This window comes from Heloderma suspectum, chromosome Z, assembly GCF_057233095.1.
Source record: "Heloderma suspectum isolate Gila_16-S chromosome Z, 16-S_ref, whole genome shotgun sequence".
Lineage (NCBI taxonomy): Eukaryota > Metazoa > Chordata > Lepidosauria > Squamata > Helodermatidae > Heloderma > Heloderma suspectum.
In genome coordinates this window covers 14834805-14977303 of record NC_139476.1, presented here as the reverse complement: position 1 = coordinate 14977303, position 142499 = coordinate 14834805, and the positions used below count along the sequence as shown (strand labels likewise).

The following is a 142499-nucleotide window of genomic DNA, read 5'->3' as shown; positions in this document are numbered from 1 at the left end:
ATCCTTTAAAAATCATTCTGAAAAAGCAGTAAGAAGACTCAGGCTAGACCTTACTGTGGACACACCGGGAAACTGTCCCCCTGCGTACGGTCAGACCTGCAACTGGAGAATTAAAGAAGGGGACTAGACCCTACTGCAGCTTGCCAGGTGAATAGCTGCCCAGCGTACGGTCAGATCCCAAAGAAGATCAAACATGCGTGTTGTAGTGTTAGTAGTGTTGCATTGTGTTTCCTTAATAAGGTGCAAAAAGGGGGGTCTGCCCCTGGAAAAAGAAGTTTGTCCCAGTGATTTGCTGATAATTACTGGCTTCACCTGGCTAACATCACGAGAGTAAAACATTTTTGTTTGCCAAGAGGTATACCTGCAAACAGGCTTATTGGCTCTTGCCTAATACCTGTCTGTAGACATCCTGGGAAAATTCAAAAAGATACCATGTTAAGAGTTTATGGTGTAAGTTTAACTTATTCCCAAAATGCTAATTGGGGCGTGGTTGCAAAGATCCTACCCCCTACAGAGTTCACTCTACGCACCCCCATCGTTGCTGAAACAAATGCTACGTGTGCACAAATGCTTAATTCTCAAAATTTTTTCCAGAAAATACAAAGCTATCCCTGGCCCCCTTCCACTGTAATAAAATTCAAAACATATCTTTTAATGATGCCCACATACTTTTGCCTCATGGATGGTTTTAGACATGTAATTCCTGCACTTGGTCATTTATTCCTGCCAACTTGTCTGATAACCACCCATGTTGCCTCAGCCGCCAATTGAACTGGTGCCAATTCTTCCCCTGTAGCCTGAAAAAATCCGTCAATGGCAGCCTCGAGCACTCCAACTAACTAAAAATTGTAATAGTCATGTGCAGTTATATTTTGACTCAAAAAAAATTGGCTTTAGCAATGTCACTAGTTGGGGTTCCAGGTTTAGCCTTGGCTGATGGTCTGGAAATCAACCGGTTAGCTTGCAGCTTAGCCAAAAGCATAAATGCCACCTCACAGGCATTGTCATTGTTAAATAAAGAGTTGCGTGATCTAAGAGGTGCAGTTCTAGAAAACAGAGCTGGTATAGATTACCTCTTCCTTCTTCATCATTTAAGTTGTGAGACACACCAAAAGCTCTGTTGTTTTAACTTAACTGATAATGGCAATGCTGTAGATGAACAGATCAACAAGCTGCACAATATAGTAGCTAACAAAACAATAAGACAAAACAATTAGCTCAATTAGTTAACCCCTTGGCTTCCAGATCTTAGCTGGCTTAAAAGCATTGTTCATCCTAATTCTACCAGTATTGTTCATAAAAGTTCTGTTATGTCTCTGCGTTCCTTGTCTTATGCGCTGTTTAACCAATCTGTTTTATGTCTCAGCTAATAAAACTGCTGCCCTCTATGCTCTAATAGCCCAACAAGAGGCTAAGTAATATGTATGTCACAAAAAGCTTTGTATAGTTATCAGTAATGCTATAATTGTAATGAAATTATGCATTTAAGGGGGGAATGTAGCAGCCATATCGGGGGTCAGACTAAGTAGCCTCATGCAGTCTCATGCTTCATGTTCTTGCTGAGCTCTTTCTCCCTTGAATATATTGTTGTAAGCTGACGAGACACAGGAATTCCTTATCTTGTCAAAGGTCATACAATTGTATATCTTGTTCTCTGCTGTTCTCTTCTGTTCTCTCCTTATCATGGCTACCCTATAACCCAGTTCTTGTATTATAAACAATAGTGCTAAGAGAAGAAATGTTGAGGATTGCAACCCCATGCGGGAGGGAGAGGAGGAGCCGTTTCATATGTGTCACAATGTCTATAAAACCAATGTGCTAATGTAAATCGGGGCTTCTGGCTCTTTGGAAACGATTCCAGCCTTAAGCCCGCGCGTTAAATAAAGAATCTCTTTTTCCTTCACTCCGTGGTCTCTCTGACTCTGGGTTCTGCAACACCTCCCAATTTTGTGTCATCTGCAAATTTGATCAGCATTCCCTGCACCTCCTCCTCCAAGTCATTCATAAAAATGTTGAAGAGCCCTGGGCCCAGGACTGAGCCCTGCGGTACCCTGCTCGTTACCACTCCCCAGTTTGAGAAGGTCCCATTGATAAGCACTCTTTGAGTCCAATTTTGTAGCCAACTGTGGATCCACCGGATCGTTGTTTCATCTAGCCCACTTTGAGCTAGTTTGCTCATCAGGAGATCATGGGGCACTTTGTTGAAAGCTTTGCTGAAGTCGAGGTATATGATGTCTACAGCATTCCCACGGTCCACAAGGGAGGTGACTTGATCAAAAAATGAGATCAGATTCATCTGGCAGGATTTGTTCTTGACAAATCCATGTTGGCTTCGAGGAATCACTGCATTGTTTTCAAGGTGCTTACAGATGGATTACTTTATCATCTGCTCCAGAATTTTCCCCGGGATGGATGTCAGACTGGCTGGTCTGTAGTTCCCAGGTTCCTCCTTTTTACCGTTTTTGAAGATAGGGACAACATTAGCCCTCCTCCAGTCATCTGGCACTTCCCCCGTCCTCCGTGACTTCTCAAAGAGAACAGACAGTGGCTCTGAGAGTTCTTCTGCCAGTTCCTTTATTACTCTAGGATGCAGTTCATCTGGCCCTGGAGACCTGAACTCATTCAAAGTAATTCGGTGTTCCTTGACCATATGCCTATCAATCTCAAGCTGCAATCCTGCCCCTTCAGCCTGTATTTCGCCTTTGCCAGGGGGCTCATAGACCCTCTTTTGGGAGAAGACTGAGCCAAAGTAGGAATTGAGCACTTCTGCCTTTTCTTTGTCATCTGTTATCATTTTGCCATCCTTATTTAATAGCTGAACCACCTCTGGTGGAATAGCTGAACCATTTCTTTCCTCTGCCTTTTACTATGCACGTAGCTGAAGAAAGCCTTTTTGTTGCTTTTAGCATCCCTCGCTAACCTCAGCTCATTCTCCGCTTTAGCCTTCCTGACGCCATCCCTGCAATTCTGTGCTACCTGCCTGTACTCTTCCTTTGTTACTTGGCCTTCTTTCCACTTCCTATATGTGTCCTTTTTTGTTTTCAGGTCATCTCTAAGCTTTTTGTGAAGCCACATTGGCTTCTTCTGTTGTCTTCCACCTTTTCTTCTTGTTGGAATGGTTTGTAATTGTGCCTTGAGAATTTCCTTTTTTAAAAGCTCCCACCCATCTTGGACTCCTTTTCTCATTAGAGTTGCTTGCCATGGGGCCTTACTGATCATTCTTCTGAGTTTATTAAAATCAGCTTTCCTAAAATCCAGTGTATGGGTTTGACTACACTCAGCTCTTGCTTCCCTTAGAACCAAGAACTCAAGTGCAACATGGTCGCTTTCCCCCAGAGTTCCTGTAACTGCTACTTTACCCACTAAGTCATCTCTGTTGGTTAGGATCAAGTCAAGGATAGCCGATCCTCTAGTTCCTTCCTCTACTTTCTGAAGGAGGAAGTTATCCACTACACAAGTAGGGATGTATGAAAGTCACTTACTGTTTCGCGGATCTGCTTCGTGGGGGGGGGGAGGCGCTCCGTCCCTCCCCCCAGAGTCCTGCCCAGCCGGCTCCACTCTGCGGGGATTCCGCGGAGACGCCAGCTGGCTCCGCCCACAGCTGGACATTGGCCACTGGGCAGCAGGGATGCAAATGGCGGCGGCCGTAGCCGCTGCCGCTTGCGTCCCTGTACTTAACCGTGATAGGCTACGTAAATATTTACGTAGCCTATCACGGCAAAGTAAAAAAAAACGTGTACGCAAATGGAGGGGCCATGTTTTGCAGAATTTGTCTCTCAACAAGTATCGGGGAAATTGAAGTCCCCCATTACTACTCCATCATGCTTCCTTGATACATTGGCTATTTGCTTTTCAAAAGTTTCATCCTCGTCTTCTCCTTGGTTGGGTGGCCGGTAGTAGACTCCAACCAGCAGGTTCCTTTTATTCTTTACTCCATTTATTTTGATCCAGATGCTCTCGATGGGGCTACCATGCTCATCCTCCTGTATTTCTGTGCAGAGATATTTATTTTTCACATACGGTGCAACCCCACCTCCCTTTCTGTTCCTCCTATACAAACACACACACACACACACACATTGATCTTTTAAAGGATCTAGCAAGAAAGACAGGGAAAACTACAAAGAAAGAGTTGAATTGAGAACAGAGGGGCGGTGAGGGGGACAAAGAACAAGGCAAGGCAACTTAAACTACTTCTTAATTTGTTCTAGTTTTTTTAAAGAAAGAAAGAAAGAAAGAAAGAAAGAAAGAAAGAGGAAACTTACATGAATGGTTGAATAATTCAGAAGAGTGGGGTGGGGGTGTAGCCAAAGAACAAGGCAAGGAAAAGAGGAAACTAATGTTTTTGGTTTTTAAAATACATTATCTAGAAAAGAAAAAAGGGAATAATTGAACTGAAAAGGGCTGGATGGGAAAGAGTAAGAACAAAGCTGCAGTACAACACACAGAGACACCACCGATCTAGCCAGCTGACTGACATAGCTCTCTCTACGTGTAAGCACCAGCTCTCTCACACACAGTGAAACAAATGCAGGCTGACCTCCAATATATTCAGTATTCCCCCTCCCCTCTCCACCACTGTCACTGATGGGAGGCTGCTGGGATGCATTCAGCCCTAATTTGGCAACTAGAGTTGCCATTCGCCAAAGCTCCCTCCCTCCACTTCCTCTCCCCCTCCCTGATCTTCCGCAAGTTGATACATTTTGGAGATAGGCTGTCAGGGCTTCAGAAGGCTTCAGAATAGCTGCGAATCTCTGAGGCAGATGGAGACACTTTGGCAGTGACCTGCTTCGCTTCAGATTTCCTTTGGATTGCACGAGGCACCCCCAAAGCACCCCGATTTGTTTTGGGAGTCACATTCGGCATGCAAGCGATGCACAGCCCTGCTTATAGTTACCAGGCTTTCATTTACGGTTACAGAATTTGGGTTTTTCTTTCTTGAAAAATATTGAACATGAGTCTGGTACAGAGGACTGTCTTATGGGAATATATATATATATATATATATATAGTACCTTTTCTGACTCTGGTCGTTTGAAAAATGTTGTTGAAGCTTAAAGAGAGAGGAAAGTTTAGGCACTTGGCTTTACGGTAAGCTTCACAATGGATAATTCCATCGACTCCCTTGTGGGCTGAACTGCCATAACATAAAAAGAAAATCTGTGTCATGTTTGAGATGCTTCAATAGTTAATGCTTATTCCAGATGCAGTTCGCTGTACTCAGTGCCCAGAAGATCACCACCCAAATGAGAACCAAGACCAGTGTATCCCCAAAATTATCCACTTCCTGTCATACGAGGAGACATTTGGATTTGTTTTAGCCTCTTTTGCTGTTTTCCTCTCTCTGATCACTTTCCTAGTGCTGGCAATCTTCACTAAACATCACAACATGCCAATAGTCAAAGCCAACAACCGAGACCTCACCTACGTCCTCCTCATCTCCCTCCAGTTCTGCTTCCTCTGTTCCTTCCTGTTCATTGGTAGACCCATGAAAGTCACCTGGCTGTCTTCTCCAACAAGCTGCTTTTGGCATCATTCATTTTCTCTGTTGCAGTCTCTTCAGTGTTGGCAAAAACGGTCATGGTGGTTCTGGCCTTCATGGCCACCAAGCCAGGAAACATGGCAAGAAAACTCTTGGAAAGGCAACTGACAAACTCCATTCTCCTGGTCTGTCCCCTCATCCAAGTTGCTATCTGTGCAGTCTGGCTGGTGACCTCTCCACCATTCCCAGATTTGGACTTCTATTCCCTATCAGGAGAGATCATAGTGAACTGTAGTGAAGGCTCAATCACCATGTTTTACACTGTCTTGGGCTATATGGTATTCCTGGCTCTCCTAAGCTTCATGGTGGCTTTCCCAGCGAGGAAGCTGCCCGACAGCTTTAATAAAGCCAAGTTGATCACCTTCAGCATGCTGGTGTTTTGCAGCGTCTGGATCTCCTTTGTGCCAACCTACCTGAGCACCAAGGGGAAGTCCATGGTGGCTGTGGAGGTCTTCTCTATCTTAGCCTCTGGTGCTGGTCTCCTGGGTTGCATCTTTCTCCCCAAATGCTACGTTATTCTCCTGAGGCCTAATCTCAATTGTAAAGATAATTTAATAAAGAGAAAGTAAATGTGATTTAAAACCTTGGAAATTTCACTGCTAATTCATATTCCAGTCCATCAGTCATCATTCACCATGCTATGTATCCTTACATGAGTTACTCTGATCCTAATTTGTCTGATTTTAAAATAAACCTATCCAATCTGTATAAGTGTATTCTGACTGGGTGAAATGGTGTTTTGTTTGTTTGTTTGTTTCTTGCTTCACCTTATGGAAAGCAATCATACTTTGACTTTGGGTTTGAATTTTCAGGGACCCTCTACACTCCAAAGATTCTGACTGCAAAGAGATTCAGGGTCCCTTCCAATTGTAAGTCTTGATTGTAAGATTTCAGAACTATCAGAGAAGATGGCTGGAGACAACACCTCTCAAAGACCTGATAAGAGAGAGATGATAGGCAGTAACCTTCTCTTGTGCTTCAACGGGAGCTGGGATGGGTCAAGGAGGGATATGTGGTGGTCTATTCCTGAAATGGGTATACCATTCTCTCTCCACTCCTTTAGGCTTTTGCTAAATGAGTCTGGGCAGAGAACGATAGAAGCAAACCATGTCTGTGTATGTAAAGGACAACCTGTGCCAGAACTGGATCTGAAAAGGAAGCAGTGGGCTGACTTTGCTCTCTGCAGGAAATCCTGTGGCACTGTGGGTTGCCCCAAGGCATCTAATGGGGAACAGGGATGTTAATGTTTTGGACTGTCATCTTATGCTCAGCTTTTCTATTTGCACACATACATGTAAATAAACCTTCCGTCACAGAAATGCCATATGCCTCCCGTGACCTCCTTCTAAAGAAAGTGAGGACCAAGTAAGTGGCTGAACCTCTGAAACTTCTCACCACTCTGAAGTCGGGTGCAGATGCATAACACTATTGCTCCCTGATAGGTTACGTGGATTAAAGCTTTTCAGCACCACCTGCTTTTGCAATTCCCTTCTCATCCTACATTCATGATCCCTGGATAAATACAACTCAGACAAAATCTACATTGTATGCAAATGACTTCATGTTATATTTGACCCAGCCTGATATCTCTTTATCAAAACTGTTTGCGGACATTGGAAGTTATGCTCTATCTCAGGTTATCACGTTTATTTATTCACTTATTTATTTATGACATTTCTGTTGTGCCCAATAGCTGAAGCTCTCTGGGCAGCTCACAACAATTAAAACCAGAAAATGCATCATAAAATAAAATATGAAAGCTTAAAACTACAGTTTAAAAGGACAAACCAAAGTAAAACCGAGCAGCAATGCAGAGATTTAAAATTCAGTAATAGATTTAGAACAACAGAGCTAAAAGACTAAAATGCCTGGGAAAATAGAAAGGTCTTCACCTGGCACCAGAAAGAGCACAATGTAGGCACCAGGTGAGGTGAGCCTCTCTGGGAAGCTCCTTCCACAACAGGGGTGCCACAGCAGAAAAGGCCCTCTTCTTGGTAGCCACCCACCCCACTTCCTTTGGCAGAGGCTCCTGGGGAAGGACCACTGAAGGTGATCTTCGGGTCCAGGCAGGTACATATGGGAGGAGGCGATCCATCAGGTAACCTGTCCCCAAGCCATTAAGGGCTTTGGTTGTTAGTACCAGCACTTTGAATTGGGCCCGGACATGGACTGGCAGCCTCTGAGAGCTTCAGCTATTGGGCAGTGCAGAAATACAATAAATAAATGAATCAAAAAGATATAAGCAGTACTAGAACGTCATTGAAAACAGCATGAAATGGCAGGCTACTGAATCAAAACTAGCCTGAACAAAGCATCCATTGAAGCTGGGAAGAAAGGGAATTTGGTGAAGCTCTGCCGGGACGGAATACCACAATCGTAGCACCACAACCAAGAAGACTCTATCTCCGGTCCACCTAATTCCATGTGTGGAGGGAGGAAGGGGAGAGATGCAGCTGAACTGAAGGAACCTGGCATGGTGGCAAACTGGAACCAGGATGGTGAAGGGTCTGGAAACCAAGTCTTAGGAGGAAGGGCTGAAAGAGCTGGATATGTTTAGCCCTGAGAAGAAAGGGTTAAGGAGAGACATGAGAGTGGCCTTCCTATATCTGGTGGGCTCTGTTAGCAGACTGGGAGGAGCTAGTTGATCAAGCAGTTTGGCCAGGAGTTGGGTTCAGGAAGCTTCCAGTTCACAACGAGGGCAGGACCAACTTTAACAAGCTGAGGCTCATTAAACATGGCTTAGTGGTGAAGACGCTGAACTGCAGACCGGAAGGTCGGCAGGACAGCAGTTCGAGACCCGAGTGCCACGTGACGGAGCGAGCTCCCGTCTTCAGGCCCAGCTCCTGCCAACCTAGCAGTTCGAGAGCAAGAAATCGCAAGTAGATAAATAGGCACCGCCTCGGCGGGAAAGGTGACAGCGTTCCGTGCACCTCGGTGTTCAGTCACGCCGGCCACATGACCACGGAAGCGTCTTCGGACAGCGCTGGCTCTTCGGCTTAGAAACGGGGATGAGCACCGCACCCTAGAGTCGGACACGACTGGCTGGGGACACCTTTTAATCCACTTGAAGGCCTTCTCCCTTCCAAGGTGTCTGGCCTAAAAGTGGCCTCCTCTACGATGATTACTTTGTATCTCTTTGGTTCAGGGGATCCCTTCCCAGGGATGGGCCAAGAGCCCACGGGGGATCCACCAGGAAGACAATGAAACAAATCAGACGGAGGTGACAGGTTAATTTCCGTGTAATGGCCATCTTGTATCAGCTGGAAGAAGCCATAGCTGTCCCTGAGACATACTGTGAGCCCATTCCCTGGCTGAGGAACAACCCGGAAAGCGTCTTCACAGTCCTATTTCTGGACTCTGTGTCCCCAGATCCCCAGGGACCTACCAATCACAAAAGACAGGGAAAGACAAGGTCATGAACAGCAGGTTCCACAAGTGGACAGACCAGCCATTCTAACTGAGAATGCTGTTATTATTTGTCCCTGCTCTGAGCATGGGGACAAATGCTCAGAGCATTTGACAAATGCTCAGAGCCGCCCCAGTATTCCTAGCCCAGGGACGTGTTCTGAGCATCAGAACTGAATAGATCTCACAATCCATCCACATAAAAATCCACTCCACACTACCCCAATGTTTCTTCATTTCAGCAGTATAATTTTGGGTCGGAGGCAATCATTTTGTTGCTGCTATCATTAAAAAAGAATGGGTGTCAGAATTATTTGTCAAACTACTTCAGATCATCCAGAGATTGACCTGTTCATCCAGATCTACCTTGTGCCCACCCCTGGCTTAGATGAATATTGCTTGGGTGGGGTGGGAGCACCACGACAAGGTAATGATCTCCTTTGCTGAAGAGCGAAGGCTACCCTCATTATGATATGATATGATATGATATATGATACGATAGAACTAAAGTAATATTTCTTCAAAGGCTTATGGACACTGAGATGCAATCTCAGGTGGCTAGGATTAAGGCTTGTCACTCCTTTATTCCTTCATACCTATCTGTCCGAAAATACTTGGTAGCTCTACCAGATATTAAAATAAGAGCGAAGGCTACCCTCATTTTAATATCTGGTAGAGCTACCAAGTATTTTCGGACAGATAGGTATGAAGGAATAAAGGAGTGACAAACCTTAATCCCAGCCACCTGAGATTGCATCTCAGTGTCCATAAGCCTTTGAAGAAATATTACTTTAGCTCTATCATATGAGAGAGAGAGAGAGAGAGAGATCATAGGTGATCCTGGAGAAGTGGGAAGAGAGTGAGTGTCAGGTGCAGGGAGAAAGAAGAAAGAAGTTTCAGGGTGGGATAATTTGGATGAGGGAGAAACAGACTGTTGGGGGGGTGATTGTGAGAGTTTGGAAAAGGGGGTTAGAGCAAATGCAGGGGGTTTGGAAGAAAATGGAAGGAGAATGCCAAGGCCAGCAAGTGCTGGTAGTTTTGGGGTATCGGCCGGCAATGAGACTGACATCAGAGGTCGGCGGATCCCAGTGGAATTACTGAGAATCAGAGGGTAATGAAGTCCTTTAGGTTCAACGTTGTCTGAAAAAAGACTAATCCTTCTGTTGCAAAGCCATCTTCAGGCTTCAACGAAGGATTCACACACACACACACACACACACACACACACACTGACAGTATTCCTAGCCCAGGGATTTGTTCTGAGCATCAGAACTGAATAGATCTCACAATCCGTCCACATAAAAATCCACTCCACACTACCCCAATGTTTCTTCATTTCAGCAGTATAATTTTGGGTGGGAGGCAATCATTTTGTTGCTGCTATCATTAAAAAGGAATGGGAGTCAGAATTCTTTGTCAATCTACGTCAGATCATCCAGAGATTGACCTGTTCATCCAGATCTACCTTGTGCCCACCCCTGGCTTAGATGAATATTGCTTGGGTGGGGTGGGAGGGACACATTTCTTTGTCACTGCCAGATTCTTAACATGAACCCAAATTACTGCTTAGCTCTGCCTCTTCTCCTTGCCTCAAATGGCCTCGCAATGCAAGGCAGTTCTTCTCCCATGTTGCAAGGATAAGGATATGTTATGGCAAACTCTCCCCAGGACACGACCCCAGCCCGATTCAGAAGATGACTCTGCAAAGCAAACCTTTGCCCCACAAAATGTGAAAAGCGTGAATTCCAAGGAGATCACTCTGCAATGGCATCATGGGGGCGTAAGAAGGTCTGAAATCTCCTCCCAACCTCTGAGTTCCCGTACTCTGCCTTGCACAAACAGACACACACGCAAACACAACTTTCCACATATCTCATCCATCAGTAATTGATGCAACAACCATGCTTGGCTCCCCACTCTTTGCACATTACGAGATTGCCTGGGACACTACCACAGCAGCATGGATGGTGCAAGAAAGCGAAGGAAGCGGCAGTTCTCCTTTCGCTTAGAATCAAGCCAAGGAAGAGCACTTCTTTGATTCCCAGCTTCCCACTGGACCCATTCATTGCAAGCCTCTGAGAATCATACAGCCAGCCAGGAAATATGAAGGTCAGTGATATGGCTAATGCATCCACTGGACTTAACCCTGTAATCTGAGAGGAAAGCGGGCAAATGTCTACCCAGTATTCCTCTTGTGGAAACGTACATCACAGGAGTGCCCAACTCGGATGGTCCTAAACTGGTTACGTTCTCTCTCAAGATACGATAAACTTCACTAAGTGCTAAATTCCCACCAATGATGAGGTCTCCTGGAATTCCAAGGAGATCACTCTGCAATGGTATCTTTGGGGGTGTAACAAGGTCGGAAATCTCTTCCCAACCTCTGAGTTCCCGTACTCTGCCTTCCACACACACACACACACACACACACACACACGCAAACACAACTTTCCACATATCTCATCCTTCAGTAATCGATGCAACAACAATGCTTGGCTCCCCACTCTTTGCACATTATGAGATTGCCTGGGACACTACCACAGCAGCACGGATGGTGCAAGAAAGCGAAGGAAGGGACAGTTCTCGTTTCGCTTAGAATCAAGCCAAGGAAATCTCTGGGCTAGGAATGTTGGAGGTGTGTGTTCAGGGAGACAATGTGGGTCACTTAGCTGTGCTGGAGGGCTCACAGTCACTTCTTCACCCATCCTGATCTTGTCTCTTGAAGGCAAAGACCAATCCACTCGGTTATGGCACCATCACAACTGGAACTCTCCATTTGCTTCTGAAAGGGATGATAATCCCTGATCATTACACAATTTGCATCTTCTCTTGGACAGGGCCCAGTACTTTCTGGGTAGCAACGTAGTGGTACCTGGAGATGTTTTGCTTCTCTAGTCCCAATGGAAAAGGTGGCTCAGACTAATCACAACTCAACATGTCTGGAGGGCCCGAGGGTGAGGAAGGGTAGTATAGACAATGCTACCTGTGGGGTACCACCCTCGGATACATCTGGATATCGTATACTTCAGAAGAAAGTCTGGGACATAAGAAGGATGGGCCCCACTATATCCATAGCTAATTCATCAGTCATTTTTGCCAGCGGTGGTGTTCAGGAAGCTATCACTTCACAACGAGGCAGGACCAAGTTTAACAAGCTGAGGCTCGTTAAACAGCTTCCTGATCCACTTATGTGTCTTCTCCCTTCCAAGGTCCCCGGCCTAAGAGTGGCCTCCTCTAAGATGGGTGCTTGCTATCTTTTTGGTTCAGGGGATCCCTTGCTAAGTATGGCCCAAGATCCATCTCCATTTGGTTCTGAAAGGGATGATAATCCCTGATCATTACACATTTTGCATCTCCTCTTGGACTGGGCCCAGTACTTTCTGGGTTAGCAACACAGTGGTACCTGGAGATGTTTTGCTTCTCTGGTCTAATGGGTATAGACCCAATGGAAAAGGTGGCTCAGATTGATCACGACTCAATACATCTGGGGGGCCCCAGGGTGAGGAAGGGTGGTATAGACAATGCTACCTGTGGGGTACCACCCTCGGATACATCTGGATATCCTATAATTCAGAAGAAATTCCATACTGTGCTTGGGTGAGGAAAGGCCCCTTCGAGCTACAATCTAGACTTTTTGCACTAGATGGTAGCAGGATGGGGACCTCATCTCCTGCGGGAAAGTGATGTACTTGAGCTTCATCAGTGTACTGGGTTGTTCATCAGATGTGCACAAAAGTTGCATACGAATTTGGGTCTGCAGTGCGGCCAACAGATTGGTTACAAATTCTGTAAGTTTTTTTCCACTGGGCAGGACCAGTAAGCCTAACTCTGGTTCTGATCTGGTTCTCCCAGGTAACCTTCCACTGGATAATTTTCGAGGTTGGAGGTGTAACACTCAACCGGATTATCCATGTGAGTGTGCCAGGGGAAGGTGCACTTTGCTTTGGCTGAGATATGTGTTTTTGCCCTTGGCTGGAAATGTGAATGCTGGTCCTGGGTCAGTGAATATTTCATGGGGAAAACTCCCTGACTGTGCTCATGAACAATAGCTGGTGTGACTCGCTGCAGGAGGAAGGTCTCAGGATATTGAGTGGCAGAATCTCCCAGAATTAGGATGAATCTAGAGCCCTGTTACATGAGACGAACGGGCCCCGCTATATCCATAGCTAATTCACCAAACAGTTCTGCCAGCAGTGGTGTTCAGGAAGCTATCAGTTCACAACGAGGCACTTCCTAACCCACTTAAAGATCTTCCCCTTTCCAAGGTGCCTGGCCTGAGAGCCCACGGGGGATCCACCAGGAAGACCAAGAAACAAATCAGACGGAGGTGGCAGGTTAATTGCTGTAGACTAGACAGAATTCCTGTAATGGCCATGTTATATCAGCTGGAAGAAGCCATGGCTGTCCCTGAGAGATACTGTGAGCCAATGGCCTGGCTGAGGAACAACCCAGAAAGGGCCTTCACAGTCCTATTTGTGGACTTTGTGTCCCCAGACCCCCAGGGACCTACCAATCACAAAAGACAAGGAAATACAAGGTTGTGAGCAGCAGGTTCCACATATGGACAGACGAGCCATTCCATCTGGGAATGCTATCATAATTCATCCCCCCTCTGAGCATGACTCAGCCACCCCAACTCCATCAATCCATCAATCTGGGCTAACGAACTTTGCACACGCGGAGACCCCATCTTGAATGAAGGTGCTCAGCTTTACACAGGTCAAAAAGCAGAACTTGACAACTAAAGGGAAGTCCACTTGCCCACAGGCAAGCCAGGAATGATGCAAACACGTTTTTCACCCTTCAAGGTGAAAAGGGAGCATGGCACTTTGGGGCTATGGTTCTTTCTCTACCCTGGAATTATCAAAATGACAGTAATTCTTGATGAATCCAGCATGGATTTCCACCCAGTGAATAACAAAGAAATCCAGGACTAAAGGTACTTAAGATAACTCCCACTTGAGCAACTCTGTGTGGGGCTGGGCTGGTGTCTGATCCCTGTTCATTTCTTGCTAAGATCTCATTCCCCTGCTGTATATTCAGGTCTCCTTCTGGTTCTGTTTGGTTGCTGGCCTAGGAGGGAAAGTCTCTTTGTACCGATGATGATTTGGATGCTGCTGCTTTGGATCCTGCCTCAGTCCACACAGAAGATGCTGAGGACCACCTGCCCCTTGGCCACACCTTATGAACTGCAAGATGATTATTACGGGTCAGGAGACCTCATCATTGGTGGGAATTTAGCACTTAGTGAAGTTTATCGTATCTTGAGAGAGAACGTAACCAGTTTAGGACCATCCGAGTTGGGCACTCCTGTGATGTACGTTTCCACAAGAGGAATACTGGGTAGACATTTGCCCGCTTTCCTCTCAGATTACAGGGTTAAGTCCAGTGGATGCATTAGCCATATCACTGACCTTCATATTTCCTGGCTGGCTGTATGATTCTCAGAGGCTTGCAATGAATGGGTCCAGTGGGAAGCTGGGAATCAAAGAAGTGCTCTTCCTTGGCTTGATTCTAAGCGAAAGGAGAACTGCCGCTTCCTTCGCTTTCTTGCACCATCCATGCTGCTGTGGTAGTGTCCCAGGCAATCTCGTAATGTGCAAAGAGTGGGGAGCCAAGCATGGTTGTTGCATCAATTACTGATGGATGAGATATGTGGAAAGTTGTGTTTGCGTGTGTGTCTGTTTGTGCAAGGCAGAGTACGGGAACTCAGAGGTTGGGAGGAGATTTCAGACCTTCTTACGCCCCCATGATGCCATTGCAGAGTGATCTCCTTGGAATTCACGCTTTTCACATTTTGTGGGGCAAAGGTTTGCTTTGCAGAGTCATCTTCTGAATCGGGCTGGGGTCGTGTCCTGGGGAGAGTTTGCCATAACATATCCTTATCCTTGCAACCTGGGAGAAGAACTGCCTTGCATTGCGAGGCCATTTGAGGCAAGGAGAAGAGGCAGAGCTAAGCAGTAATTTGGGTTCATGTTAAGAATCTGGCAGTGACAAAGAAATGTGTCCCTCCCACCCCACCCAAGCAATATTCATCTAAGCCAGGGGTGGGCACAAGGTAGATCTGGATGAACAGGTCAATCTCTGGATGATCTGATGTAGATTGACAAAGAATTCTGACTCCCATTCCTTTTTAATGATAGCAGCAACAAAATGATTGCCTCCCACCCAAAATTATACTGCTGAAATGAAGAAACATTGGGGTAGTGTGGAGTGGATTTTTATGTGGACGGATTGTGAGATCTATTCAGTTCTGATGCTCAGAACAAATCCCTGGGCTAGGAATACTGTCAGTGTGTGTGTGTGTGTGTGTGTGTGTGTGAATCCTTCGTTGAAGCCTGAAGATGGCTTTGCAACAGAAGGATTAGTCTTTTTTCAGACAACGTTGAACCTAAAGGACTTCATTACCCTCTGATTCTCAGTAATTCCACTGGGATCCGCCGACCTCTGATGTCAGTCTCATTGCCGGCCGATACCCCAAAACTACCAGCACTTGCTGGCCTTGGCATTCTCCTTCCATTTTCTTCCAAACCCCCTGCATTTGCTCTAACCCCCTTTTCCAAACTCTCACAATCACCCCCCCAACAGTCTGTTTCTCCCTCATCCAAATTATCCCACCCTGAAACTTCTTTCTTCTTTCTCCCTGCACCTGACACTCACTCTCTTCCCACTTCTCCAGGATCACCTATGATCTCTCTCTCTCTCTCTCTCTCATATGATAGAGCTAAAGTAATATTTCTTCAAAGGCTTATGGACACTGAGATGCAATCTCAGGTGGCTGGGATTAAGGTTTGTCACTCCTTTATTCCTTCATACCTATCTGTCCGAAAATACTTGGTAGCTCTACCAGATATTAAAATGAGGGTAGCCTTCGCTCTTATTTTAATATCTGGTAGAGCTACCAAGTATTTTCGGACAGATAGGTATGAAGGAATAAAGGAGTGACAAGCCTTAATCCCAGCCACCTGAGATTGCATCTCAGTGTCCATAAGCCTTTGAAGAAATATTACTTTAGTTCTATCGTATCATATATCATATCATATCATAATGAGGGTAGCCTTCGCTCTTCAGCAAAGGAGATCATTACCTTGTCGTGGTGCTGGCGCTTGAGCACCTCAATGACGTCATGAGCTAAACCGTGAAGGGACACCCAAGATGGGAAGGTCATGGCAGAGAGGTCAGACTAAATACGATCCCTGGGGAAGGAAACAGCAACCCACCCCAGTATTCTTGCCATGAAAACCAAATGGATCAGTACAACCAGAGATATGTCGGTATACCATCGGAAGATGGGACTCCCAGGTTGGAAGATGGTCAAAATGCTACTGGAGAGGAACAGAGGATAAGTTCAACTGGCCCCAGATGTGATGGTGCAGCTAGCTCAAAGCCGAAAGGACGGCTAGCAGCCGATGGTGCTGGTGGTGAACGACGAATCCGATGTTCTAAAGATCAACACACCATAGGAACCTGGAATGTAAGATCTATGAGCCAGGGCAAATTGGATGTGGTTACTGGGGAGATGTCAAGACTAAATATAGACATTCTGGGTGTCAGTGAACTGAAATGGACTGGAATGGGCCACTTCACATCAAATGACCACCAGATCCACTACTGTGGACAAGAGGACCACAGAAGAAATGGAGTAACCTTCATAATTAATAATAAAGTGGCTAAAGCAGTGCTTGGATACAATCCAAAAAATGACAGAATGACCACAATTCGAATTCAGGGTAAGCCATTTAACATCACAGTGATCCAAATATACGCCCCAACCACAGATGCTGAAGAAGCAGAAGCAGATCAGTTCTATGAGGATCTGCACCACCTACTGGATAGTATGCCAAACAAAGATGATATTTTCATTACAGGAGACTGGAATGCTAAGGTGGATAGTCAAACGACACCTGGAATTACAGGCAAGCGTGGTCTGGGAGAACAAAATGAAGTGGGACATAGATAGAATACAGGCTGATAGAATTTTGTAGGGATGTACGAAAGTTCCGCCGCGGATCTCGGGGAGGCCGAATGCCAGCACATTCGGCCCCCCAAAATCGGTGGCGGAACGACCTGCCACCCCCTGCCCCCCTGCCGGGACGAGACTTACCTTGGGCGGATCTTCCTGGTGGCGGCGGCGGCGGCCGGTCTTCCGACCGGCTGCCGCCGCCGCTATTTCCACTTAAAAAAAACAAACAAACGTGATAGGCTACATAAAGATTTACGTAGCCTATCATGGCTGGGTTTAAAAAAAAACAAATCGTGATAGGCTACGTAAATGTTTATGTAGCCTATCACGGCTGACTTAAAAAAAAAAACACGTGCGTACGCAAATGGCGGCGGCCATGGCTACGCTACGCTATTTGCATTCCCCTTATTTCCGCTGTCTTAGTCTATGTAAATGTTTACGTAGACTAAGACGTGCCAAAATAAGGAATGCAAGTGGCTGCGGCCGTGGCTGCCGCCATTTGCGTACGCGCGTTTTTTTGTTTTTGTTTTAAGTCAGCCGTGATAGGCTACGTAAACATTTACGTAGCCTATCACGGCTGACTGCAGGGACGCAAATGGCAGCGGCTATCCAGGATTCCAGGGGGAGGGACGGAGTGCCTCCCCCCACCCACCATCAGCATAATCTGCGAAAGGTAAGTGATTTTCGTACATCCCTAGAATTTTGCCAAGACAACTCACTGTGCATAACGAACACTCTCTTCCAACAACCTAAGAGACGACTTTATACATGGACTTCACCAGACGGTCGACACCGAAATCAGATTGACTACATCCTTTGTAGCCAAAGGTGGCGGACATCTATGCAGTTGGTAAAAACAAGACCTGGAGTTGATTGTAGTTCAGATCATGAACTTCTTATTGCACAATTTAGAATCAGACTAAAGAGAATAGGGAAGACCCACAGATCAGTTAGATATGAGCTCATGAATATTCCTCAGGAATATGCAGTGGGGGTGAAGAATAGCTTTAAGGGACTAGATTTAGTAGATAGGGTCCCAGAAGAACTATGGACAGAAGTTCGCAACATTGTTCAGGAGGTGGCAACAAAAAACATCCCAAAGAAAAAGAAAACCAAGAAGGCAAGATGGCTGTCTGCTGAGACACTGGAAGCAGCCCAAGAAAGAAGGAAAGTAAAAGGCAACAGTGATAGGGGGAGATATGCCCAATTAAATGCAAAATTCCAGAGGTTAGCCAGAAGAGATAAGGAATTATTTTTAAACAAGCAATGCGTGGAAGCGGAAGAAGATAATAGAATAGGAAGGACAAGAGACCTCTTCCAGAAAATTAGGAACATCGGAGGTAAATTCCAGGCAAAAATGGGTGTGATCAAAAACAAAGATGGCAAGGACCTAACAGAAGCAGAAGAGATCAAGAAAAGGTGGCAAGAACATACGGAAGATCTGTATAGGAAGGATAATAATATTGGGGATAGATTTGACGGTGTGGTCAGTGAGCTAGAGCCAGACATCCTGAGGAGTGAGGTTGAATGGGTCTTAAGAAGCATTGCTAATAACAAGGCAGCAGGAGATGATGGTATCCCAGCTGAACTGTTTAAAATCTTGCAAGATGATGCTGTCAAGGTGATGCATGCCATATGCCAGCAAATTTGGAAAACACAAGAATGGCCAACAGATTGGAAAAAATCAACTTATATCCCCATACCAAAAAAGGGAAGCACCAAAGAGTGTTCAAACTATCGAACAGGGGCACTTATTTCACATGCCAGTAAGGTAATGCTCAAGATCTTGCAAGGTAGACTCAGCAATTCATGGAACAAGAATTGCCAGATGTACAAGCTGGGTTTAGAAAAGGCAGAGGAACTAGAGACCAAATTGCCAATATCCGCTGGATAATGGAGAAAGCCAGGGAGTTTCAGAAAAACATTTACTTCTGTTTTATTGACTATTCTAAAGCCTTTGACTGTGTGGATCGTAACAAATTGTGGCAAGTTCTTGGTGGTATGGGGATACCAAGTCATCTTGTCTGCCTCCTGAGGAATCTGTATAACGACCAAGTAGCAACGGTAAGAACAGACACACGGATCAACGGACTGGGTTAAGATGGGGAAAGGAGTACGGCAGGGTTGTATACTCTCACCCTACCTATTCAACCTGTACACAGAACACATCATGCGATGTGCTGGGCTTGATGAAGCCAAGGCTGGAGTTAAAATCGCTGGAAGAAACATTAACAATCTCAGATATGCAGACGATACCACTTTCATGGCTGAAAGCGAGGAGGAGCTGAGGAACCTCATGATGAAGGTGAAAGAAGAAAGTGCAAAAGCTGGGTTGCAGTTAAACCTCAAAAAAACCAAGATTATGGCAATCAGCTTGATTGATAACTGGCAAATAGAGGGAGAAAACATGGAGGCAGTGACAGACTTTGTCTTTCTAGGCGCAAAGATTACTGCAGACGCTGACTGCAGCCAGGAAATCAGAAGACGTTTACTTCTTGGGAGGACAGCAGTGACAAATCTTGATAAAATAGTTAAGAGAAGAGACATCACACTGACAACAAAGGTCCACATAGTGAAAGCAATGGTATTCCCTGTAGTAACCTATGGCTGCGAGAGCTGGACCGTAAGGAAGGCTGAGCGAAGGAAGATAGATGGTTTTGAACTGTGGTGCTGGAGGAAAATTCTGAAAGTGCCTTGGACTGCAAGAAGATGAAACCAGTCCATACTCCAGGAAGTAAAGCCAGACTGCTCACTTGAGGGAAGGATATTAAAGGCAAAACTGAATCACTTTGGCCACATCATGAGAAGACAGGATACCCTGGAGAAGATGCTGATGCTAGGGAAAGTGGAAGGCAAAAGGAAGAGGGACCGACCAAGGGCAAGAGGGATGGATGATATTCTGGAGGAGACGGACTCGACCTTGGGGGAGCTGGGGGTGGCAACGGCCGACAGGAAGCTCTGGCGTGGGCTGGTCCATGAAGTCATGAAGAGTCGGAAGCGACTGATCGAATAAACAACAACAACAAAAAGCCTTCACTCAGGCAAGATTAAATGTTCTTTCATTGGCAGATTGTGTGGGTCAGCATAAAGGGGTTCCTAAGAAGGACAGAGTATGTAGTTACGATTCCGTATCAGTCGAAGATATTATTCATGTACTTTTAGAATAATCTATCTATAATAATCTTAGAACCAAATATACTGATCCGCTGCTAAAATCATTGAAAGGAAGGTCATCTCTTGTAAAGGTTTGCTTTCCATTGTCTAATGCTGACAAACATGTTTCTTTCAGAACATCTAAATTTCTTGTCAGTGTTTTACAGATGCACATTACAAAGTTTAAAGGCCATAAGGAAAATTATTCAATGTTCGAGGGCCTATTAGTAGAGTTTTAAACTGTATAATGACATTTTTTCTTCTGTACCTGTGTATAATGGCAAATTGCTAAGATACCATAAACTCTTTGTCATTGTTGCGTTCCAGCGCACCTCGCTTCACTATTGAGTTTAAATTCTTGATAATCTTTAACCTTTTCAGTCTTGATGTAGGATTCTAACTCCCCAGATGTATGTATAGTCCTAATTTCCCTGATGTGTGATTTCAGTTCATTTCAAATACTTCTTTAATGGAACAAAGAACTGCTTTCAAAGACCTTGTTGTGGTCTCTGATTCCCTTAGCTTTTGGGGGTACCAGGTTTTCTAAGTTCCCAGAGTTCAGCGCTAAAAGATCTCTCAGGTATTTGTTTGGTTTACATGTGTATGATATACACATCCAGGTAAAGTAAAGCATACTTCAAAACAGATTGGTGGAGAATGTGGGCATGCATGGCTCCAAGGAAATACTGAGGCATTAAACCTGGGTAGCTCTGGAAAAATCAGTCCCCTGGGTTTCTCCTCTCTTCTTTGCGTGTGACATGTTTGCATCTTCTATGCTGCTCTTTGTCTTATGTCTTGTGGCTCTACATATACTGGAAAGAATTCTGGTTGGGAACTGTCGGAAGGTTAGGGAACTTCTTGAAATATTGCTGAAAATTGTGGCTAGGCTGACAGGGCATTTTCAGGACTGTTTGATTGGTGTGATGACAGAGGATGCTCAATAACTTGTTACTTGCTTGAAGAAAAATGCGTAGGCCATTCCCCTTTGGTGCTTTGCTCATTCCTCCCCCTCTGTTATTTGGAGACCTAAATACAGCTGCACTGGATAGCATCAAAAGTCATTTGGGGGTGCTGTCTGGCATAGTAGTTGGGTTTTGTACCCCAGGACCTTAGTGTAGAAATGGTAGTTTGAGGTCTCCTTTAATCATTCCCCATCCCTATTTTTGGCATCCAAACTTCTGGATTCAGTGCCAACTGTACTGGGCAGCTCTGAAAGAAAGGAGTCTGTTCTGGGACAGGAATCTGTGTCTTCATTTAGGTTTGGTGCTCGGTTTGGTAGAATGGACCTCCTGGGTCTTGCACCCCCTGTACGTGGCAGAGATGGGGCCTGAGCTCCAAAGCACAGAACCAGTCATTTGATCCCAAATAAAGATGACCCTGGAGGTCAGCACTTTGCTTTGCAGCATACCAGATTCCCAGCAATAAATAAAGGGAAAGGAGCCAGGTGTGTGCCAAGAGAGGTATCTGGGGGCACACTGGTGACCATGGGAGCATGCTGGGGACAACAGAGTTAGATGGTATACAGAGTATATGGGATAGCCTCCATTTCTGACATCAGTGGTGTAACCGGGAAATCAGAAAATTAGTTCGTGGAAGGGTTTGTTGGATAACAGCAAGAACTCTGCATCCTGCCAGACACTGGGGGGCGGTCAAGAACGTGTTGCCTCAACAGGTGCTTGCTTTGTTCATCCACCTTGTTATTGTCTGTAGCTTTATTAGTTCCTTCTTTCTGCTCCTTTCCCTTCCTCATCTGCCTTTGCAACACGTGCCATGCGGCTCTAGTCCCAGAAAGGAAGGAAGTAACCCTATCTCATGCCTTCGCATACTTACACTAACGCACCCAGATTTAGGGGTTGGTTTGTAGTTAAACAGTGTTAGATCACCTTCTCTGATGTGTATAAAAGCACTAACAAAGTTATGCCCCTTCTCTTCTCACCTGCCTCCCTATTGTACTAACTCAGCTCCTCTGTCCTGCCCTCCTATGTGACCTGAGGTTCATAGCAGGGTCAGTGGGGAGGGAGAACGGAGGCATGTTGGAGGTGTGTGTTCAGGGAGACAATGTGGGTCACTTAGCTGTGCTGGAGGGCTCACAGTCACTTCTTCACCCATCCTGATCTTGTCTCTTGAAGGCAAAGACCAATCCACTCGGTTATGGCACCATCACAACTGGGACTCTCCATTTGCTTCTGAAAGGGATGATAATCCCTGATCATTACACAATTTGCATCTTCTCTTGGACAGGGCCCAGTACTTTCTGGGTTAGCAACGTAGTGGTACCTGGAGATGTTTTGCTTCTCTAGTCCCAATGGAAAAGGTGGCTCAGACTGAGCACAACTCAACACGTCTGGTCTGGAGGGCCTGAGGGTGAGGAAGGGTGGTATAGACAAAAGCTACATGTGGGATACTACCCTCAGATACATCTGGATATCGTATCGTTCAGAAGAAAGTCTGGGACATGAGAAGGATGGGCCCCACTATATCCATAGCTAATTCATCAGTCATTTCTGCCAGCGGTGGTGTTCAGGAAGCTATCACTTCACAACGAGGCAGGACCAAGTTTAACAAGCTGAGGCTCATTAAACGTCTTCCTGATCCACTTATGTGTCTTCTCCCTTCCAAGGTCCCCGGCCTAAGAGTGGCCTCCTCTAAGATGGTTGCTTGGTATCTCTTTGGTTCAGGGGATCCCTTGTTGGGGATGGGCCAAAAGCCACACCAGCACCACCCCATTACTCAGACTGGGAGAACCCCGCCATACGGGGGTCCACCAGTAACACACTGAAACAAATCAGACTGAGGTGGCAGGTTAACTGCTGTGTTCCAAAGACAATTTCTGCTGCAATGGCCATAATGGCATCTTGTGTCAGCTGGAAGAGGCCATGACTGTCCCTGAGACATACCGTGAGCCTAATGCCTGGCTGAGGTACAACCTGGAAAGGGCCTTCACAGTCCTGTTTGTGGAATCTGTGTCCCCAGACCTCCAGGGACGTAGAAATTACAAAGGCCAGGGCAATATTCTGAACAGCATGTTCTAAGTTTGGACAGACCAGTCATTCCACCTGAGAATGCTGCTATTGTTCATCCCCGCTCTGAGCATGATTCTGCCACCCCAACCCCTCCCTTTCCCCAGCTATTAGACTGGGCTAACAAACTTTGCACATGCCTGGCCTCCATCTTGCATGCAGGTGCTCAACTGTACAATGGCCAAAGGGCAGAACTTGACACATAAACTGAGCTCCATCTGTCTCACAGGCAAGCAAAGAACGATGCAAACCTGTTTTTCTCCCTTCAAGGTGCAAAGCGCTATGGGGCTGTGGTTCTTTGCCTACCCTGGAATTATCAAAATGGCAGCAATTCTTAATGAATCCCACATGGATTTCCACTCAGTAAATAACAAAGACATCCAGGACTAAAGGTACTTAATATAAACACCCCCCTGAGTCCTTCCATATTGTGCTGGGCTGGTGTTTGATCGATGTTCATTTCTTGCTAAGATCTCATTCCCCTGCTGGAACCCATATTGCTGGCTCTCCTTCAGGTTCTGTTTGGTCGTTGGACTAGGATGAAAAGTCTTTTCCTGCCAACGATGATTTGGCTGCTGCTGCTGCTGTTTTGGCTCTTGCCTTGGGCCACGCAGGGGAGGCTGGGGACCGTGTGCATCTCAACCAGGCCTTATGAACTCCAAGTAGACTATTACCAGCCAGGAGACTTTATTGTTGGTGGGAATTTACAATTTAGTGAGGTTTATGCTATACTGAGAGAGGACTTAATGCTTGCAGGCCCATCAGAGGTGGGCACTCCTGTGATGTAAGTTCCCACAAGACAAATATGGGGTAGATGTTTGCCTGCTTTTCTCTCAGATAACAAGTCTATGGCAAGTGGATGCATTAGCCATGTCACTGATGTCCTTAATTCCTGATTTGTTATATGCTTCTCAGAGGCTTGCAGTGCATAGATCCAATCCATTCCAATGGATCCAATCCAATCCAGTCCAGTCCAATGATTCCAATAATGGGAATCACGGCAGTCAAACAAGGACTCTTATTTGGCCTTATTCTGAGCTGGAGGAGAACGGCTGCTTCCTTCCCTTTCTAGCACCATCAGCCCTCCTGTGGTAGTGTCCTAGGCACCATCATCATGTCCAGGGAGGGAGACCAGCACCGCTGTTGCATCTATTGCTGTATCATGAGATGTGTGGAAAGGTGTCTCTGTGTGCAAGGCAGAGTATGGGAACTCAGAGGTTGGGAGGAGAGATCAGACCTTGTTGTGCCCCCAAAGACAACTTTGCAGTGATTTCCTTAGAATGAATTACTCTTTTAAAAAAAAATTGGCTGGGGAAATGTTTGGTTTGTGGAGTCCTCTTCTGAATCAGGCTGGGGAGGTGCCTTGGAGAGAGTTTGCCATTACATATCCACATCCTTGCAAACTGGGAGAAGAACTGACTTGCATTGCAAGTCCGTTTGGTGCAAGGAAAAGCAAGGCTAAACAATGATCTGGTTTGACAAGGAATTCTGACTCCCATTTTTTGTTAATGATGGCTACAACAAAACAATTCCCTTCCACCCTAAATTATATTGCTGAAACGATGAAACATTGGGGTAGATTTTTATGTGGAGGGACTATGAGTTTCATTCAGTTCTGACTCTCAAATCTAATCCCTGGGCTCAAAATACTTTAATTCTGAGTGTATGTCTTTGTTTGCACCAGGCAAAACTTTTGGCATGCATGGAGGAGATCCTGGAAGCTTGAAGTCTGCTCAGTTTTGATCTGGTTGCCACCTTGAATTCCCAGGTGTTGCTGGACTACAACTCCCATCATCTCTGGCCAAAGGCTGGCTGGGGACAATGAACATTGCAGTCCAACAGCTTGGGGAGACCCAAACTTGGGAACCACTGAAAGCATTCCCATGGCTGGGTGTTTCAGACATCTTGCAGGGTGGTGGTGAGCTCCTGTATTTTAAAAGAATGGTGTGGTTTTTCTAGCACCAAAGTTAAGGGGTCTGATAATAAAATCCTTGATACTAAAATCAAGGTGTCTGATAATAAGAAGCGGCTCCCAATAGATCAATACAAATGTATTGTGAACCACTTCAAGATTTTACCATATTAAGCAGTATAAAAGTTGTATAAATATGTAACAGGCTGATCTGATTAATTACCAGTTAATCAGATAGTAGTGTATTTATTGCAACAACAAAAAAAGGTGTTTGCTAAAATAATTTCTACCCTTAAAAACTAAACCCAAGAAGACGGAATAATGCAAAACCTATATACTGCTCGATAAACACCTTTCATTTTAATATGTTGCATTAAGGGCTTCCATGTTCACTCAAGTTCCAAAATGCTGGGAAATGTCGGCTGATTGTCTGGAATGATATGTGCTATGTAGGCAATTTACATGTAGTATGGTACTGTATGCTGTGGTTAGTCCTGGGTTCACAACTACCATGGAGCTGGATGGCTGTCAGTGGCAGACTGGTTAACCGAAGTCCCAGAATTGTGCATTCACTGGGAGAGACACAAGGAGTCTAAGCAAGTAAAGCTATCATGCATTGAAGCTGCCATTCCACGTTTCAAGGAACCAACTGGCAACCAATCCCATCAACACAGAATGACAGAGTTGCAAGGGACCCTGAAATACATCTTTTCCAGCCTCTTTCTTAGTGCAGGATAAACCACAGGTAAAGAATTCCTCCTTATCCCCCCTGCACATTTCCCACACATGCTTTTGGGTAGTTTTGTAATCGTGAAACTGAAATCCTGTATAGGAGCAAAAAAGCTGAGAGAGGGAGAGAAAGAGAGCCTTATTTTTTAGATACGTTTTGAGTTCATGGAACAGGAAAGATTCAAACTTGGGGTGAGGGGACCTTGAAGAAGGGGCTACAGAGCTTGGAGTAGAACATGTTCCACAGCAAGGTATGAGAAATGAACCTGTGGTACATCAACACTGATTTGCTATACTTCAATACATGTCTGCTCTTTTTTAAAAATAACATGTTCAGGGGCTCAGAATTTTGCAAGGAAGGTGCACCCTCCGATCTGAAACTGGACTCCAAAAAGTATTCTGGTGAATCAGTCAGGAGGAAATTCCATTCTGCACTCTTAAAAGATTAAAAAAGAAAGAGAGAAATCGTGGTTTGGATATAACAGAGCTGAACCCTGGCACAGAAAATGATCGCAACGGTGCTGTGCCAACTGGAGTGCACAATGGTGCACAACATCACACTACCTCCCTGCATGATGTTGTACTGGCATTAGTCCTTGTCCTGTCCATTCTCCCACTTACAGTGCAGTCCTATACAGGTCTACTCAGAAGTAAAACCCACTGTATTTAATGTGTCTTAAATCTGGGTCACTGGGTATCATAGTGTGATCTCAATTTTCTAGAAGGGAAGATGCTTTAAAATGCTTTACCTGTGGCAGGGGGTTGGATTGGATGACCTTCGAGGTCCCTTCCAACCCTATCATTCTATCTGGATGGTATGCCAGTTGGGTATTGGTTGCCAGCTGCGTGGCCCTTAACACCTGTAATTTCCCCTCATTATGGAGCTTGAGTGAACATGAACAGTTTTTTTTATTGATTGAATTTCATTGCATTTTGGGAAGGGTATTCCTACAATGCGCTGATCAGACAAACTTGAAATTGAAAATGAGAAAGTCAGTGGAAAAAGAAAGGAAGGAAGATCACGATTGATACAGAAGAAATCAGACAATATTTAGAAGCGTAAGAATTCACATACACCCTATCTTATGCCTCTTTAGTAGTTAACGTATTAATGGAAAATAAAGAGTCCAAACATCTAATGAATATGTCAAAGGGAGTTCACAACATATCAGAAAAAGTCCCAGATGTCTTCTGCTGTTTTTTTTTTTTTAATTCCTCCATTGTTGAGGAATTCCGTTGTATATTTTTACATCTTAGCGATCATCTATCTAGGAAATAACAGACGCTTTATTATACCTTCCACCATCTTAGTGACTGTGGTTAAGGCCCTTAAGGGCACTATCCTATAGAGACAGTTGTCGGAGGCTGTTGAGTATCTAGTGCAGGGCAGCCGTAGCATGGAGGTGATCCTTGATGTTCCAGCTGCCCTGCCTTATTGGCTAGACAGCCGATTTTTGCTGTCTAGCCGGGGAGGGAAGGAGGCCATGTGGTTCATAGGAAGTTGCATAACACAGCTTCTGTAGTGTCCTCCCCTCCCCGTCCCTGGGACCACCGCCTTTTCCCCATCTCTGCCCTCTGTTTACTAATGTGGAGACATTCACTAATGCAGAGAGAACTGCACTGACTATGATGGGTCATTGGAGAGGGCAGGGAGCACGGTTTCTGGGAACCATGTTTGGAGGCCTGACTCCCACCTTGGTTCCCAGAAACTGAAAAATTCTATGGCTCTCTAGAGAGTGTCTAATGGCCATAGAATTTCTCACTCCATTAAAAAAAAAAGGCAGGAAAAAACTTTTTTGTTCTGGCAGGGCTTTGGGGATAGATAGTCCGGACATGTGAGAATATGATGGATTGATACTATTGTTTAGATTGTTAGCTTTTTTAAATTCTAAAATTTTATACAATTTTAATATTACTGATGATTTAATTATATTTTAAAGTTTTGTATATTTCTATTTATGTGTTTTAACTGTGCAAGTTTTTAATGTCGTAAAGCTGCCTTGAGTCCCAGTACTGGGAAAAAGGCAGGAAATAATAATAACAATAATAACAACAATAATAATAGCCATAGGATTTCTCTCTCCATTAAAAAAAAAAAAAAGGACAGGCAAAAACTTTTTTGTTCCAGCAGGCCTTTGGGGATAGATAGTCTGGACCTGTAAGAATAGGATGGATTGATACTATTGTTTATATAGTTGGCTTTTTTAAATTCTAAAATTTGATGCAATTTTAATATTATTGATAATTTAATTTAATTTGTAACTTTTGTATATTTCTATTGATATGTTCTAACTGTACACATTTTTAATGTTGTAAAGCTGCCTTGAGCCCCAGTATTGGGGAAAAGGTGGGAAATAATAATAATAATAATAATAATAATAATGGTGTCACTGAAACCTTTATCAAATTGGAATAGACTCACCAATCTTTCAGAATTTTTTAGGTGCCAGATGGAAGTGTTGGTTTTACATACCCTGAAAATGTCAGCAAAATCGAGGAAAGTGTGAGGGAGAAAAATACAGTTTAAAGAGCAAAACAGAGCTGATGTCTTCGGGAGCAATCCTATGGCTGCCAGACAGTGGCTAGATGGCCATAGGATATGTTGTTTTCTGGGAACCGACCTCTCCCCACTTCCGTGCTGCCTCACAGAAGGAGTGCAAAGTAGCCCAAATGGGGCATGGCTGGGGGAGTTCCGGGGCGAGGAGAGCGTAACTGCCTGTACGACACATCCTCCTTCCCCTCTCCATCCTTCTGTGGCTAGACAGCTGCAATCGGCTGTCCAGCTGAAAAAACAGGGCAGGAGAAGCGCAGAGGGAATGATCCCCCCGTGCTTCTCCTGCCCTGCTTTGGATAGGCGGCCACCTCTAAGTTCGGAGGCGGCCGCCTATCTAGATAGGATTGCTCCCTTCCTATCCTTCCTCTGGGACTCCCAAGAGAAACTTAACTGACCACAGTCAGAGACAAGATGGTGAGGTAGATGGAGTCACTTAGGTCTGGCTCCAGCAAGGCTCCTTAATGGAGGAAGCTGGGTCAATCAAGAACCCTTACCTATGGATTTTTTTTAAAAAAAATTCTATTCTGAAATTTCAAGAAAATATAGAATTATAGAATAGTATCGTAGGGTTGGAAGGGGCCTATAAGACCATCGGGTCCAACATAACAATACAAAAAGAAAGAAAACATGCCTACATATATTTGAATACATCAAATTCAGTGCATCCATGGTTATGCTTGATGAAGCTCCCGTGTGAGATGGATTCTGGTGAATTATGTGCCGTATTCGCATGTTTTGCTTTTATTATTAGTTTTACTTGATAGCTGCCTTGGCAGGATTTGCATCTTGACAGGTGGGACAAAAATAATTAAAATATATAATGAATAATAACAACTGCTGAATTAGATGGAATTTGATCCAACTGGGCTCTTGTGATGTTCTTATGAAATGCAGCTAGGAATGCAGTGAGGGGGTGGGTGTGCGAATCCTTCGTTAATGGCCCGAAGATGGCTTTGCAACAGAAGGATTGGTTTTTGTTCAGATAGAATTGAACCTAAAGGACTTCATTGCCCTCTACTCAGCAGGGGTCCCCCAACCTCTGATGTCATTCTCACTGCAGGCTGATACCCAAGAAGTACCAGCAATTGCTGGCCTTGGCGTTCACCATCAATGAGCTCAATGAGAATCCAACTCTCCTACCCAATGTGACCCTGGGCTTCCGCATCTATGACCACAGCAACTTTGGACGATGGATCTACTTGAACACCCTGTCCCTGCTCTCCACCCGAGGGCGAATGTTTCTGAATTACAAATGTAACAGGCAGGATAACCTGCTCTGTGTTATTGGGAGTCTCGACTCCACGTCCTCAAGGCAGATTGCATCTCTAATGGGCATCTTCAAGATCCCACAGGCAAGACGATTCTGCAGAAGAACTCAGGAAAACAAAGATGCAAAACCCTGTCTCTGGCAGCAGTCTTGTACCCCTGCAGTATGTGTGTGGTGCCACTGTGAATGCCAGGAGTCATCCATTTGTTAAATGATTGTCTTCCTGCAGGATAACACTTAAGGACTCTGTTCAGAAGCACAGTAGGGAAGAGTGTATGGTGCATGGTGGTTACAGCTAACTGCTGCGACTGCCACCGGCACTCATGTAGCTAACCACATTCTACAGCATGCTTAGGGTAATTCCTCTATTCTCCAACCACCCTCCCTCCTGCAGAAACCCACAGTCCTCCACATGGGAGGCCAGGCATCCCAGCAGCCTTTGCGCTGGCGGTGGCCATTTTGGTGCTCAGTGGCAGTGGCCATTTTTAAGCTCGGCGATGGTAGCAGCCATGTCATGTGTTGCTAGGCAGATCTCAGCCAAAGGAGATATGCCAGTGGCCATTTCAGGCTGCTCTCTTCCATTCTCGGGGGATCCCCAGTCACACTTGGAAGGCATGCCCTTCGCAGGAGGAGCGTGTCCATTGTGGTAGCAACCCAGGGAATGGGTGGACGCAAGCCATAGCTCTACAGGAGCTTCTCTGCTGGTGTGGATGGGGAATGGCAGCTGCATCATGTGTTGCTAGGCAGATCTCAACCATAGAGATCTGCCATTCAAGCTAGAGCAGCTACTCCTTCTTTGGCTGCTTTGCCACGGAATTCTATGGTAGCTGCAAATTAACCATGGAGGCTGTTCAGACATCACGGTAAGCCACGGTAGAGCCCAATAATGATCTTGCCGTTAAGTGGTTAGTGAGCACGGGCAGTCCATGGTTAATAAGCCACCATGGTTGGGTCAGACCCCTGTTCAGATGTCACGCTAAGCCACCATGGTTAGCTCAAAACTCCTAACCATCAAGGCTTAGTGTGACATGCGAACAGGGTCATTGCCTCTGATATAGGCTGTAGTCCATGGAATCTTACACTATACAAATTGGGTTAGTATTTCAGTGCCACAAAACTCTTCCTGGATTTTGCTGCCATAGACTGACATGGCCACCCCTCTGGAAATTCCCTCCTTCAGCTTGCTTATGGCTTCTTCGAACCTATTCAGAGGGAGAAAAGGGCATTTCCTTCCTTCTACCAAACTGATCCCGATGAAATTCCTCAGTATGAGGGCTTCGTCCGGCTGCTCCTGCATTTCCATTGGAACTGGATTGGGTTGTTCGCTCCCGAGGATGACACTGGTGAAAATTTCGTCCAGACACTGACGCCAATGCTCAAGCAGAACAACATCTGCGTGGCCTTCACTGAAATCCTCAGCAACATGGTCCTTCTGCTTCTAGCAGCATTTGGGAATATTCCTCATCTGTGGTTTGAGCCCCAAGTGATGATTCTCTTTGGGGACTCCAACATTATACAAGAAATAGCAAGGTTGTTGTCTGCTCATGAAGAAAAGTCCAAGACCCCATTTAGGAGGGTTTGGATCCTGACAGCCCATTGGGAAATTGCTGCGACGGGATCCCACCTTGGCTTGCACAAACTAAAACCTCTCCACGGCGCTTTGCACTTCAGAGTCCACACAAAGGAGGTTCCAGAATTCAAGCGTTCTCTCCAGGCTTTAGATCCATTTCATCCACAGGGAGACGACTTTCTCCAAGACTGGTGGGAAGCGGCATTTGTCTGTCAGTTTATGAATCCAGGCCAGCCCTTTCCACCAGGGAGGAAAATGTGCACAGGGGAAGAGAAGCTGGAGGACCTGCCAGCCTCCACGTTCGAAACGAGCATGACTAGTCAGAGCTACAACATCCACAACACTGTCTATGCGGTGGCACACGCGTTACGTGCCGTGTCCTCATCTGGATCCGAACGTGCAACGACGGGGGGAGGCGAGAGGCTTCTGAACGTCCAGCCATGGCAGGTAAAGTCGTCCATCGCACTCAGCTGTCTTAGCTGATTTTTTTGAGCGTCACATCCTGGAAGCAAATGGCACACCTGGGGGAAGGTCTATCAGTTCATTCTAAAGATCCTAAGGAGCACGTTCCCCATGCATGTCCTTTCATGGCCACTGTTTCCCTTAGAGAGCACTAGGAACTGAGTAGAGAGTAGCAGAGACTTATTTCTACAGTAATTATGTTCTTACAGACGTGGAGACTGAGGAGGAATCAAGCAGGTCCCCATAACACACGTTGCTAGTCTGTAAAGCGGTACTGCCCCCCACCCCAACTTGCAGTAGCAAGCAGCAGGGGGTCCCCTCTGCTTATGCTCCTTCTTTCCAGCCAGCCCTGAAACTCAGATGTTGGTCGCAGTGTTGGTAGGAGCCTACTCCCTTCACTGCTCACACAGATTCTTTTATTCTTTCATTTCATTCATTTCATTTCCATTCCGCCCAATAGCCGAAACTCTCTGGATGGTTCACAAAAATTAAAACCACAGAGTACGACATGTATCACAAATATATTACGGTGTGTTGTAGCAAGTAGGCACCAGCCGGAAATCCCCAAGCCGCTGTACAGGCATCTTGTAACAGTTAGTGCCTCAGGAGGAAGTATCCTGAGCATTAAACCAAACAACAGAATAGAGAATAAAGCTCTGTCCTAACGTGTTACGTTTCAGATCCTTTCCGCTTTGAAGACTGTCTGGTTTAACAACAGTGCTGGAGATGAAGTTTGTTTCACTGAAAATTCTAAGATATCCCCCACTTACGACATCCTGAACTGGGTCTCCTTCGCCAATGAGTCTTTTGGTCCTGTGAATGTTGGACAGGTGAATCCAAGAGCTCCCCCAGGCCAAGACTTCACCATTAACTCTGATGTGATCGTGTGGCCTGCAGAGGTGGGGCTAAAGTGGATGCTACAGAGCTGTTGGAAAACTAACGAATCTTGCAGTTCTGCCCTTTGAGAAAAGAATATGTCTTTTGAGAGGGCAAGGGCGTTGCTAGGTTCTTAAAAGATCTGGGGCATAGGCCCATAAGACAAATTAAGTGCACCTCGTGTGTGTGTCTGTGTGTGTGTGTGTGTGTATGGTGTGCAGTGTGCATGTGGTGTGTTCGTGTGTGTGTGTGTGTAAACACCTTAAACACCTTCTGATTAGGATCTGTAATCCCCTGTGTGGCTTGACAGCTTTTACCTTTTGTTTTAGTCTTTGAGAAAAGGAAACTTTATGCAAGCCTAGCACAAAAGACACTGGACCTAACTGTTTGAACTTTGGCAGGTTCAGTCAGCTCTATAGGGACTTCCAGGTCTCCAAATTTCATGCACTGATGCGGAAGTCCAATAAATATAAAACTATAGCTCTTTGCTTTGACAGATTTTCTTGAAAAAAGCAAAGTTTACTTGTGGCTAGCACAAAACCCATTGGACCTAGCTGTCTGAAATTTGGAGGTTCAGTCAGCTGTATAGGGGCTGCCAGGTCCCCAGATTCCATGCACGTCTGTGGAAGCTCAACAAAAAAAATAATAATAGCTCTTTGCTTTGACAGATTTTCTTGAAAAAAGCAAATTTTACCTGTGACTAGCACAAAAGTCACTGGACATAACTACCTGAAATTTGGCAGGTTCAATAAACTCCATGGGCGCTACCTGACCCCCAAATTTAATGTATCTATTAAACAAACTAAAAAGGTTATGGCCGTTTCTGTTTTCCAATGCAAGTCAATGGGAAAATGTAAAAAAAAAAAAAAAGCAATTAGATCAGCTCAAAAGATCTGGGGCACAATGCAGAAGATCTGGGGCTCATGCTCAGGTGGGCCTCTGTATAACACCCATGCTAGAGGGCACCTGTTTTCTCCAGGGTGGGGCAGGGGTAATGTAAGGGAAAAACTGGAGGCAAAAATGTCAGGGTCCCTGGTATTGGTACCTAGACACACCTACTTTAAACAGCCCCCGTTTGGCTCTGATGTGGTAGGCGAGGTTCCTTTGGGGACTACGGCCAGAGTGTTTACATTCACTCAGATTTACTTAAATTCTACAAATAAGGACGAAAAAGACGACATAAGCGAAAATAATTTATTAACAAAAGATAAAAGATAAAGTTTTAACAAGCACACAAACCTTCCACACAGCAACAAAGCAAAGATAAGCAATACTCACAAAGTGCTACTTTACCATGCAGGGTAAAGGGACTCTGTCCCACTCCGAACCCTGGCTTCAACCATGGCCTATAACATAGACCACAGTGTAGCAGGCTCGGCCCAGAGTAAAGAAAGAAGAACCAGATTTTTTCGGTGTACCAACTTTAATACCACCACAAATTTGGTGTTCTTCCCTCTAATACATATTCCAAAATCTTTACAACTGTTGGTCCATATCATCCTATACGTCCCATCTCATGACACATTTCCCAAATATTCCCTCCTACCACATGTTTACTACAAAACAGGTTGAAGTTCTCCTTTTATGTGGTCAACAGCTCCCCCCCCCCCCGCTCTTTTTTCCAGACAGGGGAATCCCAAACCATAACGTTTTCCTCTATGACCCCTTACTTCTTTTTTTACTCTGTTTTCTTATAAGGAAGGCACAGTTGATAAGGTTGGAAGGTTATCAAACATCTCTTATCAGCATCAGCATGTAGCAAGAGTCTGAAGAGAGTTCAGAAACTTCAGCTGGTTCAAAGAGCGGCTGCCAGACTGCTGACTGGGTCTGGCTACAGGGATCATACCACTCCCCTGCTAAAACAGCTTCACGGGCTCCCAGTCTGTGTCCAGGCACAATTCAAAGTGCTGGTCATGTCCTATAAAGCCCTATATGGCTCAGGTCCAGATTATCTGAAAGACCGTATTCTCCCCTATGAGCCTACTCGTGCCCTGAGGTCTTCAGGGAGGCCCTTCTCACCATCCCGCTATCATCACAGACACATCTAGTGGGAATGCGGGGCAGGGCCTTCTCGGTGGCTGCCCCAAGGCTCTGGAACTCCCTTCCCAAGGAGGCAAGAGTGGCATCCTCCTTGGTATACTTTCGCAGGCATGTAAAAAAAAAAAATTGTTCCAGCAGGCCTTTGGGAATAGCTAGTCTGGACCTTTGAGAATATGACAGATGGATACTATATTTCTTGTTGTCTTTTAATGTTTTGATAGTTTATACAATTTTAATATTATTGATGATTTAATTATATTTTTAACTTTTGTATACTTCTATTTATAGGTTTTAATTGTACAAATTTTAAATGAAAAGCCGACCTGGGTCCCAGTATTGGGGAAAAGGCAGGAAATAATAATAATAATAATAATAATAATAATAATAATAATAAATAATGTGGATCTTGCTTCCCTACTTGCCCCACTGCACATTAGCTTTAGCCCCCCATAAGCACCATATCTTACCCACTTAAACTTTAAACTCCCCATACCCCATATTGTACCCTAATATAAATTGCAAGGCCCAGGAAAATACTTATAGTAAAATACAGCTTATTCAAACTTATTTGAAGATCCTTCATGGATCACTGCCTTGTTGTGGTGAAGGGGCTTGCGTAACTCAGTGAAGCCATAAGCTATGCCGTGCAGGGCCACCCAAGACGGACAGGTCATGGCAGAGAGTTCTGACAAAATGTGGTCCACTGGAGAAGGAAATGGCAACCCACTCCAGTATTCTTGCCAAGAAAACCCCATGGAACGTATCACAAGGCTAAAAGAGATGACGCCGGAAGATGAGCCCCTCAGGTCGGAAGGTGTCCAATATGCTACTGGGGAAGAGCAGAGGGTATTTCCAAGTAGCGCCAGAAAGAGTGAAGCGGCTGGGCCAAACCCGAAAGGACACTCAGCTGTGGATGTGTCTGGCGGTGAAAAGAAAATCCGATGCTGTAAAGAACAATATTGTTTAGGAACCTGGAATGTCAGATCAATGAATCAAGATAAGCTGGAGGTGGTCAAACATGAGATGGCAAGATTGAACATCGACATCTTGGGAATCAGCGAACTAAAATGGACAGGCATGGGCGAATTTAATTCAGGTGACCATCATATCTACTATTGTGGGCAAGAATCCCTTAGAAGAAATGGAGTAGCACTCATAGTCAACAAAAGGGTGGGAAAAGCAGTACTGGGGTACAATCTTAAAAATGATAGAATGATCTCAGTACGAATCCAAGGCAAACCATTCAACATCACAGTAATTCAAGTCTATGCCCCAACCACTGAGGCCGAAGAAGCTGAGGTTGATCGGTTCTATGAAGACCTACAACACCTTCTAGAACTAACACCAAAAAAAGATGTCCTCTTCATCATAGGGGATTGGAATGCTAAAGTAGGAAGTCAAGAAATCACCGGGATAACAGGCAGGCATGGCCTTGGTGTACAAAATGAAGCAGGACAAAGGCTCATAGAGTTTTGCCAAGAGAACACGCTGATCATAGCAAACACTCTTTTCCAACAGCACAAGAGGCGACTCTACACATGGACGTCACCAGATGGTCAATATCGAAATCAGATTGATTATGTCCTTTGCAGCCAAAGATGGAGAACCTCCATACAGTCAGTAAAAACAAGACCTGGAGCTGACTGTGGCTCAGATCATGAGCTGCTTCTTGCAAAATTTCGGCTTAAACTGAAGAACATAGGGAAAACCACTAAACCGTTCAGGTATGACCTAAATCATATCCCTGATGAATATACAGTGGAGGTGAGGAATAGATTTCAGGGATTAGACCTGATAGACAGAGTGCCTGAGGAACTATGGACGGAGGTCCGTAACATTGTTCAGGAGGCAGCAACGAAATCCGTCCCAAAGAAAAAGAAATGCAAGAAAGCCAAGTGGCTGTCTGATGAGGCTTTACAAGTAGCTCACGAAAGAAGGGAAGTGAAAAGCAAAGGAGAAAGGGGAAGATATACCCAACTGAATGCAGAGTTCCAGAGAATAGCAAGGAGAGACAAGAAGGCCTTCTTAAATGAACAATGCAAAGAAATCGAGGAAAACAACAGAATGGGAAAGACTAGAGATCTCTTCAAGAAAATTGGAGATCTCAAGGGAACGTTTTGTGCAAAGACGGGCATGATAAAGGACAAAGAAGGCAGGGACCTAACAGAAGCAGATGAGATTAAGAAGAGGTGGCAAGAATACACAGAAGAACTATACAGGAAAGATCTGAATGTCCCTGATAGCCATGATAGTGCGGTCACTGAACTTGAGCCAGACATCCTAGAGAGTGAAGTCAAGTGGGCCTTAGGAAGCATGAGTAACAACAAAGCTAGCGGAGATGACAGTATTCCAGCCGAGCTATTTAAAATCCTAAAAGATGATGCTGTTAAAGTGCTGCATTCAATATGCCAACAAATCTGGAACACTCAATAGTGGCCACAAGACTGGAAAAGGTCAGTTTACATTCCAATTCCAAAGAAGGGCAACGCCAAAGAGTGTTCAAACTACCGCACAATTGCGCTCATTTCACATGCCAGCAAGGTGATGCTCAAAATCCTACAAGCTAGGCTTCAGCAGTATGCGAACCGAGAACTACCGGAAGTACAAGCTGGGTTTCGAAGAGGCAGAGGAACTAGAGATCAAATCGCCAACATTCGCTGCATCATGGAGAAAGCAAGAGAATTCCAGAAAAACGTCTATTTCTGCTTCATTGACTACGCTAAAGCCTTTGATTGTGTGGATCACAACAAACTGTGGCAAATTCTGAAAGTGATGGGAGTACCAGACCACCTTACCTGTCTCCTGAGAAACCTGTATGAGGGTCAAGAAGCAACAGTAAGAACCAGAGATGGAACAACCGATTGGTTCAAAATTGGGAAAGGAGTACGACAAGGCTGCATATTGTCACCCTGCTTATTTAACTTATATGCAGAGTACATCATGAGAAATGCCGGGTTGGATGAATCAGAGGTCGGAATTAAGATTGCCGGGAGAATTATCAACAACCTCCGATATGCAGACGATACCACCCTAATGGCAGAAAGCGAAGAGGATCTCAAGAGCCTCTTGTTGAGGGTGAAAGAGGAGAGTGCAAAAGCTGGTTTGAAACTCAACATTAAAAAAACTAAGATCATGGCATCTGGCCCTATCACTTCCTGGCATATAGAAGGGGAAGAAATGGAAGCAGTGACAGATTTTACTTTCTTGGGCTCCAAGATCACCGCAGACGGTGACTGTAGCCATGAAATTAAAAGACGCTTGCTCCTTGGGAGGAAAGCTATGGCCAGCCTAGACAGCATAGTAAGAAGCAGAGACATCACCTTGCCGACAAAGGTCCGTCTAATCAAATCTATGGTTTTCCCAGTAGCAATGTATGGCTGTGAGAGCTGGACTATAAGGAAGGCTGAGCGCCGAAGAATGGATGCTTTCGAACTGTGGTGCTGGAGAAGACTCTTACGAGTCCCCTGGACTGCAAGGAGGTCAAATCAGTCCATCCTAAAGGAAATCAACCCTGAGTGCTCATTGGAAGGACAGATCCTGAAGCTGAAGCTCCAATATTTTGGCCACCTAATGCGAAGAGAAAACTCCCTGGAAAAGACCCTGATGCTGGGAAAGACTGAAGGCAAAAGGAGAAGGGGACGACAGAGGATGAGATGGCTGGATAGCATCACCGATGCAATGAATATGAACTTGAGCACGCTCCGGGAGAGAGCGGAGGACAGGAAGGCCTGGCGTGCTATGGTCCATGGGGTCACGAAGAGTCGGACACGACTGAACGACTGAACAACAACAACAAAAACACAGCATTTGCATGCAGATTCAGGTCCCAGGTTCAGGTCCCATCATCTGCATGTAGGCTGGAAAAAGGTCCCATTGAATCCCTGGGGAACTGCTTCCAGTCAGTGTAGACAATACTGGATTTGGTGCACCAAGGGTCTGATTCCAGCATTCCTGTTTCTGCCTCTGAATATATTTTATATGAACTTGTAATAGTTCTAATTAACCTGTGTGCATTCAGAAGCGATTTGGCCCTCCTAAATTGGTGGAACTATCCATCATATAATGGGAAAGTCCGCTGAGTCACTCTGAGTCATGTTTAGTGCAATTTCTGTCACCTGCATATCCTGAACATTATGTCTTTTCCCCTTTCAGAAGATGCCCTTTGCGAGGTGTGTGGAGAGGTGCTCTCCAGGGCATTGGGGAAAAATTCCAGAGGGGGAGCCGGTTTGCTGCTACAGATGCGATCGTTGTCTAGAAGGGACGATTTCTAACTGGACAGGTAGCTCAAAGTCTGAGAGCCTTTTAAAAGTGCAGAACATACTGGGGCAAGAGAGCAGTGTGGACAAGAGAAATTCATAGACAAGGACAAAAGTCTGCCATTTCCCCTAGGAATATTTACTCTATAAATACCATTTTGGATAGCATAGGTCTGTGGTGTTCTTGCTTGCAAAGCATTCACATCCCCAGAAGAAATCTTCAATTTAAGGAGAAAACAAAATCTTAGTCAGTTACTAATACTCACGAGTACTGTATCTGTTGGCTTTTCTTCCATATTCTTATTGGCTCATGTTTTCAGGCATTAGATTTTAAAGAACGTGTTTCAACCCTCTGTTATTTTGCCATCAGACCTGAAGCTGTTTAGGTAGAACACTGCTCAGGTCAAGTAGCTGGTCATCCTTGTAACAATCGGAGCACATTACCCCAATTTCAAATAGATCACATTTATTCTATAGTGATTCCTGTAACCCGTTTCCCAGCTTCTGCACCAGCATATTTCCTCAGTCTGTAATATTAAGCAATTGACAGATATTTATTTATTTGCCATTTCAGAAGACATTGTGGGTGACAGATTGTGGTTCAGTTCGTATAGTTACCAGGTTTCCATTTACAGTTACAGAATTTGGGGTTTTCTTTCTTGCAAAATACTGAACGTGAGTCTGGAGTGACTTATGAGAAAAAGAAAAGAAAGAGAGAAGAAACATTTTGTAATTTTCCTGACTCTGGTCTTAAGAAATATGTTGCTGAACCTAAAAGAGAGAGGAAACAAAGGGAGTTTGTGCACTTGGGTGAACAGTAAGCTTCAAAATGGATAATTCCATCTACTCCCTTGTGGGACGATTTGCCCCACATAAAAAGAACCTCTGTGTCATGTTTAAGAGACTTCAATAGTTCATATTCATTCCAGATGCAGTTCGTTGTATTCAGTGCCCAGAAGATCAACACCCAAACCAGAAGCAAGACCAGTGTATCCCCAAAATTATCCACTTCCTGTCATACAAGGAGACATTTGGAATCATTTTAGTATCTTTTGCTGTTTTCCTCTCTCTAATCACTTTCCTAGTGCTGGCAATCTTCTTTAAATATCACGACACACCAATCGTTAAAGCCAACAACCGAGACCTCACCTACGTCCTCCTCATCTCCCTCCAGTTCTGCTTCCTCTGCTCTTTCCTGTTTATCGGTCAGCCAAGGAATGTCACCTGTCTTCTCCGACAAGCTGCTTTTGGCATCATTTTCTCTGTTGCTGTCTCTTCAGTGTTGGCAAAAACGGTCATGGTGGTTCTGGCCTTCATGGCCACCAGACCAGGAAACATGGCAAGGAAACTCTTGGGAAGACAACTGACAAACTCCATTCTCCTGGTCTGTCCCCTCATCCAAGCTATTATCTGTGGTGTCTGGCTGGTGACCTCTCCACCATTCCCAAACTTGGACTTCTATTCCCTGTCTGATGAGATTATAGTGGAATGTAATGAAGGCTCGGTCACCATGTTTTACACTGTCTTAGGCTATAAGGGATTCCTGGCTCTCACTAGCTTCATGGTGGCTTTCCTAGCGAGGAAGCTGCCTGACAGCTTTAATGAAGCCAAGTTGATCACCTTCAGCATGCTGGTGTTTTGCAGTGTTTGGGTGTCCTTTGTGCCCACCTACCTGAGCACCAAGGGGAAGTCCATGGTGGCCGTGGAGGTCTTCTCCATCTTGGCTTCTGGGGCTGGTCTCCTGGGTTGCATCTTTCTCCCCAAATGCTACATTATTTTGCTGAGGCCCAATCTCAACAGCAAAGATAATCTAATAGGGAAAAAGAATCAGATAGCCTAACACTTTCTGCTAATTTAGTTGGCAATCTAACAGTCAATCCTGATTCCCCATCAAATTGGTCTACAGAGGGAAGCTGGATGAATGATCCAAGACTTAATCCCCTTTCAAAAATGTCCTGCAAGATTTGGCAAACAGGAGTATGCCATGAATAATCTCTGTTTTATCAGAGTTGTGATGTTTGTATGAGGGAACTAGCTCCAGTCCTATGTGAAAGATTTCTGGCCCATCCTTAGTTCAGATGTTTGCCCTCTTTGCTCTTTGAAGATTACAGAATCATAGACTTGGGAGGAACCTTTGAGAACATCTAGTCCAACCCCATTTTCAGTGAAGGCTCCACAATGCACCTACAGCATCCCTGACAGGTGGCCATCCAGCCTTAGGGATGTTGCAGGTGCCTGACTGGGTCCAGGAGCCCATCACCCCCCCGCAACTCCCAGACTGCACCCGCCGAGATGCTGTCCTCGCCCGCCCCCCGTTCACATTCTCCAGGACTCCCACAGTCCCGTCCAGCAAGCACCCACCATTTTCCTGCCTTTGTTGTGTGCACAAAAAGGAAGTAAAAATTGCGCATATTTAAATACGCACAGTTTGGGGCCTGGAAAGCTTAATGTGCACAATATTAGAGACATAATGCAACTCACCGAGCTTGTGGGTGGCCCAAGCGCGGGTCCGGGGGGGGGTGAGTGGGGGCAGTGCTTCTGTGGGCACTCAGAGAATCCGAGCTTCTGTTTAAAAGTGTCAAATAATTTTATAGTATGTTTTATTATGTCATTGTATTTGATGGTTTTAAGTCTTGCTCTGTGAACTGCCCAGAGAGCTTCAGCTATTGGGCAGTATAGAAATACAATAAATAAACGAATCCATAATAAATGAGCAGTACTAGAACTTTATTGAAAACAACATAAAACATCCAGGTACTCATGATCATAGAATAGTAGGGTTGGAAGGGGCCTACAAGGCCATTGAGTTCAATCCCCTGCTCAATGCAGGAATCCAAGTCAGAGCATCCCTGACTGATAGCTATCCAGCCTCGTCTTGAATGCCTCCCGTGTGGGAGAGCCCACCGCCTCCCCAGGGAATCGGTTCCATTGTTGTATTGCTCTAACAGTCAGGAAGTTTCTCCTGGAGTTCAGCCGGAATCTGGCCTCCTGTAACTTGAGCCCATTATTCCATGTCCTGCACTCTGGGATGATCGAGAAGAGATCCTGGCCTTCTTCTCTGTGACAACCTTTCAAGTACTTGAAGAGCCCTATCGCATCTCTCCTCATCTTCTCTTCTCAAGGCTAAACATGCCCAGTTTTTGACGTCTCTCCTTGTAGGGCTTTGTTTCCAGTCCCCTGATTATCTTCGTTGCCCTCCTCTGAACCTTCTCCAGTTTGTCTGTATCCTTCTTAAAGTGTGGTGCCCAGAACTGGACACAGTACCCCAGATGAGGCCTAGCCAGTGCTGAGTAGAGGGGAACTAGGACTTCCCGGGATTTGGAAGCAATGCTTCCATTAATGCAGCCCAAAATAGCATTTGCCTTTTTTGCAGCCACATCACATTGTCGGCTCATATTCAGCTTGTGATCGACAACAGTTCCAAGATCCTTCTTGCTTGTAGTGTTGTTGAGCCAAGTATCCCCCATCTTGTAACTGTGGATTTGGTTTCTTTTTCCTAGGTGCAGAACTAGGTGCAAAAAGCTAGCTTGAACAAAGGCAACTTTAGCATCCATCTCAAGTTGGGAAGAAAGGGAACTTGGTGAATCTCTGCTGGGATGGAATACCACAACCAAGAAGATTCTGTCTCCTGTCCACCTACTTTTATTTGTGGAGGGAGGGAGGAGGGGGAGAGATGCAGCAGAACTGAAGGAACCTGGCATGGTGGCAAACTGGAACCAGGATGGTGAAGGGTCTGGAAACCAAGTCTTAGGAGGGAGGGCTGAAAGAGCTACGTATGTTTAGCCTGGAGAAGAAAGGGTTAAGGGGAGACATGATAGTAGCCTTCCTATATCTGATGAGCTCTGTTAGGAGACTGGGAGGAGGGATGACTTTTCTTGCTGGTGGAACCCTTCTCTACAAAGGTCCTGCAGGAAAAAGAATTACCGCCTGGCTGCCATGACCAGTCAGCATAGACTGCCCACACTCCAGTTTGTTCAGCTGCATTGGGAGTCTATCAGTCCTATTGCCAAAGACCCTTCCCTTCAACCCAACCCTAGGGAAAAGAAAGGCGCTTTGAATTTTCTTTCCTAAAGCCCAGAAACACAGGTGACAGGGTGCTCCTTATGACCTGGACCCCCTGAGCAACTCCTTAAGGATCTCTTGCCTCCTTAAGAGTCCCACCTTCCTTCTTTTAAACTTCCCCTTCCCAGTAAAGTGGGGTTTAGGCTGTAGGCATGGGGTGATTGACACTCTAGACACAGGATTTAAACACAACAGTTCACTGGTAAATTAAAGCAAGCAAATCACAACTAAAGGTATTTACACAATAGAGCTCAGTGATACAAAAGGCCTTAAGAGAAATTAAAAGCTGCAAAAATGCAAGTTCCTCTACCCTAGCTGTACTTAGACTTCTCCAGACTGCTTCTTCCTACTCTCTCTTCATGCTCTGGTCTTCCTCTCTCTCTCTCTCTCACTGGCTCTCTCTCCCTTTTGATATACCCTCTTCCCTCACCAAAAGTATAGTTTCAAACCTGAAGAAATGAAACTTAACTGGGGAAATGAAACTACTCCTCTCAGTGATACCCCCCCCCCCCAACTCCAGGCCTCTAGGCCTGACCTTTTTCCTTGCCTTTGAAGGCTTCAAACTTTCACAACAGGACTCAGCAAAATCCTTGTGAAACCCCTAAAACAGAAGTGTTAGTTCTGTAACCTTGCAGTCCTTCACAAGAAGAGATTAGTGAGGAATTCATTTTAAAGCAATATAGCCAAATGTTACAAAGCACCCCCAAATTCTGCTGTTTGGGGAAAATAGGACCTGTATCTGTAACGGGACTAGGGATTTTTGGTCTTGGAGAAGAGCAGGAAAGAAGGTCCCATAGGATATTGAGGACTTGCACATCCCAAGTGGAGCTACAGATTTTTTGCATACAACTTTCTGGTCAGCCCCTGTGCTCCAATTGCCTTAATTCTTCAGTGTTAACACTTGAAAATTTCAGATCTTGCCTCAAGACTACAACCACAGAAGCCCCCACCATGAAATATTTTATGTTCATTTCTACCCTTCTTGTTTAAGCCAAAGAAAAGGAAAAATAAAAAATTCAAGAAAAGAAATGAGAAAAGGGATCAAAACAGCAACCCAAATTCATAGAACATGCAGACGGGGAGAGAAGAAAAGAGGATTCCTTCCATCCTTTCTGCTCAGGGCCCTTTCCTCCTCTCTGTCTGCCCTTCTTTTGCAGAGAAGGAGCTCAACAGAGCTTCCCATCACTTCACAAGTCAGCAGATGCGGAAAAGTAAATCTCTGTATTATTTTCTATTTTCCTTCTCTCCCTCCCCTTTTCCTAATATTCCACCCCGTTCCAAACTCCCAAACTCCTTGGCTTTAGAACCCCCTGTGGCTCTTTATGCCTCTCCATCCACTTTCTTCCTGGCCACGAGGCTTGGGTGTACCGGGGGGGACCCACATCCACTCCCTCCCCATTCCTATTTTGCACGTTGAAGGCACAGACCAATCCACCATGTTGTGGCACCATCACAATTGTAACAGGACATAATTGGTATTGACCTATCTTCCCTGACTCATGGCCTCCAGATGTGTTGCACTGCAACTCCCATTATTCCCAGTGAGAACGGACAATGGTTAAGAAACACGGCAATTCTACCACAAAAGATCTCTAGAGCACCAGGGAGAAGACCACTAGTTTAGACAATGCTATCTGTGGGCTGAGGGATCACCAAGAAGATTGAACGCCAGGTGTCAATGACAGTGTAGAGCTGGATCATCTGAGATAGGGTAAAGGCAACATGCCTACCTAAGTCTGAGGGTTCCCCCAGGTAACCATCCATAGGATCAGTTCCAGGTCACAGTTCTAGTACTCAACCAGGACATCTATGCAGGGGTGGCAGGGGAAGGTCTGTGATGCCTTCACTCCTGAACAGTGAAACTTGGATTTAGGTGTTCAGCTTCACACAGCCCCAAGGGAAGATCCTAGCAACTAAAGACTGATCCATCTACTGGAAGGTGCAAGGGTCTTCGCAGTAGTTCTTGTGCAGTCTGGGTCCCCAGACCCCTGGGACCTAGGAAAACACAAATGTCCGGGCAGAACAAGGACCAGAACAGCAGGGCAGACGCGTGGACACACACGTCATTCAGAGTTGCGCATGGAGCAGAACTCTGCCACCGCAACTCCTCCCTTCCCCCGGCCATCTTTCTGGGCAACACACTTTGCACATGCTGGGCTCCATCTTGGATTCAGGTGCTCAGCTTACACAGACCGAAGGGCAGAACCTGACAACTACAGCGAAGTCCACCTGTCCCACAGGGAAGCAGAGAGTGCTGCAAAGATGTTTTCCACCCTTCCAGGGGCAAAGAGCCCAGCACTATCGCTCTTTCTCCACCCAGGTATTTCTAAAATAACAGTAATTCTGCGGGAATCCCCCCTGGATTTCCATCCGCCAAATCAACAGCAAAGAGCTGCAGGTCAACACTTGCTTAACATAAATAGGCGCTGGGCCCTTCCAGGCGGGGCTGCGGTGGTGTCTGGGACCATCACAGTTGGTCAATGAACGTTTCCCAATTATAAATGCGACAGGTGGGATAACCTACTCTGTGTTATTGGGAGTCTCGACTCCACGTCCTCAAGGCAGATTGCATCTCTCATGGGCATCTTCAAGATCCCTCAGGTAAGAGGGTTCTGCAGAACTCAGGAACGCAGAGACGCAAAACCCGGCCTCTGACAACGGTCTCTTGCCCATGCTGTGGGTGTGTGGTGCCACCGTGTTTCCCGGCAGGAGGAGGAGGAGAACCTCCAACTTTTGTCAACCTGCCAGATAGTAACCCTGGTGGTAGCCATTCACCTGAGTTTGCTATGACATGACTGATCCCAGCCAGCAATGGGGTTTGGGCAGGGGGGACACAACTGCATTGGGAGATACAAACACAAGGAGTATTGTGACACCTTACAGACTGAGAAACGAACGAGGTTTCCAGAGACTCTGGGTTGCTGTGGCTGCCAATGACCAACACTGCTACTGTCCGTGGGGGGAGCCCTCCCCCCAACACACAATCTAAAATCTGTCAGTGTTTTAGGTGTCGGGACACATTTCCATATACAAGAGCTTTAATTTCACCCATGCGCCTTAGCCTGTTGGAAGAAGGTTTCTGGAGTGGGGGCACTTTGAAGGTGTCTCATGAAGCCCCAGAAACATTGTATTATATGTTGTGTTTTGTGTGTCCAGAATCATGTCATGAAGAAGGTGTCCAAGGTGCTTTGTTGCTCCGGTGCAACTGACTCACACAGCTATCATGCGTTCGATGTATTTGAGCCATGTGCCTCTTCAGAATTCTGAGGTATTTGGGGAGGTGCTCAAAAGACCCCAAGTTGCTTGTGAAGAATCCTTATTTTTACTATACTCACCAAGGCTAATTCATAGTAATGGCAAGAAAGTGTGTTGAGGCGAGGGACGTACGAACCCAGTGACATGCAGTCCGGGCGGGGCGGGGTATCCCAGCGCAGAACTCCGGGCTGCTTTTGGCCCCGCAGTTTTCCCCAGAGCCTTACCACGTCCGTTGGATTTCGTGGGATGGCTCTCCTCCTTTTGAAATGGTGCGATCAGCTAATGGTGGCCGCCATTAGCCAAACAGGGGAAAAACATGCCCGCAAATTTGTAGGAGTCCAGAACAACAGTGCTGGGGTTCTGCTGAGGCCCTTCCTCCTTGCTCCAGTTGTTAAGGGAGCCCTTGACAACCGGCGCAGCGCAGGATGGGTCCTGGGGTGCCCAGCCCCCAGTGTTCTCACCCTGGCCTCCTCTTGAGAAGCCCCGGGCATGATTGCTGGGGTGCCGCTGAGCCCCTTCCTCCCTGCGCTAGGTTTTAAGGAAGCCCTTGACAGCTGGCGTGGGGCAAGACAGGTCCCAGCACGGACAGCCCCAACCGTACCACTTAAAGTGGAAGAGAGCTGCCCCGCAGGAAGTCCAATGAACCCAGAGGCAAGCAGGGTCAGTCCACTGCGGACTTTGCAGGCTGGATTCTTGAGGATCTGGCCTTATGTGACTCTTGAGCGGATGTCTCCGCCATCCCTCACTGGGGCCACCTCCACAGCAGCTGTGACATTTGGCTGAAAACCACACTCCGGGGAGTTGGACTCGGTGGTTTATAGGCCCCTTCCAACCCTACTGTTCTATGATTCTACTGTTCTACGAGTCTGAAAGGCATCACAGGACTCCAGCTTACCTTTAGTAATACATTTTTTAAATGCCCGTCTTCCTCCAAAATCACACTTCATGCCCCTGAGGTAGGCCTTTGTCCATGAAAACTTACACTAGAATATGGGCCAGCCTTTGAAGTGCCATAAAACTCTTTGCTGATTTTGCTGCAACAGACTAACACAGCTGTCCCCCTGGAAATTCCTTCCTTCAGCTCACGTATGGTGTCTTGGAACCTATTCAAAGGGAGAAACTGGTATTTCCTTCCTTCTTCCGCATTGAGCCCAATGAAATGCCAGTTCTTCTCTTTGCTGGTAGGAGCCCTGCTCCCTCTCATGGCCACACAGAGAGATCAGGATGTGTTGTAGCAAGCAGACACCAGACGAAAACCTCCAAACCACTGGACTAGGGATGCAGGAGAATTTAATTTCTACCTGCAAAACGTGACAATAGACCCTGTTTGCAACCCCAAATGCTGGTGTGAGCAGGAGAATGTGTTCTCCCAAAACGTACGCAACTTCTCAAACAGGCACTCACTTTCAGAAAATGCTAGGGATGTACAAAAGGCACTTACCTGGTCCCGCAGCTTGCTTCGTGGTCGGGGGGAGGCGCTTCGGTTCTTCCCCCGAAGTTCAGGCCGGCGGGGGGGAGGCGCCCTGCCTCGCCCAGCCGAAATTCAGGCTGGGGAGAAGCGCCCTGTCTCCCCGGCCGCGAAATAAAAAAGTGGAAAAAAAAACAAAAAAACCCCACCCGTGATAGGCTACGTAACGATTTACATAGCCTATCACGGCTAGATTTCCAAAGTCAGCCATGATAGGCTATGTAAATCGTTACGTAGCCTATCACGGGTGACTTTGGAAAAAAAAAAAGCACGTACGCAAATGGCGGCGCCGATGGGCGCCACCATTTGTGTTCCTTATTTGGTCCCAGTAGTCTACGTAAAGATTTACGTAGACTACGGCGAAAATAAGGGAACGCTATTTGCGTTGCCCTTATTTTCGCCATAGTCTACGTAAATCTTTACATAAATTACCGGGACCAAATAAGGAATGCAAATGGCAGCGCCCATGGGTGCTACCATTTGCGTACGCACTTTTTTTTTCAAAGTCACCCGTGATAGGCTACGTAACGATTTACATAGCCTATCATGGCTGACTTTGGAAATCTAGCCGTGATAGGCTACGTAAATCGTTACGTAGCCTATCACGGGTGTTTTTTGTTTGTTTTTTACTTTATTTTGTAATGGCGGTGGCGGCAGCCGGTCGGAAGACCGGCCGCCGCCCCCGCCCCCGACGAACTGCTGCCAAACTCCCGCCGGGACCCGCCGCCGAGAGGGACATTCGAGGGAGGTAAGTCCCATCCCGGGGGGGGGGGGCGGAGAATTTCACCAACAATTTTGGGGGGCCAAATACGTTGGCATTTGGCCTCCCCGAGATTCGTGGAGAAATTCTCCGCCATCCCTAAAAAATGCACAAATTTTGAAGAGAAAGAAGTTAGCTATTGCACAACTTTGAAAATGCACCATTTCACCCCTTAGTCTATAGGGAAAATTTGTACAACTCTGGAAATTTGTGCAAATTGGAGATTTATTCTTTTCTTCTTTTGCACAACTTTCCCATTCAGGCAAACTTGGAAATGTTTGCAAAGGCAAGTGCAAATCAAGACTGATATTACAATATTGGGAGGATAAAAGCTTACCACCTATAATGCAGTGGAATGAAGCCTTAACAATGCTAGCCACATTTGAAAGAGCAGTATATAGGCGTCACTTGCGAACAGTCTTAAATTGGGATGTCTGGTCGGCTTTTACTGACGTTTATGTGTAATCTAGTCTGTTTTCCTTCCCCCCCCCTAGAATGTTGTAATATTTGGAACTGAGGGCTTTGGAGCATGCTTTTATATTCTCAACTTTTTGGCTTTGTTATGTTTTTGTTTGTTTTGTTGAAACTCACAATAAAAAATTGATAAAAGGGAGAAGTGAGTACCGAGCTGATGTTGGTGAAATCGAACACCGCTTCTTCCTCCATCCCTACACGGGTTATGCATATTTTAACAGTTAGTGGCCAAGAAAGGGTGTGTTGTAGCAAGAAGGCACCAAGCAAAACCCGGAAACCACTGGGCAAGCAGCTTCTCACAGCTAGTGCCCAATGGAGATGCATCTTAAGCGTTGAGCCAAACAACAGAATGCGGAACAAAAGAGACTCCTAGCCTGATGGCAGGCACAGTATGCTAGACAATTTCAGACCTCACTCACAGTCACAGGTTTTTTCTAAGCACCTCTTATGTTTCAGATTCTTGGCTCTTTGAAGACTGCCCGGTTTAACAACAGCGCTGGAGATGAAGTCTATTCCACTGAGAACGGCAAGATGTCCTCTAGTTACAGTATTGTGAACTGGATTTTGTGGCCAAATCGATCTTTAGCCCCCACAAAAGTTGGATGGATGCATCCAGACGCTCCCCCGGGACAAGACTTCATAATTAACTCGGAGGCAATCATCTGGCCTGCAGAGGTGGGATTGAAGTGAATCTTCTGGGGTCATGGGAGAAGTAAAGAATATTACAGTTCTGTCCTTTGAAAACAGATGAGACCTAAGACCTACTGTGTCCAGGGTGCGGCTATTACCCAATGCGAAAACAAAAATATTTGGTTGCAGGAAGTTCCAGCTTTAGTGCCCAACGTCTTCATGTAGGCTGGAAAAAGGCCTCCATCTAAAACCCTGGAGAGCTGCTGGCACTCATGCAGACCCTATCAGACTGGGGGGACCAAGTGTTTGAGTCAGTAGAAGGCAGCTTCCAACAGTCATGTTTCTGTCTCAGAATATACTTTATTTAAGCCTGGATTATAACAGTTCCAAGTCACCTGAAGGCATTCGGAAGAGATTCGCCCCCCTAAATTGGTGAAAAAATCCATCTTGTAATGGGAACTCCACTGAGTCATTCTGAGTCTAGCTGAGTGCAATTTCTGTCATCTGGTTATCCTCAACTGTTTGTCTTCTACCTTTTAGAAGATACCCTTTGCGAGGTGTGTGCAGAGATGCCCTCCAGGACAGTGGAAAAAAGATCCAGAGGAGAAGCCAGTGTGCTGCTACAGATGTGATCGTTGTCCAGAAGGGACAATTTCTAACTGGACAGGTAGCTTAAAGTTTGAGAGCCACATAGAAGTGCAGGATGTACTGAGGTAAGAGTGGAGCTAGGACAAGAGGGGATCATAGACCAGGAGTCTGCCATTTCCCCCAGGAATAGTTTTTTGGCAATTCCATTTTAAATTGCATATTTCGGTGGTTTACTTGCTTGTGAGGTCTTCATAATTTCCTGAAGAAATCTTCTATTTAAATAATACAGTAATCTCAGTAAATTATTAATGCTTGCTAGTACAGTATCTGTTACTTCCTCATTCCCACTGGCTCACCTTTCCACACATAATTTTTTAAAGACCATGTTTCTCTCCTCAGTTGTTATGGCATCAGACATGAAGCTGTTTGGGCAGAACATTGAACCGGGCAGATGGTTGGTCATCCTTGTAACAATTGGAGCATGTTACAGCACTGTGAAACAGATAGCCCTTCTTTCTGTGGTGTCTCCCATAACCAATTTCCCAGCTTCTACACCAACTAATGTTTCAGTCCATAATCTGAAGACAATGACAGATATTTATTTGTTCATTTGTTTGTTTATTTATCGGTGCATTCAGAAGGTACTGCAGGTGACAGATTGTGATTCCGTTATTACAGTTCCCAGGTTTTCATTTCTGCTTATGGAATTTGGGTTTTTCTCCTTTGCAGAATATTGAACATGAATCTGATATAGGGGAATGTCGTATGAAAAAAGCATTTTGTACATTATGAAATACATTGCGGAAACATAAAGAGAGGGCAATTAAAGGGGGTTTATGCACTTCGGTGTAGAAGAAACTTCAGAGTGGAGAATTCCATCTACGCCTGTGTGGAATGGCCTGGCCCCAACATCTCTGCCATGTTTGAGATACTTCAATTGTTGTTGTTCATTCCAGATGCAGTTCACTGTACTCAGTGCCCAGAAGAGCAACACCCAAACGAGAACCAAGACCAGTGTATCCCCAGAATTATCCACTTCCTTTCATATCAAGAGATACTTGGATTCGTTTTAGCATCTCTTGCTGTTTTCCTCTCTCTGATCACTTTCCTTGTCCTGGCTACCTTCATTAAACATCGTGACACACCGATCATCAAAGCCAACAACCAAGACCTCACCTACGTCCTCCTTATCTCCCTCCAGTTCTGCTTTCTCTGCTCCTTCCTGTTCATTGGTCAACCCTAGGGATGGCGGAGAATTTCTCCCCGAAACTTCGGGGGGCCGAGTGCCAACGTGTTCGGCCCCCCGAACAAGTTTCGGGGAGAAATCCTCTGCACCCCTCCGCCCCCCACACCCCCCCCGGGATGGGACTTACCTTCGCTGAATGTCCCTCCCGGCGGCGGGTCCGGCCGGTGGTTCGTCAGGTGTTCGAGCGGGGCGGGAGCGGCAGCCGGTCTTTCGACCGGCTGCTGCCGCCGCCATTGCAATAAAAGGAAAAAAAAAAACACGTCCCCTGATAGGCTACGTGACGATTCACGTAGCCTATCACGGCTAGATTTGCAAAGTCAGCCGTGATAGGCTATGTGAATCGTCACGTAGCCTATCACGGGTGACTTTAAAAAAAAAAAGTGTGTACGGATAATGGCGGCTCCCATAGGGAGCCCCCATTCCCGTTCCTTATTTGGTCGCTGTAGTCTACGTAAATGTTTATTATTTTCGCCTTATTTTCGCCGTAGTCTACGTAAACATTTACGTAGACTACAGCGACTAAATAAGGAACGCGAATGGCGGCTCCCTATGGGGGCCGCCATTCGCGTACGCGCTTTTTTTTTTAAACGTCACCCGTGATAGGCTACGTGACGATTCACGTAGCGTATCACGGCTGACTTTGCAGATCTAGCCGTGATAGGCTACGTGAATCGTCACGTAGCCTATCAGGGGATGTGTTTTGTTTTTTTTTAACTTTCGCGTTCGCGGCCGGGCGAGGCGGGAAGCCTCCTCCCCGGCCTGAATTTCGGCCGGGCGAGGCGGGAAGCCTCCCCCCCGGCCTGAATTTCGGCCGGGCGAGGTGGGAAGCCTCCCCCCCCCCGGCCTGAACTTCGCGGGGGGAGCAGCGAAGCGCCTCCCCCCCACCGCGAACAAGCTGCGAGAAAAGGTAAGTGACTTTCTTCCACCCCTAGTCAACCCACAAAAACCACATCCTTCCGACAAGCTGCTTTCAGCATCAGTTTCTCTGTTGCAGTTTCTTCAGTGTTGGCCAAAACTGTCACGGTGGTTCTGGCCTTCATGGCCACCAAGCCAGGAAGCATGGCAAGAAAACTGTTGGAGAGACAAGTGACAAACTCCATCGTCCTGGCCTGTCCCCTCATCCAAGCTGTGCTCTGTGCCGTCTGGCTGGTAACCTCTCCCCCGTTCCTAAACCTGGACTTACATTCTCTTGCCAGAGAGATCATAGTAGAATGCAAGGAAGGCTCAATCACCATGTTTTTCACTCTCTTGGGTTACATGGGTTTCCTGGCTTTCATGAGTTTCACAGTGGCTTTCCTAGCAAGGAAATTGCCTGACAGCTTCAATGAAGCCACGTTTATCACCTTCAGCATGCTGGTGTTTTGCAGTGTTTGGGTCTCCTTTTTGCCCACCTACCTGAGCACCAAGGGGAAGTCCATGGTGGCCGTGGAGGTCTTCTCTATCTTGGCTTCTGGGGCTGGTCTCCTGGGGTGTGTCTTTCTACCAAAGTGCCACATTATTCTCCTGAGGCCCAATCTCAACTGCAAGGATCATCTGTGATTTTTAATACTTTGGAGAATTCACTGTGAATTCATAGTCCAGTCCATCAACCACATTCCACCCTGCTATATTCCTATGTTTTTTAATAAGAAGAAAATAGATGCAGCAGCCAGAACCATCAGCCCCACCATGCCTATGCTGGCCCAGGTGTTGGGACTGTTTGCTGCTGCCCTGATCACCTGTTTCTCTCTGGGGCGGGGCAGGGGGGGCAGAGCTGTGGGGTCTGGACACTGGCCCTGTGGTCCACACCTACATCCACCATGGGTAGCTGCTTCTTGCTTCTTCCCTCTGCATCCCTTTTCCCTTTCGTGTCCTCTTTTGTTTTGGAGATTGTAAGCCTCCGGGGGCAGGGAGCATCTTGTTTCCTTTACTGTGTACTGTAGCTCTTGATTCTAAGATGTCGGAACTATCAAGAGAGATGCCTGGAGACAACACTTCCCAGAGATCAGAGAACTGAGAGATGAGCAGAGGTGACCCAGCTTGTTTTACCCCTTCTGGACTATTTTGGAAGGAGGCTTACCTGACTACATGGTGGAAACCCCGAAACCTCTCACTGCTCAAAAGTGGGCTGCATGAGCATAACAGTGTTGCGCCCTGAGATGTGATGTTGCTTGAAGTTTCCAGCCCGGCTTGCCTGATGTTTTCTTAGCAGACAACCAACAGAGAATTGAAGGCATTTGACTGGGGGGAATATTTTCCTGTTAGTTTGTTTCAGAGTTTGGAAAGCTATAATACTGCACTTCAGTTTGTCCATAGATTCTGTACCACTCACGAGAATTTTAGTTCACAGACAGATCACACACAGCCAGATGTCTCTGTATCCAAAATGCTGGAGGAGTTTGGAAAATACAGCTTGATCTCAAGTTATCCAATTAACAGATCAGTGGCAGAACTTGTGCCTATAATGTGATCAAATGGAAAAGAGACCCTCATTTTATTGACTCGTGATCTTAAACCTGCCAATCAAAGCACCTTTCGCTGTGTGCTCACCAGGCCTCATTCCTGGAATTTTATGGGATTTCCAGAGATGATTTCCCAGCTGTAATGCTGTCGTGTTTTCCCACCATGTCTTCTCTCTTTATTCTTTCATTATTTCTGCATAAAATCCATTAAGGAGAAAAAGTCAGAATGGCTGCACAATGCTTTTGCATGGAGAGCAGTAGGAGCCCCCCGTCTGGAAGCATCCCCTGCGTTGTTAAAGGGCAAAGCCGCCCAAGCTCAGGTCTGGATCCTGTAGGCTGCTGGTCTCCCCGTCATACCATGCTCAACCAAAGGAGGGCGGGAGGGCAGTAGCCAAATCTTCATGCCATCTCAGAATAGGGTAGCAGTGTAAGGAAGGTGAAAAAACGAATGCCCCAGTACCAACTGACACTCAAAATCCCTACTCAGCCATAATGACAGCAACTAGCTCATCCCGTGCTGCTCCCTGAGGTGGGTTGGCTTGCTACACATGGTTCAGAGGAAGTGCTGGTGCTTTATAAAGGCCCCTCCAGTCTCCAGTGATGTCCTGGAGACTGAGAATTGTTCTCTGCCATTCCCTGAGAACAGGCTCAGCATCTTCGGAATTAACTTCAGCCAACTCGCTTGGAGCAACAAGGCCTGAGCTTTGATAGGTGTTGCATGTGCGGTCTTGGTCCTGATTCATGGCTCCCCTCAGGTCTGCATTAGACTGTCTCTTTTTCTTAAAGAGTTTCATAGAACAGAAGTATGATGTAGTGGTTAGAGTCCAGCCCAAAGTCACCCAGTGAGATAACTAACAGGATTGCTAATGAGCTGGATGTGGAAATACAAAGCTGAGCAGGGGGCAAGTGGGGTGCTGACATGTGTAGGAGTAAGTCGCATTGAACTCAGTAAGACTTACTTCTGAGTAGACATGCACAGAGTTGGTTCTCCTCTCCATTTTAGCCTCACCATGTCACCAACAAGGCTGGATGTGGAAATAGAAAGCCTAGCAGGGGGAATAATACTCGTGCAGGGCTCCAGACCGGCATGGTCATTTTAAAAGGTTTTTTCTTTCTTTCAAACAGCGTTGCTTTAAGAAAACAGTGCATCGCTCCCAGGGCAGCCTTGTTTTGGGAAGCCCCGAGGAGGAGGAAGTGTTTTCGCTGAAAGGAAACGGAGACGGAAGATTTCAATTGAAAAAGAACACTCACAAACAAGGCGGTGAGCACAATTCTTTTTCTCCCTTTTTTTTAAACTTACGTATTTATTATCGGAATATACTACCTTGCGTTTTTATTTACGAAAATTTTGCGACTCTGTGCGGATGACAAAAAAAACCCGCATCCTTTTTGGAGGTGTGATGACCAAAACTCTGCACAGCATTTGAAGTGTGGTCGCACCAGAGGTAAAAGGCAGTGAACTCCATTCTCCTGATCTGCCCCTCATCCAAGCTGTGGTCTGCATTGTCTGTTTGGTGACGTCTCCCCCATTCTCAGACTTGGACTTCTGTTCCCTGACAGGAGAGATCATAGTGCAATGAAAGGAAGGCTGAGTCACCCTGTTTTATACTGCCTTGGGTTACATGGCTTTCCTGGCGCTCCTCAGCTTCAGGGTGGCTTTCCTTGCAAGGAAATTGCCTGACAGCTAGGGATGGCGGAAAATTTCTCCCTGAAACTTCGGGGGGCCGAGCGCCAACATGTTCGGCCCCCCGAACAAGTTTCGGGGAGAAATACTCTGCACCCCCCCGCCCCCTGCACCCCCCCCGGGACGGGACTTACCTTTGGCGAATGTCCCTCCCGGCGGCGAGTCCGGCCGGCGGTTCGGCGGGTCTTTGTCCGGGGCGGGAGCGGCAGCCGGTCTTTCGACCGGCTGCCGCCGCCGCCATTCCAATAATAATTAAAAAAAGCCCCCATGATAGGCTACATGACGATTTACGTAGCCTATCACAGCTGACTTTGCAGATCTAGCCGTGATAGGCTACGCTATTTGCGTTCCCCTTATTTTCGCCGTCTTAGTCTACGTAAATCTTGATGTAGACTAAGACGTGCCAAAATAAGGAACGGAAGTGGCGTACATACCATTTGCGTACGCGGGTTTTGTTTTTTTTAATCCTAGTCGTGATAGGCTACGTAAATCACGTCTTTTTTTTTTTAACTGGAAATGGCGGTGGCGGCAGCCGGACGGAAGACCGGTTGCCGCAGCTGCCGCCACCAAACCGCCGCCGGAGCCGCCGCCGCCAGGAAGATCTGTCCCAGGTAAGTCTCGTCCCGGAGGGGCGGGGGGGGGGAGACCGTTCCGCCACCGATTTCAGGGGGCCGAATGTGCTGGCATTCGGCCTCCCTGAGATCCATGGCGGAATTCTCTGACATCCCTACGTCCATGTGAGAAAGATAAAGGAGGGTTTGTGCTGACTTGACTCCCAACTCCCACAGGAGGGTGCGGCACAGCTGAGATGTGGATGCCCTGGCCTGAGAGTAGTCACTGGGCAACACGCTTCACACATGCCTGGGCTCCATCTTGGATTCCGATGCTCAGCTTCACACAGACCGAAGGGCAGAACCTCATAACTAAAGTGAAGTCCACCTGTCCCACAGGGAAGCAGAGAGTGCTGCAAATATGTTTTCCACCCTTCCAGGGGCAAAGGGAGCCCAGCACTATGGCTCTTTCTCCACCCAGGTATTTCTAAAATAACAGTAATTCTGCGGGAATCCCCCCTGGATTTCCACCCGCCAAATCAACAGCAAAGAGCTGCAGGTCAACACTTGCTTAACATAAATAGGCGCTGGGCCCTTCCAGGCGGGGCTGCGGTGGTGTCTGATCATTCAGCATCTCCTCCGTGCTTGCTAAGATCTCATTCCCGCGGTGGAGCCTGTATATGCAGCTGTCCTTCAGGTTCTTTTTGGCTGCTGACCTGGAGGAAGAGTCTCTTTCTACTGATGATGATTCAGTTGCTGCTGCTGTTTTAGAACTGGATGCAGGCCACACAGGCCATGGCAAGGACCGCCTGCCTCTTGGCCAGGCCTCATGAAGCACAGCAAGACTATTACCAGCCAGGAGACTTCATTCTTGGTGGGAACCTGCCACTTAGCAATGTTCCTCATATATTTACGGGGGATGAAATGATTCTGGGACCACCACAGTTCGTCCGTAATCCACGGTAAGTTTCCACAAGAGGAATCTGGGGTAGATGTTTGCCTGTTTTTGTGCAATGGGGATCATGGGAACAAGAACAGCCCCTTCATTCCCTTCCTAGCACCACCACTGCTCCTGTGTAGGCATCCCAGGCACTACTTTGATTTCCAGAGAGTGAAGGAGACCAGCACTGTCGCTGTGTTTATTTCTGGAAGAATACAGACATCGAAAGGTGTGTGCGTGTGTGTCTGCACAAGGCAGATTACAGGAATTCAGAGGCAGGAGAACTCAGCAGAGAGGTTGGGAGATGTCAGACCTTGCAGTGTCCCCCAGTGATGTCAATGAAGAGTGATCTCCTTGGAATAAATTATTTTCAGGTTTCCGGGGCCACAAACCTGCTTTGTAGAGTCATCTTCTGAGTCAGGCTGTGGTGGTGACCTTGGGAGACATTGCCATTACATATCCACACCTTTGCAGACTGAGAGAACAATTGACTTCCCTCTCGAGGCTGTATGGAGGGCAGGCAGAGCTAATCAATAATCTGGTTTCATGTTAAGGATCTGGCAATGATAAAGACATGAGTGTCCCACCACCCCCTGCCGCCCCTTTGAAAGCATTCCCACAGACGTCTTGCAGGGTGGGGACAGATAATAAAATCCCTGATGAGATAAACAAGCAGTCTGATAATAGAAGGAGCTCACAATACATCGATACAGATATGTTGTGAACCGCTTTGAGATTTCATATTATACAGTATAAAAGTTCTTTAAACAAACAAACAAATGGCTGATATGATCACTTAACAGTTAATCAGACAGTAGTGCAGTTATTGCACAAAACAAGCTTTCGCCCAAGCTGTGGAACAGACCAAAATATTGTTGTTGTTGTTCAGTCGTTCAGTCGTGTCCGACTCTTCCTGACCCCATGGACCATAGCATGCCAGGCCTTCCTGTCCTGCGCTCTCTCCTGGAGCGTGCTCAGGCCCATATTCATTGCATCGGTGATGCTATCTAGCCATCTCATCCTTTGCCATCCACTTCTCCTTTTGCCTTCAGTCTTTCCCAGCATCAGGGTCTTTTCCAGAGAGTTTTCTCTTTGCTTTAGGTGGCCAAAATATTTGAGCTTCAGCTTCAGGATCTGTCCTTCCAATGAGCACTCAGGGTTGATTTCCTTTAGGATGGACTGATTTGACCTCCTTGCAGTACAGGGGACTCATAAGAGTCTTCTCCAGCACCACAGTTCGAAAGCATCAATTCTTCGGCGCTGAGCCTTCCCAATAGTCCAACTCTCACAGCCATACATTGCTACTGGGAAAACCATAGCTTTGATTAGACGGACCTTTGTCGGCAAGGTGATGTCTCTGCTTCTTACTATGCTGTCTAGGTTGGCCATAGCTTTCCTCCCAAGGAGCAAGCGTCTTTTAATTTCATGGCTACAGTCACCGTCTGCGGTGATCTTGGAGCCCAAGAAAATAAAATCTGTCACTGCTTCCATTTCTTCCCCTTCTATATGCCAGGTAGTGATGGGGCCAGATGCCATGATCTTAGATTTTTTAATGTTGAGTTTCAAATCAGCTTTTGTGCTCTCCTCTTTCACCCTCAACAGGAGGTTCTTTAGATCCTCTTCACTTTCTTCCTTTAGGGTGGTATCATCTGCGTATCTGAGGTTGTTGATAATTCTCCCGGCAATCTTAATTCCGACCTGTGATTCATCCAACCCAGCGTTTCTCATGATGTACTCTGCATATAAGTTAAATAAGCAGGGCAACTATATGCAGCCTTGTCGTACTCCTTTCCCAATTTGGAAGCAATCGGTTGTTCCATATCTGGTTCTTCCTGTTGCTTCTTGGCCCTCGTACAGGTTTCTCAGGAGACAGGGAAGGTGGTCTGGTACTCCCATCTCTTTCAGAATTTGCCACAGTTTGTTGTGATCCACACAATCAAAGGCTTTAGTGTAGTCAATGAAGCAGAAATAGACGTTTTTCTGGAATTCTCTTGCTTTCTCCATGATCCAGCGGATGTTGGCGATTTGATCTTTAGTTCCTCTGCCTCTTCGAAACCCAGCTTGTACTTCCGGTAGTTCTCGGTTCACATAGTGCTGAAGCCTAGCTTGTAGGATTTTGAGCATAACCTTGCTGGCATGTGAAATGAGCGCAATTGTATGGTAGTTTGAACACTCTTTGGCGTTGCCCTTCTTTGGAACTGGAATGTAAACTGACCTTTTCCAGTCTTGTGGCCACTGTGGAGTGTTCCAAATTTGTTGGCATATTGAGTGCAGCACTTTAACAGCATCATCTTTTAGGATTTTAAATAGCTCAGCTGGAAGACTGTCATCTCCGCTAGCTTTGTTGTTACTCATGCTTCCTAAGGCCCACTTGACTTCACCCTCGAGGATGACCGGCTCAAGTTCAGTGACTGCACTGTCATGGCTATCAGGGACATTAAGATCTTTCCTGGATAGTTCTTCTGTGTATTCTTTCCACCTCTTCTTAATCTCATCTGCTTCTGTTAGGTCCCTGCCTTCTTTGTCCTTTATTGTGCCCATCTTTGCACAAAACGTTCCCTTGAGATCTCCGATCTTCTTGAAAAGATCTCTATTCTTTCCCATTCTGTTGTTTTCCTCGATTTCTTTGCATTGTTCATTTAAGAAGGCCTTCTTGTCTCTCCTTGCTATTCTGTGGAACTCTGCATTCAGTTGGGTATATCTTCCCCCCTTCACCCTTGTTTTTCGCTTCCCTTCTTTCCTCAGCTACTTGTAAAGCCTCATCAGACAGCCACTTGGCTTTCCTGCATTTCTTTTTCTTTGGAATGGATTGAGTTGCTGCCTCCTGAACAATGTTATGGACTTCCGTCCATAGTTCCTCAGGCACTCTGTCTATCAGGTCTAATCCCTGAAATCTATTCCTCACCTCCACTGTATATTCATAAGGGATATGATTGAGGTCATACCTGAATGGTTTAGTGGTTTTCCCTATGTTCTTCAGTTTAAGCCGAAATGTTGCAAGAAGCAGCTCATGATCTGAGCCACAGTCAGCTCAGGTCTTGTTTTTACTGACTGTATGGAGGTTCTCCATCTTTGGCTGCAAAGGACATAATCCATCTGATTTCGATATTGACCATCTGGTGATGTCCATGTGTAGAGTCGCCTCTTGTGCTGTTGGAAAAGAGTGTTTGCTATGATCAGCGTGTTCTCTTGGCAAAACTCTATGAGCCTTTGTCCTGCTTCATTTTGTACACCAAGGCCGTGCCTGCCTGTTATCCCAGTGATTTCTTGACTTCCTACGTTAGCATTCCAATCCCCTATGATGAAGAGGACATCTTTTGTTGGTGTTAGTTCTAGAAGGTGTTGTAGGTCTTCATAGAACCGATCAACCTCAGCTTCTTCGGCCTCAGTGGTTGGGGCATAGACTTGAATTACTGTGATGTTGAATGGTTTGCCTTGGATTTGTACTGAGATCGTTCTATCATTTTTAAGATTGTACCCCAGTACTGCTTTTCCCACCCCTTTGTTGACGATGAGTGCTACTCCATTTCTTCTAAGGGATTCTTGCCCACAGTAGTTGATACAATGGTCACCTGAATTAAATTCGCCCATGCTTGTCCATTTTAGTTCGCTGATTCCCAAGATGTCGATGTTCAGTCTTGCCATCTCATGTTTGACCACCTCCAGCTTACCTTGATTCATTGATCTGACATTCCAGGTTCCTAAACAATATTGTTCTTTACAGCATTGGATTTTCTTTTCACCACTAGACACATCCACAGCTGAGTGTCCTTTTGGCTTTGGCCCAGCCGCTTCACTCTTTCTGGCGCTACTTGGAAATACCCTCTGCTTTTCCCCAGTAGTATATTGGACACCTTCTGACCTGAGGGGCTCATCTTCTGGCGTCATCTCTTTTTGCCTTGTGATACATTCCATGGGGTTTTCTTGGCAAGACTGAATACTGAGATATATGTTCCATGTTCAAAAAAGAAAAAACCAAGAAGAGAAAACGAAATGAATCCTATATACTCTATTTGATAAACAAACAAGAACATTTCAGTTTTACATGCATTTCTTTCTTTACTACTTGGTTCATTAGTTAATCTATTGGTTGTATGACAGATTTTCCATGTACACTCAAACTCCGAAATGCTGCCAAATTATGGTTTCCAAGGGCCATTTTTTCACAGATGTGTTAGGCAGGCAATATGCACATGGGATGACATCTTACACTGTGGGTAGTTTGTGCTTCACCACTGCCTTGGCGTTCGATGGCCGACAGGGGCAGAGAGGTGGGCCGTAGGCCTAGATTTGCCTCTCTGCTGGAGTAGGGACAGGGAGTCCATGTCATCTGCCATGCAACCTCGCCTTCACCTGCAGGCTTGCATCTGAAAGTGGGGGATCCACCATTTCGCTTTTGGATTGTGCTGCTTCTCCTATACTGTCCCCAAGCGAGTGAGCGCATGCTCTCTCTCTCTCTCTGTCTCTCATGCACACACACACACACACACATACACACTGGGTGATTGAACTGCTGTGCAGAAAGTATATCCCATTTGAGCATATGTATTTTCTTCCTATTGCTCTCTCCTTTACCTCTCAAAGGACAAAAGACTTATGTAGACGAAGATGTGCCAAAATAAGGAACGCAAATGGCGGCGCCCATGGGTGCCGCCATTGGCGCACGCACTTTTTTTTTTTTTAGTCAGCCGTGATAGGCTACATAAACATTTACGTAGCCTATCACGGTGTTTTTTAAAAATCTAGCCGTGATAGGCTACGTAAATCTTTACGTAGCCTATCACGTTTTTTTTTTAGAACTGGGAAATGGCGGTGGCGGCAGCTGGTCGGAAGACCGGCCGCCGGCCCGCCGCAGCCACCACTGCTGAACCGCCGCTGGAGCCACCACCAGAGCCGCCGCCGCCAGGAAGATCCGCCCCAGGTAAGTCTCGTCCCAGGGGGGGCAGGGAGGTGGCAGACCGTTCCGCCACCAATTTGGGGGGGCCGAATACGCTGGCATTCAACCTCCCCGAGATCCGTGGTGGAATTCTCTGGCATCCCTACTTTATACCCTGTCAGAGTTGTAGTGCAAGCAAGCCATAATTGTCTACACAGACCATCAGCAGCTTTTCCGGGTTTCAGACAGGGGTCTCCTCCAGCCCTGCCTGGAGAAGTCGGAGATGGAACCTGGGACCCTGCATGCAAAGCAGGGGCTCTCTACCACTGAGATGCAGCCCTGAACTGCCATACTCCTGAATCACTGCATCAAAACCTTGCTGTCCTACAGAGACGTTTTGCAGTTACGGGATGGTTGCTGGGATAGATTTGCTCCAAAGAGTTTCAGACTAATTCCTGGAGGACAGAACGATTGACCCTTCTTAACAATGGTACCTAACACAGAGAGAGACAACACATTAAAGGCAGTCAAGCATTGCACTGGGTTTGTTGAGCAGGAGAGAGAGGGGAAAGAAGAGCCGTTCCCTTCTCATCCTTCTTGCGGGGCTCCCAGGAAGCATCTTGGCTGACCACAGTTGGAGACAGGAGACTGAGCTAGATGGAGCCACTTCAGCCTGATCCCGGGGACTCATCTGTTGACATTCGTATTCATGGAGGAGGCTGGGTCAATCCAGAACTCTTATCCATGGTTAAGCCTGACGTAGCTCCCTTGTGAGAAGGTTCCTGGTGAATCACGTGTTGTTATTCTCTTGCTTTGCTTTGATTATTGTATATTGGTTTTCCTTGAAAGCCCCCTTGGCAGTACTTGAATGCTGAAAGGCTGGACAAAATTAATTAAATACATAATAAATAATACTAAATGTGCTGAATTAGATGGAACTTTGATCCAACAGGGCTCTTGTGATGTTGCAATGAAATGCAGCTCGGAATGCAGTGGTGTATTTGTGTGTGTGTGTGTGTGTGTGTGAGAGAGAGAGAGAGAATTCTTGGTTTATGGCCTGAAATGGTTTATGGTCTTTGTCCCGAGACTTTGTCCCAAGATTTTTATCTCCTCCTGCTTCTGATCAGTCCCACTGGGATCCCACCGACCCTCAGTGTCACTCTCATCCCAGGACAATAACTGAGAACAACCTTCACTACCTTGCCTTGGCATTTGCCATCAAGGAGCTCAACGAGAATCCAGCTCTCCTACCCAATGTGACCCTGGGCTTCCGCATCTATGACCACGGCAACTTTGGAAGATGGATGTACTTGAACACCCTGTCCCTGCTCTCCACACGGGGCCAAACGTTTCCCAATTATAAATGCGACAGGTGGGATAACCTGCTCTGTGTTATTGGGAGTCTCGACTCCACGTCCTCAAGGCAGATTGCATCTCTCATGGGCATCTTCAAGATCCCTCAGGTAAGAGGGTTCTGCAGAACTCAGGGGACACATATGGGACACATTTCCATATACAAGAGCTTTAATTTCACCCATGCGCCTTAGCCTGTTGGAAGAAGGTTTCTGGAGTGGGGGCACTTTGAAGGTTTCTCATGAAGACCCACAGACACTGTATTACATGTTGTGTTTTGTGTGTCCAGAATCATGTCATGAAGAGGGTTTCCAAGACGCTTTGTTGCTCCGGGTGCAACTGACCCACACAGCTATCATGTGTTCGATGTATTTGAGCCATGTGCCTCTTCAGAATTCTGAGGCAATTGGGGAGGTGCTCAAAAGACCCCAAGTTGCTTGTGAAGAATCCTTATTTTTACTATACTCACCAAGGCCAATTCATAGTAATGGCAAGAAAGTGTGTTGAGGCGAGGGACGTATGAACCCAGTGACATGCAGTCCGGGCGGGGCAGGGTGTCCCACAGCACAGAACTCCGGACTGCTTGTAGCCCCACAGTTTTCCCCGGAGCCTTACCACGTCCACTGGATTTCGCGGGATGGCTCTCCTCCTTTTGAAATGGTGCGATCTGCTAATGGTGGCCGCCATTAGCCAAACAGGGGAAAAACGTGCCCGCAAATTTGTAGGAGTCCAGGACAAGAGTGCTGGGGTTCTGCTGAGGCCCTTCCTCCTTGTTCCAGTTGTTAAGGGAGCCCTTGACAACCGGCGCAGTGCAGGATGGGTCCTGGGGTGCCCAGCCCCCAGTGCTCTCACCCTGGCCTCCTCTTGAGTAGCCCCGGGCATGAGTGCTGGGGTGCCGCTGAGCCCCTTCCTCCCTGCGCTAGGTTTTAAGGAAGCTCTTGACAGCTGGCGTGTGGCAAGACAGGTCCCAGCACGGACAGCCCCAACCGTACCACTTAAAGTGGAAGAGAGCTGCCCCGCAGGAAGTCCAATGAACCCAGGGGCAAGTAGGGTCAGTCCACTGCGGACTGTGCTGGCTGGATTCTTGAGGAACTGGGCTTATGTGACTCTTGAGCGGATTTCTCCGCCATCTCTCACTGAGGCCGCCTCTACAGCAGCTGTGACATTTGGCTGAAAACCACACTCCAGGGAGTTGGACTCGGTGGCTTCTAGGCCCCTTCCAACCCTACTGTTCTCTGATTCTGCTGTTCTACGAGTCTGGAAGGCATCACAGGACTCCAGCTTACCTTTAGTAATACATTTTTACATGCCCAACTTCCCCCAAAATCACAGTTCATGCCTCTGAGGTAGGCCTGAGTCCATGGAATCTTACGCTAGAATATGGGCCAGTCTTTGCAGTGCCATAAAGCTCTTTGTTGATTTTGCTGCAATAGACTAACACAGTTGTCCCCTTGGAAATTCCTTCCTTCAGCTCACGTATGGTGTCTTGGAACCTATTCAGAGGGAGAAACTGGTATTTCCTTCCTTCTTCCGCATTGAGCCCAATGACATGCTGCAATTTGAGGGCTTAGTCAGGCTTCTCCTGCATTTCCATTGGAACTGGATTGGGCTGTTTGCTTTGGAGCATGACGTTGGTGAAAATTTAATCTGGACGTTGACATCAGTGCTGAAACTGAATGACATCTGTTTGGCTTTCAGCCATATGGTCGATAGGATGTATTTTGCACCTCTATCAGTACTTATCGATTTTGATTCTTGGGCTGAGTTGCAAGTGATGATTCTCTTCGGGGACTTCCAGCTCTTAGCAAGTGTTGCATTTGCAATGGCACACAATCAATATTTTACTAAGAACCCGTTTGGGAAGGTCTGGATCTTAACAGCGCATCTGGAATTATCTGCAACAGAATCCCACTGGGGCATTCCTGATCTAAAACCTTTCCATGGTGCTTTGCACTTCACAATCCACAGAAGGCATCTGCCAGCATTCAAACAATTTTTCTGGGCTTTAGATCCACTCCGACAACAAAGAGACGTCTTTCTCCATGACTGGTGGGAAACGGCATTTTCCTGTCTCTTCCTGAAACCAGGCCAACCCCTTGAATATGGAATGAGGTGGTGTACAGGGGAAGAGAAACTGGTGGACCTGCCATCCCCCATGTTTGATATGAGCATGACCAGTCACAGCTACAGCATCTACAATGCCGTCTACTCCGTGGCACATGCGTTGCATGCCAGGTCTTCATCTGAATCTGTACATGCCATGATGGGGGAAGCAAGGGGCTTCTGAGCGTCCAGCCATGGCAGGTAACAGCCTCCTTCACAATTGCTTCTCTTAATTAAGTGTCTGGTTGATGATTTCAGGCATCAGGTACTGGAAGCAAATGGTGAGCCTGGAAGAAGGTCTCTTAGTGCATTCTAAAGATCCTAAGGAAAAGATTCCCCAGGGATATTCTTCCACGGCCACCATTCCCTGGAAAGAGCACTAGGAAGTGGGCAGAGAGTAGAAGGGGCCTTTTGTACTTTTGTAATAAGAATGTGTGTAGATATATAGAGAATGAGGAGGGAGGAATCACTCAAGCTCTCACCCTACACATCACGCTAGTCTATACAGCAGTATTGACCCCCCTCCCAAGCCTTGCAGTAGCAAACAGCGGGAGCCCCCCCACCCCCTCCTCAGGGTCCTTTTTTCCAGCCAGCAGCTGAAACTCAGATGTTGTTCTCTTTGCTGGTAGGAGCCCTGCTCCCTCTCATGGCCACACATCCACATCCGGATGTGTTGTAGCAAGCAGACACCAGACAAAAACCTCCAAACGACTGGACTAGGGATGCAGGAGAATTTAATTTCTACCTGCAGAAATGGACAATGGGCCCTGTTTGCATCCCCAAATGCTGGTGTGAGCAGGAGAATGTGGTCTCCCAAAACATTCGCAACTTCTCAAACAGGCACTCACTTTCAGAAAATGCACACATTTTGAAGAGAAAGAAGTTAGCTATTGCACAACTTTGAAAATGCACCATTTCACCCCTTAGTCTATAGGGAAAATTTGTGCAACTCTGGAAATTTGTGCAAATTGGAGGTTTATTCTTTTCTTCTTTTTTTGCACAACTTTCCCATTCAGGCAAACTTGGACATGTTTGCAAAGGCAAATGCAAATCCAGACTGATACTACAATACTGGAAGGATAAAAGCTCAATGCCTATAATGCAGTGGACTGAAGACTTCACAATGCTAGCCATGTCTGAAAGAGCGGCATATAGGCGTCACTTGCGAACAGTCTTAAATTGGGATGTCTGGTCTGCTTTTACTGACGTTTATGTGTAATCTAGTCTGTTTTCCTTTCCCCCCCTAGAATGTTGTAATATTTGGAACTGAGAGCTTTGGAGCATGCTTTTATATTCTCAACTTTTTGGCTTTTTATGTTTTTGTTTGTTTTGTTGAAACTCACAATAAAAAATTGATAAAAGGGAGAAGCGAGTACCGAGCTGATGTTGGTGAAATCGAACACCGCTTCTTCCTCCATCCCTACACGGGTTATGCATATTTTAACAGTTAGTGGCCAAGAAAGGGTGTGTTGTAGCAAGAAGGCACCAAGCAAAACCCGGAAACCACTGGGCAAGCAGCTTCTCACAGCTAGTGCCCAATGGAGATGCATCTTAAGCGTTGAGCCAAACAACAGAATGCGGAACAAAAGAGACTCCTAGCCTGATGGCAGGCACGGTACGTTCGACGATTTCAGACCTCACTCACAGTCACAAGAACCAGTCACCTCATTTTTCTAAGCACCTCTTACATTTCAGATTCTTGGCTCTTTGAAGACTGCCCAGTTTAACAACAGCGCTGGAGATGAAGTCTATTTCACTGAAAACGGCGAGATGTCCTCTAGTTACGATATTGTGAACTGGATTTTCTGCCCAAATCAATCTTTAGCCCCCACAAAAGTTGGATGGATGTATCCAGACGCTCCCCCGGGACAAGACTTCATAATTAACTCGGAGGCAATCATCTGGCCTGCAGAGGTGGGATTGAAGTGAATCTTCTGGGGTCATGGGAGGAGTAAAGAATATTACAGTTCTGTCCTTTGAAAACAGATGAGACCAAAGACCTACTGTGACCAGGGTGCAGTTATTACCCAATGGTGAAACAAAAATATTTGGTTGCAGGAAGTTCCAGTTTTAGAGCCAAATGTCGTCATGTAGGCTGGAAAAAGGCCACTGTCTAAAATGCTGGAGAGCTGCTGGCATTCATGCAGACCCTATCAGACTGGGGGGACCAAGTGTCTGAGTCAGTAGAAGGCAGCTTCCAAAAGTCATATTTCTGTCTCAGAATATACTTTATTTAAGCCTGGATTATAACAGTTCCAAGTCACCTGAAGGCATTCGGAAGAGATTCGGCCCCCCTAAATTGGTGAAAAAATCCATCTTGTAAGGGGAACTCCATTGAGTCATTCTGAGTCTAGCTGAGTGCAATTTCTGTCATCTGGTTATCCTCAACTGTTTTTCTTCTACTTTTAGAAGATACCATTTGCGAGGTGTGTGCAGAGATGCCCTCCAGGACACTGGAAAAAAGATCTAGAGGAGAAGCCATTGTGCTGCTACAGATGTGATCGTTGTCCAGAAGGGACAATTTCTAACTGGACAGGTAGCTCAAAGTTTGAGAGCCACATAGAAGTGCAGGATGTACTGAGGTAAGAGTGGAGCTAGGACAAGAGGGGATCATAGACCAGGAGTCTGCCATTTCCCCCAGGAATAGATTTTTGGTAATTCCTTTTTAAATTGCATATTTCGGTGATTTACTTGCTTGCGAAGTCTTCATAATTTCCTGAAGAAATCTTCTATTTAAATAATACAATAATCTTGGTAAATTACTAATGCTTGCAAGTACAGTATCTGTTACTTCCTCATTCCCACTGGCTCACCTTTCCACACATAACTTTTTAAAGACCATGTTTCTCTCTTCAGTTGTTTTGGCATCAGACATAAAGCTCTTTGGGCAGAACACTGATCTGGCCGAATGGTTGGTCATCTTGGAGCATGTTACACCACTGTGAAGCAGATAGCGCTTCTTTCTGTGGTGTCTTCCATAACCAGTTTCCCAGCTTCTACACCAACTAATGTTTCAGTCCATAATCTGAAGACAATGACAGATATTTATTTGTTCATTTATTTGTTTATTTATCGGTGCATTCAGAAGGTACTGCAGGTGACAGATTGTGATTCCATTATTACAGTTCCCAGGTTTTCATTTCTGCTTATGGAATTTGGGTTTTTCTCCTTTGCAGAATATTGAACATGAATCTGATATAGGGGAGTGTCGTATGAAAAAAGCATTTTATACATTATGAAATATGTTGCTGAAGCATAAAGAGAGGGCAATTAAAGGGAGTTTGTGCACTTTGGTGTACAAGAAGCTTCAGAGTGGGGAATTCCACCTACTCCTGTGTGGAGTGATCTGCCCCAACATCTCTGCCGTGTTTGAGATACTTCAATCGTTGTTGTTCATTCCAGATGCAGTTCGCTGTACTCAGTGCCCAGAAGAGCAACACCCAAACGAGAACCAAGACCAGTGTATCCCCAGAATTATCCACTTCCTTTCATATCAAGAGATACTTGGATTCGTTTTAGCATCTCTTGCTGTTTTCCTCTCTCTGATCACTTTCCTCGTCCTGGCAACCTTCATTAAACATCGTGACACACCCAACAAACTACTGTTGTTGCGCTTTGTTCAAGTCAGCTGCTCACCTGGCAGGGTTGCTGCCTTTGTTTGTTTTCCTCCTACCAGCCAGTGTTTTCCCAGGCAACTCAGCCAAAGAGACCCTGAGGTTATTGACTGTGAATAGGAAAGTAGTACTATTTGCACTTCAGAGAAACCCACAGCAGAGTTTAGGGATAGCGACCTCCTCACTGCTTCCACACCTAATTGGATTATCCCTTTTTGACCTTGGGTTTGAGTTTTGAGAACAGCACATTTTACCTGTGCCTAGCACAAAAACCCTGGGCCAAACTGTCTGAAATTTGGCAGGTGGGATGCCCTCCAGGGGGGCAGTGCATTCACCAACTTGCATGCACTTCTGTTGCAACCAGTGAAAAGTCATATCTCTTTGCTTTGAGAGATTTCCTTGAAAAAATCAAATTTCACCTGCACCTAGCAGAAAAACTACTGGGCCACACTGTCTGAGATTTGGCAGGTGGGATGCTCTCCAGGGGTGCTGAGAGTTCCCCATAGTTTACTTTTTGATCCTGCAAACTGAAAAACCTCTGGCCACTTGTGTTTTCCCATGCAAGTCAATGGGAAAACACCAAAAATGAGTGATTCGGATATCCAAATCTCACTTCAGAGTTGGATCCAAGTTGAAGCAGATGGGGCATGAATCACTCCAAAGAGAAGCAGGGCCACTTCAGAAGGTTTTTCCAGATGAGACCAAGGCCTCTTGAGTCCAGGGAGGGGCCATTGTGCAATGGTAAAACACATGCCTTCCATACAGAAAATCCAGGGTTCAATCCCCAGAACTTCCAGGGAGGGCTTGAAAACAGGCCCTGTCTCAAACACTGGGGAGCTCCTGCCAGTCAGTGCAGGCCATAACGGGCTAGGTGGACCAAGGCTCTAACTCAGTAGAAGCTTCAGCATGATGGTGTTTTGCAGCGTTTGGGTCTCTGTTATGTCAACCTACCACAGCAGTAACGGGAAGTCCATGGTGGCTGTGGAGATCTTCTCCATCTTGGCCTCTGGGGCTGGTCTCCTGGGTTGCATCTTTCTCCCCAAATTCTACATTATTGTGCTAAGGCACAATGTCAGCACCAGAGATAATCTAATAAGGAAAAAAGAGTAAGGAATCTAACACTTTGGTGCCTTTCCTGCTAATTCAGTTGCTAACCTAACAGTCAATCCTGATTCCTCATCACATTGGTGTATAGAGGAAAATTGTAGGCATGATCCAAGAGTTAAGCCCTTCCCAGAAATGTCATCCAGGCTTAAACACAAAGATGAGCTTGTTGTGTTGGGGATCCGATAGACAACCTCAATCTTATCAGCCTTGGGATGCCCTTAGGATGAAGCCGGGTCGGGGGCTCTCTGAGGAGCTTCGATGCACATCAGAGCTTGGACACCCCAGCCCAGCTGCGCCATTGCCTCTAGCTGCTTACCTGAGCCATCACAAGGAGTAACTGTCATCATCACTGCCACTGCCATCGCCGCCGCCACTCCTCCACCTCCGCCTCCGCTGTTGCTGCTGCCGCTGTTGCTGCCGCCATCTTCACCGCTGCCACCAGCCGCCGCTGCTGCTGCCAGCTCCTGAGCCCTGGAGGAGGCAGCGGAGGCAGCAGAGATGGTGACAGCGATGGTGACAGTGACTCCTCCTCACGATGGCTACCGGTACACATCCCGAGGGCCCAAGTAAGGAGCTCAGGGCTTGCGCAGCACAGTGAGGGTGTCGGAGGGAGTGAGTCCCAAAGCAGGATTTGGCCATCCAAATTCTGCTTCAGGTCCGGGGCCAAGGTGGATTCCCCACCACCCCAAATCAGCCCAAAGCAAATTGGGCACTTTGCAAATTGGAAATTTGCAAAGCAAATTGGGCACCCCAAATCAGCACCCCACTTGCCCCCAGCTCAGCTTTGTATTTCCACTTCCAGCTCATTAGCAAACCTGTTAGTTATCTCACTGGGTGACTTTGGGCTGGACTCTAAGCAGTACATCATACTTCTGTTCTATGAAACTCTTGAAGAAAAAGAGACAGTATAATGGAAAGTTCTTTCTGAAGCAGTCACACTTGTACAAATGCAGCATGAAGGGAAAGATCAGCAACCTTCTCTTTGTTTGAATAAAAAGCACACTCTGCACATGCTCAGGGAATGGACAAAATAAGGAATAAACATACCAGGGAATATGAAGAACTATATTCTTCTAGTGTGTGTGTGTGTGTGTGTGTGGAATCTCCCTCCATCCAGCTGTTCCCTGGACCCCCCCCCCTTCACCCAAGGGCCTTCTGAGATAACTAACAGGCGGTTTGCTAATGAGCAGGATGTGGAAATACAAAGCTGAGCTGGGGGCAAGTGGGGTGCTGACATGTGTAGGAGTAAGTCACAGTGAACTCAGTAAGACTTACTTCTGAGTAGACATGCACAGAGTTGGTTCTCCTCTCCATTTTAGCCTCACAACGTCACCAACAAGGCTGGATGGGGAAACAGAAAGCCTAGCAGGGGGAATAATACTTGTGCAGGACTCCAGACCGGCATGATCATTTTAAAAGTTTTTTTCTTTCTTTCAAACAGCGTTGCTTTAAACAAGGAGTGCATCGCTCAGGCACATCTAGGGCAGCCTTGTTTTGGGAAGCCCCGAGGAGGAGGAAGTGTTTTCGCTGAAAGAAAACGGAGACGGAAAATTTCAATTGAAAAAGAACACCCACAAACAAGGCGGTGAGCACCATTTTTTTTCTTTTTTCTTTAACTTACGTATTTATTATCGGAATATCCTACCTTGCATTTTTATTTACGAAAATTTCACGACTCTGTGAGGACGACGAGAAAAAAGCCGCATGACGGCTGGCTCCGCAGGACCTCGTGGTGTTGTTCTGCAGAGGATTCTGTGGCACAGACTGAAGGGAATTTGATCCCATTTCAGTCCGTGGCGGAATTCTCTGACATCCCTACTTTATCAAGTGGTTCTGAAAAGCTGAGGATGGGGTGGAGGACGACATCTCAAGATCAACTCTTGTGTGCCGTATTGGAGGCAAAAAATACACCCCCATTTTAGATGCCTCAAGAACTAGATGGGTACAATTGCATTCTGAGACTATATGATATCTCTATTCTATACATCTAAGAGCACAATCCTATACACGTTAAGACAGAAAGAAGTTCTACATCTCCCAGCATTCCCCAGCAAGCTGTAGGGCCTATTTCGGTCTAAACATGCCTAGGATTTCGCCCTTAGCCTGGTGAGCAAATCCCACATTTTACTTATTTTTTATTGTGAAAAGAATACACATCACCTATAGATGCTCAACAAATCAGTTCGAAAATGTCGGGTATGCCCAGACAAGCCCCTGCCCCGCCATCCCCCACCCCCCCGCCAGTCACCAATCAAGGGGGAGAAGAACTGGACCCGAGAGGAAAAATCTGAGGGAAATCTTCCTGTCTTCCTGACTGCAATTTCCTTGCAAGAACCGAAGTTGCATTCTCATAAGTTACACAGTCAGGGCCAGAAATATTGAAACAAGGATAACTCTTTTGGCAGTTGGCCTCTGTACACCACCACGTTGAAGTTGAAAGGAAACACACCTAGATGGGAGCGAAGTCAGGACTTCCAGCTGTAATTCAAGGGGTTGGGCAAAAGTGGGGCACTAACCATTCAGGAAGGACAGCCAGTGGCATACACACACACCCATCGTTGGTGGCCAATAAGTAATGGAACAAACCAACATCATTTCAAACTGAAGGGTCGCCTTTAATACCTGGATGAAAATCCTTTGCAGTCAATGGGCTGCCTGAAGTCTGGAACTCATGGACATGGCCAGATGCTGAGTGTCCTCCCTTGAGGTGCTTTGCCAGGCCTTGACTGCAGCTGCCTTCAGCTGCTGCTTGTTTGTGGGTCTTTCTGCCTTCACTCTTGTCCTCAGTAGGTGAGAAGCATGCTCCATTGGCTGGAGAGCAGGTGACTGACTTGGCCATGGAAGAACATCCCACCTCTTTGCCTGGAGAAACACTTGGGCAGCTTTTGCTGTATGTTTGGGGTCATTATCCATCTGCAATATGAAGCGGCATCCTATCAGCTTGGTAACATTCGGCTGAATCTGAGCAGAAAGTATGGCCCTATACACTTCAGAATTCGTCCTGCAGCTTTTACCAGGAGCCAGGTCATCAATAAACACCAGTGACCCGGCTCCATTGGCAGCCATACGTGCTCAGGCCATAACATGCCTCCACCATGTTTGACAGATGTTGTGGTATGCTTTGGATCATGAGCTGTCCCTTTCCTTCTCCATACTTTTCTCTTCCCATCATTCTGGTACAAGTTAATCTTGGTTTCATTAGTCCAAAGAATCTCATTCCAGAACTGGGCAGGCTTTTTTAGGTGTTTGCTGGCAAGGGCTAAGCTGGCCTTTCGGTTCTTGAGCATTACCAGTGGTTTGCACCTTGTTGTGAAGCCTCTGTATTTACATTCATAAAGCCGTCCCTTAACGACGCCCCCCACGCCCCCCCCCGCCAAATGCCTAGAGCAATTTAATTCCTTGTCGTGGCATAATTGCACCATTCCCCAAATCCTTCATCTCTAGCGTTGCTCATATAAGGAGGGCTGTGAAGGTAAAGGGTCCCCCCCCCCCGTTTTTCCATTTCTGCCTTATGAGCGACCATGTGTGTTTCAAGAAGCCCTAGACGGCTTCTTTTTGTAAGAGGTTCTGAAAAGCCATGGAGAGCCACCGTGTTCTCTTCCCTTATGCAGTGCAATGAAGATGCTTTGAAAGTGGGGGGGGGGACACCACCCACAGCTTTTAGATACTTGAAGGAATGGATTGATGTTAATTCAACTGAGGTCTGTGACCATCTTTCATTTCATTTATTACATTTCTATATCGCCCAACAGCCAAAACTCTCTGGATGGTTTGCAGAGATGTAATGCCTTAAAAATACAGAATTGTAACATAATATAAAAACATTAGAACATAATATCATAAGAACAGCCCTGCTGGGTCAGACCCAGGGTCCATCTAGTCCAGCATTCTGTTCACACAGCGGCCAACCAGCTGCCGACCAGGAACCCTCAAGCAGGACAGGAGTGCAACAGCACCCTCCCGCCCACATTCCCCAGCAACTGGTATACATAGGCATACTGCATCTGGTACTGGAGGCAGCATATAGCCTTCAGGATTAGTAGCCATTGATAGCCTTCTACTCCCGAAATTTGTCTAAGCCCCTTTTAAAGCCAACCAAATTGGTGGCTGCCACTATATCTTAAGTTAGCAAATTCCATCGTTCAACTCTGTGCGGTGTGAAGAAGTCCTTCCTTTTATCTATCCTGAATCTCCCCCCAAGCAGCTTCATGGAATGACCTCGGGTTCTAGTATATTGAGAAAGAGACAGAAACTTCCCCCTATCCATGTTCTCTACAGCATGCATTATTTTGTAGACCGCTGTCATGTCTCCCCTGCCCTCCTGTTTTCCCCAGCAAAATGAGTCCAGCTGTTGCAGCTTCCCCTCATAAGGGAGATGCTCCAGCCCCTTGATCACTTCAGTTGCCCTTTGCCGCACTTTTCCCAGCTCTGCCACATCATTCTTTGAGGTGTCGTGACCAGAACTCTGCACAGCATTCGAAGCGTGGTCGCACCAGAGGTGAAAGGCAGTAAACTCCATCCTCCTGATCTGCCCCTCATCCAAGCTGTGGTCTGCACTGTCTGGTTGGTTACGTCTCCCCCATTCTCAGACTTGGACTTCTGTTCCCTGACAGGAGAGATCATAGTGGAATGAAAGGAAGGCTGAGTCACCCTGTTTTATACTGTCTTGGGTTACATGGGGATCCTGGCGCTCATCACCTTCAGGGTGGCTTTCCTTGCAAGGAAATTGCCTGACAGCTTTAATGAAGCCGAGTTTATCACCATCAGCCTGCTGGTGTTATTTAGTGTTTGGGTGTCCTTTGTGCCCACCTACCTGAGCGCCAAGGGGAAGTCCAGTGTTGGCCATGGAGAGGTTCTCCACCTTGGCCCCTGGGGCTGGTCTCCTGGGTCGCATCTTTCCCCCCAAATGCTACGTCATTGTGCTGAGGCCCAACCTCAACTCCAGGAATCATCTAATATGGAAACAAGGTTAAGGAATCTTACACCTTGGAGCATGCCCTGCTTGTCTGGTTTCCTGTCATGTGTACTGGTACAATTCCTCAGAAAAACTGATAATATTTGTGTAACAACAGGCCCCTTTCTACACTGCAGAGATCATCTTGTCAGGAAACAGTGCACTTTGAATCTTATGCTTCATAGCACTCCTTGCAGATGTATTTGCTCGCCAATGAATCACCCTTCCCCATCATATTTATCAAGACACGAGTTAATGTGATCTTATCTGTTTTTCTTAAAAGTGAAACTAGCCAATCAAATCCATTATTGACCTGTTTTCCTTTTTGCCCCGAAGCCTTTCCCTTGTGTTCAGCAGTTCTAAAAATCCAGAGAGGGACATCTTGGTATCTTCTCACTTGTGTGCATTGAAACGCATTAGGTCTCCCTGTCATAGCATGACTAGTACAAGTTTTACATAAATGGATTGGTACAGGTACTAGAGAAATGGTGCAAAATGACAACCTTTAATGCAAGTCTGTGGAGAATTCGCTTCATCGGTTTATCTTCCATTACGGATCTGCATAAATAATTGCAATGTACGTGCTACCGATGTCACGAAATCTTTTTCCTCTTACTTCCACCCACCCGATCAGTTTATGGAGAATTCCAGGGTCAAGCAATGTTTGGTTTAAGGATTAAACAGATTTCACAAAAACTATGCGAATAGCAGGGCTGTGCACCTCTTCGGAGCAGAATCCGAATCCTGATGCGAATCAGGGTGCTGGCGGGGGAGGGGGCTTTGTTGAGCCGGTGCTGTGTGAGAGAGCCAGTCGCTCCTAGCGAGGAGGAGAGAGGTCTGTGTGGTGTGTGTGTGTTCTCCCTCAGCATCACTTGCAGTTCTTCTTCCGTCCCACCCAGCCCTTCTCAGGTCAGCTCTTGCTTTCCAACCAGGCTTTCCTCTCTTTTCCTACATTCTTTCTTTTTAAAAAGCAAAAAAGAAACCCCAGTAAAAAGGACTTCCTTTGCCTTGTTCTTTGCCCCCACCCCCACCGTTCTCAGTGCCTGTCTTCCTTCCCTTCCCACGCCTGTCTTCCTTCCCTTCCCATTCATGCCAGAGGTGTCAGATGTGCTCAGCATGGCTGCTCTGCACTTACGGAGGCAGCGCCAATCGGTCTCGCTCAGGGAAGAGGCCCCACGTCCCAACCGCAGGGCCACGCAGAAGGCTGGATGCTGGGACTCCTGCCTGCTCTCCTTCCCCACTCCCAGGAGGCCCAGGCAGGCCACTGTGGAGGACACGGGCTGGGGGAGGCATGGGTCCACCAGGCGGGGATTTCCACTGCCCAGCCGGATCGCCAGCAGCATTGATGAGATGATGGTGTTGGACCACGAGCCATGCAGCCTCGCTGGAAAGGCGGGTTCAAGCAGTGAACGGCCTTTGTGGTTCCCTGCTACAAGTGGCCATGTCGCATCACGCTTGCTGGGGGGGTGCCCTCCCTCCACCAGGCATGCCGGGCGAGACCGCTGGACTGCCTGTGGAGCAGCAGGCTTGGTGGCTGCATGTCATGAGCCGAGCGCTCAGGACATCAATTGCCCTCTGCTACACCCACTGCTCTCTGGGCGGCATACGGGGAATTCAGTGGAGGCCGAGAGATATTGTTTCTTCCACGCCGTCACTGCGCCTCATGGAGTTTCATGGGATGTTATGTTACAAGATTTCCAAACACTGTTTCCCTCCCGCATCGTCCGTCTCCCCCCCGCCTCCCCGACATAAAACCTGTTAAGGAGAAGAAAGATGCTCCTTGTTCCCGGCTCCCAATTCCAGGCTCTGTAGACCATTGCCCACGGCCCAGTCCTGACATCCGGCTGACCTAACATATACCCTGTGGCCCTATCGTCAATAGAGGAATCAAGAGAGCGGGTCAAAGGGAGCAAAGGATTCTGGGGCATCTGGAGGGAGCATGGAAGGGGGGCAACATGTCGTCCCAGGTCAGCCTTCCCCAGCCAGATGGCCCACAGTTGGGTTGGACAGCGTGTCCCATTGGTGCCAGGGAATGCGCCTGCAGGGAAGCTGGTCAGCATCACCAGGAAACCTTCCACAGTCTCACTGTCAAGGGCTCCTTGGAGGGCTCTCTCTCAGTCTAATCCAGTAGCCAAGTCCAGACACAGACAAAGGGATTCTTTTCAATGCTTTATTCTTCTTTTACAACTTAACAACTCTACAGGTAGCAACTACAAGTATTCTGAGCAGCAGAATACCTATGCCCTAAGTTGGAACAGTTGGTCCCCATTTGAAAGGCAATTACTGGCAGACCCCCTGAATTTAAGGACTAGGGAGAGTCCCTCCTCTTTTCCCTTGGATCCTCGGGGCGCAGCCATTGTGTGCGCGCCAACGAGGCACTACGCTCCTTTCGGCGCCCTCCATCTGGCGCCACTCTCTGCGTCTGCGTCACGCATCTACTAAGTCTGTTATCTGTGCTCGGTTGCTCCCTGGACTGCTAACTAAACTAGGAATGCGGGTGGAAGGAATCTCCGTCAGCTGTTGGTCCTGGGAAAGAGGGGCGTGCTCCTCTCCCAGGAGCGACTGCTCTTCCTCAGAATCGGAGCTACTCTGGGATTCTATGGGCTCAGTGTCCACCCTGACACTCACGTTCAAGGTGCAGTTCCAGCACTCAGCGGAACCGTCCATGTGAGGAGGATAAGGGAGGGTTTGTGCTGACTTGACTCCCAACTCCCATGGGGGGATGCGGCACAGCTGAGATGTGGATGCCCTGGCCTGAGAGTAGTCCGTGGGGAAAAGGAAAAGGCCTGAGCGAGCTCACAACTCACGACTGGTGGGACCCACTGAAGGAGGAAGGCCTCAGGGTATTGAGCGGCATAATCTACCAGCACTGGGATGAATCTATGGCCCTTGGATGTGGGTGGGATGGGCCCACTCTATCCACAGTGAAGTGATCCAATGGTTCTGGCAGCAGTGGGACTCAGGAGGCTACCAGTTCACAATGAGGGCAGGACCAACTTTCCCAGGCCGAGGCTGGTCAAACATCTTCCTTATGCACTTCAGGGTCTTCTCCCTCCCAAGGTCCCTGGCCTAAGAGTGGCCTCCTCTATGATGCTTGCTTGCTGTCTCTTTGGTTCAGGGGATCCCTTGCTGGGGAGGGGCCAAGATCCACACCAGCACACGCCCCATGACTCAAACCGGGGTAAGCCTCAGGGCCGCACAGGGGTCATAGAATCCTAGAAGGGTAGGGTTGGAAGGGGCCTACAAGGCCATCAAGTCCAACCCCCTGCTCAGTGCAGGAATCCCAGTCAGAGCATCCCCGACGGACGGCTGTCCACCCTCCTCTTGAAGGCCTCCAGTGTGGGAGAGCCCACCGCCTCCCCAGGGAATGGGTCCCATTGTCATGTTGCCCTAACAGTCACACACTGAAAGCCATCAGACTGAGGTGGCAGGTTAACTTCTGTGGGCCAGAGACGACTCCTGCTGCAGTGGCCATGACAGAAAAGGGCCTTGCCTCCGAGGCACCATGGACCAGCTAGAAGAAGCCAGGATTCTCCCAGAGACATGCCGTGAGCCCACTGCCTGGCTGAGGAACAACCCAGAAAGGGTCTTCACAGCAGTTCTTGTGCAGCCCGGGTCCCCCAACCCCTGGGACCTAGGAAGACACCATTGTCCGGGCAGAACAAGGACCAGAGCAGCAGGGTTGCGCACGGAGCAGAACTCTGCCACCGCAGCTCCTCCCTTCCCCCGGCCATCTCTCTGGGCAACACACTTCGCACATGCCTGGGCTCCCTCTTGGATTGCGGTGCTCAGCTTCACACAGACCGAAGGGCAGAACCTGACAACTACAGCGAAGTCCACCTGTCCCACAGGGAAGCAGAGAGTGCTGCAAATATGTTTTCCACCATTCCAGGGGCAAAGCGAGCCCAGCACTATGGCTCTTTCTCCACCCAGATATTTCCAAAATAACGGTAATTCTGCAGGAATCCCCCCTGGATTTCCAACCACCAGATCAACAGCAAAGAGCTGCAGGTCAACACTTGCTTAACATAAATAGGCACTGGGCCCTTCCAGGCGGGGCTGCGGTGTTGTCTGATCATTCAGCATCTCCTTGATGCTTGCTAAGATCTCATTCCCCCGGTGGAGCCTGTATATGCAGCTCTCCTTCAGGTCTTTTTGGACGCTGGCCTGGAGGAAGAGTCTCTTTCTACTGATGATGATTCAGTTGCTGCTGCTGTTTTGGAACCGGACGCAGGCCACACAGGCCATGGCGAGGACCGCCTGCCTCTTGGCCAGGCCTTATGAAGTGCAGCAAGACTATTACCAGCCAGGAGACTTCATTGTTGGTGGGAACCTGCCCCTTGGCAATGTTCTTCATCTATCTACAGGGGATGAAATGATTCTGGGACCATCACAGTTGGTCAGTGATCCACTGTAAGTTTCCACAAGAGGAATCTGGGTAGATGTTTGCCTGTTTCTGTGCAATGGGGATCATGGGAATCAAAGCAGGGTCCTTCTTTGGCCTTATTCTGGGCTAGATAAGAACAGCCGCTTCATTCCCTTCCTAGCACCACCACTGCTCCTGTGTAGGCATCCCAGGCACTACTTTGATTTCCAGAGAGTGAAAGGGACCAGCACTGTTGCTGTGTTTATTTCTGGAAGAATACAGGCATCGAAAGGTCTGTGCGTGCGTGTATGCACAAGGCAGATTACAGGAATTCAGAGGAAGTGGTTGGAGAACTCAGCAGAGAGGCTGGGAGATGTCAGACCTTGCAGCGTCCCCCGGTGATGTCAATGCAGAGTGATCTCCTTGGAATAAATTACTTTCAGGTTTCCAGGGCCACAAACCTGCTTTGTAGAGTCTTCTTCTGAGTCAGGCTGTGGTGGTGACCTTGGGAGACATTGCCATTACGTATCCCTACCTTTGCAAACTGGGAGAACAATTGACTTCCCTCTCGAGGCTGTATGGAGGGCAGGCAGAGCTAAATAATAATCTGGTTTCATGTTAAGAATCTGGCAATGATAAAGGCATGACTGTCCCCCTCCTGTGCCGCCCCATTGAAAGCATTCCCACCGCTGGGTGAGCCAGACGTCTTGCGGGGGGGGGACAAAAAATAAAATCCCTGATTAGATAAACCAGCAGTCTGATAATAGAAAAAGCTCACAATACATCGATACAGATGTCTTGTGAACCACTTTGAGATTTCATGATATTATGCAGTATTAAACGACTTTAAACAAACGAACGGCTGATATGAACAGTTAGTCAGACAATAGTGCGGTTATTGCACAAAACAAGCTTTTGCCCAAGCTGTGGAACATACCAAAATATACATTACATTGAATACTGACAGATACATTCCATGCTCAAAAAAAACACAAGTACCCTTGGCAGTACTTGAATGCTGAAAGGCTGGACAAAATTAATTAAATACGTAATAAATAATACTAAATGTGCTGAATTAGATGGAACTTATCCAGCAGGGTTCTTGTGATGTTGCAATGAAATGCAGCTCGGAATGCAGTGGTGTATTTGTGTGTGTGTGTGTGTGTGTGTGTGTGTGAGAGCGAGAGAGAGAGAGAGAGAGAGAATTCTTGGTTTATGGCCTGAAATGGTTTATGGTCTTTGTCCCGAGACTTTGTCCCGAGATTTTTATCTCCTCCTGCTTCTCATCAGTCCCACTGGGATCCCACCGACCCTCAATGTCACTCTCTTCCCAGGCCAATAACCGAGAACAACCTTCACTACCTTGCTTTGGCATTTGCCATCAAGGAGCTCAACGAGAATCCAGCTCTCCTACCCAATGTGACCCTGGGCTTCCGCATCTATGACCACAGCAACATTGGAAGATGGATGTACTTGAACACCCTGTCCCTGCTCTCCACACGGGGCCAACTGTTTCCCAATTATAAATGCGACAGGTGGGATAACCTGCTCTGTGTTATTGGGAGTCTCGACTCCACGTCCTCAAGGCAGATTGCATCTCTCATGGGCGTCTTCAAGATCCCTCAGGTAAGAGGGTTCTGCAGAACTCAGGAACGTAGAGACGCAAAACCCGGCCTCTGACAACGGTCTCTTGCCCATGCTGTGGGTGTGTGGTGCCACCGTGTTTCCCGGCAGGAGGAGGAGAACCGCCAACTTTTGTCAACCTGCCAGATAGTAACCCTGGTGGTAGCCATTCACCTGAGTTTGCTATGACATGACTGATCCCAGCCAGCAATGGGGTTTGGGCAGGGGGGACACAACTGCATTGGGAGATACAAACACAAGGAGTATTGTGACACCTTACAGACTGAGAAACGAACAAGGTTTCCAGAGACTCTGGGTTGCTCTGGCTGCCAATGACCAACACTGCTACTGTCCGTGGGGGGAGCCCTCCCCCCAACACACCGTCCTCTTGAGGAGCCCCGGGCATGAGCGCTGGCATGCCGCTGAGCCCCTTCCTCCTGCGCTAGGTTTTAAGGAAGCCCTTGACAGCTGGCGTGGGGCAAGACAGGTCCCGGCACGGACTGCCCCAACCGTACCACTTAAAGTGGAAGAGAGCTGCCCCGCAGGAAGTCCAATGAACCCAGAGGCAAGTAGGGTCAGTCCACTGCGGACTTTGCAGGCTGGATTCTTGAGGATCTGGCCTTATGTGATTCTTGAGTGGATTTCTCCGCCATCCCTCACTGGGGCCACCTCCACAGCAGCTGTGACATTTGGCTGAAAACCACACTCCGGGGAGTTGGACTCGGTGGCTTCTAGGCCCCTTCCAACCCTACTGTTCTATGATTCTACTGTTCTACGACTCTGAAAGGCATAACAGGACTCCAGCTTACCTTTGTAATACATTTTTTAAATGCCCGCCTTCCCCCAAAATCACTCTTCATGCCTCTGAGGTAGGCCTGAGTCCATGAAATCTTACGCTAGAATATGGGCCAGTCTTTGAAGTGCCAAAAGGCTCTTTGTTGATTTTGCTGCAACAGACTAACACAGCTGTCCCACTGGAAATTCCTTCCTTCAGTTCACGTATGGTGTCTTGGAACCTATTCAAAAGGAGAAACTGGTATTCCCTTCCTTCTTCCGCATTGATCCCAATGAAATGCCTCAATTTGAGGGCTTAGTCAGGCTTCTCCTGCATTTCCATTGGAACTGGATTGGGCTGTTTGCTTCGGAGGATGACCGTGGTGAAAAATTCATCCGGACGCTGATATCAATGCTCAGACTGAATGACATCTGTGTGGCCTTCATCCATACGGTCGATAAGCCGTATGTTCCAGTTCTATCAGCACTTATCGATTCTGATTCCTGGGCTGAGTTGCAAGTGATGATTCTCTTCGGGGACTCTGAGATCTTACAAATGGTTGCATTAGCAACGACAAACAATGAATATTTTACCAAGAACTCGTATAGGAAGGTCTGGATCTTAACATCGCATCTGGAATATTCTGCAGCAAGGTTCCACTTGGGCATTCCTTATCTAAAACCTTTCCATGGTGCTTTGCACTTCACAGTCCACAGGAGACATGTGCCAGCATTCAAACATTTCTTCTGGGCTTCAGATCCACTCCGACCGCAAAGAGACATCTTTCTCCGTGACTGGTGGGAAGGGGCATTTTCCTGTCGGTTCCTGAAACCAGGCCAACGCTTTCCATGGGGAGAGAGGAGGTGTACAGGGGAAGAGAAACTGGCGGACCTGCCATCCCCCATGTTTGATATGAGCATGACCAGTCGCAGCTACAGCATCTACAATGCCGTCTACTCCGTGGCACATGCGTTGCATGCCAGGTCTTCATCTGAAGCTGTACATGCAATGGTGGGGGAAAGCAAGGGGCTTCTGAACGTCCAGCCATGGCAGGTAACAGCCTCCTTCACAATTGCTTCTCTTAAATCAAGTGTCTAGTTGATGATTTCAAGCATCAGCTACTGGAAGCAAATGGTGAGCCTGGAAGAAGGTCTCTTAGTCCATCCTAAAGATCCTAAGGAAAAGATTCCCCAGGGATATTCTTCCATGGCCACCATTCCCTGGAGAGAGCACTAGGAATTGAGCAGAGAGTAGCAGAGGCCTTTTGTGCTTCTGTAATAATGTGTGGAGATGTGTAGAGAACGAGGAGGGAGGAATCAAGCAAGCTCTCACCCTACACATCACGCTAGTCTATAAAGCAGTATTGATCCCCCTCCCAAACCTTGCAGTAGCAAACGGCCAGAGTTCCTCCCTCTCTCCTCAGGGTCCTTTTTTCTAGCCAGCAGCTGAAACTCAGATGTTGGTCTCCTTGCTGGTCGGAGCTCTGCTCCCTCCCATGGCCACACAGAGATATTAGGATGTGTTGTAGCAAGCAGACACCAGACGAAATTCCCCAAAGCAGTGGACTAGGGATGTAGGAGAATTTAATTTCTTCTTGCAAAACATGACAATATGCCGTTTGCAATGCTAAATGTGAGTGCGAGCAGGAGAATGTGTTCTCCCCCCAAATTCACAACTTCTCCAACGGGTGCTTACTTTTGGAAAATACACAAACTTCGAAGAGAAAGAAGTTTGCTCTTGCACAACTTTGAAAATGCACCATTTCACCCTTTAGTCTTTGCAGAAAATTTGTGCGGCTTTGGAAAGTTGTGCAAATTTACGGTTTTTTCTTTTTTTGCACAACTTTCCCATTCAGGCAAACTTTGCGATGATTGCAAAGGTGGGCGCGAATCAAGTCTGATACTACAGTACTAGAAGGATACACACCCACCACCTATAATGCATTGGAATGAAGACTCAGCAACACTAGCCACACTTGAAAGGGTGGTAGATAGGTGTCATTTGGGAAAGGACTTACTGTTGGATGTCTGGTCTGCTTCTGCTGAAGTTTATGTATACTCTATTCTCCCCCCCACTTTTCCCCATAGAATGTTGCAATATTTGGAACTCAGGACTTCAGTGTATATTGCTATATTTTCAGTGTTTGGGCTTTGTTCTGTTTTTTGTTTTGTTTTGTTGAAACTCACAATAATTTCTTAAAAACAAAAATAACGCAGAGATGCGAGCATCGAGCTGATGTTGGTGAAATCGAACAGCACTTGTTCTCCCATCCCTGCACTGAACATGCAGATGTTAACAGTTAATGGCCAAGACAGGGTGTGTTGTAGGAAGAAGGCACCACCAAGCAAAACCCCGAAGCCACTGGGCAAGCAGCTTCTCACAGCTAGTGCCCAATGAAGACGCATCTTAAGCGTTGAGCCAAACAACAGAATACAGAACAAAACAGTCTCCTTGTCTGATGGCAGGCACGGTATGCTAGACGATTTCCGACCTCACCCACAGTCACAAAAAGCTAGCAACCCCATTGTCTAAGCGCCTCTTACTTTTCAGATTCTTGGCTCTTTGAAGACTGCCCGGTTTAACAACAGCGCTGGAGATGAAGTCTATTTCACTGGAAACGGCGAGATGTCTTCTAGTTACGATATTGTGAACTGGATTTTCTTGCCAAATGAATCTTTTGCCCCTGCGAAAGTTGGATGGGTGCATCCAGAAGCTCCCCCAGGACAAGACTTCACCATTATCTCTGATGCAATCATCTGGCCTGCAGAAGTGGGGTTGAAGTGAATCTTCTGGGGTCGTGGGAGGAGTAAAGAACGTTGCAGTTCTGTCCTTTCAATTCAGTAGAATTTTCCTAGATTGGACCAATGGTGAAACAGCATATTTGAATGCAGGAAGTTCCAGCTTTAGTGCCCAACGTCTTCGTGTAGGCTGGAAAAAGGCCTCCGTCTAAAACCCTGGAGAGCTGCTGGCATTCATGCAGACCATACCAGACTAGGAGGACCAAGTGTCTGACTCCGTAGAAGGCAGCTTCCCACAGTCATGTTTCTGTCTCAGAAGATATTTTCTATAAGCCTTGAATATAATAGTTCTAAGTACCTGAAGGCATTCAGAAGAGGTTTGGCCCTGCTAAATAGGGGAAAAATCCATCATGGAATGGGAACTCCACTGAGTCATTCTGAGTCTAGTTCACTGCAATTTCTGTCATCTGGATGTCCTCATTTGTTTGTCTTCTACCTTTTAGGAGATACCCTTCGCGAGGTGTGTGCAGAGATGCCCTCCAGGACACTGGAAAAAAGATCCAGAGGAGAAGCCAATTTGCTGCTACAGATGTGATCGTTGTCCAGAAGGAACAATTTCTAACTGGACAGGTAGCTCAACCTTTGAGAGATGTATCAAAGTGCAGGATGTACCGGGGCAAGAATGGAGCTGGGACAAGAGGGGATCATAGACAAGGAGTCTGACATTTCCTTAGATTTTTGGCAATGCCATTTTAGGTTGCATATTTTGGTGGTTTACTTGCTTGCGAAGTCTTCACAATTGCCTGAATAAATCTTCTATTTAAATAATGCAGTCATCTCAGTAAACTGCTATTGCTCGCAAGTACAGTATCTGCTCCTTAGAATCACAGCATCATAGAACAGTAGGGCTGGGAGGGGCCGGAATTCTCTGCTGTCCCTATTCAGAGCATCCCCGACAGGTGGCTGTGCAGCCTCATCTTGAAGACCTCCAGTGTGGGAGAGGCCCCACCTCCCTAGGTAACTGGTTCCACTGTCATATTGCTCTAACAGTCTGGAAGTTTTCCCTGATGTTCAGCTGGAATCTGGCTTCCTGGAGCTTCCTCATTCCCATTGGCTCACCTTTCCATGCCTAAGTTATTTAAGACCATGTTGGCATTCTCAGTTGTTTTGGCATCAGACCTGAAGCTGTTTGGGCAGAAGACGGATCCGGGCCGATGGCTGGTCATGCTTCTAACAACTGGAGCATGTTACACCAGTGTCAAACAGGTAGCCCTTCTTTCTGTAGTGTCTTCCATAACCTTTCCCTCAGCTTCTACACCAGCTAATGCCCTCAGTCCATAATCTGAAGAAAATGACAGACATTGATTTATTTATCGGCACATTTAGAAAGCTCTGCAAGGGACAGACTGTGGTTCGGTTGTTATAGTTACCGGGTTTTCATTTCTGCTTATAGAAGTTGATTTTCTCTTAATTGGAGTCTATTGATGTGATACGGGTGAGTGTTGTATGAAAAAGAGGCATTTTGAATGTTTTCTATGTTCTTATTAAATACGTTGATGAAGTTTACAGGGAGGGCAATTAAAGGGGATTTATGCACTTCGGTCTACAATAAGCTTCAGAATGGGGAATTCCATCTACTCCTGTGTGAAGTGATCCCAACAACTCTGCCATGTTTGAGATACTTCAATTGTTGTTGTTCGTTCCAGATGCAGTTCGCTGTACTCAGTGCCCGGAAGATCAATGCCCAAATGAGAACCAAGACCAGTGTATCCCCAGAATTATCCACTTCCTTTCATATCAAGAGATACTTGGATTGGTTTTAGCATCTCTTGCTGTTTTCCTGTCTCTGATCACTTTCCTCGTCCTGGCAACCTTCATTAAACATCGTGACACACCCATCATCAAAGCCAACAACCGAGACCTTACCTACGTCCTCCTCATCTCCCTCCAGTTCTGCTTTCTCTGCTCCTTCCTGTTCATTGGTCAACCCACAGAAACCACTTGTCTTCTCCGACAAGCTGCTTTCGGCATCAGTTTCTCTCTTGCAGTTTCTTCAGTGTTGGCCAAAACTGTCACGGTGGTTCTGGCCTTCATGGCCACCAAGCCAGGAAACATGGCAAGAAAATTGTTGGAGAGACAAGTGACAAACTCCATCGTCCTGGCCTGTTCCCTCATCCAAGCTGTGCTCTGTGCTGTCTGGCTGGTAACCTCTCCCCCGTTCCTAAACCTGGACTTACATTCTCTTGCCAGGGAGATCATAGTGGAATGCAACGAAGGCTCAGTCACCCTGTTTTTCACTGTCTTGGGTTACATGGGTTTCCTGGCTTTCATGAGTTTCACAGTGGCTTTCCTAGCAAGGAAATTGCCAGACAGCTTCAATGAAGCCAAGTTGATCACCTTCAGCATGCTGGTGTTTTGCAGTGTTTGGGTCTCCTTTTTGCCCACCTACCTGAGCACCAAGGGGAAGTCCATGGTGGCCGTGGAGGTCTTCTCTATCTTGGCTTCTGGGGCTGGTCTCCTGGGCTGTATCTTTCTACCAAAGTGCCACATTATTCTCCTGAGACCCAGTCTCAACTGTAAGGATCATCGAATAAGGAGAAAGAATCTGTGATTTTTAATACTTTGGAGAATTCACTGTGAATTCATTGTCCACTCCATCAACCACATTCCACCCTGCTATGTTCCTTTACAGGAGTTACTTATACTTTGTTTTATTTTTCAATAAATCTATGCAATCACATCCATTATTTCTGTCTATGTTTTCCTGGATGGTCATATGTTTGTTTGTTCGTTTGTTTGTTTGTTTCAAGTTTTGAAATGCTTTCCATATTGTTATGGTTTGAGGTTCGGTCTGAACGACCTTTCTGGGACCCTTACAGCCCAACGATTCTGACTGCAAAAGGATTCCGGATCCCTTCCAACTCCGGGGATCCAGAGGGATCCGGGATCCATGAAATTAACAGTCCAGTTAGCTTAATGTCTGTTCCAGGTAAATTGGTTGAAGGCATTATTAAAGAGAAAATTAGAAGCAGAAAGAAGGACAAGCCATGCTGGAAAAGAATCAACATGGCTTCCACAGAGGTAAGTCCTGTCTCACTAACCTTTTAGAGTTCTTTGAGAGTGTCAATAAACATGTAGCCAGGGGTGATCTGGTAGACATTGTTTACTTGCCCTTCGAAAAGGCTTTTGACAAAGTCCCTCACCATAACCTCTTATGGATCAGTAACTGGTTAAAGAACAGAAAACAGAGAGCAGGAATAAATGGTAAATTCTCCCAATGGAGGGAAGTCAATAGTGGGATCCCACAGGCATCTGTATTGGGACCAATGCTTTTCAACTTGTTCATAAATGATCTGGAAGTAGGAGTGAGCAGTGAAGTGGCCAAGTTTGCAGATGACACCACATTATTTGGGGTAGTTAAAACAAAAAGGGATTGTGAAGAGCTCCGGAAGGATCTTTCCAGAATGGGAGAATGGGCATCTAAATGGCAAATGCAGAATGTAAGCGAGTGTAAGCGAGTGCAAACATTGCGGCAAAAAATCCCAACTTCAAGTATACCATGACCAAACCAGCCAGGAAAGAGATCTTGGGGTTGTGGTGGACAGTTTGATGAAGATGTCAGTCCAGTGTGCGGCTGCTGTAAAGAAGGCAAACTCCATGTTAGGCATGATTAGAAAGGGAATTGAGACTAAAGCGGCCAATATCATGTTGCAGAACACACAGTCAGAGAGACCACAGAGTGAAGGAAAAAGAGTTTTTCTTTATTTAACGCGCGGGCTTTATGGCTGGAATCACTTCCAAAGAGCCAAAAGCCCCAATTTACATCAGCAAATTGTTTTTATAGACATTATGGCACGTATGCAAAATCTCCCCCGCCCCTTTCTGTGTGGGTTTGCAGTATTCAGCATTTCCTCTCTTAGCACCATTGTTTATAATACAAGAAATGGGTTATAGGGTAGCCATGATAAGCAGAAAACAGCAGAGAACATGATATACAACTCTATGACCTTAGCCTTTGTTGACAAGATAAGAAATTCCTGTGTCTCGTCAGCTGACAAACATATATTTCAGACAGCAAGAGCTCAGCAAGAAAATGAAGCATGAGACTGCATGAGGCTACTTAGTCTGACCCCCGATATGGCTACTACATTCCCCCCTTAAATGCATAATTTCATTACAGTTATAGCATTTCTGATAAGCAAATGCTCATAATAGTCTGCAAAGCACAATACAAAACTTTTTATAACAGACATATCACTTAACCTCCTGTTGGACTATTAGAGCGTAGAGGGCAGCAGTTTTACTAGCTGAGACATAAAACAGATTGGTTAAACAGCGCATAAGACAAGGAACGCAGAGACAAAACAGAACTTTTATGAACAACACTGGTTGAATTAGGATGAACAATGCTTTTAAGCCAGCTAAGATCTGGAAGCCAAGGGGTTAACTAATTGAGCTAATTGTTTTGTCTTATTGTTTTGTTAGCTACTATATTGTGCAGCTTGTTGATCTGTTCATCTACAGCATTGCCATTATCAGTTAAGTTAAAACAACAGAGCTTTTGGTGTGTCTCACAACTTAAATGATGAAGAAGGAAGAGGTAATCTATACCAGCTCTATTTTCTAGAACTGCACCTCTTAGATCACGCAACTCTTTATTTAACAATGACAATGCTCGTGAGGTGGCATTTTTGCTTTTGGCTAAGCTGCAAGCTAACCGGTTGATCTCTAGACCATCAGCCAAGGCTAAACCTGGAACCCCAACCAGTGACATTGCTAAGGCCAATTTTTCTGAGTCAATTTTTCTGAGCACATGACTATTACAATTTTTAGTTAGTTGGAGTGCTCGAGGCTGCCGTCGATGGATTTTCTCGGGCCACAGGGGAAGAATTGGCACCAGTTCAATTGGTGGCTGAGGCAACATGGGTGGTTATTAGACAAGTTGGCAGGAATGAATGACCAAGTGCGGGAACTACATGTCTAAAACCATCCATGAGGCAAAAGCATGTGGGCATCATTAAAAGATATGTTTTGAATTTTATTACAGTGGAAGGGGGCCAGGGATAACTTTATATTTTCTGGAAAAATTTTGACAATTAAGCATTCGTGCACACATAGCATTTGTTTCAGTAACGATGGGGGTGCGTAGAGTGAACTCTGTAGGGGGTAGGATCTTTGCAACCACGCCCCAATTAGCATTTTGGGAATAGGTTAAACTTACACCATAAACACTTAACATGGTATCTTTTTGAATTTTCTCAGGATGTCTACAGACAGGTATTAGGCAGGAGCTAATAAGTCTGTTTACAGGTATATTTCTTGGCAAACAAAAATGTTTTACTCTCATGATGTTAGCCAGGTGAAGCCAGTAATGATCAGTGAATTGCTGGGACAAACTTCCCCTTTTAGGGGCTGGCCCCCCTTTTTCGCACCTTATTAAGGAAACACAATGCAACACTACTAACACTACAACACGCATGTTTGATCTCCTTTGGGATCTGACCGTACGCCGGGCAGCTATTCACCTGGCAAGCTGCAGTAGGGTCTAGTCCCCTTCTTCAATTCTCCAGTTGCAGGTCTGACCGTACGCAGGGGGACAGTCTCCCGGTGTGTCCACAGTAAGGTCTAGCCTGAGTCTTCTTACTGCTTTTTCAGAATGATTTTTAAAGGATTTTCAGGATTTCTGTTTACAGTCTACTCTCCCCCTCTCGCTCTCTTGACTCGTGTCCAATGTATCCAGGGTTTAACTCCAGCTGCTTTCATAGCTGCGGGGGTGGAAAGTATGACAGTTTTCAGTCCTCTCCATCTGGGAGTCAAAGGGTTATTTTTCCCTCTTTAACTCATACTTTAACTCTTGGTTGGAAAGGATGAACTTCGGTGATGGGAATGGCTTATTTTCTCAGACAAAGCGACGCTGGGCTAGAAGAACTTTGCCCAGTGTTTGGACTTCTTGTTTAAGGCTAACGTTTGCTTGCTCTTGATGCCACTCCAGTGTCAATCATGAAGTCAATGTCACGGCCCCTCTCAAGCTGTCTCCCTCTTCGCCCATTCTGGCCCCTTTGGTTTTCTCCTTTGTGTATTTGATTTATTTTATTTGGGCATTCATGCCACTAATGTCCATCTTGTCCACACTGGGCACACTGGTTCTTTTTAAAGGATCTTTTGCCTCTGCCAGATCTTCTTCTTTTCTTCTTTCGTCCACGTCTTCTTGGGCCTCTGGGTCGAGGGGGGTGTACTGGCGATAGGCATCTGAAAGATGCTCCAAGTACGCTCTGGGGCCTCGGTGGCACCTTGCAGCACTTTAGACACTTTGGTCATATTAATTGACTTCTTCATACCTGCTTTTATGGCTTCTAACAGCAGGGTTTGATACTGGGTGAGGCGCTCTAGCCCCACTTGTGTGTTGGGATTCCAGCGGGGGGGGGGGGTTACTTACAAGGAGACTTTATTGGGCAACTTACAGCACACAGGTGTACTTAATGGTTGGATCAGACAGCTTCTCTGAACCACGAGCTATTGGGCTAAATGGGTTTTATACCATACATGTTACCCATGAGGCAGCACAACACTAGCAAGCATTTTCAGCATAGGCTAGAAGTGTTTGGTTCTCAGGCACAGCTTCCTGTAAACAACTTCGCTTCCCAAAGTGCTTGATAGCACTTTTATTCATTAGTATGGGAAGACAAATTTTTTCTCTTTCTTTTGCTTTCTTTTTCTTTGCTGATCTGCCTGTATTGCAGATCATGTTTCAAACTTTTTACATAAAACTTTCTGCTCCATGCACCAGCTTTGTCTCTTTATTTGTCTTTTTCAAGTTAAACTCACTTAAACCTTTCTGCCTTACACTAGTCCCAATGACACACATTTGGGATAGGCTCTTCTTCTCCTTCTAGTTACATTTTCTTCATCTTAAAGAACTATTACATTATTGTGGCTACTTTACCCCAGGTAATAAGCTCCAGGCACAATCAGCTGCTTTTAATTTACCCTGGGGGCAACTATGGCCACGCCTCTTTTCTACAAATGTTTTTTCTCTTTGCCTCTTGCCTCCTCTTTCTCGACTTGCCTTTTGTCTTTTCTTCTTGTCATCCATTGGGAATCACACTCAGTATCATTTGGAGTTGCAATTAACACTAATCTGCAAATATCACATATATTTTATGATATCTAAGAAATCATAAAATATACACAACAAACTTTTTCTGCAATTTAACACAATGAATGGAAAACACTTTTTGCATGGTAAGGCATGATGGAGCAGATCCAGCAATTATACTGCTCTTCTGGCTGAAAGCTCAGGGCTCATCAAAATCAAGGGATGGGCATACTCACACACGCAAAGAGTTCTAGGTCACCATTTTTGCATCGGCAACTTTATGCTGCATGAGTTCTAGCAGAAGGAAATCTAAAAGTCATAGATCAAACTTAGCTTGTTGTACACTGAGCTGACTACAAACACAGACACACGGTCCACAGCGATGAGAGTTCAAGTTTATGAAAAGCTTCACAGCACTGTCCATGGCAAGTCTTTGACAATTTAAAATTTTAGTCCATGTGCAGAGTGTCTCTAAAAAGCCCAGATGATGATGGAGGCAAACAGAGAAGGCTCTGGGCAATGAAGATGAGATGTTTCCAGCAAAGGCTCTCCACTTTTGCATCAGTTTAAAAAGGGGAAGTGTGGCCCTACACCCCTTCTGACAGACAAGGGCCTTTAACTTTTTAGCAAGGCCTCTGTCTAAACAGAGCGGCACAGCTCAGCTCTCTAGCCGTGACGCTTTGACTTGGGCAACTCCTCTGTAAATTTTATTTTATTTCTGTCAGGTTCTCACACACATTTTAAAAACTTACTCTTTTTTTTTCTCTTCTACCTGGTACACAAGAGCACCGAAACACTGAGTGCCGAAACTCAGGACGCTGGGGGGTGATGGGCATCGCCTTATACTTGCATTTTTCAGGCAGCCATTAATCTTCGGGGAGGCGGTGGGGTGATTTGCAGGACTTCAGAGGCAAGCTTCTCAGTTTGTTTGTATTTGTAAATCCCAAGCTCAAAACAGGACACGATGAGGTGCAGGGCAGCTAAATCTTTGCTTTGGCATGGGCAACAAATAACTCGGGTCAGCTTTCTTCGCTGGGGTCTCAAACAGGATTTAATTTAAAGTTGTAACATCACTGACAGCGTCAGCCAGCCAGCTACACAGATCTCATTGTTTTTTTAAGACAGTTGCTCCAATATCTTCTTTTCTTCTCAATCAGGTTGGGTCTCCCAGCTTACACAGTTTATTGCAGCTTTCAGGAGCATGGTAATAGCGTGATTTTGGCTTGGCCGAGAACATACTGTCTGGTTTCTCGGTCTCTTCAGCGCACACACTCAGGCAGTGTAACACTGGACACTTAAATCAGTGAGATTTCTTCATTGCAGGGAATCCCACGGCAAAAGCTTAATGGTTACGCTCTTCAGAAATCATATAGCCGATGGTCAGTAGCTACAGGCTCTATGCAATTCTAACACAGTTCAAAGCTAAACACGGCTACCTTGACAGAGATCTTCAACGTGGTCTCTCTGCTTCATTCTGCTCTGGGACAGTCTTATGGCACACTTTCCACTCGAAGAGGGGTCTAGCCTGTGCTCTGGGGGCTGATTCTTCACCTTTATTTTCTATTTTGCCTTCATCTTCTGGGTCTTCATTTTCAGTTTCTATTTCTTAGGGATTTCATCTCAATTAGGCGAGGTGATGATGTTGCACAACTCAGAACGTTGTGGGCAATTTTCCTGCCCCCCCCCCCGGCGCGCTAGGCTAACGGCTACTTCTTCGGCCTCACGCTCTCACGCTCCCACGCTTTGTTAAAAGCCAGACTGTCCTGCAACATTTCTCTAATTAACAGCCTCAGATCTTGTTCTTTTTTTCCTCTCAGCTCGACCTTGAGCTTTTTGCTGTTTTCTGTCTCTATTCTGAATCTTTTTTAAAAAACCTTTTTCCTCCTTTGTTTGACATACATCTCAAGGGGGTGCAAGTCTTGAGCAGTAGACGAGCTCGCCTCCCCTTTTTTGTGAGAACACATCTTTTTAAGGGTCACCGCCGATTTTATTAAATCTTCTGCCCCACACTTCAATTCTTCAGTTTCTTTTATTAATGCTGATTGAGGTGTAAGAGGGGAACCTCCCGATCCCGTAGAGATGGAAGTCTCGGCAGACAATACCTGGGAGTTGAGGACCGTAGCTGAAATCGGCGAATCACTGCCGGTGGGGCTTGAAGCTGATGGCGACAGTTCTAAGTCAAAGCGAGGGGCAATGCCTCTGTGGGGGGGATGGCAGGGGCTCAGGAGCCACCGGATCTGGATCTCGACGGGGCGGTCTTACAGTAACATGGGCCCGTGGTGGAAGCAAGGCATAAGCAGGTGGAAACGCCATTAGCTCTGCCAGATCTTTACACGGGGCTTCTAACACTGGTTGTAATTTCTTTTTGGCCAATTTTTCTTTTCTGAGCACCAAAACATTTGCCTGGGATTCTAAGCATTTCTTTAGCCATGGAGGAGAAGCGCGGACTATGGAATCTCATGAGTTTAAGTAGGGAAATTGGTCGGGGTGCCCAGGTCTGCCAACCACAATGGCATATACACGGCTGATTTTGCTGGGCTCTAAAGAGCCTTTAGTAGGCCATCCTACACCAAAAGACGGCCACTCTATTTCACACAAAGTCTGCAACCGTTGAGGATTCATGGGGGGGTCCCCATAATCTCCACTAAAACCTTTCTTAAAATTTGCTAGCATACATCCCAAGGGGGTGCAAGGTTTGCTTCCCCCACCACCCATAGCCTCCCTCCTAAATTGAAGACAGACACAATTAGGGAAGGGGAATTGGTCAGTGAGTAAGGGGTCTCACTGGCCGACACAAGAGGATTTTGCACACCACGCACTTTGCTACTGGCCTGGGCACCCGGACGGTCAACGGTATGCGTCAGAAACCACAGTAGCCACTCACACAATCATCAATCTCTCCACTGCATCCATATATCCCTGCCACCCACTTTTCCCACTTTTTACCAGAGCGGAAAGCGGCTTCCCCAGCTTCCTCAGCTTCCTACTGAGTACTGGCATGCTGGGTACTGGCGCCCGCTCGGGGGTGTGATCAGGCCCCCCTTCTACCCGCAAGGAGTAGGTTCTTTTTGTATACGTATACCACCAACACTGACCTTCTTCATAAGGCAGGGCCCTCTTTTTTTCTGCCCAGTGGCCTTTCTCCCTAAAGGCGGGGCCCTCTTTTCATTCCATATACTTGCCTTTCTCCTGAAGGCTTCCAATGTGGGTTTCAACTCAATTGCAGCTGCGATACAGGCAGGGCTCAAGTTCCTTCCTCCACTTCCCAAGGTTCTCTTGCTGCTCGCTACCGTTTGGGCGATCCCGGTGCAGGCTTGATCCCGGTGAAGGAAAAAGAGATTCTTTATTTAACGTGCAGGCTTAAGGCTGGAATCATTTCCAAAGAGCCAGAAGCCCCGAAATACATCAGCACATTGTTTTTATAGACATTGTGACACATATGAAACAGCTCCTCCTCCCCCTCCCGCGTGGGGTTGCAGTCCTCAACATTTCTTCTCCTAGCACCATTGTTTATAATACAAGAACTGGGTGATAGGGTAGCCGTGATAAGCAGAGAACAGAAGAGAACAGCAGAGAACAAGATATACAGTTGTATGACCTTTGACAAGATAAGGAATTCCTGTGTCTCGTCAGCTTACAACAATATATTCAAGGGAGAAAGAGCTCAGCAAGAACATGAAGCATGAGACTGCATGAGGCTACTTAGTCTGACCCGCGATATGGCTGCTACAGGAGCTCCAAATGTATCAATTTGAGAGAGATCTGGCCACCGGGAGGGGCAGAAGAGGAGGATGGATGGAAGGAAGGAAGGGAAGGGGAGAGGAGGAGGAGTGAGCTTTGCTGTGAGTCAGCCTCCATTTGCTCACTGTGAGAGAGGTGGTGTTACTAGAGAAGAGAGGACTGTCTGGACATGATTAGGCTAGAGTAGTGGTCTCCAAAGTGGGGTGCATGCACCCCAGGAGGGGGCACAAGATGATTCATTGGGGTGCGTGAGCCACCTGGTAATTGAGCAGCCTCCCACTGCCCTGACAATCTGCCATGGTGTGTGATGGTGGTGGTGGTGGCGGCGGCAGGGGCAGCAGGGTGGAATGGGAGCAGAGAGGGAAGCTCCATGGCATTTCTCTCTCGGCCCCAGCCCTATCCTACCTCTGCTGAGCTGTCAGGGTTGTATCTGAGCCCGTAGAGTACCAAGGCAGCTCTCATTCAGAGGAGGAGATACAATTCGTGGGAGAGGAACGCTCTCAGACTTCAGAGGCGCAGCTGGAAGGGGAGCCCCATGCCCGCTCACATCCCTGGGAGCCACAGTGACCCAGGCATGGAAAGGGAGGGACAAGTTGAGCTTTTAGACGCAAGGCGTAGGCGCAGGCACAAGCGAGAGATTGCAGGAGCCGAGCTTAGGCGCTCAGCCTGATTGGCTCGACGTCAACAGCTGCGCCCCGAGGCCCCACAGGAGAGGGGGAGATCTTCCCCTCTCACCCCTTAAGTTCAGAGAGTTGCCGTGTTTTTCCCGGATGGATAACAACTGAGGCCCTAACCCTTAGAAACCCCCAGAAGGCTGTTCCTCTGCAGTTCCTCTGAGGCTCAGGCAATTAGCATCTGTATGCTTCATTAGGCTGAATGGAATTAAAGCCTTGGAAAGCAGCCCTTTTGTCTGAGTGTTGATTCTGGCTATTGGAGGATTCCGTAGGCAACAGGAGCATCCTGACAGCGGCCACCGAGAGCAACTGTGCCAGTCTCTGCCAGCTGTGGTAGAGGAAGCCGCAGCATCAGGGAAGCTGGCATCCTGCTGAAAAAGAGAACGCAAATGGCGGCCGCAATAGCCGCCGCGATCTGCGTTCACTGTTGTTGTTGTTTTTGCCGTGATACGTAAATATTTACATAGCCTATCACGGCAAAATACAGGGACGCAAATGGCGGCGGCTACGGCAGCTGCCATTTGCGTCCCTGCAGGCTGCCCAGTGGCCAGATGTCTGGCTGCAGGCGGCCCCAGCCGGCGGCTCTGCAGAATCTCTGTGGAGCGGAGCCAGCCGGAGAGAATTTCAGGGGGAGGGACAGAGTGCCTCCCCCCCCACCGAGAATGTCACCCTTCGAAAAGGTAAGTGATTTTCGTACATCCCTACTCTGGAGATAGATAGATGATAGAGAGATGGATGGATAGATAGATGATAGATTTAGTACTTTCCTTTCCTTTTCTTGGCTCCCCTCCACCTCCCCTTCTCAACTCCTGTATTCCTTTCCTTCCCATTTTTTTTATCTCCATTCCCTAGAAATAAATGAATGAATAAAAATCCCTTTCTCTTCTGTTAGGATTATAGTTAGTCCCTTGTCCCTTGTGTGTGTGTGCTTGTGCTGTGTGGACAAGCTAACAGTGTGTGTCAAAGGACTACACACAGTCCACCTTTCCAAAAACAGTGGGCAAAGCACTACACACATTAACGGCTAGTATTTAAATAATAAAACACTACCCCACGTGTTGTAAAACAAGCACGCCCAATATGAGGCACCTTCGGGGTCTGGGCAGGGGCAGGCATGGGCGAGATGGTGGTGCGCCCTCCTGGCAGGGTTGCTGTGTTGCTTCCTGCCTCTGCCAGGCCCCCAGACTACAGTTGTTGCTCTTCATTCAAGTCAGCTGCTCACCTGGCAGGCTTGCTGACTTTGTTTGCTTCCCGCCTGCCAGCCAGTGTTTTCCCAGGCAACTCAGCCAAAGAGACCCTGAGGTTATTGACTGTGAATAGGAAAGTAGTACTATTTGCACTTCAGAGAAACCTACAGCAGAGTTTAGGGATAGCGACCTCCTCACTGCTTCCACACCTAACTGGATTATCCCTTTATGACCTTGGGTTTGAGTTTTGAGAACAGCACATTTTACCTGTGCCTAGCACAAAAACCCTGGGCCAAACTGTCTGAAATTTGGCAGGTGGGATGCCCTCTAGGGGGGCAGTGCACTCCCCAACTTTCATGCACTTCTGTTGCAACCAGTGAAAAGTCATATCTCTTTGCTTTGAGAGATTTCCTTGAAAAAATCAAAGTTCACCTGCACCTAGCAGAAAAACTACTGGGCCACACTGTCTGAGATTTGGCAGGTGGGATGCTCTCCAGGGGTGCTGAGAGTTCTCCATAGTTTACTTTTTGATCCTGCAAACTGAAAAACCTCTGGCCACTTGTGTTTTCCTATGCAAGTCAATGGGAAAACACCAAAAATGAGTGCTTTGGATATCCAAATCTCACTTCAGAGTCGGATCCAAGTTGAAGCAGATGGGGCATGAATCAGTCCAAAGAGAAGCAGGGCCGCTTCAGACGGTTTTTCTAGATGAGACCAAGGCCTCTTGAGTCCAGGGAGGGGCCATTGTCCAATGGTAAAACACATGCCTTCCATACAGAAAGTCCCGGGTCCAATCCCCAGAACTTCCAGGGAGGGCTTGAAAACAGGCCCTGTCTCAAATCCTGGGGAGCTCCTGCCAGCCAGTCAGTGCAGGCCATAACGGGCTAGGTGGACCAAGGCTCTAACTCAGTAGAAGCTTCAGCATGATGGTGTTTTGCAGCGTTTGGGTCTCCGTTGTGCCAACCTACCAGAGCAGTAACAGGAAGTCCATGGTGGCTGTGGAGACCTTCTCCATCTTGGCCTCTGGGGCTGGTCTCCTGGGTTGCATCTTTCTCCCCAAATTCTACATTATTGTGCTAAGGCACAATGTCAACACCAGAGATAATCTAATAAGGAAAAAAGAGTAAGGAATCTAACACTTTGGTGCCTTTCCTGCTAATTCAGTTGCTAACCTAACAGTCAATCCTGATTCCTCATCACATTGGTGTATAGAGGAAAATTGTAGGCATGATCCAAGAGTTAAGCCCTTCCCAGAAATGTCATCCAGGCTTAAACACAAAGATGAGCTTGTGGTGATGGGGATCCTATAGACAACCCCAATCTCATCAGCCTTGGGATGCCCGTAGGAAGAAGCATCCTACGTGAGAGATCCAAAGCTAAATGTTTTATGTTCATTATTTGAAGTAGGGCTGTGCACCGCTTTGGCCCAAAGCCTGAGTCGATGCGAGCCACTTCAGACCCCTTCTGACCAGAAGCAGAGGGGGCACGAAGCGACCTGAAGCGGGTCGGGGGCTCTCTGAGGTGCTTCGATGCACATCGGAGCTTAGACACCCCAGCCCAGCTGCGCCATTGCCTCCAGCGGCTTACCTGAGCCATCACAAGGAGTAACTGTCATCATCACTGCCACTGCCATCGCCGCCACCACTCCTCCACCTCCGCTGTTGCCGCTGCCGCTGTTGCTGCCGCCATCTTCACCACTGCCGTCAGCTGCCGCGGCCCCCAGCCCCCGCTGCTGCCAGCTCCTGAGCCCTGGAGGAGGAAGCGGAGGCGGCAGAGATGGTGGCAGCGATGGTGACAGTCAACACCAGGAATCATCTAATATGGAAACAAGGTTAAGGAATCTTACACCTTGGAGCATGCCCTGCTTGTCTGGTTTCCTGTCATGTGTACTGGTACAATTCCTCAGAAAAACTGATAATATTTGTGTAACAACAGGCCCCTTTCTACACTGCAGAGATCATCTTGTCAGGAAACAGTGCACTTTGAATCTTACGCTCCATAGCACTCCTTGCAGATGTATTTGCTCGCCAATGAATCACCCTTCCCCATCATATTTATCAAGACACGAGTTAATGTGATCTTATCCGTTTTTCTTAAAAGTGAAACTAGCCAATCAAATCCATTATTGACCTGTTTTCCTTTTTGCCCCGAAGCCTTTCCCTTGTGTTCAGCAGTTCTAAAAATCCAGAGAGGGACATCTTGGCATCTTCTCATTTGTGTGCATTGAAGCGCATTAGGTCTCCCTGTCATAGCATGACTAGTACGAGTTTTACATAAATGGATTGGTACAGGTACTAGAGAAATGGTGCAAAGTGACGACCTTTAATGCACGTCTGTGGAGAATTCGCTTCATCGGTTTATCTTCCATTACGGATCTGCATAAATAATTGCAATTTGCGGGCTACCAGTGTCACGAAATCTTGTTCCTCTTACTTTCACCCACCCTATCAGTTTATGGAGAATTCCAGGGTCAAGCAACGTTTGGTTTAAGGACCAAACAGATTTCACCAAAACTGTGCGAACAGCAGGGCTGTGCACCTCTTCGGAGCGGAATCCGAATCCTGATGCGAATCAGGGTGCTGGCGGGGGGGGGGGGGGTTCTTGAGCTCTGTAGCAGGTCAGAATAGCCTCGAGGTGGTCTGAAGTGAAGCGCATTTCCCCGAAGCACCTTGGTGCACCTCAGAGATTCAGAGCGATTCTGAAGCCCAGACAGTCTGTGACCTGTATCAGGGAGGGAAAGAGGAAGATCAGGGAGGGGAAGAGGAGGAGAAGATCCAAGGGGTAAAGGCAGCAGAGGAGGAGGGAGGAGGAAATGGTGGAACTTGGCACATGGCAACTCTAGCTGCGAGACTGGGGCTCACCTTACCTAGTCTCCAGGAAGTGAAAGGGGGCAGGGGGGGGGTTCTGTGTGAGAGAGCCGGTCGCTCCTAGCGAGGAGGAGAGAGGTCTGTGTGGTGTGTATGTGTTCTCCCTCAGCATCACTTGCAGTTCTTCTTCCGTCCCACCCAGCCCTTCTCAGGTCAACTCTTGCTTTCCAACCAGGCTTCCCTTTCTTTTCCTAGATTCTTTCCTTTTAAAAAGCAAAAAAGAAACCCCAGTAAAAAGGACTTCCTTTGCCTTGTTCTTTGCCCCCACCCCCACCGTTCTCAGTGCCTGTCTTCCTTCCCTTCCCACGCCTGTTGTCCTTCCCTTCCCACACCTGTCGTCCTTCCCTTCCCCCGCCTGTCTTCCTGCCCTTCCCCCGCCTGTCTTCCTGCCCTTCCCCCGCCTGTCTTCCTTCCCTTCCCCCGCCTGTCTTCCTGCCCTTCCCCCGCCTGTCTTCCTGCCCTTCCCCCGCCTGTCTTCCTGCCCTTCCCCCGCCTGTCTTCCTTCCCTTCCCCCGCCTGTCTTCCTTCCCTTCCCCCGCCTGTCTTCCTTCCCTTCCCCCGCCTGTCTTCCTGCCCTTCCCCCGCCTGTCTTCCTGCCCTTCCCCCGCCTGTCTTCCTGCCCTTCCCCCGCCTGTCTTCCTGCCCTTCCCCCGCCTGTCTTCCTGCCCTTCCCACGCCTGTCGTCCTTCCCTTCCCACGCCTGTCGTCCTGCCCTTCCCACGCCTGTCGTCCTGCCCTTCCCACGCCTGTCGTCCTTCCCTTCCCACGCCTGTCGTCCTGCCCTTCCCACGCCTGTCGTCCTGCCCTTCCCACGCCTGTCGTCCTGCCCTTCCCAGGCCTGTCTTCCTGCCCTTCCCAGGCCTGTCTTCCTGCCCTTCCCACGCCTGTCTTCCTGCCCTTCCCCCGCCTGTCTTCCTGCCCTTCCCCCGCCTGTCTTCCTGCCCTTCCCCCGCCTGTCATCCTGCCCTTCCCACGCCTGTCATCCTGCCCTTCCCACGCCTGTCTTCCTGCCCTTCCCCCGCCTGTCTTCCTGCCCTTCCCCCGCCTGTCATCCTGCCCTTCCCCCGCCTGTCGTCCTGCCCTTCCCACGCCTGTCGTCCTGCCCTTCCCACGCCTGTCGTCCTTCCCTTCCCACGCCTGTCGTCCTTCCCTTCCCACGCCTGTCGTCCTTCCCTTCCCACGCCTGTCGTCCTGCCCTTCCCACGCCTGTCGTCCTGCCCTTCCCACGCCTGTCGTCCTTCCCTTCCCCCGCCTGTCGTCCTTCCCTTCCCCTGCCTGTCGTCCTGCCCTTCCCCTGCCTGTCGTCCTGCCCTTCCCACGCCTGTCATCCTGCCCTTCCCACGCCTGTCGTCCTTCCCTTCCCACGCCTGTCGTCCTTCCCTTCCCACGCCTGTCGTCCTGCCCTTCCCACGCCTGTCGTCCTGCCCTTCCCCCACCTGTCTTCCTTCCCTTCCCACACCTGTCGTCCTGCCCTTCCCACGCCTGTCTTCCTGCCCTTCCCACGCCTGTCGTCCTGCCCTTCCCACGCCTGTCGTCCTTCCCTTCCCACGCCTGTCGTCCTTCCCTTCCCATTCATGCCAGAGGTGTCAGATGTCCTCAGCATGGCAGCTCTGCACTTACAAAGGCAGCGCCAATCGGTCTCGCTCAGGGAAGAGGCCCCACGTCCCAACCGCAGGGCCACGCAGAAGGCTGGATGCTGGGACTCCTGCCTGCTCTCCTTCCCCACTCCTAGGAGGCCCAGGCAGGCCACTGTGGAGGACACGGGCTGGGGGAGGCACGGGTCCACCAGGCGGGGATTTCCACTGCCCGGCCGGATCGCCAGCGGCATTGGTGAGATGATGGTGTTGGACCACGAGCCATGCAGCCTCGCTGGAAAGGCGGGTTCAAGCAGTGAACGGCCTTTGTGGTTCCCTGCTACAGGCGGCCATGTCGCATCACGCTTGCTGGGGGGGTGCCCTCCCTCCACCAGGCATGCCGGGCGAGACCGCTGGACTGCCTGTGGAGCAGCAGGCTTGGTGGCTGCATGGCATGAGCTGAGCGCTCAGGACATCAATTGCCCTCTGCTACACCCATTGCTCTCTGGGCGGCATACAGGGAATTCAGTGGAGGCCGAGAGATATTGTTTCTTCCACACCGTCACTGCATCTCATGGAGTTTCATGGGATGTTATGTTACAAGATTTCCAAACACTGTTTCCCTCCCGCATCGTCCGTCTCCCCCCCCGCCTCCCCGACATAAAACCTGTTAAGGAGAAGAAAGATGCTCCTTGTTCCCGGCTCCCAATTCCAGGCTCTGTAGACCATTGCCCACGGCCCAGTCCTGACATCCGGCTGACCTAACATATGCCCTGTGGCCCTATCATCCATAGAGGAATCAAGAGAGCGGGTCAAAGGGAGCAAAGGATTCTGGGGCATCTGGAGGGAGCATGGAAGGGGGGCAACATGTCGTCCCAGGTCGGCCTTCCCCAGCCAGATGGCCCACAGTTGGGTTGGACAGCGTGTCCCATCGGTGCCAGGGAATGCGCCTGCAGGGAAGCTGGCCAGCATCACCAGGAAACCTTCCACAGTCTCATGTTCAAGGTGCAGTTCCGGCACTCAGCGGAACCGTCCATGTGAGGAGGATAAGGGAGGGTTTGTGCTGACTTGACTCCCAACTCCCATGGGGGGATGCGGCACAGCTGAGATGTGGATGCCCTGGCCTGAGAGTAGTCCGTGGGGAAAAGGAAAAGGCCTGAGTGAGCTCACGACTCACGACTGGTGGGACCCACTGAAGGAGGAAGGCCTCAGGGTATTGAGCGGCATAATCTACCAGCACTGGGATGAATCTGGCCCTTGGATGTGGGCAGGATGGGCCCACTCTATCCACAGTGATGTGATCCAATGGTTCTGGCAGCAGTGGGACTCAGGAGGCTACCAGTTCACAATGAGGGCAGGACCAACTTTCCCAGGCCGAGGCTGGTCAAACGTCTTCCTTATGCACTTCAGGGTCTTCTCCCTCCCAAGGTCCCTGGCCTAAGAGTGGCCTCCTCTATGTTGCTTGCTTGCTGTCTCTTTGGTTCAGGGGATCCCTTGCTGGGGAGGGGCCAAGATCCACACCAGCACACGCCCCATGACTCAAACCGGGGTAAGCCTCAGGGCCGCACAGGGGTCATAGAATCCTAGAAGGGTAGGGTTGGAAGGGGCCTACAAGGCCATCAAGTCCAACCCCCTGCTCAGTGCAGGAATCCCAGTCAGAGCATCCCCGACAGACGGCTGTCCACCCTCCTCTTGAAGGCCTCCAGTGTGGGAGAGCCCACCGCCTCCCCAGGGAATGGGTCCCATTGTCGTGTTGCCCTAACAGTCACACACTGAAAGCCATCAGACTGAGGTGGCAGGTTAACTTCTGTGGGCCAGAGACGACTCCTGCTGCAGTGGCCATGACAGAAAAGGGCCTTGCCTCCGAGGCACCATGGACCAGCTAGAAGAAGCCAGGATTCTCCCAGAGACATGCTGTGAGCCCATTGCCTGGCTGAGGAACAACCCAGAAAGGGTCTTCACAGCAGTTCTTGTGCAGCCCGGGTCCCCCAACCCCTGGGAACTAGGAAGACACCATTGTCCGGGCAGAACAAGGACCAGAGCAGCAGGGTTGCGCACGGAGCAGAACTCTGCCACCGCAGCTCCTCCCTTCCCCCAGCCATCTCTCTGGGCAACACACTTCGCACATGCCTGGGCTCCCTCTTGGATTGTGGTGCTCAGCTTCACACAGACCGAAGGGCAGAACCTGACAACTACAGCGAAGTCCACCTGTCCCACAGGGAAGCAGAGAGTGCTGCAAATATGTTTTCCACCGTTCCAGGGGCAAAGCGAGCCCAGCACTATGGCTCTTTCTCCACCCAGATATTTCCAAAATAACGGTAATTCTGCAGGAATCCCCCCTGGATTTCCAACCACCAGATCAACAGCAAAGAGCTGCAGGTCAACACTTGCTTAACATAAATAGGCACTGGGCCCTTCCAGGCGGGGCTGCGGTGGTGTCTGATCATTCAGCATCTCCTTGATGCTTGCTAAGATCTCATTCCCCCGGTGGAGCCTGTATATGCAGCTCTCCTTCAGGTCTTTTTGGACGCTGGCCTGGAGGAAGAGTCTCTTTCTACTGATGATGATTCAGTTGCTGCTGCTGTTTTGGAACCGGACGCAGGCCACACAGGCCATGGCGAGGACCGCCTGCCTCTTGGCCAGGCCTTATGAAGTGCAGCAAGACTATTACCAGCCAGGAGACTTCATTGTTGGTGGGAACCTGCCCCTTGGCGATGTTCTTCATCTATCTACAGGGGATGAAATGATTCTGGGACCATCACAGTTGGTCAGTGATCCACTGTAAGTTTCCACAAGAGGAATCTGGGTAGATGTTTGCCTGTTTCTGTGCAATGGGGATCATGGGAATCAAAGCAGGGTCCTTCTTTGGCCTTATTCTGGGCTAGATAAGAACAGCCGCTTCATTCCCTTCCTAGCACCACCACTGCTCCTGTGTAGGCATCCCAGGCACTACTTTGATTTCCAGAGAGTGAAAGGGACCAGCACTGTTGCTGTGTTTATTTCTGGAAGAATACAGGCATCGAAAGGTCTGTGCGTGCGTGTATGCACAAGGCAGATTACAGGAATTCAGAGGAAGTGGTTGGAGAACTCAGCAGAGAGGCTGGGAGATGTCAGACCTTGCAGCGTCCCCCGGTGATGTCAATGCAGAGTGATCTCCTTGGAATAAATTACTTTCAGGTTTCCAGGGCCACAAACCTGCTTTGTAGAGTCTTCTTCTGAGTCAGGCTGTGGTGGTGACCTTGGGAGACATTGCCATTACGTATCCCTACCTTTGCAAACTGGGAGAACAATTGACTTCCCTCTCGAGGCTGTATGGAGGGCAGGCAGAGCTAAATAATAATCTGGTTTCATGTTAAGAATCTGGCAATGATAAAGACATGAGTGTCCCCCTCCTGTGCTGCCCCATTGAAAGCATTCCCACCGCTGGGTGAGCCAGACGTCTTGCGGGGGGGGGACAAAAAATAAAATCCCTGATTAGATAAACCAGCAGTCTGATAATAGAAAAAGCTCACAATATATCGATACAGATGTCTTGTGAACCACTTTGAGATTTCATGATATTATGCAGTATTAAACGTCTTTAAACAAACGAACGGCTGATATGAACAGTTAGTCAGACAATAGTGCGGTTATTGCACAAAACAAGCTTTTGCCCAAGCTGTGGAACATACCAAAATATACATTACATTGAATGTTTGCCTGTTTTCCTCTCAGATTCAAGAGCTGCATGTAGTGTCTGCCTTGGCCCTTTAACTTAAGTTCGGCGTTTCTAGCTTTATGCATGATTCTTGGAACTTGCAATGAATGGAACCAGTGTGCAGTGGGGATCATGGGAATCAAAGCAGGGTTCTTCTTTGGCCTCATTCTGAGCTAGATAAGAACAGCCCCTTCATTCCCTCTCTAGCACCCCCACTGCTCCTGTGTAGGCATCCCAGGCGCTACTTTGATTTCCAGAGAGTGAAGGAGACCAGCACTGTCGCTGTATTTATTTCTGGAAGAATACAGACATCGAAAGCTGTGTGCGTGTGTGTCTGGACAAGGCAGATCACAGGAATTCAGAGGCAGGAGAACTCAGCAGAGAGGTTGGGAGATGTCAGACCTTGCAGTGTCCCCCAGTGATGTCAATGTAGAGTGATCTCCTTGGAATAAATTACTTTCATGTTTCCAGGGCCACAACCTGCTTTGTAGAGTCCTCTTCTGAGTCAGGCTGTGGTGGTGACCTTGGGAGACATTGCCATTATGTATCCACACCTTTGCAGACTGGGAGAACAATTGACTTCCCTCTCGAGGCTGTATGGAGGGCAGGCAGAGCTAAGCAATGATCTGGTTTCATGTTAAGGATCTGGCAGTGATAAAGACATGAGTGCCCCACCACCTCCTGCCGCCCCATTGAAGGCATTCCCACCGCTGGGTGAGCCAGACGTCTTGCAGGGTGGGGACAGATAATAAAATCCCTGATAAGATAATCAAGCGATCTGATAATAGAAGGAGCTCACAATACATTGATACAGATGTCTTGTGAACCGCTTTGAGATTTCATGATATTATACAGTATTAAAGTATCAAACAAACAAACAAACAAACGGCTGATATGAACAGTTAGTCGGACAGTAGTGCGGTTATTGCATAAAACCAGCTTTCACCCAAGCTGTGGAACATACCGAAATATACATTACATTGAATACTGACAGATACATTCCATGCTCAAAAAGAAAAAAACAAGTACCCTTGGCAGTACTTGAATGCTGAAAGGCTGGACAAAATTAATTAAATACATAATAAATAATACTAAATGTGCTGAATTAGATGGAACTTTGATCCAACAGGACTCTTGTGATGTTGCAGTGAAATGCAGCTCGGAATGCAGTGGTGTATTTGTGTGTGTGTGTGTGTGTGTGTGTGTGAGAGAGAGAGAGAGAGAGAGAGAGAGAGAGAATTCTTGGTTTATGGCCTGAAATGATTTATGGTCTCTGTCCAGAGACGGTGTAACCAGAAGGATTTTTATCTCCTTCTGCTTCTGATCAGTTCCACTGGGATCCCACCGACCCTCACTGTCACTCTCTTCCCAGGCCAATAATCGAGAACAACCTTCACTAACTTGCCTTGGGATTTGCCATCAAGGAGCTCAACGAGAATCCAGCTCTCCTACCCAATGTGACCCTGGGTTTCCGCATCTATGACCACAGCAACATTGGAAGATGGATGTACTTGAACACCCTGTCCCTGCTCTCCACACGGGGCCAAACGTTTCCCAATTATAAATGCAACAGGTGGGATAACCTGCTCTCTGTTATTGGGAGTCTCGACTCCACGTCCTCAAGGCAGATTGCATCTCTCATGGGCGTCTTCAAGATCCCTCAGGTAAGAGGGTTCTGCAGAACTCAGGAACGCAGAGACGCAAAACCCGGCCTCTGACAACGGTCTCTTGCCCATGCTGTGGGTGTGTGGTGCCACCGTGTTTCCCGGCAGGAGGAGGAGGAGAACCTCCAACTTTTGTCAACCTGCCAGATAGTAACCCTGGTGGTAGCCATTCACCTGAGTTTGCTATGACATGACTGATCCCAGCCAGCAATGGGGTTTGGGCAGGGGGGACACAACTGCATTGGGAGATACAAACACAAGGAGTATTGTGACACCTTACAGACTGAGAGACGAACAAGGTTTCCAGAGACTCTGGGTTGCTCTGGCTGCCAATGACCAACACTGCTACTGTCCGTGGGGGGAGCCCTCCCCCCAACACACCGTCCTCTTGAGGAGCCCCGGGCATGAGCGCTGGCGTGCCGCTGAGCCCCTTCCTCCTGCGCTAGGTTTTAAGGAAGCCCTTGACAGCTGGCGTGGGGCAAGACAGGTCCCGGCACGGACTGCCCCAACCGTACTACTTAAAGTGGAAGAGAGCTGCCCCAGCGGGATTCCAATGAACCCAGAGGCAAGTAGGGTCAGTCCACTGCGGACTTTGCAGGCTGGATTCTTGAGAATCTGGCCTTATGTGATTCTTGAGCGGATCTCTCCGCCATCCCTCACTGGGGCCACCTCCACAGCAGCTGTGACATTTGGCTGAAAACCACACTCCGGGGAGTTGGTGGCTTCTAGGCCCCTTCCAACCCTACTGTTCTCTGATTCTGCTGTTCTACGAGTCTGGAAGGCATCACAGGACTCCAGCTTACCTTTAGTAATACATTTTTACATGCCCGTCTTCCCCCAAAATCACACTTCATGCCTCTGAGGTAGGCCTAAGTCCATGAAATCTTACGCTAGAATATGGGCCAGTCTTTGAAGTGCCATAAGGCTCTTTGTTGATTTTGCTGCAACAGACTAACACAGCTGTTCCCCTGGAAATTCCTTCCTTCAGCTCACGTATGGTGTCTTGGAACCTATTCAGAGGGAGAAAATGGTATTCCCTTCCTTCTTCCGCATTGATCCCAATGAAATACCTCAATTTGAGGGCTTAGTCAGGCTTCTCCTGCATTTCCATTGGAACTGGATTGGGCTGTTTGCTTCGGAGGATGACCGTGGTGAAAAATTCATCCGGACGCTGAAATCAATGCTCAGACTGAATGACATCTGTGTGGCCTTCATCCATACAGTCGATAAGCTGTATCTTCCAGTTCTATCAGCACTTATCGATTCTGATTCTTGGGCTGAGTTGCAAGTAATGATTCTCTTCGGGGACTCCCAGATCTTACAAATGGTTGCATTGGCAATGACAGACAATGCATATTTTACCAAGAACTCGTATAGGAAGGTCTGGATCTTAACATCGCATCTGGAATATTCTGCAGCAAGATTCCGCTTGGGCATTCCTGATCTAAAACCTTTCCATGGTGCTTTGCACTTCACAGTCCACAGAAAGCATGTGCCAGCATTCAAACATTTCTTCTGGGCTTCAGATCCACTCCGACCGCAAAGAGACGTCTTTCTCCATGACTGGTGGGAAGGGGCATTTTCCTGTCGGTTCCTGAAACCAGGCCAACGCTTTCCATGGGGAGAGAGGAGGTGTACAGGGGAAGAGAAACTGGCGGACCTGCTGGCCCCCATGTTTGATATGAGCATGACCAGTCACAGCTACAGCATCTACAATGCTGTCTACTCTGTGGCACATGCGTTGCATGCCAGCTCTTCATCTGAATCTGTACATGCAACGATGGGGGAAGGCAAGGGGCTTCTGAACGTCCAGCCATGGGAGGTAACAGCCTCCTTCACAATTGCTTCTCTTAAATCAAGTGTCTGGTTGATGATTTCAAGCATCAGGTACTGGAAGGAAATGTTGAGCCTGGAAGAAGATCTCTTAGTGCATTCTAAAGATCCTAAGGAAAAGATTCCCCAGGGATATTCTTCCATGGCCAACCTTCCCTGGAAAGGCACTAGGAAGTGAGCAGAGAGTAGCAGAGGCCTTTTGTGCTTCTGTAATAATAATGTGAGGATGGGATGGCTGGATAGCATCACCGATGCAATGAATATGAATTTGCGCACACTCTGGGAGAGAGCGGAGGACAGGAAGGCCTGGCGTACTATGGTCCATGGCGTCACGAAGAGTCGGACACGACTGAACGACTGAACAGCAACATGTGTAGAGAACAGGGAGGGAGGAATCAAGCAAGCTCTCACCCTACACATCACGCTAGTCTATAAAGCAGTATTGATCCCCCTCCCAAACCTTGCAGTAGCAAACGGCCGGAGTTCCTCCCTCTCTCCTCAGGGTCCTTTTTTCCAGCCAGCAGCTGAAACTCAGATGTTGGTCTCCTTGCTGGTCGGAGCTCTGCTCCCTCCCATGGCCACATAGAGATATTAGGATGCGTTGTAGCAAGCAGACACCAGACAAAAGCCCCCAAAGCACTGGACTAGGGATGTAGGAGAATTTAATTTCTTCTTGCGAAACATGACAATATGCTGTTTGAAATGCCAAATGTGAGTGCGAGCAGGAGAATGTGTTCTCCCCCCAAATTCACAACTTCTCCAACGGGTGCTTACTGTTGGAAAATACACAAACTTTGAAGAGAAAGAAGTTTGCTCTTGCACAACTTTGAAAATGCACCATTTCACCCTTTAGTCTTTGCAGAACATTTGTGCGGCTTTGGAAAGTTGTGCAAATTTACGGTTTCTTCTTTTTTTGCACAACTTTCCCATTCTGGCAAACTTTGCGATGATTGCAAAGGTGGGCGTGATTCAAGACCGATACTACAGTACTAGAAGGATACACGCCCACCACCTATAATGCATTGGAATGAAGACTCAGCAACACTAGAAAGGGTGGTAGATAGGCATCACTTGGGAATGGACTTATAGTTGGATGTCTGGTCTGCTTCTGCTGAAGTTTATGTGTAATATAGTCTGAAGCAAGCAGCATCTCACAGCGAGTGCCCAATGAAGACGCATCTTAAGCGTTGAGGCGAACAACAGAATGCAGAACAAAACAGTCTCCTAGTCTGATGGCAGGCACGGTATGCTAGACGATTTCCGACCTCACCCACAGTCACAAAAAGCTAGCAACCCCATTGTCTAAGCAACTCTTACGTTTCAGATTCTTGGCTCTTTGAAGACTGCCCGGTTTAACAACAGTGCTGGAGATGAAGTCTATTTCACTGAAAACGGCGAGATGTCTTCTAGTTACGATATTGTGAACTGGATTTTCTTGCCAAATGAATCTTTTGCCCCTGTGAAAGTTGGATGGGTGCATCCAGATGCTCCCCCAGGACAAGACTTCACCATTATCTCTGATGCAATCATCTGGCCTGCAGAAGTGGGGTTGAAGTGAATCTTCTGGGGTCGTGGGAGGAGTAAAGAACGTTGCAGTTCTGTCCTTTCAATTCAGTAGAATTTTCCTAGATTAGACCAATGGTGAAACAGCTTATTTGAATGCAGGAAGTTCCAGCTTTAGTGCCCAACATCTTTGTGTAGGCTGGAAAAAGGCCTCCGTCTAAAACCCTGGAGAGCTGCTGGCATTCATGCAGACCATACCAGACTAGGAGGACCAAGTGTCTGACTCCGTAGAAGGCAGCTTCCCACAGTCATGTTTCTGTCTCAGAAGATATTTTCTATAAGCCTTGAATATAATAGTTCTAAGTACCTGAAGGCATTCAGAAGAGGTTTGGCCCTGCTAAATAGGGGAAAAATCCATCATGGAATGGGAACTCCACTGAGTCATTCTGAGTCTAGTTCACTGCAATTTCTGTCATCTGGATGTCCTCAACTGTTTGTTTTCTACCTTTTAGGAGATACCCTTTGCGAGGTGTGTGCAGAGATGCCCTCCAGGACACTGGAAAAAAGATCCAGAGGAGAAGCCGATTTGCTGCTACAGATGTTACCGTTCTCCAGAAGGGACAATTTCTAACTGGACAGGTAGCTCAACCTTTGAGAGACGTATCAAAGTGCAGGATGTACCGGGGCAAGAATGGAGCTGGGACAAGAGGGGATCATAGACAAGGAGTCTGACATTTCCTTAGATTTTTGGCAATTCCATTTTAGATTGCATATTTCGGTGGTTTACTTGCTTGCGAAGTCTTCACAATTGCCTGAATAAATCTTCTATTTAAATAATGCAGTCATCTCAGTAAACTGCTATTGCTCGCAAGTACAGTATCTGCTCCTTAGAATCACAGCATCATAGAACAGTAGGGCTGGGAGGGGCCGGAATTCTCTGCCATCCCTATTCAGAGCATCCCCGACAGGTGGCTGTGCAGCCTCATCTTGAAGACCTCCAGTGTGGGAGAGGCCCCACCTCCCTAGGTAACTGGTTCCACTGTCATATTGCTCTAACAGTCAGGAGGTTTTTCCTGATGTTCAGCTGGAATCTGGCTTCCTGGAACTTCCTCATTCCCATTGGCTCACCTTTCTATGCCTAAGTTATTTAAGACCATGTTGGCATTCTCAGTTGTTTTGGCATCAGACCTGAAGCTGTTTGGGCAGAAGACGGATCCGGGCCAATGGTTGGTCATGCTTCTAACAACTGGAGCATGTTACACCAGTGTCAAACAGGTAGCCCTTCTTTCTGTAGTGTCTTCCATAACCTTTCCCTCAGCTCCTACACCAGCTAATGCCCTCAGTCCATAATCTGAAGAAAATGACAGACATTGATTTATTTATCGGCACATTTAGAAAGCTCTACAGGGGACAGACTGTGGTTCAGTTGTTATAGTTACCAGGTTTTCATACTGAGCTGATACGGGGGAGTATTGTATGAAAAAGAGGCATTTTGAACCTTTTCTATGTTCTTATTAAATATGTTGCTGAAGTTTACAGGGAGGGCAATTAAAGGGGGTATATGCACGTCAGTCTACAATAAGCTTCGGAATGGGGAATTCCATCTACTCCTGTGTGGAGTGATCTGCCCCAACATCTCTGCCATGTTTGAGATACTTCAATCATTGTTGTTCATTCCAGATGCAGTTCGCTGTACTCAGTGCCCAGAAGAGCAACACCCAAACGAGAACCAAGACCAGTGTATCCCCAGAATTATCCACTTCCTTTCATATCAAGAGATTCTTGGATTCGTTTTAGCATCTCTTGCTGTTTTCCTGTCTCTGATCACTTTCCTTGTCCTGGCTACCTTCATTAAACATCGTGACACACCCATCGTCAAAGCCAACAACCGAGACCTCACCTACGTCCTCCTCATCTCCCTCCAGTTCTGCTTTCTCTGCTCCTTCCTGTTCATTGGTCAACCCACAGAAACCACTTGTCTTCTCCGACAAGCTGCTTTCGGCATCAGTTTCTCTCTTGCAGTTTCTTCAGTGTTGGCCAAAACGGTCACGGTGGTTCTGGCCTTCATGGCCACCAAGCCAGGAAACATGGCAAGAAAATTGTTAGAGAGACAAGTGACAAACTCCATCGTCCTGGCCTGTCCCCTCATCCAAGCTGTGATCTGTGCTGTCTGGCTGGTAACCTCTCCCCCGTTCCTAAACCTGGACTTACATTCTCATGCCAGAGATATCATAGTAGAATGCAAGGAAGGCTCAGTCGCCATGTTTTTCACTCTCTTGGGTTACATGGGTTTCCTGGCTTTCATCAGTTTCACAGTGGCTTTCCTAGCAAGGAAATTGCCTGACAGCTTTAACGAAGCCTAGTTGATCACCTTCAGCATGCTGGTGTTTTGCAGTGTTTGGGTCTCCTTTTTGCCCACCTACCTGAGCACCAAGGGGAAGTCCATGGTGGCCATGGAGGTCTTCTCTATCTTGGCTTCTGGGGCTGGTCTCCTGGGCTGTATCTTTCTACCAAAGTGCTACATTATTCTCCTGAGGCCCAATCTCAACTGCAAGGATCATCTAATAAGGAGAAAGAATCTGTGATTTTTAATACTTTGGAGAATTCACTGTGAATTCATAGTCCAGTCCATCAACCACATTCCACCCTGCTATGTTCCTTTACAGGAGTTACTTATACTTCATTTTATTTTACAATAAATCTATGCAATCACATCCATTATTTCTGGCTATGTTTTCCTGGATGGTCATATGTTTGTTTGTTCGTTTGTTTGTTTGTTTGTTTCAAGTTATGAAAAGCTTTCCATATTGTTATGGTTTGAGGTTCGGTCTGAACGACCTTTCTGGGACCATTACAGCCCAAAGATTCTGACTGCAAAAGGATTCCGGATCCCTTCCAACTCCGGGGATCCAGAGGGATCCAGGATCCATGAAATTAACAGTCCAGTTAGCTTAATGTCTGTTCCAGGTAAATTGGTTGAAGGCATTATTAAAGAGAAAATTAGAAGCAGAAAGAAGGACAAGCCATGCTGGAAAAGAATCAACATGGCTTCCACAGAGGTAAGTCCTGTCTCACTAACCTTTTAGAGTTCTTTGAGAGTGTCAATAAACATATAGACAGGGGTGATCTGGTAGACATTGTTTACTTGCCCTTTGAAAAGGCTTATGGATCAGTAACCGGTTAAAGAACAGAAAACAGAGAGCAGGAATAAATGGTAAATTCTCCCAATGGAGGGAAGTCAATAGTGGGATCCCACAGGCATCTGTATTGGGACCAATGCTTTTCAACTTGTTCATAAATGATCTGGAAGTAGGAGTGAGCAGTGAAGTGGCCAAGTTTGCAGATGACACCACATTATTTAGGGTGGTTAAAACAAAAAGGGATTGTGAAGAGCTCCAGAAGGATCTCTCCAAAATGGGAGAATGGGCATCTAAATGGCAAATGCAGAATGTAAGCGAGTGCAAACATTGCGGCAAAAAATCCCAACTTCAAGTATACCATGACCAACCAGGAAAGAGATCTTGGGGTGGTGGTGGACAGTTTGATGAAGATGTCAGTGCAGTGTGCGGCTGCTGTAAAGAAGGCAAACTCCATGTTAGGCATGATTAGAAAGGGAATTGAGAATAAAACGGCCAATATCATACTACCCCTATACAAATCAGGGTGCGCCCACACTTGGAATACTCTGTACGGTTCTGGTGACCACACCTAAAACAGGATATTGTACAGCTGGAAAAGGGACAGAAAAGGGCAACTAAAATGATCCAGGGGCTGGAGCATCTCCCCTATGAGAGAAGGTGAGAACAGCTGGGGTTGTTTAGCCTGGGAAAAAAGGAGGATCAGGGGAGGCATGAGAGAGGTCTACAAAGTTATGCCTGGTGTGGAGAATGTGGATAGGGAGACAGTTTTCTCCCTCTCTCAGAATATTAGAACCCAGAGTCATCCTATGAAGCTGATTGGTGGGAGATAAAAGGCAATACTTCTTCACACAGCGCATAGTTAATCCATGGAATTCGCTAAGGCTGTGCCAAAGCTGGACTGACGAAGTGAAGCAGGCTGATTCGGAGGTGCCTCGTCGCAATCAGAAGTGGACGAGAATAGCAACGAGGCATCCTCAAAGCGGAGTGGCTTCTCTGCCTCAAAGATTCATAGCTCTTCTTACACTTTCTGAACAGCCCAGGCAGGCTGTCTCCAAAATGTATGAACTTGTGAAAGATCATGCAGAGGAGGAGAAGGAGGGAGGGGGGAAGGGGAGAGGAGCCAGAGCTGCGAATGTATCAATTTGAGAGAGATCCGGCCACCGGGAGGGGCAGAAGAGGAGGATGGAAGGAAGGGGGAAGGAGGAGTGAACTTTGCTGTGAGTCAGCCTCCATTTGCTCATTGTGAGAGAGGTGGTGTTACTAGAGAAGAGAGGACTGTCTGGACATGATTAGGCTAGAGTAGTGGTCTCCAAAGTGGGGTGCATGCACCCCAGGAGGGGGCACAAGACGATCCATTGGGGTGCGTGAGACGCCTGGTCATTGAGCAGCCTCCCACTGCCCTGACAAGCTGCCACTGTGTGTGATGGTGGTGGTGGTGGTGGCGGCAGGGGCAGCAGGGTGGAATGGGAGCAGAGAGGGAAGCTCCATGGCATTTCTCTCTCAGCCCCAGCCCTATCCTACCTCTGCTGCAGCTGTCGGGGTTGTATCTGAGCCTCTAGAGTACCAAGGCAGCTCTCATTCTGAGGAGGAGATATAATTCGTGGGAAAGGAACACTCTCAGACTTCAGAGGCGCAGCTGGAAGGGGAGCCCCACACCCGCTCACATCCCTGGGAGCCACCAGGCATGGAAAGGGAGGGACAAGTTGAGCTTTTAGACGCAAGGCGTAGGCACAAGCGAGAGATTGCAGGAGCCAAGCTTAGGCGCTCAGCCCGATTAGCTTGACATCAACAGCTGCGCCCCGAGGCCCCACGTGAGAGGGGGAGATCTTCCCCTCTCACCCCTTAAGTTCAGAGAGTTGCCGTGTTTTTCCCAGATGGATACCAACTGACGTCCCAACCCTTAGAAACCCCCAGAAGGCTGTTCCTTTGCAGTTCCTCTGAGGCTCAGGCAATTAGCATCTGTATGCTGCATTAGGCTGAATGGAATTAAAGCCTTGGAAAGCAGCCCTTTTGTCTGAGTGTTGATTCTGGCTATTGGAGGATTCCGTAGGCAACAGGAGCATCATGACAGCGGCCACCGAGAGCAACTGTGCCAGTCTCTGCCAGCTGTGGTAGAGGAAGCCGCAGCATCAGGGAAGCTGGCATCCTGCTGAAGGAGAGCGAGAAGGAGATTAACCCTTCCTACTCTCCTTTGGCAGAGTGAAACCTAGAAGACAATGCGTGCTATGACAGCTATGTCAGGCTCTTCCCACCGCACCCTTCTGTAATGGGTTTACCATTCATTCTTGTTGTTTGTTCATTCAACAATTTTACAAAATTCCCTGTAGTTGCTTATTTCCCCCACCCCCTTTTCAGTTCTTTCTCAACGATTAGTTTGCCCTTACTTTGATTCTCTCTACAGTAGGGATGTTAGAGAATTCTGCCACGGATCTTGGTGAGGCTGAATGCCAGTGCATTCGGCCCCCCTAAATCCGTGGCAGAACAAAGATCCCCGCCCCCACCCCATGAAATGGGCCCGGAATGGAGCACCTACCTGCTGCCGTCCGTGTTGCATTGCGAATGGCGGCCGCGTCTGCAGCTGCCATTCGCTTCTTCCATGTAGCCGTGATAGGCTACGTAAATACTTACGTAGCCTACCACGGCTAACGCAGGGATGCCATTTGCGTCCATACGGAAGCCGTGATAGGCTGCTTAGGTATTTACGTAGCCTATCATGGCAAAAAAAAAAAAAAAGGGGAACGCAAATGGCATAGTGGCCACCATTTGCGTTCCCTTTTTTTTTTTTTTTGCCATGATGGCCTACGTAAATATTTACATAGCCCATTACGGCAAAAGAAAAAAAAAGAACGCAAATGGCATAGTGGCCACCATTTGCATTACTTTTTTTTTTTTTTTGCCTTAATAGGCTACATAAATATTTACGTAACCTATCATGGCAGAAAAAAAGGGAATGCAAATGGGAGCCACCATAGCCGCCGCGTTTTGTGTTCGCTGTTTTTTTTTTGCCGTCATAGGCTACGTAAATATTTACATAGCCTATCATGGCAAAATACAGGGACGCAAATGGCAGCGGCTACAGCAGCCGCCATTTGCGTCCCTGCAGGCTGCCCAGCGGCTGGATATCCGGCTGCGGGTGGCCCCAGCCGGCGGCTCTGGGGAATCTCTGTGGAGCGGAGGCAGCCGGAGAGAATTTCGGGGGGAGGGACGGAGCACCTCCCCCCCACCAAGAATGTCACCTTTTGAAAAGGTAAGTGACTTTCGTACATCCCTACTCTGGAGATAGATAGATGATAGAGAGATGGATGGATGGATGGATGGATAGATAGATTATAGATTTAGTACTTTCCTTTCCTTTTCCTGGCTCCCCTCCACCTCCCATTCTCAATTCCTGTATTCCTTCCCTTCCCATTTTTTATCTCCATTCCCTAGAAATCAATGAATGACTAATAATCCCTTTCCCTTCTGTTAGGAGTATAGTTAGTCCCCCCTCCCCCCCCCGCTTGTAGTTTACTGTTTGTTTTGCTTGTCTCTTGTGTGTGTGTGCTTGTGCTGTTTGGACAAGCTAACAGTGTGTGTCAAAGGACTACACACAGTCCACCTTTCCCAAAACAGTGGGCAAAGCACTACACATCTTAACGGCTAGTATTTAAATAATAAAACACTACCCTGCGTGTTGCAAAACAAGCATGCCCAATATGCGGCACCTTCGGGGTCTGGGCAGGGGCAGGCATGGGCGAGATGGTGCTGCGCCTCCTGGCAGGGTTGCTGTGTTGCTTCCTGCCTCTGCCAGGCCCCCAGACTACTGTTGTTGCTCTTCGCTCAAGTCAGCTGCTCACCTGGCAGGCTTGCTGACTTTGTTTGCTTCCTGCCTGCCAGCCAGTGTTTTCCCAGGCAACTCAGCCAAAGAGACCCTGAGGTTATTGACTGTGAATAGGAAAGTAGTACTATTTGCACTTCAGAGAAACCCACAGCAGAGTTTAGGGATAGCGACTTCCTCACTGCTTCCACACCTAACTGGATTATCCCTTTATGACCTTGGGTTTGAGTTTTGAGAACAGCACATTTTACCTGTGCCTAGCACAAAAACCCTGGGCCAAACTGTCTGAAATTTGGCAGGTGGGATGCCCGCCACAGGGGCAGTGCACTCCCCAACTTTCATGCACTTCTGCTGCAACCAGTGAAAAGTTGTATCTCTTTGCTTTGAGAGATTTCCTTGAAAAAATCAAATTTCACCTGCACCTAGCAGAAAAACTACTGGGCCACACTGTCTGAGATTTGGCAGGTGGGACGCTCTCCAGGGGGCCTGAGAGTTCCCCATAGTTTTCTTTTTGATCCTGCAAACTGAAAAACCTCTGGCCATTTGTGTTTTCCTATGCAAGTAAATGGGAAAACACCAAAAATGAGTGCTTTGGGTATCCAAATCTCACTTCAGAGTCGGATCCAAGTTGAAGCAGATGGGGCACGAATCAGTCCACAGAGAAGCAGGGCCGCTTCAGAAGGTTTTTCCAGATGAGACCAAGGGCTCTTGAGTCCAGGGAGGGGCCATTGTCCAATGGTAAAACACATGCCTTCCATACAGAAAGTCCCGGGTTCAATCCCTGGAACTTCCAGGGAGGGCTTGAAAACAGGCCCTGTCTCAAACCCTGGAGAGCTCCTGCCAGTCAGTGCAGGCCATAACGGGCTAGATGCACCAAGCCTCTAACTCAGTAGAAGCTTCAGCATGATGGTGTTTTGCAGCGTTTGGGTCTCCGTTGTGCCAACCTACCACAGCAGTAACGGGAAGTCCATGGTGGCTGTGGAGACCTTCTCCATCTTGGCCTCTGGGGCTAGTCTCCTGGGTTGCATCTTTCTCCCCAAATTCTACATTATTGTGCTAAGGCACAATGTCAGCACCAGAGATAATCTAATAAGGAAAAAAGAGAAAGGAATCTAACACTTTGGTGCCTTTCCTGCTAATTCAGTTGCTAACCTAACAGTCAATCCTGATTCCTCATCACATTGGTGTATAGAGGAAAATTGTAGGCATGAACCAAGAGTTAAGCCCTTCCCAGAAATGTCATCCAGGCTTAAACACAAGGATGTGCTTGTGGTGATGGGGATCCCATAGACAACCTCAATCTTATCAGCCTTGGGATGCCCGTAGGAAGAAGCCAGCACTGGTCCTACGTGAGAGATCCAAAGCTAAAAGTTTTATGTACATTATTTGAAGTAGGGCTGTGCACCGCTTCGGCCCAAAGCCTGAGTCGATGCGAGCCACTTCAGACCCCTTCCGACCAGAAGTAGAGGGTGCACGAAGCGACCTGAAGTGGGTCAGGGGCTCTCTGAGGTGCTTCGATGCACATCGGAGCTTGGACACCCCAGCCCAGCTGCGCCATTGCCTCCAGCTGCTTACCTGAGCCATCACAAGGAGTAACTGTCATCATCACTGCCACTGCCATCGCCGCCGCCACTCTTCCACCTCCACCTCCACTGTTGCCGCTGCCGCTGTTGCTGCCGCCATCTTCACCGCTGCTGTCAGCTGCCGCGACCGCCAGCCCCCGCTGCTGCCAGCTCCTGAGCCCTGGAGGAGGAAGCGGAGGCGGCAGAGATGGTGGCAGCGATGGTGACAGTGACTCCTCCTAGCTGGAAAAAGGCTGGAAAAAGGCCTCCGTCTAAAAACCTGGAGAGCTGCTTGCACTCATGCAGACCCTATCAGACTAGGGGGACCAAGTGTCAGTAGAAGTGTCACCTGTTGACGTCGAGCTAATCGGGCTGAGCGCCTAAGCTCAGCTCCTGCAATCTCTCGCTTGTGCCTGTACCTACGCCTTGCGTCTGAAAGCTCAACCTGTCCCTCCCTTTCCATGCCTGGGTCACTGTGGCTCCCAGGGATGTGAGCGGGCATGGGGCTCCCCTTCCAGCTGCGCCTCTGAAGTCTGAGAGCGTTCCTCTCCCACAAATTGTATCTCCTCCTCAGAATGAGAGCTGCCTTGGTACTCTACGGGCTCAGATACAACCCCGACAGCTGCAGCAGAGGTAGGATAGGGCTGGGGCCGAGAGAGAAATGCCATGGAGCTTCCCTCTCAGCTCCCATTCCACCCTGCTGCCCCCGCCGCCAGCACCACCACCACCATCACACACCATGGCAGCTTGTCAGGGCAGGGGAAGGCTGCTCAATTACCAGCTGGCTCACACACCCCAATGGACCGTCTTGTGCCCCCTCCTGGGGTGCATGCACCCCACTTTGGAGACCACTACTCTAGCCAAATCATGTCCAGACAGTCCTCTCTTCTCTAGTAACACCACCTCTCTCACAGTGAGCAAATGGAGGCTGACTCACAGCAAAGCTCACTCCTCCTCCTCTCCCCTTCCCCCTTCCTTCCATCCATCCTCCTCTTCTGCCCCTCCCGGTGGCCGGATCTCTCTCAAATTGATACATTTGGAGCTCTGGCTCCTCTCCCCTTCCCCCCTCCCATCTCCTCCTCCTCTGCATGATCTTTCACAAGTTCATTCATTTCGGAGACAGCCTGCCTGGGCTGTTCAGAAAGTGTAAGAAGAGCTATGAATCTTTGAGGCAGAGAAGCCACTCTGCTTTAAGGATGCCTCGTTGCTATTCTTGTCCACTTCTGATTGCGACGAGGCACCTCCGAATCAGCCTGCTTCACTTCGTCAGTCCAGCTTCAGACCAAAGCGGTGCACAGCCTTAGCAAATTCCATGGATTACCTACGCACTGTGTGAAGAAGTATTGCCTTTTATCTCCCACCAATCAGCTTCATAGGATGACTCTGGGTTCTAATATTTTGAGAGAGGGAGAAAACTGTCTCCCTATCCACATTCTCCACACCAGGCATAATTTTGTAGACCTCTCTCATGCCTCCCCTGATCCTCCTTATTTCCAGGCTAAACAACCCCAGCTGTTCTCACCTTCTCTCATAGGGGAGATGCTCCAGCCCCTGGATCATTTTAGTTGCCCTTTTCTGTCCCTTTTCCAGCTGTACAATATCCTGTTTTAGGTGTGGTCACCAGAACCGTCCACAGTATTCCAAGTGTGGGCCCACCCTAGATTTGTATAGGGGTAGTATGATATTGGCCGTTTTATTCTCAATTCCTTTTCTAATCATGCCTAACATGGAGTTTGCCTTCTTTACAGCAGCCGCACACTGCACTGACATCTTCATCAAACTGTCCACCACCACCCCAAGATCTCTTTCCTGGTTGGTCGTGGTATACTTGAAGGTGGGATTTTTTGCCGCAGTGTGCGTCACTTTACACTCGCTTACATTGAACTGCGTTTGCCATTTAGATGCCCATTCTCCCATTTTGGAAAGATCCTTCCGGAGCTCTTCATAATCCCTTTTTGTTTTAACCACCCTAAATAACGTGGTGTCATCTACAAACTTGGCCACTTCATTGTTCACTCCTACTTCCAGATCATTTATGAACAAGTTGAAAAGCATTGGTCCCCATACAGATGCCTGTGGGATCCCACTATTGACTTCCCTCCATTGGGAGAATTTACCATTTATTCCTGCTCTCTGTTTTCTGTTCTTTAACCAGTTACTGATCCATAAGTGGTTATGGTGAGGGACTTTGTCAAAAGCCTTTCCGAAGGGCAAGTAAACAATGTCTACCAGATCACCCCTGTCTACGTGTTTACTGATACCCTCAAAGAACTCTAAAAGGTTAGTGAGACAGGACTTACCTCTGTGGAAGCCATGTTGATTCTTTTTCAGCATGCCTTGTCCTTCTTTCTGCTTCTAATTTTCTCTTTAATAATGCCTTCAACCAATTTACCTGGAACAGACATTAAGCTAACTGGACTGTTAATTTCATGGATCCTGGATCCCTCTGGATTCCCGGAATTGGAAGGGATTCGGAATCCCTTTGCAGTCAGAATCTTTGGGCTGTAATGGTCCCAGAAAGGTCGTTCAGACCGAACCTCAAACCATAACAATATGGAAAGCTTTTCATAACTTGAAACAAACAAACAAACAAACAAACAAACAAATGACCATCCAGGAAAGCATATACAGAAATAATGGATTGGATTGCATAGATTTATTGTAAAATAAAACCAAGTATAAGTAACTCCTGTAAAGGAACATCGCAGGGTGGAATGTGGTTGATGGACTGGACAATGAATTCACAGTGAATTCTCCAAAGTATTAAAAATCACAGATTCTTTCTCCTTATTAGATGATCCTTGCAGTTGAGATTGGGCCTCAGGAGAATAATGTAGCACTTTGGTAGAAAGATACAGCCCAGGAGACCAGCCCCAGAAGCCAAGATAGAGAAGACCTCCACGGCCACCATGGACTTCCCCTTGGTGCTCAGGTAGGTGGGCAAAAAGGAGACCCAAACACTGCAAAACACCAGCTTGCTGAAGGTGATCAACTTGGCTTCATTGAAGCTGTCAGGCAATTTCCTTGCTAGGAAAGCCACTGTGAAACTCATGAAAGCCAGGAAACCCATGTAACCCAAGACAGTGAAAAACAGGGTGACTGAGCCTTCGTTGCATTCTACTATGATCTCTCTGGTGAGAGAATGTAAGTCCAGGTTTGGGAACAGGGGAGAAGTTACCAGCCAGACAGCAGCTTGGATGAGGGGACAGGCCAGGACGATGGAGTTTGTCAGTTGTCCCTCCAAAAATTTTCTTGCCATGTTTCCTGTCTTGGTGGCCATGAAGGCTAGAACCACTGTGACAGTTTTGGCCAACACTGAAGAAACTGCAAGAGAGAAACTGATGCCAAAAGCAGCTTGTCAGAGAAGATAAGTGGTTTTTGTGGGTTGACCAATGAACAGGAAGGAGCGGAGAAAGCAGAACTGGAGGGAGATGAGGAGGACGTAGGTAAGGTCTCGGTTGTTGGCTTTGATGATGGGTGTGTCACGATGTTTAATGAAGGTTGCCAGGACGAGGAAAGTGACCAGAGACAGGAAAACAGCAAGAGATGCTAAAATGAATCCAAGTATCTCTTGTTATGAAAGGAAGTGGATAATTCTGGGGATACACTGGTCTTAGTTCTCGTTTGGGTGTTGCTCTTCTGGGCACTGAGTACAGCGAACTGCATCTGGAATGAACAACAACGATTGAAGTATCTCAAACATGGCAGAGATGTTGGGGCCAGATCACTCCACACAGGAGTAGATGGAATTTTCCACTCTGAAGCTTCTTGTACACCAAACTGCACAAACTCCCTTTAATTGCCCTCTCTTTATGCTTCCGCAGTGTATTCCATAATGTACAAAATGCTTTTTTCATGTGACACTCCCCTATATCAGACTCATATTCAATATTCTGCAAAGAAGAAAAACCCAAATTCCATAAGCAGAAATGAAAACCTGGGAACTGTAATAACAGAATCACAATCTGTCACCTGCAGTACCTTCTGAATGCGCCGATAAATAAATAAACAAATAAATATCTGTCAATTTCTTCAGATTATGGACTGAAACGTTAGTTGGTGTAGAAGCTGGGAAACTGGTTATGGAAGACACCACAGAAAGAAGGGCTATCTGTTTCACAGTGCTGTAACATGCTCCAGTTGTTACAAGGATGACCAGCCATCTGCCCGGTTCAATGTTCTGCCCAAACAGCTTCATGTCTGATGCCAAAACAACTGAGGAGAGAAGCATGGTCTTTAAAAAATTATGCGTGGAAAGGTGAGCCAGTGGGAATGAGGAAGTAACAGATACTGTACTTGCAAGCATTAGTAATTTACCGAGATTATTGTATTATTTAAATAGAAGATTTCTTCAGGAAATTATGAAGACTTAGCAAGCAAGTAAACCACCGAAATATGCAATCTAAAATGGAATTGCCAAAAATCTATTCCTGGGGGAAATGGCAGACTCCTGGTCTATGATCCCCTCTTGTCCTAGCTCCACTCTTACCTCAGTACATCCTGCACTTCTATGTGGCTCTCAAACTTTGAGCTACGTGTCCAGTTAGAAATTGTCCCTTCTGGACAATGATCACATCCGTAGCAGCAAATCGGCTTCTCCTCTGGATCTTTTTTCCAGTGTCCTGGAGGGCATCTCTGCACACACCTCGCAAAGGGTATCTTCTAAAAGGTAGAAGACAAACAGTTGAGGATAACCAGATGACAGAAATTGCACTCAGCTAGACTCAGAATGACTCAATGGGGTTCCCATTACAAGATGGATTTTTTCACCAATTTAGGGGGGCCGAATCTCTTCCGAATGCCTTCAGGTGACTTGGAACTGTTGTAATCAAGGCTTAAATAAAGTATATTCTGAGACAGAAATATGACTTTTGGAAGCTGCCTTCTACTGACTCAGACACTTGGTCCCCCCAGTCTGATAGGGTCTGCATGAATGCCAGCAGCTCTCCAGTGTTTTAGACGGAGGCCTTTCTCCAGCCTACATGATGACATTGGGCTCTGAAGCTGGAACTTCCTGCAACCAAATATTTTTGTTTTTGCATTGGGTAATAGCCACACCCTGGACACAGTAGGTCTTAGGTCTCATCCGTTTTCAAAGGACAGAACTGTAATATTCTTTACTTCTCCCATGACCCCAGAAGATTCACTTCAATCCCACCTCTGCAGGCCAGATGATTGCCTCCGAGTTAATTATGAAGTCTTGTCCCGGGGGAGCGTCTGGATGCATCCATCCAACTTTTGTGGGGGCTAAAGATCGATTTGGCCACAAAATCCAGTTCACAATATCGTAACTAGAGGACATCTTGCTGTTCTCAGTGGAATAGACTTCATCTCCAGCGCTGTTGTTAAACCGGGCAGTCTTCAAAGAGCCAAGAATCTGAAACGTAAGAGGTGCTTAGAAAAAAGGGGTGACTGGTTCCTGTGCCTGTGAGTGAGGTCTGAAATTGTCTAGCATACTGTGCCTGCCATCAGGCTAGGAGTCTCTTTTTTTCTCCATTCTGTTGTTTCGCTCAACGCTTAAGATATGTATTCATTGGGCACTAGCTGTGAGAAGCTGCTTGCCCAGGGGTTTTGCTTGGTGCCTTCTTGCTACAACACACCCTTTCTTGGCCACTAACTGTTAAAATATGCATAGCCCATGTAGGGATGGAGGAAGAAGCGGTGTTCGATTTCACCAACATCAGCTCGATACTCGCTTCTCCCTTTTCTCAATTTTTTATTGTGAGTTTCAACAAAACAAACAAAAACATAACAAAGCCAAAAAGTTGAGAATATAAAAGCATGCTCCAAAGTCCTCAGTTCCAAATATTACAACATTCTGGGGCGGGGGGGGGGGAGGAAAACAGACTAGATTACACATAAACGTCAGTAAAAGCAGACCAGACATCCAGATTTAAGTCCGTTCGCAAGTGACGCCTATATGCCGCTCTTTCAAACATGGCTAGCATTGTGAAGTCTTCAGTCCACTGCATTATAGGCAGTGAGCTTTTATCCTTCCAGTATTGTAGTATCAGTCTGGATTTGCACTTGCCTTTGCAAACATTTCCAAGTTTGCCTGAATGGGAAAGTTGTGCAAAAAAAGAAGAAAAGAATAAATCTCAATTTTGCACTAATTTTCCCTATAGACTAAGGGGTGAAATGGCGCATTTTCAAAGTTGTGCAATAGCTAACTCATTTCTCTTCAAAATGTGTGCATTTTCTGAAAGTGAGTGCCTGTTTGAGAAGTTGCGAATGTTTTGGGAGACCACATTCTCCTGCTCACACTAGCATTTGGGGTTGCAAACAGGGCCTATTGTCCCGTTCTGCCGGTAGAAATTAAATTCTCCTGCATCCCTAGTCCAGTGGTTCTTGGTAAAATATTCATTGTCTGTCATTGCCAATGCAACCATTTGTAAGATCTGGGAGTCCCCAAAGAGAATAATCACTTGCAACTCAGCCCAAGAATCAAAATCGATAAGTGCTGATAGAAGTGGAACATTCAGCTTATCAACCATATGGATGAAGGCCACACAGATGTCATTCAGTTTCAGCATTGATGTCAGCGTCCAGATGAAATTTGCTCCAGCATCATGCTCCGAAGCAAACAGCCCAATCCAGTTCCAATGGAAATGTAGGAGAAGCCTGACTAAGCCCTCCAATTGAGGCATTTCATTGGGATCAATGCGGAAGAAGGAAGGAAATACCAGTTTCTCCCTTTGAATAGGTCCCAAGACACCATACGTGAGCTGAAGGAAGGAATTTCCAGGGGGACAGCTGTGTTAGTCTGTTGCAGCAAAATCAACAAAAAGTTTTATGGCACTTCAAAGACTGGCCCCTATTCTAGCATAAGATTTCATGGACTAAGGCCTAACTCAGGGGCACGAAGTGTGATTTTGGAGGAAGACGGGCATGTAAAAAATGTATTACTAAAGGTAAGCTGGAGTTCTGTGATGCCTTTCAGAGTCGTAGAACAGTAGAATCATAGAACAGTAGGGTTGGAAGAGGCCTATAAGCCACCAAGTCCAACTCCCCGGAGTGTGGTTTTCAGCCAAATGTCACAGCTGCTGTGGAGGTGGCCCCAGTGAGGGATGGCGGAGAAATCCGCTCAAGAGTCACATAAGGCCAGAGCCTCAAGAATCCAGCCTGCAAAGTCCACAGTGGACTGACCCTACTTGCCTCTGGGTTCATTGGACTTCCTGCGGGGCAGCTCTCTTCCACTTTAAGTGGTACGTTGGGGCAGTCCGTGCCGGGACCTGTCTTGCCCCACGCCAGCTGTCAAGGGCTTCCTTAAAACCTAGCGCAGGAGGAAGGGGCTCAGCAGCACGCCAGCGCTCATGCCCGGGGCTCCTCAAGAGGACGGTGTGTTGGGGGGAGGGCTCCCCCCACGGACAGTAGCAGTGTTGGTCATTGGCAGCCAGAGCAACCAAGAGTCTCTGGAAACCTTGTTCGTTTCTCAGTCTGTAAGGTGTCACAATACTCCTTGTGTTTGTATCTCCCAATGCAGTTGTGTCCCCCCTGCCCAAACCCCATTGCTGGCTGGGATCAGTCATGTCATAGCAAACTCAGGTGAATGGCTACCACCAGGGTTACTATCTGGCAGGTTGACAAAAGTTGGCGGTTCTCCTCCTCCTGCCGGGAAACACGGTGGCACCACACACCCACAGCATGGGCAAGAGACCATTGTCAGAGGCCGGGTTTTGCGTCTCTGCGTTCCTGAGTTCTGCAGAACCCTCTTACCTGAGGGATCTTGAAGACGCCCATGAGAGATGCAATCTGCCTTGAGGACGTGGAGTCGAGACTCCCAGTAACACAGAGCAGGTTATCCCACCTGTCGCATTTATAATTGGGAAACGTTTGGCCCCGTGTGGAGAGCAGGGACAGGGTGTTCAAGTACATCCATCTTCCAAAGTTGCCGTGGTCATAGATGCGGAAGCCCAGGGTCATATTGGGTAGGAGGGTTGGATTCTCGTTGAGCTCCTTGATGGCAAATGCCAAGGCAAGGTAGTGAAGGTTGTTCTCGATTATTGGCCTGGGATGAGAGTGACAGTGAGGGTCGGTGGGATCCCAGTGGAACTGATCAGAAGCAGAAGGAGATAAAAATCCTTCCGGTTCCACCGTCTCTGGACAAAGACCATAAACCATTTCAGGCCATAAACCAAGAATTCTCTCTCTCTCTCTCTCTCTCTCTCTCACACACACACACACACACACACACACACACACAAATACACCACTGCATTCCGAGCTGCATTTCATTGCAACATCACAAGAGCCCTGTTGGATCAAACTTCCATCTAATTCAGCACATTTAGTATTATTTATTATGTATTTAATTAATTTTGTCCAGCCTTTCAGCATTCAAGTACTGCCAAGGGTACTTGTTTTTTTCTTTTTGAGCATGGAATGTATCTGTCAGTATTCAATGTAATGTATATTTCGGTATGTTCCACAGCTTGGGCGAAAGCTGGTTTTGTGCAATAACCGCACTACTGTCCGACTAACTGTTCATATCAGCCGTTTGTTTGTTTGTTTGTTTAAAGAACTTTAATACTGCATAATATCATGAAATCTCAAAGCGGTTCACAAGACATCTGTATCAATGTATTGTGAGCTCCTTCTATTATCAGATCGTTTGATTATCTTATCAGGGATTTTATTATCTGTCCCCACCCTGCAAGACGTCTGGTTCACCCAGAGGTGGGAATGCCTTCAATGGGGCGGCAGGGGGTGGTGGGACTTGTTGTTGTTCAGTCGTGTCCGACTCTTCGTGACCCCATGGACCATAGCACGCCAGGCCTTCCTGTCCTGCGCTCTCTCCCGGAGTGTGCTCAAGTTCATATTCATTGCATCCGTGATGCTATCTAGCCATCTCATCCTCTGCCGTCCCCTTCTCCTTTTGCCTTCAGTCTTTCCCAGCATCAGGGTCTTTTCCAGGGAGTTTTCTCTTCGCATTAGGTGGCCAAAATATTGGAGCTTCAGCTTCATTATCTGTCCTTCCAATGAGCACTCAGGGTTGATTTCCTTTAGGATGGACTGATTTGACCTCCTTGCAGTCCAGGGGACTCGTAAGAGTCTTCTCCAGCACCACAGTTCGAAAGCATCAATTCTTCGGCGCTCAGCCTTCCTTATAGTCCAGCTCTCACAGCCATACATTACTACTGGGAAAACCATAGCTTTGATTAGACGGACCTTTGTCGGCAAGGTGATGTCTCTGCTTCTTACTATGCTGTCTAGGTTGGCCATAGCTTTCCTCCCAAGGAGCAAGCGTCTTTTAATTTCATGGCTACAGTCACCGTCTGCGGTGATCTTGGAGCCCAAGAAAGTAAAATCTGTCACTGCTTCCATTTCTTCCCCTTCTATATGCCAGGAAGTGATGGGGCCAGATGCCATGATCTTAGTTTTTTTAATGTTGAGTTTCAAACCAGCTTTTGCACTCTCCTCTTTCACCCTCAACAAGAGGCTCTTGAGATCCTCTTCGCTTTCTGCCATTAGGGTGGTATCGTCTGCATATCGGAGGTTGTTGATAATTCTCCCAGCAATCTTAATTCCGACCGCTGATTCATGTCTTTATCATTGCCAGATCCTTAACATGAAACCAGATCATTGCTTAGCTCTGCCTGCCCTCCATACAGCCTTGAGAGGGAAGTCAATTGTTCTCCCAGTCTGCAAAGGTGTGGATACGTAATGGCAATGTCTCCCAAGGTCACCACCTCAGCCTAACTCAGAAGAGGACTCTACAAAGCAGGTTGTGGCCCTGGAAACATGAAAGTAATTTATTCCAAGGAGATCACTCTGCATTGACATCACTGGGGGACACTGCAAGGTCTGACATCTCCCAACCTCTGTGCTGAGTTCTCCTGCCTCTGAATTCCTGTGATCTGCCTTGTCCAGACACGCACGCACACAGCTTTCGATGTCTGTATTCTTCCAGAAATAAACACAGCGACAGTGCTGGTCTCCTTCACTCTCTGGAAATCAAAGTAGCGCCTGGGATGCCTACACAGGAGCAGTGGGGGTGCTAGAGAGGGAATGAAGGGACTGTTCTTATCTAGCTCAGAATGAAGCCAAAGAAGAACCCTGCTTTGATTCCCATGATCCCCACTGCACACTGGTTCCATTCATTGCAAGTTCCAAGAATCATGCATAAAGCCAGAAACGCCGAACCTAAGTTAAAGGGCCAAGGCAGACACTACATGCAGCTCTTGAATCTGAGAGGAAAACAGGCAAACATCTACCCCAGATTCCTCTTGTGGAAACTTACAGTGGATCACTGACCAACTGTGATGGTCCCAGAATCATTTCATCCCCTGTAGATAGATGAAGAACATCGCCAAGGGGCAGGTTCCCACCAACAATGAAGTCTCCTGGCTGGTAATAGTCTTGCTGCACTTCATAAGGCCTGGCCAAGAGGCAGGCGGTCCTCGCCATGGCCTGTGTGGCCTGCATCCGGTTCCAAAACAGCAGCAGCAACTGAATCATCATCAGTAGAAAGAGACTCTTCCTCCAAGTCAGCAGCCAAAAAGAACCTGAAGGACAGCTGAATATACAGGCTGCACCGGGGGAATGAGATCTTAGCAAGCACCGAGGAGATGCTGAATGATCAGACACCACCGCAGCCCCGCCTGGAAGGGCCCAGCGCCTATTTATGTTAAGCAAGTGTTGACCTGCAGCTCTTTGCTCTTGATTTGGCAGATGGAAATCCAAGGGGGATTCCCGGAGAATTACTGTTATTTTAGAAATACCTGGGTGGAGAAAGAGCCATAGTGCTGGGCTCCCTTTGCCTCTGGAAGGGTGGAAAACAACTTTGCAGCACTCTCTGCTTCCCTGTGGGACAGGTGGTATTCGCTGTAGTTGTCAGATTCTGCCCTTCAGTCTGTTTGAGCTGAGCACTGGAATCCAAAATGGAGCCCAGCATGTGCGAAGTGTGTTGCCCAGAGAGATGGCCGGGGGACGCGAGGAGCTGCGGTGGCAGAGTTCTGCTCCGTGCGCAACTCTGAACGACGGGTGTGAACATGCATGAATGGGAAGGGAAGGAAGACAGGCGTGGGAAGGGAAGGAAGACAGGCGTGGGAAGGGAAGGAAGACAGGCACTGAGAACGGTGGGGGTGGGGGCAAAGAACAAGGTAAAGGAAGTCCTTTTTACTGGGGTTTCTTTTTTGCTTTTTAAAAAGAAAGAATGTAGGAAAAGAGAGGAAAGCCTGGTTGGAAAGCAAGAGCGGACCTGAGAAGGGCTGGGTGGGACAGAAGAAGAACTCCAAGTGACGCTGTGGGAGAACACACACACACCATACAGACCTCTCTCCTCCTCGCTAGGAGCGACCGGCTCTCTCACACACAACTGGCTCAACAAAGCCCCCCCCCCCCGCCAGCACCCTGATTCGCATCAGGATTCGGATTCAGCTCCGAAGAGGTGCACAGCCCTGCTAATCGCACAGTTTTGGTGAAATCTATTTGATCCTTAAACCAAACGTTGCTTGACCCTGGAATTCTCCATAAACTGATAGGGTGGGTGGAAGTAAGAGGAACAAGATTTCGTGACACCGGTAGCCCGTACATTGCAATTATTTCTGCAGATCCGTAATGGAAGATAAACCGATGAAGCGAATTCTCCACAGACTTGCATTAAAGGTCGTCACTTTGCACCATTTCTCTAGTACCTGTACCAATCCATTTATGTAAAACTCGTACTAGTCATGCTATGACAGGGAGACCTAATGCGCTTCAATGCACACAAGTGAGAAGATACCAAGATGTCCCTCTCTGGATTTTTAGAACTGCTGAACACAAGGGAAAGGCTTCAGGGCAAAAAGGAAAACAGGTCAATAATGGATTTGATTGGCTAGTTTCACTTTTAAGAAAAACGGATAAGATCACATTAACTCGTGTCTTGATAAATATGATGGGGAAGGGTGATTCATTGGCTAGCAAATACATCTGCAAGGAGTGCTATGGAGCGTAAGATTCAAAGTGCACTGTTTCCTGACAAGATGATCTCTGCAGTGTAGAAAGGGGCCTGTTGTTACACAAATATTATCAGTTTTTCTGAGGAATTGTACCAGTACACATGACAGGAAACCAGACAAGCAGGGCATGCTCCAAGGTGTAAGATTCCTTAACCTTGTTTCCATATTAGATGATTCCTGGAGTTGAGGTTGGGCCTCAGCACAGTAATGTAGCATTTGAGGGGAAAGATGCGACCCAAGATACCAGCCCCAGAGGCCAAGGTGGAGAAGCTCTCCACAGCCAACATTGGACTTCCCCTTGGTGCTCAGGTATGTGGGCACAAAGGACACCCAAACACTACATAACACCAGCAGGCTGAAGGTGATAAACTCGGCTTCATTAAAGCTGTCAGGCAATTTCCTTGCAAGGAAAGCCACCCTGAAGCTGAGGAGCGCCAGGAAAGCCATGTAACCCAAGACAGTATAAAACAGGGTGACTGAGCCTTCCTTTCATTCCTCTATGATCTCTCCTGTCAGGGAACAGAAGTCCAAGACTGAGAATGGGGGAGACGTCACCAACCAGACAGTGCAGACCACAGCTTGGATGAGGGGCAGATCAGGAGAATGGAGTTTACTGCCTTTCACCTCTGGTGCGACCACGCTTCGAATGCTGTGCAGAGTTCTGGTCACCACACCTCAAAGAAGGATGTGGCAGAGCTGGGAAAAGCGCGGTGAAGGGCAACTGAAGTGATCAAGGGGCTGGAGCATCTCCCTTATGAGGGGAAGCTGCAACAGCTGGGGAAAACAGGAGGGCAGGGGAGACATGACAGAGGTCTACAAAATAATGCATGCTGTAGAGAACGTGGATAGGGAGACGTTTTTCTCCCTCTCTCAATATACTAGAACCCGAGGTCATTCCATGGAGCTGACTGGGGGGAGATTCAGGAGAGATAAAAGGAAGGATTTCTTCACACCGCACATAGGTGAACGATGGAATTGGCTAACTTGAGATATGGTCTCAGAATGCAATTGTACCCATGTAGTTCTTGAGGCATCTAAAATGCGGGTGTATTTTTTGCCTCCAATGTGGCACACAAGAGTTGATCTTGAGATGTCGTCCTCCACCCCGTCCTCAGCTTTTCAGAACCTCTTGATAAAGCAAATGATCAGGCCGTAAGGAAATGTTCAGCAAAGAGGGACACATTTGTCAAGCTTTCACATCTCAGCTGCACCTTCCCCTGCTGTGAGTGTTGAGAGACGAGGCAGTAGAGGTCTCCATCCTGAGACAGATGGCCTCGCTGAGTGTGAGAACTGCACCCTGAAAGTGATCCTGGGGATGGTTACCTGGGACAACCCTCCCGCCTAGGGCGCCATCTTGACTCTCCCAATCATTGCCCATCAGGAAGCCCCACAAGTTTCAACATGGTCTGCTCCTTTTGAATTCCTCTTTCAATGCTCTTTAGGACGAAAGGGTTGCAGGACCAGTGTAGGTCTTGCCTGGTGGAGAAACACCTTCCGGACGTTTCTGACTAAGCTGTTGGCTCAGAATTGGAGAAAGGCAAGAGCTGAGAACAAGAAGCAATCCAGACCTGAGGGGAACCATGAATCATGACCGAGACCACACATGCAACACCTATCAAAGCTCAGACCTTGTTGCGCCAAGTGGGTTGGCTGAAGTTAATTCCGAAGATGCTGAGCCTGTTCTCAGGGAATGGCAAAGAACAATTCTCAGTCTCCAGGACATGACTGGAGACTGGAGGGGCCTTTATAAAGCACCCAGCACTTCCTCTGAAGCATGTGTAGCAAGCCAACCCACCTCAGGGAGCAGCACGGGATGAGTTAGTTGCTGTTATTACAGCTGAGTAGGGATTTTGAGTGTCAGTTGGTACCAGGGCATTTGTTTCTTCACCTACCCTACACTGCTGCCCCATTCTGAGATTGCGTGAAGATTTGGGCACCCAACTCCCCCCCCTTTGGTTGAGCAGGCTATGATGGGGAGACCAGCAGCCTACAGGATCCAGACCTGAGCTTGGGCGGCTTTGCCCTTTAACAACACAGGGGATGCTTCCAGACAGGGGGCTCCTACTGCTCTCCGTGCAAAAGCATCGTGCAGCCCTTCCGTCTTTTTGTCCTTAATGGATTTTACACAGAAATAACGAAAGAAGAAAGAAAACATGGTGGGAAAACACGAGAACGTTACAGGTAGTAAATCATCTCTGGAAATCCCATAAAATTCCAGGAATGAGGCCTGTTGAGTACACAGTCAGAGGTGCTTTGATTGGCAGGTTTAAGATCATGAGTCAATAAAATGAAGGTCTCTTTTCAATTTGATCACATTATAGACACACGTTCTGCCACTCATCTGTTAATTGGATAACTTGAGATCAAGCTGTATTTTCCAAACTCCTCCAACATTTTGGATACAGAGATATCTGGCTGTGTGTGATCTGTCTATGAACTAAAATTCTCGTGAGTGGTACAGAATCTATGGACAAACTGAAGTGCAGTATTATAGCTTTCCAAACTCTGAAACAAACTAACAGGAAAATATTCCCATCAATCAAATACCTTCGATTCTCTGTTGGTTGTCTGCTAAGAAAACATCAGGCAAGCCGGGCTGGAAACTTCAAGCCACATCACATCTCAGGGCGCAATACGGTTATGCTCATGCAGCCCACTTCTGAGCAGTGAGATGTATCGGGGTTTCCACCATGTAGTCAGGTAAGCCTCCTTCCAAAATAGTCCGGAAGGGGTAAAACAAGCTGGGTCACCTCTGCTCATCTCTCAGTTCTCTGATCTCTGGGAAGTGTTGTCTCCAGGCATCTCTCTTGATTGTTCCGACATCTTAGAATCAAGAGCTACAGTACACAGTCAAGGAAACAAGATGCTCCCTGCCCCGGGAGGCTTACAATCCCCAAAACAAAAACAGGACATGAAAGGGAAAAGGGATGCAGAGGGAAGAAGCACGAAGCAGCTACCCGTGGTGGATGTAGGTGCGGACCACAGGGCCAGTGTCCAGACCCCACAGCTCTGCCCCCCGCCCCGCCCCAGAGACAAACAGTGATCAGGGCAGCAGCAAACAGTCCCGACACCTGGGCCAGCATAGGCATGGTGGGGCTGATGGTGCTGGCTGCTGCACCCATTTTCTTCTTATTAAAACACACAAAAAAACTTTAAAGTTAGGAGGTGGCCAGCTGAGGATGAACATAGTTACAGATAACCCTTTTATTGTTTTAATTTTTTTATTACATTTATATCCCACCTTTTCTGCTCTTTGAGGAACCCACGGTGGCGTGCATTATCCCCCTCCTCTCCATTTTAGCCTCACAACAACAACCCTGTGAGGTGGGTCGGGCTGAGAGTCTGTGACTGGCCCAAAGTCACCGAGTGAGCTTCCATGGCTGAGTGGGGACTAGAACCCGGGTCTCCTGGCTCCCAGTCCAACACTAGCCACTACACCACAGTGGCTCTCCATAATGACTTCTACTATTTTTACTTTCCTACGACTAAAAGGTTCTCGTTCCCAAGTAAAGTGCATTCGTCATCACGGCAGCAGAAGCAGACCCTGTTTCATTCCTCTAGTCGTGACTTCAGTATGTTTCAAATGTGCAATTGCACATGCGCAGAGCGTTTCTCTTTTTTCAGAGTTGGCAAACATTCCCCACTCCCTTTTATGTTTTTGCCCTTGCATATCGGGAATGCAGAAGCGGTTGGAAAGCATGGAATGGATGGCAGCAGGAGAAGAAAAGTTAGTTGTGTGCTTTGCAGCTGAAATAATGCCCATGGCCATCTAAAGAGAGGCCCCCGTAATGCCATGAATCCCAGGGTCTAAGATTACCTAGCTGCACCTTTGCCAGCCACCCAGCACATAGGGAAAGTGAGCTTAAGCAGAAAGAAGCAGCTGTAATTTACTTTTATTTATTAACATTTAGATACCAGCTTATTTGCTTAAAAGCCATCAAAGCAGTGTACAACAATTTAAAACAATAAAACCATAAAACAATTTAAAAACCCAAGAACATGAAGTACCGTAAAACATTAAAACAGTGACATAATTTAAAAGGCTAAATTAAGGGCTACAGTTGCCACAAGACAAAAGCAACACTTCAGTGAGTTCAGATCATTAACCCCCACTCCACCCCCCAGCATTAGTATATCCAGTATAATTCCTTTGGCTCGTTCATGATATTTATCTTCTCTTACTCAAATGATGGATGATTCAGAGCGTTGCTACATGAGGAATTTGTCATGCGCTCATTATTCCCTACTTATGGATGTTTACAGGTTCTTGAGACGATGCCATGACCCTCCAGTTTTGCTTCTGTTTGTAAACAGCACTCTCTGAGAGTTTTTTTTAGACAGGGAAAATGTGGTATTATTTCTGATTGGCAAAAGAAAGCACAGTTTCCTCATCTGTATTTGCGCTATTCTGCTATACCACAATGCCACCTAGAGGTTAGGCAGCAGAAAAGCAGGGAAGAAAACACGGTAGGGCTCAGATATCAATTGCGCGACGAAAACTAGATGCAGTGGATCAACAGCCTCATGTAGGTAGGAAGTGTTGTGTGTTATCAGCGTGAGCGGAAATTATTTCTGAAAGCTGATGTCAAGCAAGGCCGCTGTTCGACTGGATGCAGGCTCCTCCCATTTATACAGCCCCTGAGAACCTTGGCACCTGACCTTCAAGTCAAAGAAGCAGATGCTTGGTTGCAGTCAAGAGAAGCTGGAGACATCTTCCTGTGCCTTTATCTCACAACTCCCCCCAGTTCTGAAATGACGGGGAGGATCTACCATGCGTTCAGCCCTGATTTGCAGGTTCAGTGTTCTCGTGCCCAACTGTCATCTCGTTTCTCCAGCCTTTGCTTTCCCACCTCCTTGGCAGCTCTCTTCCTCTCTGCCCTACGCTGTCATGCAGGGCCATTGTGGCTGCTCATTATTCTGGTCCAGGTTGAAGTAAAGCTGGTTGAAACAACTTTATTTGGTCGTGGAGCGAGGATACATAAAACAAAAACAAAGAGTTCAGATTCCTCAGAGATGTGCTTCGAATTGCCCCCCCCCCCCCGAGCTGACTGGGAAGCCACTTCAGGGCTTCCAAGGCAGGCCCAATTTGCTTTGGGCTGATTTGGGGTGGTGGGGAATCCACCTTAGCCCCGAATCTGAAGCAGAATTTGGATGGCCGAATCCTGCTTTGGGACCCCCCCCCCGACACCCTCACTGTGCTGCGCAAGCCCCCAGCTCCTTACTTGCGCCCTCAGGATGTTTGCTAGTAGCCTTCACGAGGAGGAGTCACTGTCACCATCGCTGCCACCATCTCTGCTGCCTCCGCTGCCTCCACCAGGGCTCAGGAGCTGGCAGTGGCGGCGGCTGGCGGCAGTGGTGAAGATGGCGGCAGCAACAGCGGCAACAGCGGAGGTGGAGGTGGAGGAGTGGCGGCGGCGATGGCAGTGGCAGTGGTGATGACAGTTACTCCTTGTGATGGCTCAGGTAAGCAGCTGGAGGCAATGGCGCAGCTGGGCTGGGGTGTCCAAGCTCCAATGTGCATCGAAGCACCTCAGAGAGCCCCCGACCCACTTCAGGTCGCTTCGTGCCCCCTCTGCTTCTGGTCAGAAGGGGTCTGAAGCGGCTCGCATCGACTCAGGCTTTGGGCCGAAGCGGTGCACAGCCCTACTTCAAATAATGAACGTAAAACATTTAGCTTTGGATCTCTCACGTAGGACCAGTGCTGGCTTCTTCCTACGGGCATCCTAAGGCTGATGAGAGTGGGGTTGTCTATGGGATCCCCATCACCACAAGCTCATCTTTGTGTTTAAGCCTGGATGACATTTCTGGGAAGGGCTTAACTCTTGGTTCATGCCTACAATTTTCCTCTATACACCAATGTGATGAGGAATCAGAATTGACTGTTAGGTTAGCAACTGAATTAGCAGGAAAGGCACCAAAGTGTTAGATTCCTTTCTCTTTTTTCCTTATTAGATTATCTCTGGTGCTGACATTGTGCCTTAGCACAATAATGTAGAATTTGGGGAGAAAGATGCAACCCAGGAGACTAGCCCCAGAGGCCAAGATGGAGAAGGTCTCCACAGCCACCATGGACTTCCTGTTACTGCTCTGGTATGTTGGCACAACGGAGACCCAAACGCTGTAAAACACCATCATGCTGAAGCTTCTACTGAGTTAGAGCCTTGGTGCACCTAGCCCGTTATGGCCTGCAGTGACTGGCTGGCAGGAGCTCCCCAGGGTTTGAGACAGGGCCTGTTTTCAAGCCCTCCCTGGAAGTTCTGGGGATTGGACCCGGGACATTCTGTATGGAAGGCATGTGTTTTACCATTGGACAATGGCCCCTCCCTGGACTCAAGAGGCCTTGGTCTCATCTGGAAAAACTGTCTGAAGCGGCCCTGTTTCTCTTTGGACTGATTCATGCCCCATCTGCTTCAACTTGGATCCGACTCTGAAGGGAGATTTGGATATCCGAAGCACTCATTTTTGGTGTTTTCCCATTGACTTGCATGGGAAAACACAAATGGCCAGAGAGTTTTCAGTTTGCAGGATCAAAAAGTAAACTATGGGGAACTCTCAGCCCCCCTGGAGGGCATCCCACCTGCCAAATTTCAGACAGTTTGGCCTAGGGATTTTGTGCTAGGCACAGGTAAAATGTGTTGTTCTCAAAACTCAAACCCAAGGTCATAAAGGGATAATCCAGTTAGGTGTGGAAGCAGTGAGGAGATCACGATCCCTAAACTCTGCTGTAGGTTTCTCTGAAGTGCAAATAGTACTACTTTCCTATTCACAGTCAATAACCTCAGGGTCTCTTTGGCTGAGTTGCCTGGGAAAACACTGGCTGGTAGGCGAGAAGCAAACAAAGGCAGCAACCCTGCCAGGTGAGCAGCTGACTTGAATGAAGAGCAACAACAGTAGTCTGTGGGCCTGGCAGAGGCAGGAAGCAACACAGCAACCCTGCCAGGAGGCGCAGCACCATCTCGCCCATGCTTGCCCCTGCCAAGACCCCGAAGATGCCTCATATTGGGCGTGCTTGTTTTGCAACACACGGGGTAGTGTTTTATTATTTAAATACTAGCCGTTAAGATGTGTAGTGGTTTGCCCACTGGTTTTGGAAATGTGGACTGTGTGTAGTCCTTTGACACACCTTGTTAGCTTGTCCACACAGCACAAGCACACACACACAAGGGACAAGCAAAACAAACAGTAAACTACAAGGAGGGGGGGGGGACTAACTATAGTCCTAACAGAAGAGAAAGGGATTTATATTCATTCATTTATTTTTAGGGAATGGAGATAAAAAATGGGAAGGGAAGGAATACAGGAATTGAGAAGGGGAGGTGGAGGGGAGCCAGGAAAAGGAAAGGAAAGTACTAAATCTATCATCTATCTATCTATCTATCTATCTATCCATCCATCCATCCATCCATCCATCCATCTCTCTATCATCTATCTATCTCTAGAGTAGGGATGTACGAAAGTCACTTACCTTTTCGAAGGGTGACATTCTTGGTGGGGGGGAGGCGCTCCGTCTCTCCCCCCAAAATTCTCTCCAGCTGGCTCCGCTCCACGGAGATTCCCCAGAGCCGCCGGCCGGGGCTGCCCGCAGCCAGACATCCGGCCACTGGGCAGCCTGCAGGGACGCAAATTGCGGTTGCCGTAGCCGTTGCCATTTGCATCCCTGTATTTTGCCGTAATAGGCTACATAAATATTTACGTAGCCTATCACGGCAAAAAAAAAAAAAACAGTGAATGCAAATTGCGGCAACAATGGTGGCCACTATTTGGGTTCCCTTTTTTTTTTCCGTGATAGGTTATGTAAATATTTACGTAGGCTATCAGTGCAAAAAAAAAAAGGGAACGCAAATGGTGGCCGCCGTACCCACCGCTATTTGCGTTCCCTCTTTTTTTTTTTGCCGTGATAGACTACGTAAATACTTACGCAGCCTATCACGGCTTCCGCAGGGATGCAAATGGCATCCCTGCGTTAGCCGTGGTAGGCTACGTAAGTATTTACGTAGCCTATCACGGCTACATGGAAGAAGCTAATGGTGGCAATGCAGCACGGACGGCAGCAGGTAAGTGCTCCATTCTGGGCCCATTTCGTGGGGTGGGGTCCGGGGGGCTTTGTTCTGCCATGGATTTCGGGGGGCCGAATGCACTGGCATTCAGCCTCACCAAGATCCGTGGCGGAATTCTCTAACATCCCTACTGTAGAGAGAATCAAAGTAAGGGCAAACTAATCGTTGAGAAAGAACTGAAAGGGGGGTGGGGGAAATAAGCAACTACAGGGAATTTTGTAAAATTGTTGTATGAGCAAACAACAAGAATGAATGGTAAACCCATTACAGAAGGGTGCGGTGGGAAGAGCCTGACATAGCTGTCATAACACGCATTGTCTTCTAAGTTTCATTCTGCCAAAGGAGAGTAGGAAGGGTTAATCTCCTTCTCGCTCTCCTTCAGCAGGATGCCAGCTTCCCTGATGCTGCGGCTTCCTCTACCACAGCTGGCAGAGACTGGCACAGTTGCTCTCGGTGGCCGCTGTCAGGATGCTCCTGTTGCCTACAGAATCCTCCAATAGCCAGAATCAACACTCAGACAAAAGGGCTGCTTTCCAAGGCTTTAATTCCATTCAGCCTAATGAAGCATACAGATGCTAATTGCCTGAGCCTCAGAGGAACTGCAGAGGAACAGCCTTCTGGGGGTTTCTAAGGGTTAGGACGTCAGTTGGTAGCCATCCGGGATAAACACGGCAACTCTCTGAACTTAAGGGGTGAGAGGGGAAGATCTCCCCCTCATCCTTGGGGCCTCGGGGCGCAGCTGTTGACGTTGAACCAGTTGGGCTGAGTGCCTAAGCTCGGCTCCTGCAGTCTCTTGCTTGTGCCTGCACCTTGCATCTAAAAGCTCAAGTTATCCCTCCCTTCCCATGCCTGGGTCACTGTGGCTCCCAGGGATGTGAGCGGGGGTGGGGCTCCCCCTCCAGCTGCGCCTCTGAAGTCTGAGAGCGTTCCTCTCCCACAAATTGTATCTCCTCCTCAGAAGGAGAACTGCCTTGGTACTCTATGGGCTCAGATACAACCCTGACAGCTCAGCAGAGGTAGGATAGGGCTGGGGCCGAGAGAGAAATGCCATGGAGCTTCCCTCTCTGCTCCCATTCTACCCTGCTGCCCCGGCCACCACCACCACCACCATCATCACACACAATGGCAGCTTGTCAGGGCAGGGGAAGGCTGCTCAAATCCCAGGCAGCTCACACACCCCAATGGATCGTCTTGTGCCCCCTCCTGGGGTGCATGCACCCCATTTTGGAGACCACTACTCTAGCCAAATCATGTCCAGACAGTCCCCTCTTCTCTAGTAACACCACCTCTCTCACAGTGAGCAAATGGAGGCTGACTCACAGCAAAGCTCACTCCTCCTCCTCTCCCCTTCCCCCTTCCATCCATCCTCCTCTTCTGCCCCTCGGTGGCCGGATCGCTCTCAAATTGATACATTTGGAGCTCTGGCTCCTCTCCCCTTCCCCCCTCCCATCTCCTCCTCCTCCGCATGATCTTTCACAAGTTCATACATTTCGGAGAAAGCCTGCCTGGGCTGTTCAGAAAGTGTAAGAAGAGCTATGAATCCTTGAGGCAGAGAAGCCACTCCGCTTTGAGGATGCCTCGTTGCTATTCTCATCCACATTTGATTGCGATGAGGCACCTCCGAATCAGCCCGCCCCTGACGAAGAGCTGCCGAACCGCCGCCGGGACCCGCCGCCGGGAGGGACATTCGGGAAAGGTAAGTCCCATCCTGGGGGGGGGGTGGGGGGCCGGAGAATTTCTCCCCGAAACTACTTCGGGGGGCCGAATACATTGGCACTCAGCCCCCCGAAGTTTCGGGGAGAAATTCTCCCCCATCCCTATGAATTTGCGATTTAGATGCCCATTCTCCAATTTTGGAGAGATCCTTTTGGAGCTCTTCACAATCCCTTTTTGTTTTAACCACCCTAAATAATGTGGTGCCATCTGCAAACTTGGCCACTTCACTGCTCACTCCTACTCCAGATCATTTATGAACAAGTTGAAAAGCATTGGTCCCAATACAGATGCCTGTGGGATCCCACTATTGACTTCCCTCCATTGGGAGAATTTACCATTTATTCCTGCTCTCTGTTTTCTGTTCTTTAACCAGTTACTGATCCATAAGTGGTTATGGTGAGGGACTTTGTCAAAAGCCTTTTCGAAGGGCAAGTAAACAACGTCTACCAGATCACCCCTGTCTACATGTTTATTGACACTCTCAAAGAACTCTAAAAGGTTAGTGAGACAGGACTTACCTCTGTGGAAGCACCTCTGTGATTCTTTTTCAGCATGGCTTGTCCTTCTTTTTGCTGACTAATTTTCTCTTTAATAATGCCTTCAACCAATTTACCTGGAACAGACATTAAGCTAACTGGACTGTTAATTTCATGGATCCTGGATCCCTCTGGATCCCCGGAGTTGGAAGGGATCCGGAATCCCTTTGCAGTCAGAATCGTTGGGCTGTAAGGGTCCCAGAAAGGTCGTTCAGACCGAACCTCAAACCATAACAATACGGAAAGCTTTTCATAACTTGAAACAAACAAACAAATGAACAAACAAACTTACGACCATCCAGGAAAACATAGACAGAAATAATGGATGTGATTGCATAGATTTATTGTAAAATAAAACAAAGTATAGGTAACTCCTGTAAAGGAACATAGCAGGGTGGAATGTGGTTGATGGACTGGACAATGAATTCACAGTGAATTCTCCAAAGTATTAAAAATCACAGATTCCTTCTCCTTATTCGATGATCCTTGCAGTTGAGACTGGGCCTCAGGAGAATAATGTGGCACTTTGGTAGAAAGATACAGCCCAGGAGACCAGCCCCAGAAGCCAAGATAGAGAAGACCTCCACAGCCACCATGGACTTCCCCTTGGTGCTCAGGTAGGTGGGCAAAAAGGAGACCCAAACACTGCAAAACACCAGCATGCTGAAGGTGATCAACTTGGCTTCATTGAAGCTGTCAGGCAATTTCCTTGCTAGGAAAGCCACTGTGAAACTGATGAAAGCCAGGAAACCCATGTAACCCAAGAGAGTGAAAAACATGGTGACTGAGCCTTCGTTGCATTCTACTATGATCTCTCTGGCAAGAGAATGTAAGTCCAGGTTTAGGAACGGGGGAGAGGTTACCAGCCAGACAGCACAGATCACAGCTTGGATGAGGGGACAGGCCAGGACGATGGAGTTTGTCACTTGTCTCTCCAACAATTTTCTTGCCATGTTTCCTGGCTTGGTGGCCATGAAGGCCAGAACCACCGTGACCGTTTTGGCCAACACTGAAGAAACTGCAAGAGAGAAACTGATGCCGAAAGCAGCTTGTCGGAGAAGACAAGTGGTTTCTGTGGGTTGACCAATGAACAGGAAGGAGCAGAGAAAGCAGAACTGGAGGGAGATGAGGAGGACGTAGGTAAGGTCTCGGTTGTTGGCTTTGACGATGGGTGTGTCACGATGTTTAATGAAGGTTGCCAGGACGAGGAAAGTGACCAGAGACAGGAAAACAGCAAGAGATGCTAAAATGAATCCAAGTATCTCTTGATATGAAAGGAAGTGGATAATTCTGGGGATACACTGGTCTTGGTTCTCGTTTGGGCATTGATCTTCCGGGCACTGAGTACAGCGAACTGCATCTGGAATGAACAACAACGATTGAAGTATCTCAAACATGGCAGAGAAGTTGGGGCAGATCACTCCACACAGGAGTAGATGGAATTCCTCACTCTGAAGCTTCTTATACACCGAAGTGCACAAACTCCCTTTAATTGCCCTCTCTTTATGCTTCCGCAACATATTTCATAATGTATAA

At 47.5% G+C, this 142499-nt stretch overlaps 5 protein-coding genes across 8 annotated transcripts in view; 4 read left to right on the top strand and 1 right to left on the bottom strand.

Moving 5' to 3' along the window:
* Nucleotides 1-29132: 29132 nt before the first annotated feature.
* LOC146333735 (extracellular calcium-sensing receptor-like) lies at nucleotides 29133-54835 on the top strand. Of its 2 annotated transcripts, XM_084825816.1 has the most exons (5): nucleotides 29143-31562; nucleotides 32258-32476; nucleotides 49225-49443; nucleotides 49939-50065; nucleotides 54799-54835. In XM_084825816.1, the coding sequence occupies exons 1-5, from the start codon at nucleotides 30918-30920 to the stop codon at nucleotides 54807-54809; spliced, it is 1221 nt and encodes a 406-aa protein (XP_084681942.1). In that variant the 5' UTR covers nucleotides 29143-30917; the 3' UTR covers nucleotides 54810-54835. The 2 variants fall into 2 exon arrangements, with proteins under 2 accessions (XP_084681941.1, XP_084681942.1); XM_084825815.1 differs by lacking the exon at nucleotides 54799-54835 and having other exon boundaries at nucleotides 29133-31562; nucleotides 49939-50880.
* On the top strand, nucleotides 39509-40589 carry LOC146333736 (vomeronasal type-2 receptor 26-like). Its single transcript, XM_084826315.1, has 2 exons — nucleotides 39509-39566; nucleotides 39679-40589. The coding sequence occupies exons 1-2, from the start codon at nucleotides 39509-39511 to the stop codon at nucleotides 40587-40589; spliced, it is 969 nt and encodes a 322-aa protein (XP_084682441.1).
* Nucleotides 54836-55803: 968 nt separating the features above from the next.
* Nucleotides 55804-68896, top strand: LOC146333734 (vomeronasal type-2 receptor 26-like). The gene is made up of 9 exons (XM_084825814.1): nucleotides 55804-55968; nucleotides 56146-56389; nucleotides 56680-56870; nucleotides 62896-63187; nucleotides 64549-65381; nucleotides 66197-66795; nucleotides 66876-67094; nucleotides 67590-67716; nucleotides 68583-68896. The coding sequence occupies exons 2-5, from the start codon at nucleotides 56330-56332 to the stop codon at nucleotides 65362-65364; spliced, it is 1359 nt and encodes a 452-aa protein (XP_084681940.1). The 5' UTR covers nucleotides 55804-55968; nucleotides 56146-56329; the 3' UTR covers nucleotides 65365-65381; nucleotides 66197-66795; nucleotides 66876-67094; nucleotides 67590-67716; nucleotides 68583-68896.
* On the top strand, nucleotides 68868-87103 carry LOC146333733 (vomeronasal type-2 receptor 26-like). Of its 2 annotated transcripts, XM_084825813.1 has the most exons (6): nucleotides 68868-68896; nucleotides 71343-71486; nucleotides 80556-80847; nucleotides 81839-82672; nucleotides 84861-84987; nucleotides 86064-87103. In XM_084825813.1, the coding sequence occupies exons 3-6, from the start codon at nucleotides 80689-80691 to the stop codon at nucleotides 86966-86968; spliced, it is 2025 nt and encodes a 674-aa protein (XP_084681939.1). In that variant the 5' UTR covers nucleotides 68868-68896; nucleotides 71343-71486; nucleotides 80556-80688; the 3' UTR covers nucleotides 86969-87103. The 2 variants fall into 2 exon arrangements, with proteins under 2 accessions (XP_084681939.1, XP_084681937.1); XM_084825811.1 differs by lacking the exon at nucleotides 68868-68896 and having other exon boundaries at nucleotides 71267-71486.
* Nucleotides 87104-141274: 54171 nt separating this feature from the next.
* The window catches only part of LOC146333732 (vomeronasal type-2 receptor 26-like), a 4968-nt gene continuing 3743 nt past the window's right edge, over nucleotides 141275-142499 (bottom strand). Inside the window, exon 4 of one of the 2 annotated variants that reach the window (XM_084826041.1) lies at nucleotides 141275-142323. In XM_084826041.1, coding sequence (XP_084682167.1) covers nucleotides 141419-142323 — 905 coding nt within the window. In that variant the 3' untranslated portion in view covers nucleotides 141275-141418. The remainder of the gene's footprint in view (nucleotides 142324-142499) is intronic. The other variant, XM_084826042.1, reaches the window with a different exon arrangement.

Excerpts from the sequence above, each read along its gene's own strand:
- LOC146333735 (XM_084825815.1), top strand. The coding sequence starts at position 30,918 with ATGCTCAAGCAGAACAACATCTGCGTGGCCTTCACTGAAATCCTCAGC. Across the intron at positions 31,563-32,257 it reads TGAACGTCCAGCCATGGCAG|ATCCTTTCCGCTTTGAAGAC; the intron begins GTAAAGTCGTCC and ends GTTACGTTTCAG. Across the intron at positions 32,477-49,224 it reads TGATCGTGTGGCCTGCAGAG|ATTCTTGGCTCTTTGAAGAC; the intron begins GTGGGGCTAAAG and ends CTTATGTTTCAG.
- LOC146333736 (XM_084826315.1), top strand. The coding sequence starts at position 39,509 with ATGTTGCTGAACCTAAAAGAGAGAGGAAACAAAGGGAGTTTGTGCACT. Across the intron at positions 39,567-39,678 it reads TTTGTGCACTTGGGTGAACA|ATGCAGTTCGTTGTATTCAG; the intron begins GTAAGCTTCAAA and ends TATTCATTCCAG.
- LOC146333734 (XM_084825814.1), top strand. The coding sequence starts at position 56,330 with ATGTTTTCCACCCTTCCAGGGGCAAAGGGAGCCCAGCACTATGGCTCT. Across the intron at positions 56,390-56,679 it reads ATGGCTCTTTCTCCACCCAG|AACTGGATGCAGGCCACACA; the intron begins GTATTTCTAAAA and ends CTGCTGTTTTAG. Across the intron at positions 63,188-64,548 it reads GCATCTTCAAGATCCCTCAG|CTCACGTATGGTGTCTTGGA; the intron begins GTAAGAGGGTTC and ends TCCTTCCTTCAG.
- LOC146333733 (XM_084825811.1), top strand. The coding sequence starts at position 71,305 with ATGATCATTTTAAAAGTTTTTTTCTTTCTTTCAAACAGCGTTGCTTTA. Across the intron at positions 71,487-80,555 it reads GAACACCCACAAACAAGGCG|GCCAATAACCGAGAACAACC; the intron begins GTGAGCACCATT and ends CTCTCTTCCCAG. Across the intron at positions 80,848-81,838 it reads GCGTCTTCAAGATCCCTCAG|TTCACGTATGGTGTCTTGGA; the intron begins GTAAGAGGGTTC and ends TCCTTCCTTCAG.